At 47.3% G+C, this 110,606-nt stretch overlaps 1 protein-coding gene and 2 long non-coding RNA genes across 3 annotated transcripts; 1 reads left to right on the top strand and 2 right to left on the bottom strand.

The window, feature by feature from the left end:
* Positions 1–11,829: 11,829 nt before the first annotated feature.
* On the bottom strand, positions 11,830–92,547 carry CAPN8 (calpain 8; the record flags this gene model as incomplete). The annotated part of the gene is given in 22 exon segments (XM_082436739.1): positions 11,830–16,920; positions 17,907–17,965; positions 18,784–18,900; positions 27,390–27,468; positions 27,925–27,993; positions 30,891–30,953; positions 32,492–32,548; positions 35,058–35,126; positions 38,666–38,935; positions 41,932–41,943; positions 45,392–45,567; positions 48,293–48,453; positions 49,177–49,251; positions 51,952–52,037; positions 54,138–54,221; positions 55,455–55,614; positions 56,457–56,599; positions 57,129–57,200; positions 57,203–57,249; positions 82,378–82,447; positions 90,304–90,615; positions 92,512–92,547. Coding segments are annotated over 22 exon segments (2,241 nt in total). The 3' UTR covers positions 11,830–16,896.
* LOC309645812 lies at positions 58,020–64,591 on the bottom strand. The gene is made up of 3 exons (XR_014255075.1): positions 60,443–64,591; positions 59,581–59,642; positions 58,020–59,018 (listed from the first exon to the last, which is right to left on the bottom strand). It is a non-coding gene; the product is annotated as an uncharacterized lncRNA (long non-coding RNA).
* On the top strand, positions 75,076–81,878 carry LOC309644742. The gene is made up of 2 exons (XR_014254586.1): positions 75,076–78,718; positions 81,655–81,878. It is a non-coding gene; the product is annotated as an uncharacterized lncRNA (long non-coding RNA).
* Positions 92,548–110,606: the final 18,059 nt, after the last annotated feature.

The raw sequence follows: 110,606 nt of genomic DNA on the forward strand, positions 1-110,606 counted from the left end.
GCTGGAAAAAGGCTGTTGTGAAGCATCACCCCGCTCCCCCACCAAACCACAGCGCACGCCCAGACCCACTCCGCCCCTCCAGTGGGCACTGCAGCCCAGACGTGAGACCCTGCTATTCATACAGGGTGGATTTTCCAAATCTCCTATAGGTGTGAGGAAATAGAAAAACAGATTGTGTCTAACTTGTTTGCATTTAAACTAATTATAGGGCTTCCCTGGTGGTGCAGTGGTTGGGAATCCGCCCGCCAGTGCAGGGGACATGGGTTTGATCCCTGGCTGGGGAAGATCCCACATGCCGTGGAGCAACTAAGCCCGTGAACCACAACTACTGAGCCTGCGCGCTAGAGCCCATGAGCCACAACTACTGAGCCTGCGTGCCACCACTACTGAAGCCCCTGCGCCTAGAGTCCAGGTTCCGCAACAGGAGAAGCCACCGCAATGAGAAGCCCACGCACCGCAAGGAAGAGTAGCCCCTGCTCGCCGCCACTAGAGGAAAGCCCGTGCACAGCAATGAAGACCCCAACGCAGTCAGAAACAATAAATAAATAAAATAATAAAATAAATTTATTTTTAAAAATAATAATTATATTTGGTAAATTAGAGGTAAATGACTCCCCAGTCACACAAGATTTTTAAATGTAATAGAATTTACTTCAAAATGTTTTAAATTTTCATTTCAAATGGAACTCTCAGAAACTGAATTCTTCAGCAATCTGGCCTCTCTTAGCTTTTGGCAGGTTGTAAGAAATGAGCGAAAGGAGAGTGGAAGTCGTGAACATTACCATACAAAGGAAGGTACTGTATTTTCTACACTAAGTGCCTTCCGATGTCAAGAAGGTAGAGGAAGAAAGTGTATTTTTAAAGGATAAAAACATTTCCAAATTTTCAAAATGGGATTTTTGCTTTTAATAATGAGAAGTGGTAACATTGATGGAGTGTCTGATCGGGGCCCACCCCTGAACCCAGAGCTGAACATACGTTAACCCGTCTAACCCTCACAGCAACCCAGGCCAGTCGGAGCCACTATGGCCCCATTTTACAGATGAAGAAACTGAGGCTTGATGAGGTTAAGTAATGAGGACTAAAATAATGCCTGCCATATCAAGTAAACAAAGGATGTTGCAGCCATCAAGCCATTACGTTACAGTTGCCCAGACGGTGAGCCTTGAGGGAACTCAGGATGAGAAAACACAGGATCCTGGCCCCAGATAGCTGAGGTGCATATCAAAGGAATAAATTCAGTGAGTCCAGACTGCTGCATCTTCCCATACATAGAAAAGCACTAAATTCCTTAACTTGAGATATCTGGTTTTCTTTAATTAACAATAATCTTTTCACATTCCGACTACCTGCCCTTTGTTGCAAAAACTCCTATATACCCCGGCTCCTCACCTCACCTCCTTGGAGCAGTCTCTCAGAGTTATTTGAGATGCTGTCTCCTGGGCTTGAAGTCCTAAAAATGTTCATCAAATAAAACATACTCTCAACTTTTAGGTTACACATTTATTTTTTTCAGTCGACAGTAGCTCATCCAGGGTCACACGGCTAGGAAATGGGGATTCTGAGTTTATCTGACTCAGAGCCTGAGTTTTGAGTCAACACATATCCTGACTTTTTTCTGCAATCTTGTCTAAACCTTCTCTATTTCTACTGCTTCTAATACTTAATTTTTGTCAGGCTTAAGAAAACTAAACTTCTGCCCAGAGAAAGAATGTTCTATCCATTTAGATGCTCACTTATTTCTTGGTCCAGAGGGCAAATTCCAGAAGACAGTTTCTCTACCAAGGTGAGTCAGAGCCCAGCGTGCTGATGCTGTTGGACTGTTTGAGATCGAAGGCCTGGTGGCACCCAGCCCCCCAGGCATGCTTCCCTGAGATGCCTACTCTAACAATTTTGTTTGTCCATTGGGGCTGTTGAGAAGAGCTCGCTGCACCTCGATTAGGCTGGTCCCCTAGACTTTGCCCACTGGCCTACAGCACTTGAACTGTCCCTCTGGGGTCAATCAGTCCCCCCTCCCCCGGCCCCAGAATACCCCTCTCTCATCCCTCCTGGACACACAGAACCCTCCCAGATTATCTGTGCCCCACAGTTACCAAATGGGCTCCCAACTGGCTCCCCTACTCTGACTCCTTTAAAGCACCCTACCCACCCCATAAACACCTGCCGCCATTGTAACTACCTCAGCTCAAGAACCCACACCACCCACTTTGACCCTCCTCGTCAGCAGCAAACCCTAAACTCACCGGTTCCTCACTTCATTCCCTGGCTTGGCCTTTTGCATCTGACTCTGTGGTGACCTAGTTCTGGACCATCCATTCAGCTCAGACTTTGGCCCCCTCAGACTCTGCTTCCAGTGTTGGCTCCTTGGCTCCCCCTGCCCACACCCTACCCCGCCTCGGGGTCCATGTCCCCCCACCTCAACCCTGCCCCAGTGAGAAGCAGACAACAGGATCCCATTAGGGAGAGAGGGAGGGAAAGACAGTAAAGCGCTAGACACTTTGCAATTGTCACTTAATCCTCATTCCTTTGCCGCTACTTGTAATTTATCCTCCACTTTACTCCAGAAATGGGTTAAGAAGCCTTATGAGACTACATAAAAGGCCAACTAGCATGAATTAACAGCAGAAGCAAAAGAAGAAAGAGAAGTAACAGGGCACATAAACCAAGATTAAAGAGCCAAGTGTGTCCATAAAGTCTGTGCTCGGCGTGGGCCCTAGCTTCGCCTCGAATATCCCCTGCAGCCAATAAGAGGAGGACCTGAGCAGTAGCTGAGGCAGGTATTGCCATTTCCCATGGACAGGTGAGGAAACTGACCAAAAGGTTAAGTGACTCAGCCAGAGTCACATGGCCGGCTGGTCGAAAGGTGGCAATGAAATTTAAATCTAGGCCTGCCCGAACAGAAGACGCTTCCTAAGTCTATGAGACCCCCGGACTTCCTCCTGAACAAGAAGCATCCGTCAGCCTCTCTCAGCCACAGTGGTATCACCTGGACGATTAGAGAAAAGGCCACCTGGCTGCAGTGGGCTTGTCCCTAGGGGCCATGGCACTGAGGGAAGTGACCTCCTACCGCTGCTCTGTAGGAGAAGCAGAAGCAATCAAGCTGCAGCCCTGCAGGACGGCCTCTACTTCTGTGTGACAGCCCTGCTTCCCTGCTTCACCCCGAAGCAGCATACAACTAATAGGCTCGTCATCTGGGGAGATAACATTAGCCTCGTCATTACCATTTCACTAAATAAGTCATTTTAAAGTAATTACATTGCACCCTAGAAAGAATTAGCTCTGGTTGACTATCCCATTCCTGCTGATTGTGGCATTTGCAGAATTCATTAGTCCTGTAGATAAACCAGAGTGTTTGCGGGCACACTGGGTAGAGACAAGCTCACATGGGCTGGTGCCAGGAGCCCGGGTGCATTAGGAAAGCTCAAGTCTGTGGCTGGCAACATGGCTTTGGGTCTGCCCGTGACCGCTCCTGGGCCACAGCCATTAGCCCTGAGAGCTGCATCAGGCTGGGAAAGGCCTCCTCACTGGTTGCTTTGCCCTTTGCCTCTCCGTTTGGTTCCAGGAGAAAAATCTGTGAATTGACTTGTTAACCACTTTCCTCTCAATTTGAGAGTCTCAAAGAGCAGCTGGAGACAGTGCCCTGAGAGAAGGGGAACCTGGACCCTGCGCTGAGGAGCAAGCTAGGGAGGACCAGTCCAGGAACACCGGGTGCTGTGCAGTGGACGCATGTGGACAGTCACGGGCTGGAGTTCCTCCTTGGCCACTGCAATGGATGGATGTTCATGTCCCCCCAACATTCATGTGAAACCTCATCCTCAATGTGATGGTGTTTGGAGGTGGGACCTCTGGAGATAATTAGGTCATGAGGGTGCAGCCCTCATGAATGGGATTAGTGCCCTTATAGAAGGGACCCCCAGAGAGCTCCCTCACCCTCTTTCCATCACGTGAAGACACAACAAGAAGATGGCAGTCTGCAACCTGGAAGAGGGACCTCCCCAGCACCGCCCATGCTGACACTCTGGTCTCAGACTCCCAGCCTCCAAAACTGTAAGATGTAAATGTTTGTTGTTTCACCCAGTCCATGGTACTTTGTTACAGTAGCTGAAATGGACCAAGACTGCCACCTACCCTTAGCCTCTTTAAGCCTCAATTTCCTCAGCAGTCAGCGGGAATAACAGTACCCTCTGGTAGGAGTGTTGGGAAGGCTGTCATTTGTAGTGTTAATAGCTAGATTTTAATGCAGTATTTACCACATGCTGGATACTGTTCTGAACACATAGACAAATTCATTTAACCATGATCACAACCTTATGAGGTAGGTCCCATAATTATTCCCACTGTCAGATGAGAAAATTAGGATCAGAAAGGTAAATAATAACCAGGTGGCCCAAGGCCACACAGACAGCGAGTGGCAGAGCTGGGCTCTGGAGCTAGATGGTCACCTCCACGCCCCTTGCTCTTAGCCACTATGCCTTGTCAATTAAATGAGATAAGGCATAAAACATTTCATAGAAATTCTGGCATATAGAAAAACTCAACTACTGTTAGCTGTTATTGCTGTTAACTTTGCACATTAGTGGGATGGAGAGGAAAGGCCAAACGGGAAATTCCACTGGAAGGGGCCCTATGACCCTGGGTTCCTAGCTTCCCACTGTAGCCCACCTCCCAGCAGACAGGAGTCCATTTCAGAAGCTGTTCCCTCCGTAGACACTGTAGTAATTTTTCCAAACACAGAATGTTGGGTTTGGGGAGCTGGGAAGGAACTGAGTGACCCTCTAGCCCAGCTCCCCCACATTACAGATGAGGAAACTGAGGCCTGGAAAAGTCACAGAGTGGAGGCGGCAGGGGCCTGGGTCCCCTGACAGTTCCTCTACCGCAGGCTTGATGTCTTATGCTCTTATTTGCATATTGTTTTCCATAAATTTGCATATTGGGCTCCAGAAATTCAGCATGTGAAACAAAATAAAAGAATTTATGGATACTGAATTCAAACGTAATAATCAACTCAACATACTTGAAATGCAGCACAGAGCCCAGGCTGCCAGGAAGCTGCTGAGGGCGTGGTGAGGGAGGACCAGCGTGCGGGATGCAGCCTCGCTCTGAGCACCGTCAGGAGCGTCACCGAGTGCCCAGGACAACCCAGGAGCTGCTCCAAGGAGCCATGAGACATCTCCATGACAGCCCACCACAACTGGGACACAGATCCAGGACACAAGTCTCTCCATACAGCCTTCATGAGGCCCCGAGAGGCGAGGCAACTTCCCTAAGATCACTGGACAGCTTATGACAGAGCCAAGACAAGGACTCCAAGCCCCATAATGATGTCCACCTTCCGGGTGAAGCTGCCAGGAGGCCTTTCTGAAGTGCAATCTCTTCCTCCTCTGGCTGAGGAGGGAGAGCCTCTAATCCCCTGTTGGCTCAGAGCTGTCCCCCTAAGGAATTGTCCCCTTGGAAAAATCCAGAGGCCACGAGCAGATGAGCCCAAGGACAAGTAAGTGCTGGGCTGTATGGGCACGCCCTGGGTCGTCCCCGGGGGCACATCCCTGGAGCAGGCAGGCCCCAGTGCTGGTCTGCTTGGCCTGAGGGTGTGGTTGGGAGGGAGAGAAATAAAAACACCCACCAGAGCCCACATGGGGAAAAAAGAGAAGCCAAGGAAGCAGTCACCACCCTGCTGGAAAAGAACAAGCAGGACTGACCCAGGAATGCTCAGCTCTCTCCTCTAGAGCCCAGGAGTGAGACATTAGCATGAGGCTGGGTGGAGGGCAGCTCCAGATACTGGAAGGGACTCAGGAAAGGGGTCCTGAGAGACCCAGTTAAAGAGAAACTGGATTGGGGACTGGGGTGCCAGGAACTGAGAGTAAAAGGCCAGAGACAGCCTGGAAGACACCCCTTCAATCTGCAGTGGTTTTCCTTGCAGACACTTGGCTAAATACAGGGAATTTGCTGATTAATTCTTGCAAGGGCCTGCCGATCACAGACTGCAGGGAAACACCTTCTTCTCCAGAGATGGTGAGAGACAGCGTGGAAAACCATCTTCTGGACTGGACTGAAATTGTGCCTGGGGTGGGCAGATGGGCCTTCAGGGGCTCAAGTTCAGGGTCCTGCAGACCCTTTGTCTCTGGTCCATGGCCCTGGACTTCTCTCTCTGCCTGGCTGGGAGGCTCGAACTGAATGGGCTATAATTTGAGTTTGGGCATGTTGGAAAAAAGTAAAGAAACTGTCCTCTTCTTCACCTTCATGGGGGGTGGAAGGAAGTGGGCAGGGTGGGTGGGGCATTTGTAGGCCGGGGAGGGACAAAAGGAAAGCACAGGTGGAAGGAAGAGCCCCAGCAAAGGTAGCATGCTTGGTGATTGTAGTTAATATCGAGCCATCCTGCATGATTAAAACACAGTGATGACACTGGGGTGGAGTCTGGAAAGATGGCTTGGGACCCATCCAAGGAGGCTCTTGGACACCGTGCTAAGAGTTTGACTATCATTCTGCTGGCAACAGGACACCACTGAGAGCTTTGAGAAGGAGCCAGAGTGATGCACTGTTGCTTTAGGAAGCAATACCCGATGCAGGGGACAGAGAGGCAAGAGCTTGAAAGGAGAAGAATTAATTAGAGGCCTCTGCACCGGGACAGGTCAGGCGAGACAAGGGAATAGCCTGAATTCAAGCAGTGGGAAGGAAAGGGGGAAACAAGGAGGGAGTGAAAAGAGAACTGACAGGAATCAGTGATGGATCAGCTATGAGGATGAGTGAGAGGAAGGTGTCAAAGATGACTGAGCTTGGGACTTCCCTGGTGGCGCAGTGGTTAAGAATCCGCCTGCCAATGCAGGGAACACAGGTTCAACCCCTGGTCCTGGAAGATCCCACATGCCACGGAGCAACTAAGCCCGTGCGCCACAACTACTGAGCCTGAGCTCTAGAGCCTGTGAGCCACAACTACTGAGCCTGAGTGCCACAACTACTGAAGCCCGCACACCTAGAGCCCATGCTCTGCAACAAGAGAAGCCACCGCAATGAGAAGCCCGTGCGCAACAAAGAGTAGCCCCCGCTCGCCACAACTAGAGAAAAACCCACACACAGCAACGAAGACCCAACACAGCCAAAAATAAATATATTAAATAAATTAATTTAAAAAAAAAAAAAGACTGAGCTTGGAGCCAGAACGGCTAGACGATGACATTAGGTGACATCAAGGATTTGGGAGGGGCAGGTGCGAATTAGGTATAAAGGGAGAAGAATGAGTTCATTTGGCAACATGGAGAACCTCAGGTGTCTTCAGGACAACCTTGTGGAGATCCCCAGAAGGCAGTTGGAAACTCAAGACCAAGTCAGAGGTAGCTGGGCTGGAGAAAGGATGGGGATCTGGGGGTTGACCGCATTAAAGGAGCCAGAGAAGGAGACTGAGAAGGAAAACAGGAGACATTGAGAAGGAAACCCTCAAGAATTCTGAGCAGGTAAAGGTGAGGACAGACAAATCCTCAGTAGCTAGCAAGGGGTGGGGGGGGGGAGCGGGGGGGACCTATGGGTAGGTAGCAGGAGTCAAAAAGGCAAAAACAAAAAAACTCTAGAAGATTTTTCGTGAAAAAGCAAAGCCCCAGAGTGTACAAGGCCACTTCCACTCCCAGGACCTGTCTGGGAAAATAATAATTTCATAAGAGTAGTGAACAGGAAACATGCAAATATCCTGGATTATTCAAAATGGTTTATACATCTCAGGTTATTAAGACTGCATTCTTCAGATTAATTTACTCAGTGAATTCAAATGGAATCTTTTCATAACTTTATAATTATCGATGGCGTAAATATTTTTTAAAACCCTCAGTTACCGTCAGCTCCATCCTTCAGCGGCTCCAGCCAAAAATATTGTAATCATTCTCGACTCTTCCCTCCCAGACATACCCCATACCTAACCCGACAGCAGATCCTATAAACTTTCCTCACCACCTCCACGGCTGCAAGGCTGGTCCGAGCCACAGAATGCCTGATATTTTGCGGGTACTCAAAAATCGAAGCTGAATGAACGAACCTCCAGCTCATGGGACCACCCACCCCACCTTCTGAATCTCTGTCCACTGGCTCTCTATTCAGCTCTGCCAACAGGGGGCGCCCCCAGCAGGTGAACCCGCTCCGCAATTATTCCTGCAATTGTAAAACCTGCCCCCTTGTGGTACAGCCTCCCCTTCCAGAGACACCAGCTTCTCAGAGGTCTGAGTTTCAGCTTGATGGGGTCTCTCTAAATTTCTGTGTTTTAATAATTCCAACCTCTTCCCTTTGTTCACTCAGCCCGACGCAGTAGCTTCCCACAGCTGTTACCTCCACGGTACCTTTAAGTACTCTTTTTATCCATTCAATTACTAGCTATAACTCTTTACCTAGATAACAGTTTGCTGCGTTTCATTCTTTCTGTTCAAATAACTGTTATGGTTTCTGTCCCCCGATGGACCGTGGCAGATACAGCTCACCCCTCAGGAGAACCACCCAGAGCCTACAGCCTCATACCTGGCCTTCGACCTGCAAATCAGGTGCTGAGAGTTGGGAAGGGCTCCAGCCCTCGTGATCTAGGCAAGAGCGGAGGAAAGTCCTTGTTCACACTCTCTTCTGTTCCACAGACTTGCCTGAACTCCAAGATGCAGCTAGTGCCCTCATGGTTCCCTGTGCCTGTCTCCACCGCATGCTGAAGCCACTTGTTTTTACACGTCTCTCTCCTCAGACTATAGAGACATACCCACAGGAGGGATCCTACCTTATTCATGTAGCCCACTGGCCAGCATACCTCCCTGCACACAGTAGGAGCTCAATAAGCTTGATGAGCCTAATAAACCTTTGATAATCCGATATTCCAACATGATATGAAAGCCACTTACTTGTTTTAATGTGCTATCCAATCTACTATAAATACACACACACACACACAAAATTCTATGTGGCAGTAAAAACAAAATAGAAAAGAGAGAGAGAAAAAAATTAGTCTGCTTTAATCACCACAATGCAAAATGGGACTTACAGACAGGAAAGCATGGCCAGTTCCCAGTGAGTCTCTCCCCTCATAATGTTTGGCTATAATTATGTTTGCATCATGTCTGCGTGTTATTATTTACATTTCCGTGTTGGTTGGTGTTTGTACAGTTGGCAGGGTTCCTGAGGAAGCTTTCCTTCTGAGGCCAGAGACGGCTGCATGTCTCCTGGAAGGGTTGCTGCGGTCCCCAAACAGCTGAACTCCTCCAGATGACACCAGCCTCTGAGACCAGGAGGACCTGCCAGCCAGGCTTTCCTTCTGTCTCAATCGATCCAAAATCTCCCTCTCTCTCTCCTTCCTCCTCCCCACCTCCCCGCCCCTCCGTCCCTCTCATTTCTGGGAGAGCATCTATCAGAATCACTTGTGAAATAGATAACGACCCCTTTATAGCTGCTAGTGCTTCCCCTGTGTAATTAGGAAGTGCACTGTTGTGTAATTCAGAAATTAATTAGTAGTAAATGTTTCAGGAAAGCAGGTGGAAGCGGGAGGCCAGCTGCACTTCCTCGGCCAATCATCTGGATTGCTTTCAGCTCCAGGGGAATGTTTCTGGCCTCTCCCAGGGGCTTTCCGGGAGTTGGCCTTTTCTTCTTCACCCTGGGTGGTGGGGACACAGCTGCAGAAGCTACAGCTGACTGCACATCAAGGTGCTTTGACCCAGTGCCGGGCAGCAGCCACAGAACGTGGCTCTCAGCTGCCCAAAGAGCTCTGGGGGTGCTTCCAGCCCAGGGAGTGGAGGAAGTGGACGTTACCCAGCAACCTGAACCTCAGGACGCCAAGGATACTGCCCTCTCTGGGGAATAGCCTGAAATTCTTTCCCTCTGATATAGAAAGGCAAAGCACCCCAGGCAGGATCATGGCACAGAAGACAGGAAGAAGCAAGGAAGGCAGTTGGCTGCTTCCTGGTCCAGCAGGTCCTGGGGGGATGCAGCGACGGCCTCAAAGTCACAGCCCAGGCTTTTCCAAACAGTCTCTTGTCTTTTCCTATGCTCTTCCCTCCTCTCATGCTGTTCCGTCCATCTGGAACACCTTTCCCTCTCATTTACTGGTGCCCGCACAATCCCTAGAATATAGCTGATGCATAATTAATATTTACCAAATGACTGAATGAAGTCCCAGCTGCCCAATTCCTACCCATCTTGCAGGAAACCTGCTCCCTTTCCTGAGACAGCATTAACCTCTCTCTTCTTGTGGCCTGTCTTTTCTGTACCCCTCTTCCAGCACTGATGTTACACTGTTTCAAATTGTGTTACTTGTGTAGGAGTCTGTCTCCCCCATTCGCCTGGAAGGTTCTGGGAGGCAGAGATCTCTGTTATTCATCCCTGCGCCACCCACCATCCCACCATCCCACCTCACCCCCCTACAACTCCCAGGGCGAGCACTGAGCCTGGCTTGTAGTTGGTGCTTAAGACGTTTACTGATCGAATTACTGAGTAGAATTGAAGAGCGTGGCTCCACGCCCTGAGAACCCACCCCACTGCCCTCAGGAGGCTGAGGGGATTCCACTCCAGGTCTCCAGGAGTAGCCTAGGGGCCAAACAGAAGCCCCTCATGCCCACTGGGTAAGCCCACTGTGCAAATCCACACATGGGTGTCTGTGAGGTTCTGGAACGGGCTCCCTGCCAATCCCTCCCAGAGCATAAGTAGAATAACTGTGACTACAGGAACATTTGGGCTTGAATTTCATCACCAGATAATGTCTCTCATCTCCTAATCTTCTCTTCCTTGCTGAATTCAATTCAATTCAACAAGCCGAAATTGAAGGCTTACACTGTGCACAGAACCACAATACCTTCTAAATCCCAGAGAATTCCCACGTGCTTTCATGTGTTTTTTACTAACTGAGCCATTCCCCTCTGTAAGTACTCAGAGGCAGATCGCTGGTCTGCAGGCCTCCCCGGGGCGCCTGGCGTCCTCAGGGCCAGGATGAGTACTGCCCCACCCCACTGGCTGAAAGGAGCCATGAACCTCAGGGTCAGAGAACAAGGTGACCTGAACAAAAACCAGGTGTGGCCCAGAAGGGGAGGCTCCAGCTCAGATGGTTCTGGAGCCAACAGGCCACCAGCAGGCGATGCCACCGGCAAGGATGGGCGGGCTTGGATGGCAACCACAGTGGAGGGAAAACTAGACGCCCTTTTCCCAGATTCCGGTCCCTACAGACCATCCTGCCTGGTCCTGGGAGAGGGAGGAAACCGGAGGGGATGGGCGCTCTGCATGAGATTTAATTAGACTGAGAAGCAGATAGAGCAGGTTCATATCACCAATATTCTTTCTTAAAGCTGCAATTATGCATCAATCATTCAATACCCCCCAAAAACGGAAGATGGTTGTAGATTAAAACCAGAAAAATGAGGACCCTGGTTGAATCCTCACTCAAATAAACCAACTGTAAAAGTATATTTTTAAGTCAATCAAGGAGACTTGAATATAGACTGGTTATTAGATGTGATTAAAGAATTATTGCTAATTTTGTTAAGTTGGATAATAGTATTGTGGCTGTGTAATAAAATGTCCTTTGCTGGAGATGCACAGTATAGGGTAAAATGTCATGATATCTGCAATGTACTTTCACAAAAACTTCTTCAGCAAAATTCTTCAGCAAAAATGACAAAACAAATATGGTAAAATATTAAAAATCATTCACTGTAATGGATAATACATGGGACTTCAGTATACAGTCCTTTTATTTATATGTTGTTGATATTTATTGATATATATATTGATTTTATATATTATTATTATATATCTTGATATTTATATATCAATAATGTATAAATATGTAAATGTGTACATAAACATATAAATGTATAACAATAAATAAATAACAATACATAAAATCATTTTAATAGAAATAAATTTATAAAATATAAGAATGTAGATATAACAAATATTAAAAAAGAAAAAGCAAGTTTCAGCAGATGGCAGTAAATTGCTGGGTCTCCACATGCCTGCACCCCTGGCTCTGCTCCAGAGTACAGCAGGGAGCTGGGAGAAGGATCATCAGCCTTCACAAGACCTTCATAACTCAGTGGCTGGGACAATATCCCCTGCCTCATTTCCATCCCCCATGAAGCCCTATGTTTAATCAACGGGTGAAGCAGACACAGGCCTCCCAAAATTGTAAGGAGTCAACATGTGTATTTACAGCTTGCAAACTCCAAATCATCACCCTCTCCCCCACTAGAAGATGGGCCCTCCTTCTCCACACAGCTGCCACTAGTAAGTGACTACTGCTATCCTTCCCAAAGACTGCGATATGACAGATACGCGTCAGACAGGATTGAAGGCAGGTGGGATTCAGGACGCTTCTCTCCATCCTTGTCTGTATCACACAGATGGGCTCCACAGTCACCCTGTCTATAACATGGAGCTGAGGAGCAGGGCAAAGGTGGCAGGTAGGTGTCCCCGCACTAGGTCCTTCCTGACACTGTCTGTTCTGCAGTGCAGAGAGAGGTTAGGGGGTGGGGTGTCTTGGTTGTCTCCTGTCCAATTACATGAACTCTCCAGGTCAACCCAGCCCATCAATCAAAGGGAAGGGTTCATGTATGAAGGGAGATGTCGACCGGGGGCTGGGATCCCCCGTGGAAGAAAAGCAGGGACGCGTGGGCTGGGTTGTGGGGTTTGGCCGTGTCCTGGAGCCACAGCGGAAGCGATGACAGGATCAGGGCTTGCGGGAAACTGGAACATCGAAAGCTGAAAAGATGCTGGGCATCTGAGAGGCTGCGCAGCGTGACGCTTGGAGTGAGAGGCACGAAGTCAGCCTAGGTGGCAGAGCGAGAACAGCTGATGCAGGACTTTGTTCTGTGCCCCGATGCCCCAGCCCGGAGGAGTAGCGGCTGGCTTTAGGGAGGCCGTGAGGAACGGAGGCGAGCCCCGAGCAGGGCGGGGGCCTCCACCAGCTGCGCCCCGGGCAGGACGCACAGGATGCCCCGCGAGCCGGTGCTGTCGGGACCTTGGCGGGAAGAGCCCCCTGCTGCGTGTGGCAGGGCCACCGGCTTCTCCCAGCCCTGCTCAACGCTGCTTCTGCGATTGTGCATAACTACCGAGACCCCTGCTTGGGCCGGTGACGTGAGCAGAAAGCTAATAATGCGTGACTCGAAGCTCTCACGGGAAAGGGGACTTGCTAGAGGTGGCCTTGCTGGTGTGGAATTACCCAGAATATTCGATACCCCCTGACCACCTCCCTCCGCGGTGTCAGGTTCCATGCTCCCGGAGGTCTAAGTTGAGTCTGGGGGTGGCATGGTGGCGTGTGTGTCCTCACGTTGACTAGTGAGGAAACAAGCTCGGCCTTTAAGAGATGTGGCGGGGCTCTGCAGCGAGGGAGGATGGCGAGGAACAGAAGCAGGCTCACCCTGACCCCCACCGCTGCCTCAAGCCTCCTTCCGAGCTGCTTCACTCTCCTTCCAGAAAGTGGGGAACCCGAGAGCCGCCACAGATTCTCTGCACGAATCAAAGACCCGCCGACACGGGAGGCGGCCCACTGGAGGCAATAACTCCCTCTGCTCCTGGCATGGGGGTGGGGAGGAGCCTGGGGAGGGAGCGGCTCAGCAGGGGACCCCGCAGGGGACACAGCTTCTCCTTCCCGCCATCCCCCCCTCCAGCCCTTCACCCGCCCACGGAGACTGGCTGTAACGCACCCAAACATCAGCACTTCCCCTCTGGGGCTGCCGGGAATTGCAGTGAGGGACCACTGCAAACCCATCCTCTCTACTGGGAAAACAAAGTGGGGCCCAAGTGCTACAGTACCTCCTCATTTGCAAAGGAAAGGACACGGGTTTCGTCCATTGAGCACCTACTCTGTGCCAGGCACTGTTCTAGGCTCTGGGGGAATTAAGAACACTCTGCATTCACAGACCGTCCACAGGAACAGGGAAGACGTGAAACACGTGAACGCAATAACGTGGGGAGGGCTCGGCCGGGGAAGCGCAGGAGCCTCCCTGGGGGATCCACGCCGAGGCGCCACCATCCAGCAGGGGCTGATCTTTCCTGAGATGCAGCCACATAGAGGGGCGATGAAGAGGCCATACCAAAAAGCAGCACCTCTGCTGCCTTAATTCAGGGGGCAGAAAGGAGCATACTGCAAACTCTCAGGTGTTTAAGAGGAAAGCTATGCAGTGTTAAGATTCTTAGCTGGCCTCACAGGCTGTACTGGTAAGAAGTCCCCAGAACAACACTTCCCTGAGACTGGGACCCCCAAAGCAAATCCATTTTGTAACTAAGCTGTTTTTTGGGGTTTTTTTGTTTGGTTTGGTTTTTTTTGCTTACCAGACTATTCCCTGAAGTAGCTTGTAGGCCTGAAAAATAAAACTACCTGTTGCCAGCTGATTATAACACAGTCCTTTCAATTTAGGCAGCCACGCTATATTTGAAATGTAAAGGAGAACTGCTTTGTAGTACTTTATTTTTAAACAATGGTGTGGGTCAGGGACTTGTACCTGGCTAGTGAGCATCAGACTAACACCACCTGGGCCGACAGGGGCAGGCTGGGTGGTATCCCCAGGCAGCCTGAGGGCAGCTGGACATACACCTGCTGGGTCCTGCTGATGACCCAGGTGATGAAAGCTCCCTCATACTTCTGACTACACGTGGAAGGACCTCTTTACTTCTGGGACCCACAGGCTGCCAAACAAATATAGCTCCTTCTCCACCCTCCGATAACTGAACTTTCCCTGCAGGGGCGCCGTCCCAGAGCCTCTCCCTGAGGGGTGAGATCCCAGAGCTCCCACAGCCCCCTTCAGTTAAGGGCCTACCCCTTCCCCCCGCTGGGCCTTGGGAGAGTTGAAGACAGCATTAAAGCTGACTGGTGTTCAGTCAGAATGGCCATCAACAAAAAGTCTACAAATAATAAAAGCTAGAGAGGGTGTGGAGAAAAGGGAATCTTTTTACACTGGGAATGTAAATTGGTGCAGCCACTATGGAAAACAGTATGAAAGATCCTTAAAAAACTAAAAATAGAGCTACCATATGATCCAGCAACCCCACTCCCGGATATATATCCAGGGAAAAAAAAGAAAACACTAATTCAAAAAGATCCATGCACCCCAATGTTCATAGCAGCACTGTTTACAATAGCCAAGACATGGAAACAAACTAAGTGTCCACCAATAGATGAATGGATAAAGAAGATGTGGTTTATATATATATACACACAATGGAATACTGCTCAGCCATAAAAAGAACAAAATAACGCCATTTGCAGCCACATGGATACAATCAGAGATTATCATACTGAGTGAAGTAAGTCAGAAAGAGAAAGACAAATACCATATGATCTCACTTACATTTGGAGTCTAAAATATGACACAAATGAACCTATTTACAAAGCAGATACAGACTCCCAGACATAGAGAACAGACTTGAGGTTGCCAAGGGGGAGGAAGGGGGGAGGGATGGCTTGGGAGACTGAAGTTAGCAGATGCAAACTATTATATATAGAGTAGATAAACAAAAAGGTCCTACTGTTTAGCACAGGGAACTATATTCAATATCTTGTAATAACCTATAATGGAAAATAATCTGAAAAAATATATATATATAACTAAATCACTTTGCTCTACACATGAAACTAACACAATATTGTAAATCAACTATACTTCAAAGAAAAAAACTGATGGCTGTTATACCATACTTATAAATCATGTTCCTATAAGGAACGTTCATCCAGCTCTACTTCTGGAGGTCAAAAATTAATCCTTAATCAGACTAATAGAGAGGCCAAGGCATAAATGTGTGTTTTCTCTCCAGTAGGTCACAGCTATGGGCTGAATGGTTGTATCCCCTTCAAATTCATACCTTGAAACCCCACCCCCTAACGTGGTAGTATCAGGAGGTGGGACCTGGGGGGTTAATTAGGGTTAGATAAGGTCATGAGGGTGGGCTCCTCATGAATGGGATTAGTGTTCTTCCAAGAATCATGAGAGAGCTTGCTTCCCCTCTGCTCTCCACCCTGTGAGGACACAATGAGAAGTCTATAGTCTGAAAGAGGTCTCCAGAACCCAACTATGCTGCTCTGATCTCGGACTTCTAGCCTCCAGAACTGTGAGAAAATGTGTCTGTTTTTTATAAGCCACCTGGTCTCTGGTATTTGCTCAGACAGCCCAAACTGACTAAGACACTCATCTTCCTGTACACTTCATTTCCAACATCTGCGTATGAGAGTCAGCTCTGTCTCCAACTACCCATTAGGACACTAGGCTATGGCACCTATTTTCTTACCAACAACAAAGATCGTTGTGTTCCGCCATGAGCAAAACTAACCTGAACTGCATTTCCCCTCAAGCTACTTGTCAGGTAAGAATTCCCCTCAGCAAGAATTTTCCTATCCTTTCCTTTCCTTTAGCCCATGCTGACCTGCAGTATAGCAATTTCTCCCGTCTGCGTGTGAGGAAGAAAGGCCTCTCCCCCCAGCAGACCCTCCCTGCACCCTCCTCGGAAGGGCGGGAGCAGCTCCTTTCCTGAAGGCAGTCCCCGGAGGCAGTTTAATCTATAGCAGACCTTTCCTCCAAGAAATTCACCCACATTTCCCATCTTTCAGCAGCTTTGGGCTGCATCATTGCTCAAGAACATCTTTTCTAAAGCAGAAACACCCCAGGGCACCCCCCCAGATTACATATCACTAGAGGAAGGCAGAAACCATTTTGGCCCCCAACTTTAATTAATTTCTGTCTCTCCATTGTGCTCTGGGATCAGCTTAAATGCTGCTGAAAGAGATCTCGGGCTCCCCGGACTGCTCCAGTGGGACAGGCCAGGATCTCAGGGAACAACAAACGGCAAGGAAGAGATGAATAACCAGTGAATGCCCCCTTGAGGATAGATGTTCACAAAACTGTAAAGAAAGGGAGAAAAGAGGCAGGCAGGCTGGCAGGGAGCGTCACCGATGTCCAGAACCCTGGGTCAGACCAACACACAGCACAGCCACTGCAAAAGAAGGAGATCGGGATGAGCTCAGGGGTCCTCAGGAGCTGGTGTGACTGCGCCAGAGGCACTCTCCTGCCTCACGTGGTATGACTTGCTCTAGCTGCGTCCTCCAGTAAGTGCCTTGCTCAACAGGAGGAAGCAAGGAAGCCCTTAACTAGGTCACTACCCCCTGAGCCAGAGCCCCATGGAAAAGTGACTTAGGAAAAGCTTAGCCCCAAAGGGACTTCCAAAAGTTTCAGGTTCAACACTATTGAGCGGGTGTTTGTAGACATCCACAGACATGCTTCCAGGAAGGCCTTCCCTAGATCACTGAAAGGGGTCAATGACGTTCCCATTCTAGAGGAGAAAAGAAGTGGTTGTACCCAGACAGCTAGGCAGGGCCAGGAGTAACCTGGTGCTCTAGTTCCTCTGCCTGAGAAGCAGGTCAAGGGCAATGCCTCCTGGCCTGGCCCCTCAGGACATGCCCACACCTGCATCCCCACGGGCCAATAAAGGCCCTGCTGCATAGGCTGCAGCCCTCCACAGGGGAAGGGCACGACGTTGTCAGCGTAAGACATTATGGGCTTTGTACACAGTAATTTACACCCATTTATTTTGCATCTGCACTCTACCTTGTTGCAATTTAATTCTTTGTTTCTGATATCCTTCTATACGTCAATCAAAGATGCCTGGTCCTAAAAGTTAGGCACTTTAAATTGTACCTACCACCTACAATTCCATCCAAATTAATAAGAGCTTGCATCCTTGAAATGATTTGAAATGTAACTGTCGCTTTATCTTTAAAACAACAACAATAATAATAATTATAAATAAAAATATTTGAAAGATTGATGACAATCACACTCCTCCTGGCAATGCCTACCATAGAACATGCATTGTATCCGCATGGAAATAAGACAAGTCAGTGTGAATTAACAGCGCTCAGCATCAATACCATCCAAGAATGTTCAAGTACCATCAGCAAGCAGTTTATCGAAACCACTTACCTCTGCCAGAGAGAGCCGGACAATGCCATTCTGGTCCTTGTCCAGAAGGCTGAACAGTTCTAGAATGCCAGAGAAGGAATGAAATCAGATGGGGATGTTCCTGGACTTTGGAACAGCCAGGGAGCCGTCTCTGTCCACCCCACCTGGTACCTTCCCCCGGCCCCTGCACCCTTCCCAGCTCCCACTTAGCTTCAGGGACCCCGAAAAGCTAGATCTGGATCCAGTGCCCAGGGTGAGGGTTTTAGACAGCAGATGTCCCCCTGCCGAATTAGACAAACTTCCAGATGTGAGCAGAGAAGGTCCTTTTGCCATCTCCACCCTCAGAAGCTCTAGAAACTTGCAATTCTTTCAACAGAGGTAGGGGATGGGGTCATGGAACAGAGGTGGTTGCCCCATTTGTGGGTAATCCAGTCACTGACTTTTCCCCGTTAGAATTTACACTTCCCAGCCCTCACTGGAAGGAAAACTCCCTCCCTTAATATGATACCTTAGCATGAGTCCAAGGGGGCACTAGGCCATCTATAGGCTTCCAGAAGGGGACCCCTCTTCCCTCCCTGGGAGGTGACACACGCTCTCAATATGATCCCCATGGAGGCATAGATGTTAAAAGCCATTTAAGGACCGTTGCTGGGACTCATTCATTTGGCCCAGTGACTGCATGTAGTAGGTGCACAACAATCTTTTTAAACCTCCCAGAGGAGGAAGCACCTTGGGCGTGGCCAGCTTGGGCTTCCTCAGCACCTTTAGTTTCTGCTTCCCCTCCCCCAAGGATGCCACAGTTTCTGAAGCCTGTCTGGTTCTGCTTGCTGGCCCTGCCCCCTGCCCCTCTCCGCACCTCAGGAGAAATGAGATAGGGTTAAAGGAGAGAGTGACTCACTGAAGAGGGTCTCCAGGCGGATCATACAAGCAAGGAAGCTGTCAAAGTCGATGCCAAGTTTGCTGCATGCATACCGCATGGCGATGGTCTGCTGTACCTGGTTGTTGAGGGTGAAACCTATGGGCAGAGGGGGGGCCAAGGTTATAGGTGCAGTGGGGGGCTTGGCCCTGTCTACAGCAGAAGTCAGGGCTGACTCAGGCCTGACGCTGCCCCCTTCAAAAGATACCAGAAGGGTCTGGTCATCCAATCAGTCTCCTTTTAGATAATCCTCAACAGGATGAGCCTTCTCCCTGATCCAAGAATAAGGCCTGTAGCTCCAGCACTAACTCAGCTGTGCATCACATTGGCCACAGCAAGAAAAAACAGGGACGGTGAGGGGACGGCATCTCCTGCCCATCCCCTTCACAGCCCCGTCCCCTGTGATTGCTGTCACCTTCCCAGTAACAGGCAAAGTCCTTGGAAAAAGTCTAAAGAATCCAGCAATATTCCCTCCTCCCCAGATAAGGAAGGTGCTCAACAAATATTTGTTGTCACATATAAGGTAACTACTGCTGATGGTCATTAGCAACCATCATATTAAGAATGTTTAAAATGAGCACATCTTGGGACTTCCCTGGTGGTCCAGTGGTTGGGACTCCATGCTCTCAATGCAGGGGGCCCGAGTTCAATCCCTGGTCGGGGCACTAGATCCCCCCATGCTGCAACTAAGGATCCTGCATGCCGCAACTGAGACCTGGTGCAGCCAAATAAATAAAGAAATATTTTCAAAATAATTAAAACTAAATAAAATGAACACATCTAGGGGACTTCCCTGGTGGTCTATTGGTTAAGAATCTGCCTTCCAATGCAGAGGACGCAGGTTCGATCCCTGGTTGGGGAACTAAGATCCCACATGCCACAGGGCAACTAAGCCCATGCACCACAACTGCTAAGCTCTCACGCCACAACTAGAGAGCCCGCGTACTACAACTACAGAGCTCTCGCACTCTGGAGCCCACGCGCCACAACAAAAGATCCTGTGTACCGCAACTAAGACCCGACACAGTCAAAAATAAATAAAGGGAAGGAGGAGCTTCAAGATGGCGGAAGAGTAAGACACGGAGATCACCTTCCTCCCCACAAATACATCAGAAATACATCTACATGTGGAACAACTCCTACAGAACACCTACTGAAAGCTGGCAGAAGACGTCAGACCTCCCAAAAGGCAAGAAACTCCCCACGTACCTGGGTAGGGCAAAAGAAAAAAGAAAAAACAGAGACAAAAGAATAGGGACAGGACCTGCACCAGTGGGAGGGAGCTGTGAAGGAGGAAAGGTTTCCACGCACTAGGAGCCCCTTCGCGGGCGGAGACTGCGGGTGGCGGAGGGGGGAAGCTTCGGAGCCACGGAGGAGAGCGCAGCAACAGGGGTGCGGAGGGCAAAGCGGAGAGATTCCCGCACGGAGGCTCGGCGCCGAGCAGCACTCACCAGCCTGAGAGGCTTGTCTGCTCACCCGCCGGGGCGGGCGGGGCTGGGAGCTGAGGCTCGGGCTTCGGTCGGATCCCAGCGAGAGGACTGGGGCTGGTGGCGTGAAGACAGCCTGAAGGGGTTAACGCACCACGGCTAGCCGGGAGGGAGTCCGGGGAAAAAGTTTGGAACTGCTGAAGAGGCAAGAGACTTTTTCTTGCCTCTTTGTTTCCTGGTGCGCGAGGAGAGGGGATTCAGAGTGCCGCCTAAACGAGCGCCAGAGACAGGCGCGAGCCGCGGCTCTCAGCGCGGACCCCAGAGACGGGCAGGAGACGCTAAGGCTGCTGCTGCCGCCACCAAGAAGCCTGTGTGCGAGCGCAGGTCACTCTCCACACCGCCCCTCCCGGGAGCCGGCGCAGCTCGCCACGGCCAGGGGACAACTTCCGCGGGAGAACGCACGGCACGCCTCAGGCTGCTGCAACGTCACGACGCCTCTGCCGCCGCAGGCTCGCCCCGCCTCCTCTGTACCCCTCCCTCCTCCCCCCCCACCCCCGGCCTGAGTGAGCCAGAGCCCCCAAAGCAGCTGCTCCTTTAACCCCGTCCTGTCTGGGCGGGAAACAGACGCCCTCAGGTGACCTACATGCAGAGGCGGGTCCAAATCCAAAGCTGAACCCCGGGAGCTGTGCGAACAAAGAAGAGAAAGGCAAATTTCTCCCAGCAGACTCAGGAGCAGCGGATTAAAGCTCCACAAACAACTAGATGTACCTGCATCTGTGGAATACCTGAATAGACAACGAATCATCCCAAATTGAGGAGGTGGACTTTGGGAGCAACGATATATATATATATTTTTCCCTTCTTCTCTTTTTGTGAGTGTGTATGTGTATGCTTCTGTGTGTGATTTTGTCAGTATAGCTTTGCTTTTACCATTTGTCCTAGGGGTTCTGTCTGTTCGGTTTTTTTTTTTTTTAGTATAGTTTTCAGCACTTGTTATCATTGGTGGATTTGTTTTTTCGTTTGGTTGTTCTCTTCTTTCTTTCTTTCTTTTTTTTAATTACTTTAAAAAAAATTTTTTTTAATTATTTTTGTTTCTAATTTTAATTATTTTATTTTATCTTTTTCTTTCCTTCTTTCTTTTTTTCCCCCTTTTATTCTGAGCTGTGTGGACGACAGGCTCCTGGTGCTCCAACCAGGTGTCAGGACTCTGCCTCTGAGGTGGGAGAGCCAAGTTCAGGACATTGGTCCACCAGAGACCTCCCAGCACCATGTAATATCCAACAGCAAAAATCTCCCAGAGATCTCCATCTCAGTGTCAAGACCCAGCTCCACTCAATGACCAGCAAGCTACAGTGCAGCACACCCTATGCCAAACAACGAGCAAGACAGGAACACAACCCCACCCATTAGCAGAGAGGCTGCCTAAAATCATAATAAGGTCACAGACACCCCAAAACACACCACCAGATGTGGACCTGCCCACCAGAAAGACAAGATTCAGCCTCATCCACCAGAACACAGGCACTAGTCCCCTCCACCAGGAAGCCTACACAACCCACTGAACCAACTTTAGCCACTGGGGCCAGACACCAAAAACAACAGAAACTACGAACCTGCAGCCTGCAAAAAGGAGACCCCAAACACAGTAAGTTAAGCAAAATGAGAAGACAAAGAAATACACAGCAGATGAAGGAGCAAGGTAAAAACCCACCAGACCTAACAAATGAAGAGGAAATAGGCAGTTTACCTGAAAAATAATTCAGAATAATGACAGTAAAGATGATCCAAAATCTTGGAAATAGAATGGAGAAAATACAAGAAACGTTTGACAAGGACCTAGAAGAACTAAAGAGCAAACAAACAATCATGAACAACACAATAAATGAAATTAAAAATTCTCTAGAAGGGATCAATAGCAGAATAACTGAGGCAGAAGAACGGATAAGTGACCTGGAAGATAAAATAGTACAAATAACTACTACAGAGCAGAATAAAGAAAAAATGAAAAGAATTGAGGACAGTCTCAGAGACCTCTGGGACAATATTAAATGCACCAACATTCGAATTATAGGGGTCCTAGAAGAAGAAGAGAAAAAGAAAGGGACTGAGAAAATATTTGAAGAGGTTATACCTGAAAACTTCCCTAATATGGAAAAGGAAATAGTTAATCAAGTCCAGCAAGCACAGAGAGTCCCATACAGGATAAATCCAAGGAGAAACACGCCAACACACATATTAATCAAACTATCAAAAATTAAATACAAAGAAAAAATATTAAAAGCAGCAAGGGAAAAACAACAAATAACATACAAGGGAATCTCCATAAGGTTAACAGCTGATCTTTCAGCAGAAACTCTGCAAGCCAGAAGGGAGTGACAGGACATATTTATAGTGATGAAAGGGAAAAACCTACAACCAAGATTACTCTACCCAGCAAGGATCTCATTCAGATTCGACGGAGAAATTAAAACCTTTACAGACAAGCAAAAGCTAAAGGAATTCAGCACCACCAAACCAGCTTTACAACAAATGCTAAAGGAACTTCTCTAGGCAGGAAACACAAGAGAAGGAAAAGACTTACAGTAACAAACCCAAAACAATTAAGAAAATGGTAATAGGAACATACATATCAATAATTACCTTAAATGTAAATGGATTAAATGCTCCAACCAAAAGACATAGACTGGCTGAATGGATACAAAAACAAGACCCATATATATGCTGTCTACAGGAGACCCACTTCAGACCTAGGGACACATACAGACTGAAAGTAAGGGGTTGAAAAAAGAAAGCTGGAGTAGCAATTCTCATATCAGACAAAATAGACTTTAAAATAAAGACTATTACAAGAGACAAAGAAGGACACTACATAATGATCAAGGGATCAATCCAAGAAGAAGATATAACAATTGTAAATATTTATGCACCCAACATAGGAGCACCTCAATACGTAAGGCAAATACTAACAGCCATAAAAGGGGAAATCGACAGTAACACAATCATAGTAGGGGACTTTGACACCCCACTTTCACTAATGGAGAGATCATCAAAAATGAAAATAAATAAGGAAACACAAGCTTTAAATGATACATTAAACAGGATGGACTTAATTGATATTTATCGGACATTCCATCCAAAAACAACAGAATACACTTTCTTCTCAAGTGCTCATGGAACATTCTCCAAGATAGATCATATCTTGGGTCACAAATCAAGCCCTGGTAAATTTAAGAAAATTGAAATTGTATCAAGTATCTTTTCTGACCACAATGCTATGAGACTAGATATCAATTACAGGAAAAAATCTGTAAAAAATACAAACACATGGAGGCTAAACAATACACTACTTAATAACCAAGCGATCACTGAAGAAATCAAAGAGGAAATCAAAAAATACCTAGAAACAAATGACAATGAAAACATGACGACCCAAAACCTATGGGATGCAGCAAAAGCAGTTCTAAGAGGGAAGTTTATAGCAATACAATCCTACCTTAACAAACAAGAAACATCTCAAATAAACAACCTAACCTTACACCTAAAGCAATTAGAGAAAGAAGAACAAAAAAGCCCCATAGTTAGCAGAAGGAAAGAAATCATGACGATCAGAACAGAAACAAATGAAAAATAAATGAAGGAAATGATAGCAAAGACCAATAAAACTAAAAGTTGGTTCTTTGAGAAGATAAGCAAAATTGATAAACCATTAGCCAGACTCATCAAGAAAAAAAGGGAGAAGACTCAAATCAATAGAATTAGAAATGAAAAAGGAGAAGTAACAACTGACAATGCAGAAATACAAAGGATCATGAGAGATTACTACAAGCAACTATATGCCAATAAAATGGACAACCTGGAAGAAATGAACAAATTCTTAGAAATGCACAACCTTCCAAGACTGAACCAGGAAGAAATAGAAAATATGAACAGACCAATCACAGCACTGAAATTGAGACTGTGATTAAAAATCTTCCAACAAACAAAAGCCCAGGACCAGATGGCTTCACAGGTGAATTCTCTCAAACATTTAGAGAACTGCTACCACCCATCCTTCTCAAACTCTTCCAAAATATAGCAGAGGGAGGAACACTCCCAAACTCATTCTACGAGGTCACCATCACCCTGATACCAAAACCAGACAAAGATGTCACAAAAAAAGAAAACTACAGACCAATATCACTGATGAACATAGATGCAAAAATGCTCAAGAAAATACTACCAAACAGAATCCAACAGCACATTAAAAGGATCATACACCATGATCAAGTGGGGTTTATGCCAGGAATGCAAGGATTCTTCAATATATGCAAATCAATCAATGTGATACACCATATTAACAAATTGAAGGAGAAAAACCATATGATCATCTCAATAGATGCAGAGAAAGCTTTTGACAAAATCCAACACCCATTTATGATAAAAACCCTCCAAAAAGTTGTCAAAGAGGGAACTTACCTCAACATAAAAAGGCCATATATGACAAACCCACAGCCAACATTGTCCTCAATGGTGAAAAACTGAAACCATTTCCACTAAGATCAGGAACAAGACAAGGTTGCCCACTCTAACCACTATTATTCAACATAGTTTTGGAATTTTTAGCCACAGAAATCAGAGAATAAAAAGAAATAAAAGGAATACAAATCAGAAAAGAAGAAGTAAAGCTGTCACTGTTTGCAGATGACATGATACTATACATAGAGAATCCTAAAGATGCTACCAGAAAACTGCTAGAGCTAATCAATGAATTTGGTAAAGTTGCAGGATACAAAATTAATGCACAGAAATCTCTTGCATTCCTATACACTAATGATGAAAAATCTGAAAGTGAAATTAAGAAAACACTCTCATTTACCATTGCAACAAAAAGAATAAAATACCTAGGAATAAACCTACCTAAGGAGACAAAAGACCTGTATGCAGAAAATTATAAGACACTGATGAAAGTAATTAAAGATGATACAAATAGATGGAGAGATATACCATGTTCTTGGGCTGGAAGAACCAACATTGTGAAAATGACTATACTACCAAAAGCAATCTACAGATTCAATGCAATCCCTATCAAACTACCAATGGCATTTTTCACATAACTAGAACAAAAAATTTCACAATTTGTATGGAAACACAAAAGACCCCGAATAGCCAAAGCAATCTTGAGAAAGAAAAACGGAGCTGGAGGAATCAGGCTCCCAGACTTCAGACTATACTACAAAGCTACAGTAAGCAAGATAGTATGGTACTGGCACAAAAACAGAAATATAGATCAGTGGAACAGGATAGAAACCCCAGAGGTAAACCCATGCACATATGGTCACCTTATCTTTGATAAAGGAGGCAAGAATATACAATGGAGAAAAGACAGCCTCTTCAATCAGTGGTGCTGGGAAAACTGGACAGCTTCATGTAAAAGAATGAAATTAGAACACTCCATAACACCATACACAAAAATAAACTCAAAATGGATTAAAGACCTAACTGTAATGCCAGACACTATAAAACTCTTAGAGGAAAACATAGGCAGAACACTCTATGACATAAGTCACAGCAAGATCCTTTTTGACCCACCTCCTAGAGAAAGGGAAATAAAAACAAAAATCAACAAATGGAACCTAATCAAACTTAAAAACTTTTGCACAGCAGGGGAAACCATAAAAAAGACGAAAAGACAACCCTCAGAATGGGAGAAAATATTTGCAAACGAAGCAACTGACAAAGGATTAATCTCCAATATTTACAAGCAGCTCATGCAGCTCAATATCAGAAAAACAAACAACCCAATCCAAAATGGGCAGAAGACCTAAATAGACATTTCTCCAAAGAAGATACACAGATTGCCAACAAACACATGAAAGAATGTTCAACATCATTAATCATTAGAGAAATGCAAATCAAAACTACAATGCGATATCATCTCACACCGGTCAGAATGGCCATCATCAAAAACTCTGCAAACAATAAATGCTGGAGAGGGTGTGGAGAAAAGGGAACCCTCATACACTGTTGGTGGGAATGTAAATTGATACAGCCACTATGGAGAACAATATGGAGGTTCCTTAAAGAACTAAAAATAGAACTACCATACGACCCAGCAATCCCACTACTGGGCATATACCCTGAGAAAACCATAATTCAAAAAGAGTCATGTACCACAATGTTCATTGCAGCTCTATTTACAATAGCCAGGACATGGAAGCAACCTAAATGTCCATTGACAGATGAATGGATAAAGAAGATGTGGCACATATATACAATGGAATATTACTCAGCCATAAAAAGAAATGAAATTGAGTTATTTGTAGTGAGTTGGATTGACATAGAGTCTGTCATACAGAGTGAAGTATGTCAGAAAGAGAAAAACAAATACCGTATGCTAACACATATATATGGAATCTAAAAAAAAAAAAATGGTCATGAAGAACCTAGGGGCAAGATGGTAATAAAGACGCAGACCTACTAGAGAATGGACTTGAGGACACAGGGAGGGGGAAGAGTAAGCTGGGACAAAGTGAGAGAGTGGCATGGACATATATACACTACCAAATGTAAAATAGATAGCTAGTGGGAAGCAGTCACATAGCACAGGGAGATCAGCTCGGTGCTTTGTGACCAGCTAGAAGGGTGGGATAGGGAGTCTGGGAGGGAGGGAGATGCAAGAGGGAAGAGATATGGGGATATATGTATATGTATAACTGATTCACTTTGTTATAAAGCAGAAACTAACACACCATTGTAAAGCAATTATACTTTAATAAAAATGTTAAAAATAAATAAATAAAAGTTTTTAAAAATTAAAATAGGGGCTTCCCTGGAGGCGCAGTGGTTGAGAATCTACCTGCCAATGCAGAGGACACGGGTTCGAGCCCTGGTCTGGGGGGATCCCACATGCCGCGGAGCAACTGGGCCCGTGAGCCACAATTACTGAGCCTGCGCGTCTGGAGCCTGTGCTCCGCAACAAGACAGGCCGCGATAGTGAGAGGCCCGCGCACCGCGATGAAGAGTGGCCCCCGCTCGCCACAACTAGAGAAAGCCCTCACACAGAAACGAAGACCCAACACAGCCAAAAATAAATAAATTAATTAATTAATTTAAAAAATAAAATAAAATAAAAAAGTGAGCACATCTGGGTCTCAAGACCTTGTCTACAGGATGCGTCTTCACCTGCCTTCTTGAGGGCTGTCCTCATCTCGTGGGCATTAATGGTCCCCGAGTGGTTATAATCAGTTTCCCGATAGATCTCCTAAAGCAGGAGAAAAATTCCAGGTAGAAAACAGCTTTTTGTGGCCCCTGCAGAACCATCTCCCTCCACCCCACCACTTCCTCAGAAGGCCAGGGACACCCTCAGAGAAGGCTTCACTGATTCCTCCCAAGAAGTTTCCAGAACAAAAATAAGAGCTTGGGCTGAGGGCCGGTGCTAGTCCTTTTGCCCTGTGAACAGGGGAACTTCCTGTGACAGCACCGGCACATTGACAGCACTTCCGTTGACAACACTGGCAATCTCTCATTGCCTCCTTAGTCCTTCCTGAACAGTGTGCCCAGGTTTGGTGTTGCCTTTGACCATGATGAAGGATCTAGTCAGACCAGGGCAGGAAATATATCAGGAATGGGTGTCACGGAAGGCGAGGGGCTAGAAACAGAACAGAGGCCAGTGACAAGAGCCCAGAATATGCACAACAGGGAGAGAGGGGTTGGTTACCAGATACTTCTGAATCTTCAACCAGAGCGTCTTGAATTCCACCAGCCCCAAGGTGTCTGTCCCATTGCTCTAAGCAGGTTAAAGGCCAACATGATCAAGCCCAGATTCTACATGCTCTATGGATTTCGTTCTCTTGTGACCTTGCACAGTGAGTGTCTTAAGACCTCAGTGAACATCCGTGTCTGTAGTAAGCAGGGCCCTGGGGGTCACGGTGGGAAAGGTTGGTGGGAGACATATTCAAATAAAGATTAAAGAGTCAAACACTCACCAAGGCCCTCCTTTGAGGTCAGGTACAGAGCTAGGAGCAAAGGGCAAGTCAGGAGCCTAACGCCCTCCATTCATTAGCATCCAGCACCCTCGTCATCCTGGGTCATTGAGGGGTTGAGCTCTATGGTCTGTTGTAAATTCCCTTCCAGATTTAAATGTCTGCCATTGATAGTTGATGTCAAAATGTTATCAGAGGGACTTCCCTGGTGGTCCAGTGGCTAAGACTCTGCGCTCCCAATGCAGGGGGCCTGGGTTCGATCCCTGGTCAGGGAACTAGATCCCACATGCCACAACTAAGAGTTCACATGCCGCGACTAAAGATCCCGCATGCCGCAACTAAAGATCCCGCATGCCGCAACGAAGACCCCACACACGGCAACGAAGATCCTGCGTGACACAACTAAGACCCGGCGCAGCCAAATAAATAAATATTAAAAAAAAAAATTGTGGGGCTTCCCTGGTGGCGCAGTGGTTGAGAATCCGCCTGCCAATGCAAGGGACACGGGTTCGAGCCCTGGTCTGGGAAGATCCCACATGCCGCGGAGCAGCTAGGCCCATGAGCCACAATTACTGAGCCTGCGCGTCTGGAGCCTGTGCTCCGCAACAAGAGAGGCCGCGATAGTGAGAGGCCCGCGCACCGTGATGAAGAGTGGCCCCCGCTTGCCGCAACTAGAGAAAGCCCTTGCACAGAAACAAGACCCAACACAGCCATGAAATAAAAAAAATTTTTTTTTTAAATGTTATCAGAAGAGTCCTCAGGAGCACAGGATTGGAATTCTCTGCCACACGGTCTACACATGTTTGTCTGGTGCCCTGAAGGAGCTCTGAGCTTCTCAGCACTGATTCCTGGGACCCTGGGACACGGTCCCAGGAGCACAGCTGGCTCATAGGCCACTGCTCAACCCAAACAGGCCAGGGGTTGTGTGCAATTCTCTGTGTCCGGCAATATTGATTAAGCACTGGGCTCGACCTGTGGGGCTGGTTTTGAGCTGTCCCTACCCTCATGTAGTTCAGTCTCTTTGAAACTCTACCCTTTTCTCAGCCATCCCAACTAATCAACAGACACCAGTGTGTTACAGCTCAGATGTTAAAATTCTGAAACAGAGCATCATTCCCACCTCCTTCAACCAGCTAAACAAAAAGTCATGTTTACACCCAAGAGTATAAACCTCACCCTTTAAGAAAGTCTGTGTCCTTATTTCCACGATCCACGCTGAGTGTTGGATGCAGCACAGCCTTCAGATCCTAATACTTCAACCAACACACCCGAGAAGAGTAGTCTACAAAGAGGGCTAACGCTCTGGTCTAGCTAGTCCCATGTGTACTTGTATCTCATTTCATCCTCACAAGCTACATATTGTTATTCCATTTTCCAGGAGAAGAAACTGAGGTTCAGAGCATTCAATAACTGTGGTGGAGCCAGAAGTTGGACTCCTGTCTGTTCCAAAGCCCTTGTCCCAGAGCACCAGTGTAATCCTCAATCCCAGATGGAATTGCCTACAGACTCCCAGGCCCCATCCCAGACTTAATGAATCAGCATCTCCAGGAGTGAGACTCAGGCAACTGGATTGTTAAAACCCCATGGTTTTTAAGTGCTGACACATGCTATAGTGGACCACATGTTATATGATTCCATTTACATGAAAATGTCCAGAACAGGCAAATCTATAAAGACAAAGTTGTTGTAGGGCAGAGGGTTTCAGGTTGTTGAGAGGAAAAGGTGAGTGACGGCTAATATGGGTGCAGAGTCTCTTTTGGGGGTGATAAAAATGCTCTAAAATGGGTGGTGATGTTTATACAACTCTGTGAATATACTAAAAACCATTGAACTGTACCCTATAAATGGGTACATTGGATGGTATGTGAATTATATCTCAATAAAGCTGTTATATTTACACACGGCTCCATGGGCAGCTCTGCTGCATATCCTGGTTCAGAACCACTGCCCCAAAGCATCAAACCGTGGAATGGACCCTCTTGAAGAATGACTGGGTCACGGTCCTACTGGAGCCATGAAAATGCAAATACCACTGGGAACAATGAGTGAGCGACTACAAGGTCACCCTCAAATCTAAGTTAAAGTCTATAACATGGAGAACGGTAACCTAGGCCAAGTTTCAAGTAAGTGATGTTCCACACTTCCCCACTCTGCGCTTCATTTAAACTGTTCCTTCCACCTAGGATGCCCTAACCTTCCCCATTCCTCCCCAAGTCTCTTACTCATTCTTCAATACACAGCGAGGGTTAAACTGGGTCAGAGTGACAAACAGGTTTTATCCTGTGTGATATTTCTCAGCTACTGGTGGTGGCCGTGTCAGTACTGGGAGACAAAGACAGATGGGGATAGAAAGAGCCGGGGAGAGGGAGGAGGGAGAAGCCTCGTGGGAGGAATACTGTGATGAACAGGAGGAGGGTCACAAATGCCACATAGCTGCGGTCTTTGAATGAAAGGATTTTAAACAAGTCACGTCAACACGGCACACCTCAGTTTCTTCACCTGTAAAACAGATCATCTCGAGCTTACTGAGGAGCAAAAATGAGATGACATTTTTCTTTACAGCTCAATCAAGTACCTGCCATATGCTCAGAAAATGCTGGTTCCCTTCTCCCTCTTTCCCTTGCCTCCATCTCACTGGGAAAGGTGGAGGAGTCATGAAAATCAGGATCAGAGTAAAAATAATGTGACATTTAAAGGATACATCCATCAGGCTGATCATCTCCCTGCAAGTGTTGATGTTGAATCCATCGAATTTGACGTCTGTTCCTAAATATTTAAATAGAAAAGAGGGGAGGGAATCAGGATCATTTGAAGGCAGGGGAAATAACCTCCCTGGTAGGAAGCCACCAAGGACGCCAGCCAGAGTACGGAGCCAAATGTGAGCGCCACAAAAAGGAGAGAGCATGGCGGCGGGCTCCTGGGCAGGGCCCCCTGTGGGTGGTACAGGTGGGCACCGGCATCGGGGTTCAGTGTCTGAACCCCAGCTTTGCTACTCACAAGCCACCGGAACTTCAGCAAACTAATATCTCTGAGCTTTGGTTTCTTTCTCTGTCAATAAGAACAGTACTTGCCCCCAGAGCTAATTGGGAATAAAATGAGATAATGTAAGTGAACTTCCTAGCACAGGGCTTGGTATATGGCAAGTTCTTAATAAACCAGTTAACTTTTTATTGGCTAGGTATTGTTCTAAGCACTGTACTTCTACTCCTCAAAATAACCCCATGTGGTAGATACTTTCATCCCTATTTTATAGATAAGGAAACTGAGGCCCAGAGAGGTTAAATAATTTGCTCAAGATCACACGACCCAGGCAGAGCTGGGATTTAAATGCAGGCCACCTGTCTCCATAGCCCAAGCTTTTAGCCATGACAGCCTCTCAAACGGCAGCTGTTATCCTTACTGCTAAATTGCAGGTATCTCCTGGGAGCTACAGCCATCCCTGGCTCCATACTCACCTTGCCCACACCTGAGAGCCAAGGCAGGAAGGAGCCAAAGACCCTGCAAATCCTCTCCTCTTCCCTGGGCTCTTTCTCTGCAAGGCAGGAGGGAGAGCTGGAGTGGGGCGGGGTGTCTCTGAGCCTGGGCCTGGGCTCTGAGCCCTGGGGAGCTGCTCAGCCCCAGGTGAGCTCATCCCTGGCCTTGCCCCTGCATCCTGCATGCTCACCCCCTGTCCTGCTGCCATGGGTGAACATGCCCATCGCTCAACCAGGCGGAAGCCTGAACCTGGCCCATCCCTGGGTCCAGCAAGGAGCCAGCTCCGTGCCAGCTCACATGGGGCTGCGGTTCAGAGGGAAGGAGCAGGCCTTTCCTCAGCCTGGGTGCAGTTTGATCCTCTGACAGACCCCGGGACTTGCTAAAGTCTAAAGATGGAGAACTGTCACGATCTAGGACAGTCAGAATCCTCCACTCCACACACTTTCCCCAGGGATGCACAGCAGAACAAGATCTTCAAGCTGCGCGGTTTCCCACTGTATCAAAGTTATTAATTTGGGGGGGAAATTTCACTTACTCTCAGCCCAACTTCTTTCCTCCCAAGACTCAGGACTCTTTCCTGCAGGGCCGGTTGGCCCCAGCACCAGCCCCGCCTTCATCCCGCCCAGCACCTCTCCGCTCCAGCCTCTCCCACCTGCTGGACGCTCTACCAGCCCAGAGGGAATCAGGGCCCCGGGTCAGAGGCCAAAGGCCCCTTGTCCCCATCTGCAGTGCCCCTGGCCCAGTGCCTGCACCCATCCTTACCTCCCCCGCCCCAACATCTCTCTTATGCTCCCAGACTTCCTGAAAAGCCCCAAGGAAGAATTTACATTTGGAAAACATCTCATTCAGAGCCGTCTTGAGTTCATTGACACTGATCTCAGAATCCTAGAAAGAGGAACCCAGATGCAAATCACGTCAGGCCCTGACAAGCGTTTCAAGACATTAAATTCATGTAGAGTCAGGCACCAGGTCCACTGACTCTGATTTTAAAAGGCTGCAACATCTTTAAAAAACTCCAATTCACAGTTTCTCTGGGGCCCCCATAGCCGGGTGGGAAGTGTATATTAATGGCGTGAGCAGGGCACACCTTCTGCAGAAGGCTGCACACGGTGCCTGCTGCCTTTCTCCGGGCTTGCCTAACCCAAGACCAAGACATGGCAAGAAGCAATAACAGGAGCCAGTGCTGACGGGCCACACGCCTGATGTGGAACATCCTCGAACCCTCACAACAGCTCTGCACCCATGTTAGAGTTAAGCAAACTGCGATTGCTAAACACCATATAGATTCACCACGTAATTGTCACTTCCATGTGATGTAACTGCTGGGGGTTCCCAGCCACCAGTGGCAGAAACCTAAGACTGTCTCACCCCAAAGTGCCCGCCTTCCCCACTGCACCTATGGGAGTTGCTATTTCACGCATAGCCCGTCTCAAACTGGAAGTAGAGATTTAGGGGAGTAGGATTTCCCATGAGCATTTGGGATAAACACTGAGCCAGCAGGACGATTCGTCCCTTAACTCTGAGCTGGAGGGCAGACCTCGGGCAGCACGATGAATGATGCTCAGAGAAGGGACGCTGGACTGAGGTCTGGGTTCCAGTAGTGGCTCCGTCCCTTACTCCCCATGTGACCTTAGCCAAGTCACTTCCTCTGGTGAGGTGTGGTCTTATCACTTGTCCCCATGGGGCCCCACTTCTCTCCGCCTCCACCAACCAGGCCCAGGCTATTCTACTGGAAACCAGGGAGGTGGGAGCTGCACAGGGCAGCCTTGCCTGTGAGCACAGCTGGCCTCATTCAGGCACGGCATGGTCAGTCCCAATAGTAAGACCTGGGGACCCTCTGAAAAGCCTCCAGGCCAAGAATGGGATGTTGAGATCTTGGCCTGTCCCTCACCAGGCCTTGTGCCCCAGCAAGCTCCTCAACTCTCTGTGCCTGACCCTTCACCCGCAGAGCAGGCACAGTGACCGACACTGCCCCACCAGGCAGGAGAGAAAAGATAAGGTACATGAAGAACTATACAAATAGGAACTTTTACTTTGTTATCAGTCTTGATGTTCTAAATAAAATATGGTCCCTTGGCAGCTAAGGCAACAAGGTTTTGTTAGCGAAAACACTGGTCTGAGCGCCCATCTAAAACACAGATTGACTCATTTTTGCAAAACTTTTTTTAATGGCTATCTAAAGGAATTTTGTTCCCAGGTTTTATTTTCTGCACGGATTCTGATGTATTTTCTTCTACTCTATCCTTAAGTCTAGAAAGTGGCTCTGAGCTTCCCTGCAGGGTGGAGAGCATTGTTTTCCTCTTCCGTTATGGACTGAATGTTCATGTCCCCCAAAATTCATATGTTGAAATCCAATCCCCAATGTCATAGTATTAGGAGGAGAGACTTTGGGGAGGTGATTAGGTCATGAGGGTGAAGCTCTTTTGAGTGGGATTAATGCCCTTATAAAAGGGACCCCAGACAGATCCCTCACCCTCTTTCCACCTCGTGAGGACACAGTGAGACTCCAACAATCTGCAAGCTAGAGGAAGGCCCTCCCCAGAATCCAACCATGCCTGATCTCAGACTTCCAGCCTCCAGAACTGTGAGAAATAAATTTCTGTTTATTCTGTTTCATACGCTTCCCAGTCTGCGGTACATTGTTATGGCAGCCCAAGATGACGGGTGCCTTCCAAGGCCCTTTGGCAAACCTTATTATCCTTCAAAGAGCCGTGCATTCACTGTATCTATGGGGCCAGTTGTGACACTTGCAGTCCTGAGTCTGCTCTGACTTATGGCCTCACATAAGTGAGGAATCACAATAAGCTAAGTCAGCAGGACAGGGAGGGAAGGAGCAGGGGCCACACCAGCGTCTTCCCCTGGCTCCATGGTCCCCTGAGCGGTGCCGGCACCTGGGCCAACTTGAATTCCGCAGCCCAAGCTCCTCTGGTGTCCCTGAGGGCAGGAAGGGTGGCGGGCCGGTGAACACTAATGCCAGGCCAAGTTAACTGAGCCGCCTGCCACCTGGGCTGAGCGATTCCTCTCATCTCTGAAGGATATTGATATAGGGAAGTTTTGCCTCCCCGCTTTTTATAAAGTCAGGGCTCTGATCCGCAGGGCCAATTTACACACAGAAAGGCTTTTGGCAGGACCTGGAGATTCAGATTTTCTGTTTTCTCAAAAAGCAGTCAACACAGCAAGAAAAGTGGCCTTGGTCCCAAGATTCCTCTCCCCAGCTGTGCAGGAAAGGCCTCAGGTTTAAGACAGGAAGTGGCAACAGACAGAGCTGGGGGACCGGAGACCTGCGGCCTTATCGTTTATACTCACGGAGATGCGAGGGGAAACACTCAAGTGAGCTGAGCTTTCCAGATCACTCTCCTGCCCGTCCGGGAGCTTGTCTATGCCCTCTACTCACCGTCCCTGCAAGCTTCTCAAACAGGCTCCTGAGCTGGCCGTCTTCTTGATCCACCTCACTGGAGTGTGGCTAAAAGGCAGGGCAATTGCAAAGTTGAGATGGGACTCGTTGAGGAGAATGAAAGACAAAGATTTAAAATTCATTCGCTTGTCATTCACTACATCTGTTGCATATCTGTCGTGTGTCAGACACCGGCTGGATGGGGGCACGTGGCAGTAAACAGGAGAGGTCCAAGGTCCTGGCCCCAGGAGCTCTCCATCCAGCAAGGTCCAGGGGTCTAGGGGCTTCCTCTCTCAGCGATGTGAGGAAGTGATCCCCACCAGCCCTGAATTTCTGATTTCAACCCTGAAATGCTTTCAGAGATCGGTGGCAACACGGACAGTAGAGAATCTCAGTCTGGGTCTCTGGGCTCCTAAGAGATTCACTGATGACCTTCAAGGGGTCTGTGAACTTCCGATATTGCATGAAAGTTGGGAGTAACATTAACATGTGTTTTCTTAGCTTTCACCAGATTCTGAAATAGCAACATGATTAAAAAGGAGTTAAAATCACAGCCTAGTGGAAACAGCAGAACTGGAAGCCAGAAGACAGGAGTTCAAACACCACACTGACCAATTACGAAACCCCATCACAGGGCTCTGACATCCATTTCCTCAAGTCCAGTATTAAATTAACTAGGCTTGTTACATGGGGTCATTTGAGAATCAGATGCGAACTAATGTGTGTCAAAGTCCTTCGAAAATTGCTAATCATTATATGAATGACTGTCCAGAGACTCTCTGATATGACCATGGGCTCTTTGCAAAATGGAATGAAACTCCTCAACTGTCATCACCAGACAGAAAAGGAAAAGTCACACGTTTCCCAGATGTCTTGAAGAGTTTCAGAAAACCAAGTCAATTTCTTCCAAAACCATCACTCAGAAAAGTACAAAAGGCCTGATCTGGCCCAATGATACTGTACTACTAAGAGTAGCAGCAGTAGTAACAGTACTTACCTTTGTTGAGCACTTACTACCTGTCAGGTACTATACATAGATTGGTTCATTTAATACTCATGAGCACTCTATGAGATTGGTCTCATTGCTATCCACATTTCACAGATGGAGAAACTGAGGTTTAAAAGTATTAAGTAACAGGCCAAGATCACACAGCTGGTACATGGTAGAGGCAGGATTCAAAGTCAAGCTCGTGCGCTGTTTCACCACCCACCATCCTGACCCCCAGAGCAGCTGCTCCCAGCATCCTACTGCAACTCAACCTCGCCAGGGCTCTGCTTCCTCGTCGATAACATGGGGGTTTTAATGCCTATCATACTGTTTACATTTATGAAGAGTAAATCCAAAGATACATCTAAAGTTTTTAGAAGAAATGATAAATACTTCTCATCACACATGTATGATTTTAAAGTGGTTTTGTAGGGGCTTCCCTGGTGGCGCAGTGGTTGAGAATCTGCCTGCCAATGGAGGGGACACGGGTTCGAGCCCTGGTCTGGGAAGATCCCACGTGCTGCGGAGCAACTGGGCCCATGAGCCACAACTACTGAGCCTGCACGTCTGGAGCCTGTGCTCCGCAACAAGAGAGGCCGCGATAGTGAGAGGCCTGCGCACCGCGATGAAGAGTGGCCCCCGCTCACCGCAACTAGAGAAAGCCCTCGCACAGAAACGAAGACCCAACACAGCCAAAAATAAATAAATAAATAAACTTATAAAAAAAAAATAAAGTGGTTTTGTAGAATAAAAGCTTTATATTGTCCATGTAATAAAATATACAATAACCTGAATCTAGTGTGAAGTCTACAAATTCTGAACCTAGAGTAATATTCTATTATTCTGGGGGAAAATAAGTATGAACTGGAAAGAAAGGAAGAAAGGAAGGAAGGAAGGGAAGGAGGGAGGGAGGGGGGGAAGAAAGAGAGAGAAAGAGGGACTTCCCTGGCAGTCCAGTGATTAAGGCTTCACCTTCCAATGCAGGGGGTGGAGATTTGATCCCTGGTCAGGGAGCTAAGATTCCACATGCCTCGTGGCCAAAAAACTGAAACATAAAACAGAAGCAGTATTGTAACAAATTCAATAAAGACTTTAAAAATGGTCCACATCAAAAAAAATCTCTAAAACAGGAAGAAATAGACTAGAGCCATACATTTCAATAAAGATAAATCTCAGGGCTCTGGATTGATCTGGCTGCTCAGACCCACCTTCTCCAGCTCTACACCACCAGCATTAATATTCCTGCCTTCCAGGTCTAGTGTTCTTCCTCAGGGACTGGGAGGGTCCTGGCTATAGAAGTCAACTGCAGTAATAGCAAGGATTCTATTAAAGCAACTTTATGGCCTTCTTACCTAGGAATCATGCAGATATTAAAATACTGTATTTATAAAAATTACACAAGTTATACATGAAAACATGCACTATCAAAGCATAGCAAAAGTACAAGCCCCCTTGGAAGGGGGGGGGGGGCGGGATGAATTGGGAGATTGCTGTTGACATTTGTACACTACTATGTATAAAATAGATAATGAATGAGAACATACTGCATAGCACAGGGAACTCTACTCAGTGCTCTGTGGTGACCTAAATGGGAAGGAAATCCAAAAAAGAGGGGTCATATGTATATGTATTGTTGATTCTCTTTGCTGTACAGCAGAAACTAACACAGCATTGTAAAGCAACTATACTCCAATAAAAATTTATTTTTAAAAAGTGAAAGAAAAAATGGACACGGGCACAAACGGGTACATAGCAGGTACTTCACCACTAGGGGATGTCATTGCACACAGGGGAGCTTTTGGATACCAGGGAGAAAGATGCTTTTAAATGATGGCATACATGGTACGGCAAACGGTACTTCAGTTCGTTCACTCCTTCAAAACAATATTTACTGGACACCTGGCACATGTTGGGAACTGTTCTGTATCTGTGTCTGAGATGTAGTGGTGAACAAGACATGGTCCTTGCTCTCAAGGACCTTAACGTAGTGGAATTATCTGTTGCTCTGAGAAAATACACATGAAGACGCTTTGGAAATGGTAAGGCAACCTGGCAAAAACAGGTATTATTTTACTGTTGTCATATTACATGTTGACAGCGTCTTTGCAACCCTTCTCTAGTGTGTTTGTTCAATTGCTTTTTTTTTTCCCTCCCCCATTCCAAGCAGGCCCTTTAAATGTCCAGCTGTCCAAGTCTTGGAGATTTCTGGAGGGAGGAAGACAGAAGTTCTTGAAGGCAAGGGCAATGGCTCTTCCTGTCTTCTATAAAGTCTTAAGTCCCCTGAAGGTATTATCCCTGTGGCGTGTGTGTGTGTGTGTGCGCGCGCGTGTGTGTGTGTGTGTGTGTGTGGTGTGTGTAAGGGGAAGAGGCGGTGCTCTCATCTAGATCCTCCTCTATGCGGTGCCCATCCCTGCTGCAAGGAAAACGCTCTAACCGGGCTGATACTGGTGCCCTTTCTCTCTAGCCTTGACCTTTTTTAAGGAAAACTCCCCCATGTCCTACAGACCAACGTGTAGGGGCAGGAGCGGGACACCTAGTGAAGCACCCTTGAGATCTATAGTGTTCTACAATTTTCTCCTGGGAGCCGGGGGTGGGTCCCGCACAGCGACAGGGCCTGCACCTGCGGGGAGCCAGGTCCCTCTGTCGCCCCCGCCACCCCGGAGGGAAAGGACACCCCCAGGCCCTTGGCCTTCTTCTCCGAGAACACCCTCAGGCAGAGGTCGCCGTCCTTGAAGGGCCCGAAGGTGGACGGCACCACCGCGTACTCCCCGGGGGGCAGCTGCACACGTGCCGAGACCTCGCGCAGGTTGACGTAGGTGCTGGAGCGGGTGGAGGGCTGGTGGCCCAGGAAGAAGTCCCGGCCCAGGTGCTCATCCCTGTGGCTCTCCACCTGTGCAAAGCAACAGTCAGGGTCAATGTCTTGTGAAATCCTGGAAGATGAAGGCCTCAGAGTTGGGTTTTATCGCACTAATTTAGGGACGCTTGATTTTTTTTTTTTTTTTTTTTAGATTTATTTATTGATTGCTTGCTTGCTTGCTTGCTATGTTGGGTCTTCGTTTCTGTGCGAGGGCTTTCTCTAGTTGCGGCAGCAGGTGCCACTCTTCATCGCGGTGCGCGGGCCTCTCACTGTCGCGGCCTCTCTTGTTGCGGGGCACAGGCTCCAGACGCGCAGGCTCAGCAGCTGTGGCTCACGGGCCCAATCGCTCCGCGGCATGTGGGATCTTCCCAGACCAGGGCTCGAACCCACGTCCCCTGCATTAGCAGGCAGACTCTCAACCACTGCGCCACCAGGGAAGCCCGGGACGCTTGATTTTTAACCCTGGGCTGAGAATCAGGAAGCCTTGGATTCTGTCGTGAACTCACCGTGTGTCCATCATCAACTGCATTCAGAGCACCTTCTGGGGGCCCGGCCCAGGTTGAGGCACTGGCCTTGACTACGCCACTGACCTTGGCCAGACCCCTTGCCCTCTTCCCGCTTAAATGAAGGATTGGACAGCAGGCGTGCTCAGTGTGTGTGCTCAGCTTCTCTCTGGATATTCGTCCTCATGAATCATCCCTCACTGAATCCAACAGACTCTCACTCTGCAGCTGTACCTGGTGGGGAGTGGCGCTGAGCTCCCCAGTACAGGCCTGTGGCTTAAATCCTGGTTCCCAAGCAACAGCAGCCAGAAGGGCCTGCTAACCTTGGCCTGGCTTGGAAAATTGCTCTGCAAGGTAACCGGGGTGATCAGATTTGGGGGAGGGGGGCGGGGCAGGGAGGCAGACAGAGGGGGCTGCCACCCCGAGGGAGGCCTGGCTCTCCTGGGAGGGGGAAGATGCTCCCCAAGACCCCTCTGTTTGTTGGAGGGAGAGGGAGGTTGTGGTCGTATGCCACGGGCTAATTAGTGCCTACAGAGTGCTTTGAAAACACTGTTGCCGGTGTTACTATTGCTGTAATTAAGCCTCCCCATTGCACCGTATCTTCATGACCAGTCTTCATCAAGATGCCTGTGACAGAGCGCAGGTGCTGGTAAGCTGCAAGGGCTGTGACTTCTGTGTGACCCAGAGCTGGACTGCCCACCCCAGGGTAGACAGTGTCTATTCATGGTCACCCGACCCTCTTTGGATCACAGGTCAGCTAAGCAGGGGAGGAAGGCAGGGCCACCTGCGTCCACAGCCCTGGTCAGGACTTCACGGGACCCCCCCCAGGCTGCCCCTGCTGACCTGGGCACTAGAGCAGCCACAGCCTTGGGATCCCCCCCACCAGAAGTTTTCTACTCTGGGCAGAATGCTGGGGGCGTGGCCAGCAAGGCCTTGGCTGAGTCCAAGTGTTAAGGGGCTAAATGTCATTCTTGCCCTCCCTGATGATTGCGAGGGGAGGAAACAGGCGACCAGCAGGGGAGAAGGAGAAGTGTGGGGTGGGAGGTGGGGAGGGAACGGGGCAAACTGAGTTCTAGCAGGAACCCAGGGGCGGGACAGATTGCAGAAGCCTCACCTGGAAGGCCAGAGTGAGAGGTGGAGAGCACGGAGGCAGGAGCTGGGGCCCCTCTGTCCTACTGGGGGCTCCACACAGGCATGTGCCACCAGGGCCCTGGCCCTCGCACCTCCCCGTGGCCTGGCCCAGCCACGAGTGTGTGGGCCCAGGGTCAGCGTGCGCACCCCTGGGGGGCTTGTTGAAAGTGCAAGTCCTCGGTCCCCAAGCCAGACCTGCGGAATCAGAGACTCTGGGGCTGGGGCCCAGCAGCCTGTGCTTTCACAAGCCCCCAGGCCTTGGAACCGCTGACCAAAGGCACTTGCAGAGCACAGGCTCCACAGCGACGCGCGGAGAGCACCGGGAGATGCTCCTGCAGGCTCCACTGTGTGTGCAGAGGACCTCGCTCGCATAAACGGGCCGCTTCTGATGGGATCCACCATCCATCAGACTGAATGCACGTTTGAATTTAATTACTTTTGAGTAGTGAAGAGGGGCGTGCTCTAAAACATCCCTGCCCTCTTGTCTGTTGCCTCCATAACCAATAATATGCATTTGGGAGCCATCAGGCAGGGTAGACCAGTGATCGGCAGCCTTGGAAGAAGGCATAGGCTGGAACCTGTGAACTTGGGCCTCATTGGCACGTGCTACCAGGTGGCCGAGGTTGAGAACCCGGGGGAGCAGGGATTAGCACAGCAGGGCAAACGTACCCCTACATAATTAGAGTAATAGACTCCGGCTGGGGTAGCCCCAGACAGAACAAGTGGTTCCTAACCTTGGCTGCACACTGGAATCACCCCAGAGATGCTGCCATAATTGGTCTGGGCGTGGAGATGTCTAAGACCTCCCAGGTGTCCCTAGCGTGCAGCCGAGGAGAGGCTCGCTGGGCTGGGACGAGCTGGGGCCTGACTGTGTGCCAGCTGCATGGATGAGGCAGTCTCACAGCACACCCCGCCAGCCCCTGCCCACGAGGCCGCCGGGATAGCTGGGTGAGGCCTGGGACCGCAGCAGGAACCGGCAGATGAAAGTACGACCCTGATGACATGTCTCTCTAACCCAGCTGTAAATCACTGAGGAGGCGCAGGAAAAGCTGGGAGCCAAAAAGATAAAGTTGGTGCTTCCTTTTCTTATCAGATATCAGGGCCTTTATTTCTGTCGGCTAGATAAACAGGAGCCTAAGTGAGCTACAGTCATCTTGTTTGGATCAGACCACCAGGCACACAAGGGGCAAAGGTCACCACTGTCCCCTTCCTGGCAGGTGGGACCCAAGTGTCTTTACCAGCTCTCTCGGGGTTAGCAGCTCACCGGATCCTGTGGGAGTTGGTTTGTGGGAGAACCGGCTTCCATCAGAGGAAGCACATGCCACCCGGTGCCCATCACAAAGGCAGCCCAGCTGTTCCTTACCAAGGGGGACATCTCCGTCGGTGTTCACATACCTCTTTGGGGACCTACAGGGCAGGAGAAAAGAGCATGTCACCTGAGGGTGCCGTGGGCCTCCCTTTGTGCCTTTGTGTCCCTCCCCACATCTGGCCCACAGAATGTGCAGTCCTGGGTCACTGGGAGGAATTCTGTGCTAAAGTGAGTCATCAGCATTTCTGAAACTGGAAAGTCATTGGTGAATTTTCAAGGCCATCTGTAGACTACTGAGCCCTAGAAATCCAAAAGGAAAAAAAAGGTTCTACTTTATTTTCATATTGTATCATCTACCGGGATCCCAAATGTTTGAGGAGTACTAACCTTGGGATTTAAATGAGAACTAACATCTTACAGACCTACAGACCTGGCCTCCAGATCAAGGGCTTGGCCAGAAAGGGGTCTCACTCAACTCGAGACATAATTTAATCACCACTGGCTACAGGGATTGGTCCAGGAATAGGCACGTGACCCAAGCTGAGTCCATCACAGACTTCTCTAGGATTTTCAAATTGGAACTAAGGGAAGGGGCCCCCTTATTTTATGTGGGTGATATTAGAGAGACGGTGCAGAAAGCCAGACCAGGAAGATGGCATTGACACCAGAGGGGAGATGTGAAGAGAAAGGGTCCTGAGAGCAGGCACGTCCCGTCCTAAGTATCCCTGTCCTTCCCTGGGTTTGGTGACATGAGCTGGTGAATTCCTTTTTCACTAGTCTAGGTAGAGTTAGGTCCTATTATTTGCAAATGGAAATGGTGATGCCCACAGGAGATACCAGATGCAGAGTGGGAGTTTTCCCATGCCAGAGAAGACTCCGAAGAGGGTTCAATCCCCCCTTGTCCTTTTCCCACATTTGCCCCCTCCCAAGCAGGCTCTTTTGACCAGAAGAGCAGGAAGGGCATTGTTTGTGGCTCAGGTCTGTGGGCAACTGCCAACTCTGAGGGAAAACAATTAGGGAAAATTTGGATCAGCTGGCATCCTCACTCTGGCACCCCCGTTTATAATTGGCAGCAGAGGTAGAAAAGTCTGCAGTCACTGTCACTCCTCTAAGTTTGCATCTAAAGCTAAAATCCCCCATGCAGAGGCCCCAGCTGTCTGGGAGAGCAGAGGTCCCCGGGGGATCTGCCTCCCAACTGCCTTCACCCCCTCGGCAGGGACTCTCAACCACCTCGGCTGTCTTTGCATTCACCCCGCCCACCGCCACAGGCAATATGCCCTGAATCCACTGCCAAGAGTCCTCAGGCAGGAACTGAGCCAGCAAGCCAGGCCTCAGGTGGCGCAAGTCCCCAGCCGCAGCATCCGGGCCGGAGAGCCCGCCAGCCTCGCCCACTGACGGATGGAAAGGGACAGTCACCTTTGAAATGCAAGATCCTGAATGCAAATGACAGACCTGCGTGGCAGGAGCCTGTTGTCACAGCAGGAAGATAACAGGGGAGAGAGAGGAGGCCAGACAAGCAGGGCTTTTTAGCCTTTGGGGGTTTCTGGCTGTTTCTCAATCAGTGTCAGTTTTCCCACCTCAAACCAGACTCCAGTTTGCAGACAGTTAAAGTCAGAAGAGGCAGTTCCAGGGGTCAGAGAACGGTACCCCCTGCAATCCCTACATGCCCTCTCTCCAACACCAGGTACTTTCTACAAGCCCAGGCACTGCCTCTACCCTCAGACACTCCCTACAGGGCTGTACACCGTCCTCACCCTAACGTTAAAGTGGCTGTGTTCACAGATGTCATGCTCTAATTTATATGCCTCTGGCTATAAGAAGAAGGTCCACGGATCACATCCATGGGGTTATTTTATAAGCAGCTGTAAACTAATGTCTGAAAAATTGACATGCCGTTTATATTATTTACGAGAGCAAACGCCATGCCCACAAAGCTATTTCCGTGTGTTAGCTCACGTCCCTCTGAAAGAATGCTTTGTTGATCCGGTTATAGAAGGTAGAGCCGGTGGATGAAGAGCTGGTGGCCACAGTCCCCATTCAGCCCACCCTTTGGCCATGCCCGCCTCCTGCCTGCTCGCCCAAACTGTCACTTCCTCTCCAGCTGTCAAGAAGCACAGGGTGTCCCCTATGGCTGGAATGTTCTCCCTCGTCCACCTTTGAAATCCAGCTCATTTTTTGACGCCCTGATCAAATTCTCCTCCTCCACGAAGCTGTCCCTCTCTGAGGAGACCTCAGCTCACCGTGCTGGTCCCCGTCATAGCAGATCTGACCTGCCCTGTAGTTAGTGAAGTGTGTGGTTCTCCCCTCTAGATTGTGAGCACCCTGAGGGCGATAACCTTGTGCTATTCCTCTGGATCTCAGCTTTCAGCACGGCCCCTGGCACGTGGCAGATACGCCCTAAAGAAGTGTTGAATTGATATGCATAGGGTAAGCGCTTTCTTGGTTTTTTATCCCTATAGGCAAAAAAATCTGTTTTGGTGCTACTTACATTCTAGGTGGGGATGGAAGGGATAAGCTGGAGTAGAATTGGAGCTTATTTATTTGAAATACTTTTCTCCAGCCATCAAGCAGCAATTATTTTCCAACTCCCATTCCTCCAACACAAAATACACACACATACACACACACACTAAACTCTAAAGCTCTAAGTTCCAAAATAAGAGAAAGAAAGGGGCTGGAGGTCACATGAGCTTCACAATTGCACTTTTCCTTACTGGTTTCTTATTACACTACTTCTTTTTCATGCACTTATGTATACTGAGATGTTGGGCTTCCAGCCAGCTCTTGGTTTTTCTGATTAGAATTGTATTTTCCCCAAGAAATTCACTTTAAACAAAATTCTATAAAAGCAACCACCATGAATCCCTCTGGAATTCGTTATAAAAAGTCTTTGCCTATGTAAAATAAGTGGATTCCAGTTTGATCCTGGCTAGGCTTGTCAGGACCCAGCGGTCTTGCTTTAACCTACTTGTTAGGCTGTGAAATCTATAGAGGGGTGGTTACAGGGCAAACTGGGGTATTGAGGCACGCACTGCAGCCTGAGCCCAGAACCAGCTGTGACCTTCAATCCAGAGACACCAGAACTGAAAATGACCTGGGGCTCCTTTCACCCCAGCCCATGCCTTGTGTGTCCCAACAAGTGTTTCAAGGTTGCCCAGGGAGAAAGAGGGTTTGTCTTTGGCTCCCTTCCCCCACTCTGTGATGTCCTCATACTCTTTGTGTCACCTTCTTGGCTCCTGTCCCCTGAGAAGCCTGTACCTGGAGAGAGTCTAATACGTGTAGTTACACTGAACCCTCAATGACAGACAAAGCTTAATGTATTACACGTCTCAGTGTTAACAGTGGAGGTTTAAGCCAGAGGAATGAATCTCTAATTGTGGAATTCAGGCCTCAGTAAGGCCACTGGGGGAGGCATTTTGGGGAGCAAGGAAAATGCTTGATTAGGAACATCCAAACAATAAGAAAGATTCGCTTCAATTGCTGGCCAGAATATTCTGACCAAAGACATCAGGCGTGCCGTGACGGCTGACCCCAGCTCCAGAGTACCTTGTAGACAGCATGGCCGATGCTGAGCATGACCTGTCCCATCCTCTTCTGTCGCCTGCGATTCTTCTGCATGAGCCCCAGCAGCACCGTGCAGCAGGGTTCACCGGTGCTCTCCTCCTGGTGGTCGTCCACCTCGTCCAAACAGATTTTGAACTGGGAATTGGTCCAGTAAGTGGCTAGAAGTCACTCAGGAGATGGTGGTTCCCCCCAGGGTGGGTGAAGAGATCGGGAAGAATAGAATGAAAGGGAGGAATTTTGATCATCCCAAGGAAAGCATAACTCTGGCCAAACTGTGCCGGGTAAGCAGGCCTTGGCAAGTTTGTTTTACAAGGTGGTCAGCATTTCCTCCTATCTCCCTACCCCACCCACACACCAGCACACACCCCCCACAGCATGTGGAAACTTTACACTTGTCCATTTGATCAACCAGGGCCCAGATATACTTGACGGGATATTCAAGGTCCCGTGGTCCCAGGGCTACACTGGGTCCCCCTGGAAGGAAACTCCAAGTCTTCTGGGGAAATGATTAACATCTCCCTGTTCTCAGCCTGTGAAGAACTGGCCTATGAAGATGAACCCACCTCCTGGAGGAAGGAGGTCTCTGCGGGGAAAAGCAGGTCCCTGGGACAGATGAGGACCAAGTCCAGCAAAGACTAGCTACCAAGGAGGCCTCTCCTGACAGACTATAAAAGGATGACCACTCTTGCCCCCCGGGGAAGCCTGTCTGACGGGCCCCTGCTTCAGATCACAGCCCGAAACAGCCATGATCACTGATCCTCTGTCCATTGATCCAGGGGCGCCACTAGATGGCGCAGCGTTGCAGCCAGTGATGAGACACACTCCCTCAAGAGTACGTCATTTAATAATGCCCGAGGAATAATAATTGGCGATTAAGAAGCATGCCTGCCATACCACCTATGGATATTTTAAAACACTGCTTCATTTCAAATATGACCTTAAAAAAAAAAATCTCTCCAAATAGTGACTGTACAAGCCAAAGCACAGAGAGGGCAAATGGGTCATCCAGGGGCGCACAGCAATTCTATGACAGACTCAAGTGGCAGAGTATGACTGAGGAAGATAGGCTTGACAGCCATCTCCATGCCAGGGCCTCAATAATTTCAATAACGATGTGCCCTGGGGGAAGAAAGGGGTGGGGGAAGGAGGGAGTGCTTAGGTCCTCTAGATAAGGGTCCAACCTGATACAATAACAAGGCATTCACAGGTGACCAAGAGCCACTGGTTATTATATTTTCTTAACAATAAAATTACTTATTCAATTCCACCTTCCCAGAACTTCCACTTCCAGATTTTTTTTTTATCTAAGGCACAAGTGTGTAGATTTTAAAACAAATATCTGTCGATTCCAGAGGAGCCAGAGACAATTCTGTAATCTTCTATACTTACCTCATTACCAAAGGGCAGGAACAGTCCATCTCTTCCCGACAGCTAGCTGACGGCACAGATGGGGTAGCGATTTCGTGCAGACAGATACCTTAGGCACGCCCTACAATTCCAAGTTCCCGAAATGATCCATGCAAATTTCCTACGCATTTTCTAAGAGCTTGCTAATGGTGAGCATATTTTAATTTCTCCCAAATGCAACATTACTGCAATCCCTACATTTTTTGTTTACTCCTTAACAGAGCTAGAAGAAGAAAATGGGTCATAAAAATAACACATCCCATTTGTATAACACTACACCATTTACAAAGCGCTTCTGAAGGTGGATATTATCCCTCCACTTTGACGATTGGGAAATTGAAGCTCAGAACAGGGAAACCACCCTCCCAGGGTCCCAGAGCTGTCGGACCGGGCATCTGAGTGACAGTGGCAGGAAAGGACCACCCTCCTTCCATCTCTGCCGTCAGAAATGGGAGCTCGGGTTGGATGGGGATAATGAAAAAGAGACCCGGTCAGGACCCAGGACCGCACCCACATGGGATTTTATTCTAATGCTGCTTCCACGCCCTGAGCACAGGACTGCGATGAGCTCTGTGGTGAGAACAAGGCCCAGTGCTTACAAGTCGAAGTCAGTTAACAATGTCAACATCAGACCAGGAGGGACGTGGGACCTGGGGAGGTGGGAAGTGGAGAGGGTGGGTTTTGCTTTCTTTCATTTCTCCTTAGAGATGTGGGGTTGTTTTTCGGAGTTTCTTCCTCTGCTGCTGCCTCAGCTGATTCAACCTAGGAGGAGCCTATATGTGTAGATATTAGTGGTCTCCCGCGAACAGGGAAGCCTTCCCACCTTTAATAAGATGAGGGCCCGGGTTAGTGCAGAGGCAGCGGTTTGCGCCAGACTATCCCCACTAGGGAGGGAGTTCTGATGACCACTAGGGGAGCGGACAGTGGCCATTCACACATCCTGTGTGTGGCCACCCCTGACCCAGGCTGTCTGACTCAGGTGCAAACAAAGCAGAACGGCCGCTCGGATGGATGCGGTCTACTGATACAGTGATGCCGAACCCGTGTCCCTCTAGCGCACCATCAGCCACTGTCCCAGGGCGCAGTGGGCCGGTTGCCAGCCAGCCGGGCCACATGGGGATGGAGGAAGCCCCAGAGAAAAACAAGAGGCCTTGGTGCAGGGTGACAAGAGCATGGTTAGTACGAAGAAGAATGGCCTTGGGGGGCAGGAGGCAGGTGGGTGAAGCACAGACAGTCTGAACACACAGACACTGAAGAATGATGTTACCTGAGATCAGGCCCCGGGGGAATGGCTGCAGAGGCACCACCCACCACTGCTGCCCTGGCCTCCAAGCCCCAGAAAGAAGCTGGGCCACCAAGGGGTGCCAGGAGCCAGAGAACAGAGTGCAAAGGCACTGTCCCAAGATTAACATATAAGGATGCCCAGCCCTGGGAGGACAAGCCAGAAGAAGGTGAGCACGGCAGCTCCCTCCTCACCTGGGTAGTTCTGGCAGCCGCCGGCAGTGGAGCCCCGTATCCGGCACCCGTTGAACAGAATCAGGTTCCACTTGTGTACCTCCTCGCTGCTCAGGGCGTCCAGGGACAGGTGGCGGATCTCTAGCCCAGAGAACTGCCTCAAGAAGTCCGAAAAAGACATCCTGGGGGCAGAGGGGCCAGTGGGCTGTCAGTCGAGAGAGCTGGGCTGGAAAAGTGATGGAAGGCGTGCCCCCTGGGCACGGGACGGAGCAAAGGCAGTGGGCTAACTCGCGTCTTTCCTGCAGCCCACTGTACAAATATGCAGGGGTCATTGACCACATTCCTCACCATTGTTAGGGTCTCCATTTTTCTTAGAGAACCCCCTTTCATATCTAACCAACCAGGCAAAGAGACTAAACCATAAACTGGAGAGACCCTGGCAGGTAAATTGAACCAATCCACCACCTCCAAGTTCCCTCCTGTTTAAATCTAACTGGTGTTAAAGTGGGAGCCTAGAGATGGCCCCTAAACCACGTCATATTCTTAGCGGTGTCCCTATTATCTTCCTTAGCCCATGGGTGAAGGAAGTTATCTTATTTTGATGCTATGCTAAATCTTGGCCTTAAAGAGATAGGAACAGTGCTCCTATTTCACTGGAAAGATATGGAAACTGAGGAAGACAAGCTGATAGCTAATCCGTGTTGAGGCCCAGATATCTTGGTTTCAATGCTTTAGATGTACTGGTACGGAGGTAGAGCTACTCTGGGGTAAAGGGGGGAGGAGAAAGAAGCCCTCCTGGCTGGGAACCGTGTTGAATTCCTGGAACACCTAGAGAGAGCTGCTCACCTGTGAACCAGGAATGGACCCACAATTAAGGGGACAGCACTCCCTCAGATGACTCTTACCAGAACTCTCCATTGTCAGCTTTCTTGTCCAGCTTTTCTTTCTGCCTGGGATCTATGTAATTCCACTCCGGTGCACTGGGAAAGAAAGAATAAAATTTAAAGTTTTTTTTAAAGGAAGCAGAGGTGATCATTCCTGAAGGGTTTGCTGCAGTGCAAGCTGTTTACTGCAGCTCAACTTCCCCCTGAGAAATGGGGAATCTGAAATGATAGCCGGGGGTGGGAGGGGGGTGTAGCCTGGGGAAGGGACGGGACTCCACGGGCACTAGCAGGGTGACCCCAGACATGCAGCAGGAACACTGCGCCATGGCTTTGCTCTAAGTTCACTCTCCAGGCAAGTTTTACACTCATGTCTGATTCAGCCCCCCAGGCCCTGATCACAGGCCTGGGCAAGCCCAAGGCAGGAGCTGTGAGAATGGCCGTCACAGGCCACTCCACTCCTTCTCCATTGGTGAGACGTCCTTCTGGCTTATCTATCAGTCTGAAGTGAAGATACTGTGAGAGGGTCTGAGCATCTCTGGGCACATGAACATGGTCCCCTTCCTGAGCCTGCAAAATGACAATCAGGCCCAGTTTTGTGACAATTTCCATGAAGTAATGTCACCCTGTGAGGCCTCCTGCTGGCGGCCTTTCCATGGCAATACCCACATAATTTGTTGAAATGCCATTTCCAGCTACCTGACCTTTAAGAAGTTAGGCTTTCCTGAAATATGTATGTAATGCTAAATAACTGAGCAGTATCCAGATTCTTCTTTAAAAACTCCCTTCCCTCATTGCTTTCAGCACAACGTGGAGACCTCCCCGTCGCTGCATAAAAGCTGGGGCATAGCCAAGCCCAGCCTCTTCCTCCAGGGGGGCTCTCAGGACCCCTAGCGATCAGGGAGGGGAGCACCCGGGGCCTATTTAGTTCATGGAAATAGTCATTGGATCAGACCAAACCTCAGGGGCTTCCCTGGTGGCGCAGTGGTTGAGAATCCACCTGCCAATGCAGGGGACACGGGTTCGAGCCCTGGTCCGGGAAGATCCCACGTGCTGCGGAGCAACTAAGCCCGTGCGCCACAACTACTGAGCCTGTGCTCTAGAGCCCGTGAGCCACAACTACTGAGCGCACGTGCCACAACTACTGAAGCCTGCGCTCCTAGATCCCATGCTCCACAAGAGAAGCCACCGCAATGAGAAGCCTGCACACCGCAACAAAGAGTAGCCCCCCCTCGCCTCAACTAGAGAAAGCCCATGTGCAGCAACGAAAACCCAACACAGCCAAAAATAAATAAATAAAATAAATAAATTTATTTAAAAAAAAAAAGAGCCAAACCTCAGAATGTGCTTGTTATAAACAAAGATTAGGGGACTAGCTGGAGAATATGAGATCTGACCTAAATCTCCCAGTTAGTTTCTTGAAACTTAAAAAAAAAAAAAAGTTTTAATTTAAAGACATTGGGCTGAGACTAGGGATGTTACCTCAGAGAAGCAGTGCCCTCCTCCCCCAGCAGCCATGTATAAATACCCCCGGCTGCGTCTCCATATGGAGCCTGCAGGGCTTGCCTGTCGTCACCTCACACCCCTGGACCTGTTCCAGCCTGTTAGGGACTGAGCAGCATCGGGGAAAGGAGATAAAGTCATATAAGCCCCGTAAGCAGCTTGGGAAGCAGCTGCTGCTTAAAATGGCCGAAACTGGGGTTTCAATTTCATTCAGCCATGACATCCTTTTGGGGCAGTTGGCAGAACTAAGGTTTTGGGCTTTGCTCCATCATAGGCAGGAGAATGAAAAATCTTTAATATAAGAGGCGATCCGTGGCCCTGGGGACATGTGTTTCTTCATGACACAAACCTGAAGGGAAGTACCAGTTACGAGCACTAATGATGTGTGATTAGTTCATAAATGTAATAAAGTTCCCTTCCAAAGCCCTGGTGGCATCATGCAGTGTGGGCAGCACGTATGAGGTACATACGAGGCTTAAGGATGTGCTGGGGGAGCGAGTTGTTATTATGACCATTCCCAATACTGGTGTCTCTTCATCAGTGACACTGGCCAATTCTCCACCATTCCCCAGAGCCAACCTGCCTCCCCCGTGCCAGCAGTGCTAACTAGAATGGAAACTGGGCCGTGCTCTCTCCATCCTCCTGTACTACAGTGGCATCGATTCCAGGGCACAGCTGTCCCAGGACACCACAGGAGGCCTCTGTGTCCAGGCCCCATCTCTGACTGGCTGCCACTCTCCACTGTGAGAAGTCTGGGCCCCTCCGTTCATTAATGGCTTTGTCGGGAGAGATCAACACCTGCCTGTAACGACTTCTGGGGGAGCGGGCGCCACTCCCATTCATCCTCACTGCCTCTGGCGGCCCATGGCTCCTAGGATCCAGTTCCTCTTTCTAGGCACGTTTCTTCTTGATGCTGAGGGGTTTGGCCTTTGTCAGAGTGACCAGGCTTTGTGGAGTGGAAAGAATCCAATCGAGACTGATGGGTCTCACCTTTGGATGACCGCGGTGGTAGGTAGAAAACAAGCCAACCCTCTGGCGCTCAGCAAAATTCCACTGAGCTGCCAAACTTGCAAATGCCAAAGCAGAGCAAGGAATCAAAGACTACAGCTGAGTGGATTTTGTTTGGCTTTTCCCCACCTGGAATCATCTAACACTCTTTTCTGAATAGGCCGTGTGGTTTGTGGACGGAAAGTGCTGCCCAGCTTACTCCACTGTGGGTCTCACGATCGCTGCGTGTTTGGATGATGCGTTCCCGCAGAGGGAGGTGAGCACGGGCGGAGGGAGGAAAGAACCTACTCATCGCTCCAGGCCCCCATCCATTCCACTTCGCCCCACGGGTTCCGGAGTCTGATCAGCTTCTGTGGATGACCCCGGAAATCCACCTGCAAGGGCCACAGACAAAGGCAACTGAATCACCGCGCATACCCCTGCTGCCCTGCGTTCATGTCCTCGCCTGAGCGGACGTGCATTCAATTCCTCAAATGCCCCTAAACAACCACTTCTATTTTCTTTTAACCCATGTTTTCAAGCCTTAGCTAACTACTCTATTTTCCACAATCTGGTTGAATAAATAGTAAATCCAGCATAAAAACAAGTGTTTATCTGCTTTAACTTGGATTAAAATTTGATAGTTGACTAACACTGACTCAGTTTTTAATATGTGAGACCTATTGATAATCAATGCCCTCCAACAAATACTAAGAGCAGAGCAGTTAGCATTTTTTGAGCAGGTAGTATGAACTAGGCATGGAGCTGGGCAGTTCAGAGGCATTATCACCTCATTCAAACCTCACCACAGTCCTATAAACTGGGTGCTGTTATTATCTTCATTTTCATCTCTCTCAAAACTCTGAGACCCAGAGAGAGTAGATATATGTATATGTATAACTGATTCACTTTGGTGTACACCTGAAACTAACACAACATTGTAAATCAACTACACTCCAATAAAAATTTAAAAAAACAAACAAGCAAACAAAAAAACCTCTGAGACCCAGCCAGAGGGTTTGAGTTATCCAAGGTTACCTGGTTAGTAAGTAGTAGATGGAGGACAGGCACCCAGGCAGTCTGTCTCAAAGCCCATAGTGGGAAATCCATACATCCACCTTCCCCTGTCGTCTACGGAACACTCACCAGGAGCCCCCATGTGTGCCTTTGCATACACGTGCAAACACGATGGACCGTTCTGTCTTCAGTGTCTGACCTTCCTTTGTACCCTCCGTCATGCCCTCGCCCAGTGTTTACATATACGTGCTCAATTCATATTTGGGAATTGACTTCATTAAAGAGTGTATTTGTGAAACACAAACACACGTAATGAACATGCATGCCTTTTTAATAAATAACAAAAACTGAGACAACCACTGCATTTCCTTTTTTGCCTTGGCCATCAGGAAACCCAAAACAAAATTTATTTCTCAACTGGAGCACTGTCTTTAGCCTAGATTGTCTGGTGTATTTTACCTTTGTTGTATGGTTTTATTGTGTCTATGCTTTTCATTGTAAACCACTGCACATCCTTTTTGGAGGTAGGCAGACTGTAGTAAATAGAAATAATGAAAAGTTCAGCCCATGCTTTCTCCTTGGGTTGGAACGTAAGGAATACTTGCGTTCCTTCCCACTATCACACCCCACCTTGAAAGTAGGGGTAGGTTTTACTAACTCTTTCTCTTTGGAGATCCTATGGGTTTCCACTGCTTTACCTGTACAAACATACTATTTTTTTTTTTTTTTTTGCCATATAACATACAGTAAGATATACTTTTTTAATGCTTTTCTTTTTTTTTCAATTTATTTATTTTATTTATTTATTTTTGGCTGCATTGGGTCTTCGAAGCTGTGCGCGGGCTTTCTCTAGTTGCAGAGAGTGGGGACTACTCTCCGTTGCGATGCGTGGGCTTCTAATAGCGGTGGCTTCTCTTTTTGCAGAGCACAGGCTCTAGAGCTCAGGCTCAGTAGTTGTGGCACATGGGCTCAGTAGTTGTGGCACATGGGCTCAGTAGTTGTGGCGCATGGGCTTAGTTGCTCCACGGCATGTGGGATCTTCCCAGACCAGGGCTCGAACCCGTGTCCCCTGCATTGGTAGGTGGATTCTTAACCACTGCACCACCAGGGAAGCCCAAACACCCTTCTTAGAATGAGTGTAGATCTAACTGACAATTTCTACAACTTTCCTCCAAAATTTCGTCCCTCTTCCTGGCCACATCTCAGAGGATAGCCTGCATTTAGTTAGAACCCATAGAGCTGAAGCTCAAAGAGGTTACATTATCCATCTCTGAGTGGGTAGGAGGTAGGACGGCCCTTGTAATAAGCAAGAGCTGAGTGTGGGTCGGTGCCAGGGGCTCTGTGCCACCAGAGATGCTGCATCTCAGCTGGGCAGGGAAGGGCCAGGTGGTGATTCCCTCTCTTTCTCTCAAGGATGCCAGGGATTTATGGTCGTATCATTACGCATTGCCCTTCCGTCTCCCCATGCTCAATTTTACCTGTTCGACTCCAGTGACAGAGTATGCGTGACTCTTAACCAGCTTCAGGCTGGTGACGGCTTCTGCTGCAGCTGCACTGGAGACCTGAGTTGAGAGTAAAGTCCACTCAGAGTGGCTGACCCTTACCTTGTTGGGGCCAGTCCTACAATGCTTTCCAAGGACAGGCTACACAGCCACAGGGCCCCAGGGCAGGTCTTGGGGGGGGGGGGGCGGCAGGCGCAGCAATTAACCTCAGGTAAATAGAGCTGTCTCCATCCAAACCCTCTTTGATCAGGCCTGCCTGCCAGTCCTGGAATATGACTTACCAGCCTTTGAAATGACACAGGAAGCAGGAAGCCATTTATTCTTCAAGAAGGACCCCATGCTGCCTGCAGAAGACTAATTATCCATGACAGTTGTCTGGACTGGCCCTGGTTCACGAGTGGCGGTGGGTGTCCCCAGGGTCCCTCCTCAACAGCCCCGCCCCCTCCCCAGACCCCACATCACTTCTCCACCAAAAATACACATATCCTGCTGGGGTTTTTATAGAGAGGAGAAAGGGGGATTGCTCTTGCTTTGTCATTCACGTGTGTGAGATCACCAGGTAAGGGTCGAGAGAAGGAGAAAGAGCAGGTGGAGGGGCAGGTGACAGCAGACCACGTGGCTGGTGGCCTCCAGGCTCTGGTCTACACACTACCATGGAACCGCATACAGCCAGCCCCCAGACAGAGTACCACCCCTGGTTCAGAACCTCTTCCCTTTTCTTCAGTGATCTCAAAGCCCATCATGTATTGTGAATCACCCTATTTGTTTTCCAAAATCCCAAGATTACTTAGCAAAAGGGGGTAGCAAAGGTAGGGCCCAGGATCCAGGGATCAAGTCTGCGTTCTTAGGGCAATTCCTGCAGTACTAACGGGGCTTAACACTTAGAACTCCTATGGTTTCTGACTTTATGAGACCAACTCCAGTTCCTACCCATTAATTAGGTCTTCCCACCGGCTCCCACGTGCTAGGGACAAATATGTCACAGGACTTGCCCTGTAAGTCCTAGACTCTGCTCTGGCCCGAAGCCTTCCCAGCCTCTAGCCCCTGTCCAGTTCCTTCCCTACCACACGTGGGGAGGGGCAGCAAAGAGAAACCGTCCCGGCTCACATCACTGGGGCAGGCCAGCAGAGACCCTGCTCGGAGGGCCTTCCGGATGATCTGAAACAGGCTGGCTGGTGGCTTCTTCAGCTCATAGCTCACATCACTGGAGCAGGCCAGCAGAGACCCTGCTCGGAGGGCCTTCCGGATGATCTGAAACAGGCTGGCTGGTGGCTTCTTCAGCTCATAGCTCACATCACTGGAGCAGGCCAGCAGAGACCCTGCTCGGAGGGCCTTCCGGATGATCTGAAACAGGCTGGCTGGTGGCTTCTTCAGCTCATAAAACTCAGAGATGCCACCTGTGAAATCCTCAAACCCCTCCACTGTGGACCCTCCAGCGAGAGCCTCATAAGAACTGTTGAGCCTGTTGGAAAGAAAAAAAAATACGTGCATCATCCAGAGCCATTAGCAACCCCAGCGAGGGGACCACATGGGATGGGGTAGGGGCGGTGCTAGGACATGGTGTGGTCTGGAAGGTACAGGAGCGCCTCTGCCAATTTTGTCTGTGTGGCAGGGAGGGGCTTAGGCACAGTTTCACGTAGCCAGCTCAGCACTTTGCCAGGAGCAAATCTCAGATCACCTCTCACCAAGCCATGCGCTCTTATAAAAACCAAAGTGCAATCTTTCCAGAGCTGACCTTGAATTCTAGGGTTTCTGCAGGTTGGGGGCATGGGTAGGGATGAGGGGGACCCTCCCTCAAAGCTGAGAGGCATCCCTTGGGGTTTGCTTTGGGAATAGGGCTGGGAAGGAACAGGGGTTGCACAAAAGGGTACCAGTCAATGAAACTAATTCAAAGAACCCCAAAGAAGACTTTGAACATTGAATGCCAGTGAGAAGGAGAATGACTCCCAAGCAAAGGGTAGAGACTTTGATGAGTTTGGGATCTAAGTACATTTGCTTTATTCTTCTTCTTTGTCATTCTTTTAAAAATTCACATTGACCTAAGAACTGACCGGGGGGTTTGAAAGAGGACAAAGCTGAGACACCAAGAAGCTAAGTGGTTGTCCCAGTTCACTCATTCATGTGGGACAGAGCTAAGCTTTTAACTCGTAGCCCAAATTTCTGTTTCTCTTAGTTACGGAGGGGTACTTTGCATAGGGTGCAGGGGCTGGGAACGATGGGCATGGCACCCAGAGGCTGGGGAGGGGCAGGTAAAATCCTCCAAGGAGACTGCGGAGCCTCCCAGGTCCTCCCTGCCCCACTTCCTTGGCGTAGGCCTTCTCCAGCAGCGCGCCCCAGAACTCACTGCCTTCCTCGGAGTGCAGGAAGAGCAGCTCCCCGTCGTTGGTGGGCAGCCTGTCGTCCACCACCACCTCCACCCACTCGCCGTACTGCCAGAACTGCGGGAGGGACACACAGCGCCCGTCCACAGGGCTGAGCTGAGAGGCAGAATCAGCATCCTCAGTGGACCTCAGAAGCAGCGTCTGTGCTGATCAATGTTCCAGCCTTGGACCTTTAATGGACTCCTTAAGAGCAGGATCTGTGCCTTACTTACCCGTGCCCATAGGAGACGCCGGCCAAAGCAGGAACCATCGAGTCCAGTGGCTGAGCTTGTGGATGAGAAAACTTGCGTCACGCAGTGGCAACAGTGACGCTGAGTGACGCCACTCGGGCTCCCATCTCCTGACCCTCACTCCAAGGTGCCTTCCTCAAGGCCTCATGGCCTGGGGGAGACAGGAGGGGATGGACGTGTGGATGACTGGATGGACATGTTAAAGCAAAGTTTCTCAAACTCAAGCACACTCCAGAATCCCCTGGAGGGATTATTAAAACCTAGGCTACTGGACCCCAAGCCCAGATTTCTGATTCTCAGCATGGGTCCCAAGACTATGGAAAGTAGTGTCAAGGGCTGTGAGCAAGGCAGGATACCTGAAAGTGAAAGATCGCCCTGTAGTTCTCCTGGAAGCTCTGGTCCCTGCGGACCACGCAGTAAAGCAGTTCTCTTCATTCAAGGTGGGGGAGGCAATGGCCGCCAGAAGCCAGCAGTCACCTGCACCATGTCATGGGGGACACACACTGGTCAGGCCAGGCCTGCAGGTTCCCTGCTTCCTCTGACCCTCACTGGCCCATTCAATCCAGAGTCACACGACTCCCTTCTGGGTCAGATAGTCTGGGACTCTTTTCCTCAAGTGTCTGAAGGTCCTGCTGCCTCCTTGGAAGTTCTCAGTTCCTCCCTCCCCCCACCTGCCACATGCTGACCATTCCACATGTCCTAAGCTCTCAATCAGTGGAGTAGAAGGTGCAAAGAAAGAAAGGAAGAAGCAAAAATCATCCTCTTTGATTCCTTAGTAACAACTTTAAGAAAACATTTGGTTGGAGGAAACACTGAAGCTATTTGGCCAGCTCAGGATGCATGTGTGTGTGTGTGTGTGTGTGTGTGTGCATGTGCGTGTGTGTGTGTGTTCCTTGCTCCGCTTAACCTTGGATAACGGAGAGTTGCCTCTTCGTGTCTGTTGGAGGACTGCCCTTTTATGTTTCAGAGCTCACCATGACAGCTTATAACACTCCTGAGATATTGATTAGCATGAAAAGATCATACTTTTAGTCAGAAGAAATCAAAATCAAGAGAGGTTAAAAATGTTAGGGCTCAGTGTTGGTCACTTTGGAGATCCAAGTAAATGCAGAAGAAAACAGAAAACTGCTTTCTGTACAAGTCGGGACCCCCCCAGACCCGTGCACCTGAGCAGTACCTCCACGGAAGGCACCATTATTCCCCGTGGTGTCGACTTCAAAAGATTAAGCACAGCCCCAGACACCCTTTACAGACCTTAGCATCCTGTGGTGGATCTATCATCCTGGAATTGATGTAAATTTGTCTCACATCTCATTTATAGGCTTCTTCTACAACAGTCTCTGAGATCTCAACGTCCTTACGTGTGCTGCTCATCGTGTGAAGAAGTATTTCATCTTACTGGCCCGACAGCTGCTTCTTCCCAGTTTCACTCCAGAGCCCTACCTCTAGGAGTTTAGGGTTTGGAGACAAGTTTCTCCCATTCCTATCCCAATCAAATGGCTCCAAAATCCAGCCTGTGTGTCTCAGCCTTCACCTTGTCCACAGAAAAAAATCTGAATCTCTTCACTATATCTTCAGATAAAAGCCCCTTCAACCATTCAGAGACCCTCTGAGGACCTCGCCTAACTCTTTGTGTTCTTTCCACGCTGTGGCCCAAGCTGCACACATAGTCCAGGATGAACACACCATGGTTCTCTCAAACGTGGGCTGCCTGAGAAAGTAGTCAGTAAACTGTGACACAGGAACCCACCTCTGAGGATCTGTCATCTGCTCAGTACGCCTCCATCACCAGCTTATCCTAGGAAACCCTTTGCTCTATCTGCCCTCATCTCTCTCAACAGAGAGGTTCATGATTTGGTCCCAAATGAATTCCTTTCCCTCTTCCTTTCCCCGACCAGCCTCATATATTCTCTCTCTCTCCGCCTCTCGTACACAGTTAATTTTTGAAGAGCTTTTCTGACCCAGAAGCCAGCCCTGCCCCTGTCTTCTGCTCTCACTGACAAATGCCCTCCTCCCGACGGCAGTGGGCCCCCAGGTGGGACCAGACCCGGTAGCGGGAGGAGATAAGAATTGGTACAGCAGGCACGGGACTGTGGCTTCTCACTAAAGAAGACTCAAGGGGGGCAGTACCTCATTCAAAGGCAACTTCCAAAGAGTGGAAAAAATAACAGGTTTTCTCCTCTCACTCCAGCCTTCTTCCCGTCAACACCTGTGATCACCTCTTTCCTCTGCTCAGAAATGTTCAACTTCCTCCATTGCTTAAGAACAAGATAAAAACTAACAGGGCATCAGGACCCTTCACAACACGTCTCCCCCACTTCCCCAACTTCCTCCATTGCTTAAGAACAAGATAAAAACTAACAGAGCATCAAGACCCTTCACAACACGCCTCCCCCACTTCCCCAACTTCCTCCATTGCTTAAGAACAAGATAAAAACTAACAGGGCATCAAGACCCTTCACAACACGCCTCCCCCACTTCCGCAACTTCCTCCATTGCTTAAGAACAAGATAAAAACTAACAGGGCATCAGGACCCTTCACAACACGCCTCCCCCCACTTCCCCAACATCCTCCATTGCTTAAGAACAAGATAAAAACTAACAGGGCATCAAGACCCTTCACAACACGCCTCCCCCACTTCCCCAACTTCCTCCATTGCTTAAGAACAAGATAAAAACTAACAGGGCATCAGGACCCTTCACAACACGCCTCCCCCACTTCCCCAACTTCCTCCATTGCTTAAGAACAAGATAAAAACTAACAGGGCATCAAGACCCTTCACAACACGCCTCCCCCACTTCCCCAACTTCCTCCATTGCTTAAGAACAAGATAAAAACTAACAGGGCATCAAGACCCTTCACAACACGCCTCCCCCACTTCCCCAACATCCTCCATTGCTTAAGAACAAGATAAAAACTAACAGGGCATCAAGACCCTTCACAACACGCCTCCCCCACTTCCCCAACATCCTCCATTGCTTAAGAACAAGATAAAAACTAACAGGGCATCAGGACCCTTCACAACACGCCTCCCCCACTTCCCCAACATCCTCCATTGCTTAAGAACAAGATAAAAACTAACAGGGCATCAAGACCCTTCACAACACGCCTCCCCCCACTTCCCCAACATCCTCCATTGCTTAAGAACAAGATAAAAACTAACAGGGCATCAGGACCCTTCACAACACGCCTCCCCCACTTCCCCAACTTCCTCCATTGCTTAAGAACAAGATAAAAACTAACAGGGCATCAAGACCCTTCACAACACGCCTCCCCCACTTCCCCAACATCCTCCATTGCTTAAGAACAAGATAAAAACTAACAGGGCATCAAGACCCTTCACAACACGCCTCCCCCACTTCCCCAACATCCTCCATTGCTTAAGAACAAGATAAAAACTAACAGGGCATCAGGACCCTTCACAACACGCCTCCCCCACTTCCCCAACATCCTCCATTGCTTAAGAACAAGATAAAAACTAACAGGGCATCAAGACCCTTCACAACACGCCTCCCCCCACTTCCCCAACATCCTCCATTGCTTAAGAACAAGATAAAAACTAACAGGGCATCAGGACCCTTCACAACACGCCTCCCCCACTTCCCCAACTTCCTCCATTGCTTAAGAACAAGATAAAAACTAACAGGGCATCAAGACCCTTCACAACACGCCTCCCCCACTTCCCCAGCCTGCTTCCCACTGTCCTCCCACCGTGAGTCTGATCTCCAGTCGAACTCGGATGTGCACACACCATGCCCTGGTCTTTTCCAGCACACGCTTTCACCCATCCATCCCCTCGGCTTGTAGAGTCCTTGCTGCAACTCCACCCCCTTTCCCCTCCTCCACGAAGCCTGCCCTGATGCTTCTCAGCCTCCAGCCGCAGGTCACCTCTTTTTCTTTGTGTTTCCTAAAGACCTTGTTTATACTTCTCTGCGCACAAGCTGCTTCCCAATCCAATCCCTGACCCACTTCGGCGTCCCGTGTGCTCCCTCCTCAGAGCCCCCAGCGCCTTCTTGGGCCACTAGAACGAGACTGTCTCTGCAACCTCTTCCTGCAGAACAGGGATGTGGAGTCCCCGTCCTGGCATCCCCAGCAGGTGGCTGACACATAGTAGGGGCTCGATGACTGTTTGATGAATAAAAATAAATATGTGCAGAGAAGGACAAATATCATATGATACGTATCACTTATACGTGGAATCTAAAATATGATACAAATGAACTTATCTACGAAACAGAAGCAGACTCACAGACACAGAAAACAAACTTATGGTGACCAAAGGGGGAAGCGGGGGAGGGATAAGTTAGGAGTTTGGGGTTAGCAGATACAAACTACTATATATAAAATAGATAAACAATAAGGTCCTACCATATAGCACAGGTAGGACAAGATATTCTATATCTTGTAATAAATCATAATAGAAAAGAATATGAGAAAGAATATATATATATATATATATATACTGAATCACTTTGCTGTACACAAATATTGTAAATCAACTATATTTTAATAAAAAATGAAAAAGACTTAAAAAAATTATTTATTTATTTTTTCATCATCTTTTTAAAAAATTATTCATTTATTTATTTATTTTTGGCTGCGCTGGGTCTTCATTGCTGCGCGCGGGCTTCTCATTGCAGTGGCTTCTCGTTGCGGAGCACGGGCTCTAGGCGCGCGGGCTTCAGTAGTCATGGCTCGCGGGCTCTAGAGTGCAGGCTCAGTAGTTGTGGCTCGCGGGCTTAGTTGCTCCGCGGCATGTGGGATCTTCCCCCGGACCAGGGCTCGAACCTGTGTTCCCTGCATTGGCAGGTGGATTCTTAACCACTGCGCCACCAGGGAAGTCCCTTAAAATTTTTTTTTAGGTAAATATGTGACCAAATGAATCAATGACTCATATTTTGTTCTTGTGCAAATCCCCAACAGGACCTACATGTTTGCACCTGAATCTCCCTGGTGTCTGGAGAGGTGGAGCCCAATGAGGACATGTGTTGAACCTGACAGGGGCCACCTAAGCCAGCACGAGGGGCCCCTGCCTCTAGAGCTCGGGGGTAGAGGGAGATAAGGGAAGACGAGGGCAGAGGTGCAGGCCTCTGGGGAGGGGCAGATGACCGGGCTGCAACCCTCCCTGCGACAGGTGGCCTCTCACAGAGATCAGAGCAGCACCTGCCCTCATGACAAGGTGCAGTCCTGGTTTTCTTCTGATACTGGCGTTCTTGCTCCCACACAGCTGCTTCCAACAGCCCACCTGGAATATCCCTTAGACATTAAAATTCACGGCACGGACACAAAGTGTCCCTCGGTTGCTGACATCAAAAGGGGCTGCCCAGCTGGAAGAGAGTTTAACTTTCTCTTCATCTGCCTCACTGTTGCCATTTCCCAGGATCCACCTGGCTCTCAGGGCCAACCCAGAGCTGCAAGGAGATGCAGTGCGTACACGGGCTTTGGGACGCCTGCCAGGGACTCCCTGAGGTGTGCACGCACTGTCATCACAAAGATGCTTTCTCTAAGGCACAGGTGCAATGAGCGTGTTCCTCTCCTGAGAGCTCTCTTGGGAAGACAGACATTTATGCCGTCGCTCAAAACATTTCAGAAACGTGTTTGGGGATCTGCCTGTATGCTTGTACACATGCATCACGTTCTCCTCCGTGGACACATGGCTTGGACCTTGAGCATAAGTTTAATTTCCAAAGGCAACTGAGAGGCTTTTGGATCTAAGGTTGGTGGTGAATAAGGTGGACAGAAAAAGCTGGGAAAGAGTCTTGATGGGCAATGCCCTCCTCTCCAGCCACCTTCCAGCAAGGGCGGGTCCTGGTTAGAGCGTTGGCTGACCAGGGAGCTGGAGGGGGAGGGTTTTGCGTCACTGACCTTACCGGGGGTCTGCTGAGCTTTGTTCTTCCTACTCCTTCTTCAGGTTATATATGTAATGGGTTTAACATTTATTAAAGTCATAAACTGATTTATTTTTTTACTCCACTGAAATAACGGTCCCCCCGATCTCCCCACCCACCGCATCAGCAGGCTTCAGGGCTTCTAGTAAACAGCAGGCAGACCCCAGCCACGACAATGAAGTCTTTGCTCTGCTCTGTCAAAAACGCATTTTAAGCCAATCAAGAAATAATAATCCTGAGTCAGGTTTTCTTAAAAAAAAAAACAACTCTAAATTCAAATATTCCATTTACATGTTATCAAAGCTTGATGATCTAAACACCTAGTGTTATGATAAACCCTAGGCAGCAAGAACTTGGGCTATGACTTAAGAGAATTTTCCAAACATCAGGGGGGAAAGTGGAGATGCTTCTGGACTACAAGGAGGAGAGAGGACGGGAAAAAAGAGGAAAGGTCAGACATTGGAACTGCTTCCATCGCCCCTCTTCCACCTTGAGGTTGAACAATGGCCGGAGCAGGAACAATAGCAAAACCACAGAGAGATTAAAGAGGAAGCCAAGGCAGAGAGGATTTATGCCCTGCTTCCCATGGGGGACACGGGGAGCAGAATAAAAATGGCAACACGGAGTGCTCAGGTGGAGAGAAGGTGAGAGAAGGTGAGAGAAGGTGGTAAAGAGCGCCCCCAAGTCTCCCTCTGCCGTCAGATAGTGACTGAGCTGAGGGCAGGGAGGAGAAGGCAGGTCAATCCCACCACAGAGGCCATGGCGACCGCGTGGCTCAGGGCCAGGCCGGAGGCGTGACAGCGCACTGAGTCGGGCCTCGGTCAGCCAGGGAAGGTCCACTGGACCCTGACAGCACCAGCAGAACAGACCACACCACACGCTAGTCCCAGGAGACCAGTGGGACCCAGAGGACAGCAGCGGGCACCCAAGGGCCAGCCACTCTTCTCCCATAGGCTGGGGGACGTTAAGCCTTTCCTTCCATGCAGACACTGTCCTGGGGAGGCTGGAGAGGGGCCAGCCTTGAAGAAGCAAGAAAGCCCCCAAATAGAGTGGCTGAAGGAGGAATATTTATCCGAAAGAGACAAGAACCCGAAACAGGCAGAGGCAGAAAATACCTTTTATTGGCCAGTTGATGTTTCCCCCCAACTCATGGTCAGTGCAAATTGGGGTTCCCCAGCAAGCTGAGAGCAGTCGAGGAAGGTAAAGAATGCCATGATGATTGCACATCTGAATGTAACGCAAAGATTCTGACCTGCTAATGTGTGCTTGTTTTCCAAAAATCCATCTTTAATGTTTTGTCACAGCTGAGGCCTCCTTTGTCCCCTCTTCGCGGTAAGGTGGCTGCAGTGTTTCATACTCGGGCTGCTATTTTCGCTCTGCACATTAGTGCCAAGCAATCACCAAAGCCTCCCTCCTCCCCTCCCTCCCGTGGGTGAACCTGCCTTTTCCAGTCCTCGGCATTCAGTTCCTGCCTTTTTGATGACATTAAAACACATACACACACACTTGCGGCCGTGCTGGCTTTGTTGACAATTCCCATCTCTCAGGCTAGACCGAGAGCTGACTGGAGGCCCCAGCACAAAATGCTTCCCTGAACGAAGTCATGTAGGTAGCAAAGTGTCAGATGGGATCTGACAATTCATACCCTAATTACCAGCAAGAAAGTCTCATGGCTTAGCCCATTTTGCAGTTGATATCTCGAACAGGGAGAGATAAAACAGCATACATTAATACTGTATAAGACTAGAACCAGGGGCTTCCCTGGTGGCACAGTGGTTAAGAATCCACCTGCCAATGCAGGGGACATGGGTTCGAGCCCTGGTCCGGGAAGATCTCACATGCTGCAGAGCAACTAAGCCTGTGCGCCACAACTACTGAGCCTGCGCTGTAGAGCCCGCCAGCCACAACTACTGAGCCTGCATGCTACAACTACTGAGCCTGCATGCTACAGCTACTGAGCCTGCATGCTACAACTACTGAAGCCTGTGCGCCTAGAGCCCATGCTCCACAACAAGAGAAGCCACCACAGTGAGAAGCCTGCGCACCGCAACAAAGAGTAGCCCCCGCTCGAGAAAGCCCTCGCGCAGCAACGAAAACCCAATGCAGCCAAAAATAAATCAATCAATCAATTAATTAATTATTTAAAAAAAGAAATGTGAGTTTGGGATTAACAGATACACACTACTATTTATAAAATAGATAGACAACAAGGACCTACCGTATAGCACAGGGAACTCTGTTCAATATCTTGTAATAACCCATAACGAAAAAGAATCTGAAAAAGAGTATATATATATATATATATATATATATATATATATATATATATAGAACTGACTCACTTTGCTGTACAGCTGAAAACAGCACAACATTGTAAATCAACTATACTTCAATTAAAAAAGGAAAAAATATTAAAACTAAAAAAAAAATTAAATTAAAAAGCTCCTATAACATAGTGTATCCAGCTGGAGCAGGTTTCTCTAACTGAGCACTGCTGACACTTTGGTCTGGATAATTCTGTGCTGTGGGCTCTCCTGTGCACTACAGTTGTTCAAAAGCATCCCTGGCCTCTACCCACTAGATGCCAGTAGCACCTGCCTCCCAGTGTGACAGCCTGAAATGACTCCAGACACTGCCAAACATCCCCTGGGATGGGGGACGGAGGATCATCCCCCCGCATCGAGACCTCATGAGCCGGAACATCCACAGTAAAATCGGGTGTTGAGGAAAGTCTGCACTGGAGGGAGGTTGGACAAAATGGCTTTGCATCAAGTCTCCGGTTTTCAACAACTGCTCAGTATGAAAATGTCAGTGACGGGGATGATAATGACGTTTCTTTAGTCTATTACTCCTAGAGTCTTCTGGGAACCACTTTCTGCTTCCCCCTTCCTTCTCTCACTCCTGTCTGCTCTGGTTAAAGAAAATTATAACAGCCAAAGGAAGGCTCTGACTCGCTCATCAAGGTCGGCAGCCAAGCCAGAGTAGGGTGTCATCTTACCCAGCTTCCAACATTTGCTCGTCTCAAGACCCCGGGTGTAGCATGATTAGACTCAGGCCCACCCACCTGGATTTGGAAGAGTGACCATTTGACCTCCTGCGCACCCCTCTGAGCTATATCATTCTACCATTCCTCTTTCCCTGCAAATCATAGAGATGCCAGCCCTCACCTCCGCAAGCAGAGGCAAAGCTAGACATTTCTGAACCTGGACGACATCATTTCCACTGGATCCCCCCAGCCCCCTTCCTGCAGCCAGCCTCCATCCCAGACACCCCTCTACCCTCTCCCCAGGCTTAGCCCTGGAGCACAGATAGACATCTGGCTCCAGCTCTGCAGTGGCCTTTTGGCATCCTCAGGGCTCCTGTTTACTCTGAGATTATTGTTACCCGCTCCCCCAAGCCACATCACTCCCTGGAGCAGTGCCTGCCCAGGCTGGCCGGGCTGTGCACAGGGCGAGGGGAGTGAATGAGTCAGCCATGTTCACACCCCCTGCATCCTAGCAGAACACTCCATTTACATTCCTGTCCTCTTCGAATCATTTGCAAATCTCCCCTATCTCGTACCAGCCTCCAACCCTCCTTGGAAAACATATGTTTGCGAGGTTCCCTTCCTTCAGGTTTGGGGAGTAGTTCTTATATGTCATCATCACTCACCAGCATTTAGCAATCATTGCTCATGTAGGACACTGGGACAAGAGAGATGTAAAAGACATGGTCCCTGCCCTCGGGGAGCCAACAGGCTTAGAAAAGTCAAAATAACATGGCCTTTGTCCTCAGAAAGCCCGGGTTTAAATCCTCAGGCCCTGACTTGTATGCTGAGTGACCTGTAGCCAATTCTTAACTCTTATGATCCTCAGTTTTCTAATCTATAAAATGGGTTTGTACCTCACAGTTTATTGTATAGGATCATTTACGCAAAAAGGACTTATTTGTAACAAGAGAAATGTTTAAGAATATACATAAATATCAACCTCCAGTTGGGAGAGAGGACATCAGGACATAAAAAATATAAAAGATGCACATGGATGTACATGTAACAGCAGACATATTTTTAGGGGGCCTCTTGAGTATCTTGATTAATGGTCCCCTATGGGTAAGCCAGCTTCCCTCTACCCTGACCCCACTTGCCAATACAGCTTCAGGGAGGGCAGAGAGGGATGGACAGGAAGAGGTGGGCTTGAAAACTCCAGAGCAAGGAGGAGGGGCCCAAATGGGGTGAGGTGAGCCCAGAGGACAGGGCCTCTTGGACCCTCCCCAGGTGAGACTCAGAGAGAAAACCATTGTGGGGAGAAGTTCTGCACTAGAGAAGGCATGAGCAGCCCCCACAGAATTAAGAGCGTGGTGAGCCGGGATAGATAGAGGCGCTTGGCTGACTCACAGGAAACCCCTGAGCTCCCCTGGGGCCTCAGCAAATAAGGGACAGAGGCCACCAGTGTGATGCCACCAGAAGGCAGGGCAGGAAGCAGACCAACCACCCCTCAGCAGACATGGCCAGTGCACACGAGGCCCCATATGGCCATCTTGGGAAGGAGAGGGCAGAGGAGAAGAATCTGGAAGACTAAAGAGTTACCCAAAAGGGACCGAGTTGTTTCAACTACTGGGTTGGACAAAGTTTTAAGTTGAACTGGACTATATTTAGTTAGTTCCCCACTTCCCTAGGCAGGGCTCCTGGGGAAGATGAAAGCAGTTTTAGATGGGACTTGTGCAAAGGGCCACACCCAGGGACTCCAGAGGAGCTGCCTGAGATGAGCTTTCAGAAAGTCTCCCACCATAAGCGACATTTCTGCTCAGAAGGGACAACTCCAGTGGCTTTCCCGTATCGAGGGCCTAACAGGAGCCTCAGTGTCTCCTGGACTAGTAGGTGGTGGTTCTTGGGCTCTGTCTGTGGTGGGCTCTTTCCCTCAGACAGACTCGGAGTCAAAGGAAACGCGTCTGCGAACAAGTCACACTCACGAGTCACAATGGACCCTGCTCTGCCTGGGTCCATTCAGCATTACCAACTCCCGCTCCGAGTTACGTGTAAAGTGCCTGTTCCCTGCACCTTCTTGGAGCCTGCAGATGCATTCTGGGCTAATGGACCGTGCATGCCTGGCCCCTGATAAATCCTGCCAAATCCCAAAGTAGGTTAATCCAATGGTTTTTGGGCCGGTTGCGTTCTTACAAAATGGAGATGAGAACAAAAAGGCACCCCAAGCTCAGCCCTTCACCCTCCAAATATTTCCCTGAAATCACATAAGGACCCCCCTTCGTTAGCATCCCCCCAAAAAGGAGAGTGCCTTCCTACATTTGAATCTCTCAGGCTCTGCACCGGGTAATGGGGGCATTTAATCCCCACTTTCCAGATCCATAAAGCTGAGGCCCTGAGCAGCTACGTGACGTCTCAAGGTCAGTCAGTGTCAGAGCCAGGTCTAGTGCAGCAGGATGATTAGCTTGCTGCCTTTCCACACCCTGCAGAGCCCTCGGAAGCCGAAGCAAATGGGATTATCCCCATATACGAAATGTTGTGCCCTAGACTCCTGCGCAAGACGATCATGAAGTTTCAGGAAGCTTCTCTCCTCCCCTGAGACCACACACAGCTTTTCCTTAGCCTCTCCTCATCCCCACTTTCCATCTGCCTTCACCACTCCTCCCCCACCCCTCGTTAACATTTGGTTCACCTTCTGACCTACCTCATCTAGTAGCAGCTACTTACATCGCAGTAGCATAAAACAGTTGCTACTTCTTGGAGTTGTTATGAAGATAGAAATGAGATAATCTATGAAAGTGCTTAGCTTGGTGCCCGCTGCAGAGAAAAACCTTCAATAAGGCTCCTATTATTAGCAATTACCACCCAACACAGAACAATCAAAAACACAGGAGAGCCCAAAGAAGCGAATCAGCCAACATTTATTGAGCATCTACTACTCTCTAAGAAAACGAAAATGAAAATTATTCTAGGAAGTGGCAGGCCTCGCAGTCCTCCTCCCACCCACCTGACCCCGCACGCCCCGCACCACCCTGTTTCCTCTCTCAAGCATCACACCACTAGTTTCCCAGTTGCTCAAGCCTGGGAGTCATTTTGATTCCTATTCCCCCCACTCCGCTCCTATCTAATTGCTTCCTAAGTGCTTTTGACTTTATTCCTATATAGCGCCCAAGTCCGGCTTCTCCTCTCTAACACCCCTACCACTGCTTTCTCTCCCACTAGGACTATAACGGACCATCTTTCCTCCAACATTCATTATCCAGGAGCTGTAATTAGGGGGCTGCAGAAAGAAGCGAACTTGCCATGATGTGAAAATATTCACGCATTTGCATTTCAGCATCCTCCCCGCTTAACACTAGTAACTGTCCCTACCCATCAAGCCACTCTCACATGTAAATGCCATGCAAAGGGGTTGCAAAGGGACACCGAACATTTGGCTAAAGTTGCAGGATTTCATGAAGTTGATGAAAGTGACGTTGGAGACCTGCCCCCGAGCCAGTGCTGGAGGAGAGCCTGGCAGAGTGACAGCAGTGACAGCTGAGGAAGAGAAGACGGACCGGGCTCCAGGCACGATGGGCACTTCAAGGGAATGGTGTGAACATCAAAGGATTGAAAACGGACCTTGGGGAAAGCGGGGAAGCCTTGAACATTTCCATAATTCTGCTTTGAAAGTCAAGGGAGAAGTGGAGGGTGCCACATCGTGCTGTCCTGTAATTTTTTCAGAAAAAACCACACCCCTCAAAAGTCAACAATTGGATGGACCTAGAGATTGTCATACTGAGCGAAGTAAGTCAGACAGAGAAATACAAATATCATATGACATCTCTTACATGTGGAATCTAAAAAAAGGTACAAGTGAACTTATCTACAAAACAGAAATAGAGTTACGGATGTAGAAAACAAACTTATGGTTACCAGGAGGTAAGTGGGAGGGATAAACTGGGAGATTGGGACTGACATACACACACTACCATATATAAAATAGAGAACTAGTAAGTACCTACTGTATAGCACAGGGAACTCTACTCAATACTCTGTAATGACCTGTATGAGGAAAGAAGCTAAAAAAAGAGTTGATACATGTATATGTATAACTGATTCACTTTGCTGTATAGCAGAAACTAATACAACATTGTAAATCAACTATACTCCAATAAAAGAAAAAACAGTGATCACAGATCACCATAACAAATATAATAATAATGAAAATTTTGAAATATTGCAAGAATTACCAAAACGTGACATAGAGACACGAAGTGAGCAAATGCTATTGGAAAAATGGAGCCAATAGACTTGCTTGACACAGTTGCCACAAACATTCAATTTGTAAAAAAGAAAAAAAAAAGCAGTATCTTCAAAGTGCAATAAAGTGAAGCTCAGTAAAATGGAGGAAAAAAGTAAACAATTGATTCATTCCTTGTTCTAAGATCTAGCACAGAGCTGCAATTATTACATGAGCATTGCGAAATTTAAGAAAAAGTTTTTTCAGAATTTTTTGTATCACTTTTCAAAATTGTATATTAACCAAACCTTGTAGAAACTATTTACTAAAAAATGTGGCCTTCCTCCAGTACGGTCCTCAGATAATAAGGGTTCCTCACCTTGCAGTTGTCTGCCGCAGGGTGTTTGCACTCTCCCCACTACAGCATGTCTGGCTGAACTTGCCCTTACTGACAAGCTTCCGTGCTGCCCCACTGCCCAGGACTAAAGTCCCGAATTCTTCCCCCAGCATCAAGGCCCTGCACAATCTGGAGGCTCCCACCTTTCCACTCCCAGCCTCTGCACCCCTGCTCCCTCTGGGCTGCAACCCTGCCACTTCCCTGCGTGTCCTCCCCGGTGCCCCGCTCTTTCTAGCTGAAGGACCTTTGTTCATATTCCCTCTGCTGCCTGGAACCCTCTTTACTGGGAGAGGAGATACAGTGCCAGTTTGTTCAAAGAAGACACTTTAATAAATATTTGTAAAATGAAGGAATGAGCTGTGAAAGTTCTTCCTGATTCTGACAAATTCAAATGTCTGTTAAGACACACATCCCATCACTCTTCTTCCTGATTCTGACAAATTCAAATGTCTGTTAAGACACACATCCCATCACTCTTGGAAGCATCCCACTGCCAACCATCCCTGAATCTGCCATGTGATCCCCACCTCCTGCTATATCTGTAAATGAAGAATCTAGCACACCTTACTAGAATATCTTCTTCCTTTTATGATTGCATTAGAGCAAGCTACCATTGTTCTAGAAGCAAGATCCCAGAGCACATCAATCCCTAGCATTTCGAATGTCCAGGAGCTCTCAGCAGGGGGTGGGATACTGGAGACACCCTGGGAGGAGTGTCACCAATACATTTTCAAAGATTAGCCCCAAATCCTACCAGTATTCTTCTGAACAATGGCGGTGTGACTCCTTATGGCTACTATAATTTTTATATCTTCAAAATCACTCCTTTCAAGCTGCACTACATATAATAAAGCACACTAAATAATCCACCTCTGTGCCCCCCCATAGGTCGGCTCTCGTCTCCACTCCTGGTTCCCGTAGCTACCCAGAAGGCGGCCCTCACACCTGACAGCAGAGCTTGGTGCAGAGGGCAGCTAGAACCCATCGCAGCATTTGGCCGAGGACAATTTGGGGCTGGGGGAGTCTTCAGCTTCCAGGAGCTTGGAACTTCCCAGAGAGTTAATGTACTTCAAAAAAGAGGAAAAAATGGGAAAGGTTGGTGGGCCATCTTTTGAACCAGAGGCCATCTTGCTTTACCTTCTAAGTTATCAGTGGGGAGGAAAAGGAAAAAAGAAAACTCTTCATAGTTGAGGGAATTTATTTAAATTATTTCAGAATTTCTTTCTAGTTGTTCACGGAGCCCCACCAAGCCAATTCTCATCTAATTTCTGCTATTGTTGAAGGAATAAAGCTTGATGGTGTGAAACTGCTTGAGGACTTCCTATCCTTAACCCCCCACTTTAAATCATAACTTTAATGCTATTTAGAGGGGGAAATTTCTTGGTAGACTATAAAAATGGAATTGATACACTGGAGGGAAAAAAATCAGTAGGTAAATACGTTTGGGGCCTTATGTAAGTACATCTTAGAGCCAGTTTCCAGGAAGTAGCTTGCTTACTGAGTTTAATTATAATACCTTTTGGATTCAAAAATAAGACAAATGCTAGAGGCCAGGTTCTTTTTTTTTTTTTTTTTTTTTTATATTTATTTTTGGCTGTGTTGGGTCTTCGTTTCTGTGTGAGGGACTTCTCCAGTTGCAGCAAGCGGGGGCCACTCTTCATCGCGGTGCGCGGGCCTCTCACCGTCGCGGCCTCTCCCGTTGCGGAGCACAGGCTCCAGACGCGCAGGCTCAGTAGTTGTGGCTCACGGGCCACATGCTCCGTGGCATGTGGGATCTTCCCAGACCAGGGCTCGAACCCGTATCCCCTGCATTGGCAGGCAGACTCTCAACCACTGTGCCACCAGGGAAGCCCTAGAGGCCAGGTTCTAATGGAGAAAGAAATAAAAAGATGAGCACTGAGATTCATCACTAGCTCTGGCCAAGGTTGAAACATACATGACAAGGTAAAAAACGGTCTTCACTGTTTGTGGTGAGGCAGAACATACAGCTTGTCAAACTCCCACCTCTACAAACAATGGTAGGTGGTGTGGCACCTCCAAATCGGGGCTGGGATTCCAAGGCTTCCAAACGTACGTGTGGGTTCTCAAAATGCGACAAACATGAAACACAGCCTAATGGAGACTCTCCATGGCAGCATGAGGACGGTCTTCCAGCCTCACACATACTAAGACATGAGGTGAAGTGAGCTCAGATATATCAATAAAATGCGCGGGAGCCCAGTGGGGTGTTGTGAACAGAAAACAATGTATTTTTAGGCTGGGGAAATATCCTGAGTACAGTGCCTAAGAGCAAAAAGATGCAAAAGGAGACAGAAAGGAATCAAAACTCTTAGGGGGAGGGGCAGAGGGAACCCTGGCCAGGTGGGTGGCAGGCAACCACAGAGAAAGCAATTTCCACCAGCAGCCAGTGTAGGTGTGCCTGGGGCTCATCTACAAAAGAACAGCATTTCTCCAAAGACCAAAGGAAGGACTGGCTAGCAGCAGTTCAAGAAGCTCAGAAGGGTGAAAGCCGATCAGAATGCAGAAAATCCAAAGGGTCAGTGCCATAACTGAAGCCCAGCAGGGCCTTGGTGTAGAGTGAAGGGGATAAACCCGTCACAATTGGTTTGCTGATCTGTTCTGTCTGGCTTGTGCAGGGCTGGCCTGCATAGTGATTGATATGTTTGAATTGGGAGGTTTCACATAAACAACCAGATTTCTGGCTTCTCTTAAAAACTACAAAAAAAAAAAAAAAAAAAACCACTACAAAATCTGGCCAAAATTCCTCTATCTATTCAATCTGCAAATATTTATTGAGCATCTACTCTGTGCCAAGTATTATTCCAGGCCCTAAGGATACAACAGTGGGAGAAAAAATTCCCTGATGTTATGGAGTTTCCATTCTATTGGGAAAGACAAAGGATAAATAAATCCCTGTGCCAGGTGGTGGTAAATGCCATGAAGGAAAGGAAAGCAAGGTTGGGGGAGTGAGAGTAGGGGGCTGCTATGAGAGGTCGAGCAGTCGGGACGGACCTCCCGGCTCTTTATGGTAACATCCAGTTCAAGCTGGGGGATGGCTTCCGCCACGGGCAGGGCTGGCTCTCTAGTTTGCTACAGTCCACAGTCCCACGAGTCTCTGCTGTTACCCACTCCTGGCCTAGAGGAGCAGGCAAAAGGGCAAGAGCTGAGATGGCAAGAGGGAGGCGACAGGAACTGCCAAGGCCAAGAGAAAGCCTCTGAAAGAGAGGGGCCTCTGGGAAGGGCTGGCAAAATTGCCTCAACTGGTGCAACGGAGACTCTGCTTGTTTCAGTTCCTCAAATCAGTGTAGCTCTTAGAACAAAGGAAGCAGCTGTCCTTCCACCAGTGAGTAGGTGGCATGGATTTGCTTCCGGGAGGACCAGCCTCCTGTGGGAGGAGGAGAGAACAGAGGAGGGAAAGGGAGGGCCCACGCTTCTGTACTGTGGGTGGTGGGAACTGAAGGTGCAGCCTGTGAACCACAGCCTGGAACGCTCCCGTGAGAGCTTCTAGTAAACGCCCCAGGCTGAACCAAGTTTCACGGAGGTCCAAGCACAGCCTTCCTGTTCCTGCACCAGCCAGTCTCCACCTCGGCTCTGTCCTCTCCGGGAGGACCCCAGCACCCAGCACACACAGGCTCCCCACGGCCTTGGGGACCCGGATGCTGCATCCCCAGTGCCCCATCAGCTGCACGGTCTTCAGCTGGCCCCCGGTCTCCTGTAATGATGCCCTGTAAACAGCCACGTTAGGCGGGGGTAGCGGTGTGCCCCTAAGAAGTCAGAGAGGGCTGGAGGGGCCCAAGACTCACAGCCTGTCCCTGAAGGAGAGATCGTCCTTGGGCCCTGGGATGGTGTCTGCAAAGTGGGAAGCTAAGCTGAGGGGAGTGTCAGGCACGGGGTCGGGCCCTACAGTGGGGATCCTATTGGGTCTGTGGACTACATTAAAATGACTGTCCTCTAAAAACACAGGACCCAAGTATTTCGTCCAGCACTCTTCTGAGTAGGAATCAGCCACACTCTGGAACTTGCTTTTCAGACCCAAACTTCAGGCTGCTCAGCCAAGAGGGAGCTCAGAGAGCGCTTCCCCCACTGGCCTGGCACCACTCACCATCTCCTTACCAGGTTAGTAACCTCAGGGGCAAGAGTTTGTCTCCCTGGGGACTCAGGGGCTGGCCTGCATTTTCTGCATCTCTCTTAGGAACTGAGGGATAGTCAGGACACCTCTTAGTAAAACTGAAGGTTACTGACAAAATTCCCTTGCTGCAAAAAGAAATCTCCCCCTGGCAGAAGCAGCCTAACATTCTTGTAATGTGGGGTTCTTAATCTTTCCTGTGCCTGGACCCTTTGGCAGTTTAGTGAAGTCCAGAGCTGATCTCAGCATAATGTTTCTAAATGCATAAAATAAAAAAATAGGACTACAAAAAGTGTACTGAAACAGTTATCAAAATATGTTTTTAAAATTGTGATGTTGTGGGCTTCCCTGGTGGCGCAGTGGTTGAGAATCTGCCTGCCAATGCAGGGCACACGGGTTCAAGCCGTGGTCTGGGAAGATCCCACATGCTGCAGAGCAACTGGGCCCGTGAGCCACAACTACTGAGCCTGCGCGTCTGGAGCCTGTGCTCCGCAACAAGAGAGGCCACGGTAGTGAGAGGCCCGCGCACCGCGATGAAGAGGGGCCCCCGCTCGCTGCAACTAGAGAAAACCCTCGCACAGAAACGAAGACCCAACAGAGCCAAAAATAATAAATAAATTAATTAATTAATTAATTAAAATTTTAAAAAAAAAGAGTTCTATTGTAAAACTAGACCAATATTCCAATTGGTTATTAAAAAAAAAATTATGATGTCGTAAAGTTGGTGCTTCTTTATTAACATTCTATATAAAAGATTTGTGGTAGGGCCTAACAAACTGCATATTTATGAGGTAATGATGAGTATAAATGGTATTTTGAGATATTTGCAACAATTGTAATGTAATATGAATATAATCCGTGATTTCTATTACTGTGCTTCATTGCCTGCATTCATACCAAAAGGAGATAAGTTAGTAAGGGTTAGTGTAACTAAAGATGTAACACTACACTTCTTTCATGCTCTTAAGATAATGTTCTATATACAAATTCTCCTGTAATACACCGATTTAAATTCATACTAAAGTGTAAATGGTTGTTCTGGGCCCTTTCCTCAGCATAGATAGGACAGTGGTGATAATGGGGCCACACATGAGGGCACTAAGCACTAAGAATCAAACAGAAGGGAAAGGTATTCCACAAAGAAAGGGAATCACTGGGACTTCCCTGGTGGTCCAGTGGTTAAGACTCCACCCTTCCATTGCAGGGGGCATGGGCTTGATCCCTGCTCGCGGGAACTAAGATCCCGCATGTCGTGTGGCATGGCCAAAATACATATATATAAATAAATAACTCTCAGATGTTTATACTTTAAAGGGGGGGATGGGCGGATCACTGAAAGTAGGAGAAGACTGTATTAACAAAAGCAAACTTCCCCATGTCACTTATGACTGGGCCGCAAGGAACTGTCCTCTGCCGTTTTCCTGCCTCCCAGAAGTCTGACCCTGCACTCTCCAGAATCAATGAGGGGGTCTGGCTGCTCTGAGTTCTCTGAGGCTTCCCCTGATTGCTCATTAAAAGTAACCATTCAGTCCTAGTGAATTGATTTACCTCGCCCCAGTCCTCCAAGGATGCTACAGATCAAAAGGTATCTAGAAAAGTGCTTGTGAAGATGCTGACACCAGTCCCAACACCTGAGGGCGATGCATGCCTGGCGCTTGTTGCAGGAGAGCAGGCTGCTCCCGATGGGGGAGCGTGGCTCACAGAGGAAAATGGATGCAAGGGTTGCATCAGAGAAGGCACCTGGATTTAGGCGTTGTTGTTCACTCTTTGTCTATAGAGACAAGTGAAACTGGCCAGTCACTCCCTTTTCAAAACGAAAATCCAGAATATAAAAGTCTACTCAATAAATACAACAAAGATGAAAAAGACATCAATTCCATAAAGGTGAGGAGAAAACACCAAGTCACTAGAGAAAGAAGGGTGGAAGAGATAAGCACACACAAGCACAAACACACAGAGTAGAAGACAGAGAGGGGGAAATAGCAGGATAAAGAGAGAAACCCCAATACTCACCGAACCCTTCAAAGAAAAGCTTGGCTCCCTCGCTAATCCTCGCTCTGCATGGAAAATAAACCATCACTAGATCAAAAGCTTGGATAAACACCGTAGCATTTGTTATTCAGAAAGCACTCTAATTTCTAGCTAAATTCTGCAAGTCTCTGTTCCTCATTTGTTAAGGAAGAAAATCTCCTGCTCCTCATTCCTGAAAACTGCAAGCGGCAAAAGATGCCCAAAGATGTATCAAGTCCTGTTGCATTTTCACAACCGTAGGCATAAGTGATACCCCATCTCAGTGTTCCCCTGCCTGCGGACATGCTAAGGTAAGGGCGGTGGACCTGTGTGGTCCTGCTGAGCCTGGGAGAGACAGGCTGACTCAGAGGCTCAGAGCAGAGCCCCCCAGGGGGCCACAGGATCCAGCTAGCAGAAGGTGGAGGGGTCTCCCTGTATTCCTTTACCCACAGCCACCTCAGGGCCTTGGGACAATGTCATTCCTTGTCTGTTCCTGGGACATCCCTCCTGGGCAAGAACCATCAAGCACCTTCAAACACCTTTATGTTCCTCCCAGACGTATCAGTGATCTGAGGATAGATAAGCCAACGTGCTGATTTGCATGCACTTTGAAATCCTTTAAAAATAAAGACATGTAGTTACCTTCAGGATGGGATTTTTTTTTTATTTTTTTTTCCTTTGGCGGTGCCTCCCGGCTTGCAGGATCTTAGTTCCCCAACTGGGGATCCAACCCGTGCCCCCTGCAGTGAAAGTGCCGAGTCCTAACCACTGGACCACCAAGGGAGTCCCCAGGATGGGATTTTTTTATTCGAAATACCTGATCCAGCCTGACGGCCAAGAGTGATATTGGCAAAGAAGGAAGAAAAAACACAAGTAGCCTCTGATTTAAGATACCCCTGTTTTCATGACTTAATAATGATACGAGGCAAAGGGTTTAGGTAACAGATCAGAAGTCCAGTAAACATTCACAGAGCCCTGCTACACCCCAGGCACGGTGGATTATAGAGATGCGGAAGAGAGTCAGACCCATGGAGCACACAGGCAGGGCTCCCAGGGTTATTACAACCACTTGTGCCCATCGCAGTGCCCACTTCCGGGAGGACAAGGAGCCGCGTCAATTCTCTACTCATCACAACCACCCGGCAGGCTGGGTTCGATTACATGCCCACTGTACAGCTGTGCAAACTGAGGTGGCGAGGCCACAGGCAGACCATGAAGACCCAGGTCTCCCTGGGGGACTCTTTGCACGCGGGGTGCTGAATTAGGCACTGCTGGTAGCACAGATCCAGAGAAAGAGAAGAGCAGCCTTCAGGGAGGGACATGTCCTGGAGTACTGCAAGGTGATGGATTCAGGGGCAGGGAGAAGATGGCAGGACCAATGAGTCCAAAGAACAGAGGTGACCTGGGGCGGGGAGAGCACAGTCTGGCCAGGCCTGGTCCCCGCCACCCCACTGGCAAATTGAGGTACACTTTCTCCATTCTGTAGGCCCACTGCACACTGCCCCCTTCTTTTGGAGAACCCCCCCTGTGGTTTGGGGGGAGGCTGGCAGTCAGAAGAGCAAGCCCATGACCCAAGCTGAGCCAACCAAATAGGACCTCACCGCTCTGGCTGATATAACTGAACCCAAGGAGTGGGCAAAGATCCCAACCACCAGATCAGAGACTTTTTCTGAGATATGTAAAATCAAAGGTGGTTTGCGATACTACCAAGTTGAAGTCTGGAACCCTAGTGGTCATCTCTCCTTCTGTGTGAAGCCTGCCTGGCATGGAAGAGGGCGGAGTGGAGACAGGACAGGCAGAGAGAGCTCCAGGAACACCTAGATCCCTAGATCCAGGCTTCCCGAGGCCAGCACTGCCCTTCCCTTTCCACGGTCTAGTGGGATGAGCCAATAACTTCTCCTTTTTCTTTAAGCTGGTTGGGTTGAACTTCTGAAGCCAATGACTAAAGGACTTCTGGCCAGTGCACAGTCATGACTTACCGCATCGGGTGAAAGGAGCCAGAAACGTGTACTTCGTGGTGGGACAGAATCTATTTCTGTGGACCCAGAGGCCTCAGAGGGACACACACAGGCCAACGTGCAAAGGAGAGACAGACGGTGCTGGGACAGGCAGCAGAGAGACCAGCAAGGTGCCTGCAGTTCCCCGTGTGATGTGCCAACCATGAGCTTTTGCTGGAAATGGGCACCGCAGACGTGCCCGACAGGGAATAATCCCACTCTTAACAACTTATTCCCTCTCACTATGGTGTGGCCCTGAGATCTCCTCACACTGGAGGGGTGCTGTGTGTGTGGCCCTTGCTAGATCTGGTGAGCTTGGGCTCTGCCGGGAAGACCAAGCGTGGTAAGGCTGCGGCTGCAGAGAACCCCTCCTCAGTGTGTCAGGGTGAAGAGCTCCAGGCCTGGGGATCCAGGGAGGGATTTTGTCTGGGGGCTGTTTCATCAACAGACACCCATTTGATTACTTGTGTGGAGGCAAACTGCACTGCCCTCAGGCAGAGACTGAGTCACCCAACAGAAAGTCATATTACACAGTAAGAATTATCTAGAGCAATTGAATCCTTAGCATTGCAGACTTCCCAGTCTTTCTTCCTATAATAACGTCTCCAAAGAAAGTTAGCTCCTGGACTCTACATGAGCACAGACTCTGGTGGGAGCCGAGAGGCTCACATGGCGAGGATGAAGGCTGGCTTGGCGAGAAATACATTGTATATACATAATATAATTACATTGAAATAGTTATCAAAATATGTTTTTAAAATTAGAATATGGTAAGGTTCGTGCTTCTTTATTAACATTCTATATAAAAGTTTTGGAGTGGTGACTAATAAGCAGCATAATTATGAGGTAATGATGAATATGTGATATTTTGAATTATTTGCAACAGTTGTAATGTAATATGAATATAATCCATGATTTCTATTACTGTGCTTCATTGTCTGCATTCATACCAAAAGGAAATAAGTTATGAGAGTTGGTGTAACTAAAGATGTAACAGTACAATTCTTTTATGCTCTGGAGATAATGTTCAATATACAAATCCTCTGGTAGCCCACTGACTCAAATTCACACTAAAGTGTAAATGATTGTCCTGGGCCCTTTCCTCAGAGTAGATAAGACAGTGGTGATAGTGGGACCGAATATGAGGCCACTAAACGCTGGGAATCAAATAGAAGGGAAAGATATTCCATGGTGACTGAAGCAGCCACACTTCAAACCTGCTGACAAAAGCCCTCACACACACACTACCGCAGAGAAGGACATTCACTGCACCATTTTGTATAATAGCTGAAGAGAGAAAATAACTCGTGTCCATCAGTAGGAGACAGGCTAAATCAACTGGTACTTCGCACAATGGACTGCAATATTCTGAGTGGTTACAAAGGAATGAAGCCCTTCATACGCTGACATGGAAAGAGCTCCAAGACATTTTATTTAGTAAAATAATAACAAATAATGGAAAGGTGCTAAACAATGTTTACAGTATGCTGCCTTCAAGGCAAGAAAGGGATACAAATTAGAATATGTATTTAGACTTGTTTGAATTTGCATAAAGAAACACTGAAAGGATAAGAAAAAAAAAAAGGTTCCAGGACAGCAAGCAGTGGAATAGATGGAGACAGACAGGAAGCTGGATCTTCACGGTGGACCTTTCAGTTGTTTTCATTTTTGAACAGTGTGTATTCAAATAATAATAAAATCACAGTAACACAAAACTGTGTAAAGGACATCATTTTCATTATATAGATCGACTGTTAAAAAAATAATAGTAACAGGACTTCCCTGGTGGCGCAGTAGTTAAGAATCCGTCTGCCAATGCAGGGGACACGGGTTCGAGCCCTGGTCTGGAAGATCCCACATGCCGCGGAGCAACTAAGCCCGTGCGCCACAACTACTGAGCCTGCGCTCTAGAGCACGTGAGCCACAACTACTGAAGCTGGCGCGCCTAGAGCCCGTGCTCCGCAACAAGAGAAGCCACAGCAATAAGAAGTCCGCACACCACAACGAAGAGTAGCCCCCGCTCGCCACAACTAGAGAAAGCCCACGCACAGCAACGAAGGCCCAAAACAGCCAAACATAAGTAAATAAAATAAATAAATTTTTTAAAAAATAATAAAAAAGATGTTTTAAACCTGGAATAGATCCCACTGCGCTGTGCTGGACTGTGTCAAGCCTGAAAGGCACTGAACAAATATGAATCCCTGTCACACCCTGATTCAACAGGTGCAGCATGACACCCCCTGGTTCTCTGATCAGGAAGTCTTCTTCTTAATCTCGCCACGATCCGCCCATCGTTAACGCCACTGAGCTCAAGTCTCACAGGCCACACAGGTTGTTGTCACTCAGCTCCTGGCAACCAACCTGGTGCCGAGTTGCAGGCCTGGCATGCAGGCACCCACCTCAATACGTGTTGAGGCTCCATCTGGTCCACAGGCCCTCTAGCCCCGTACCAAGCATCCTTCAGGAAATTGGATTCAACAACCCCTTTCCGCTCTGCTCATTAAAAACCACCCCTGCAGCAGGGCTAACCCAGAGCGGCCTCCACGACGTGGCCCGCTCACTTTGATGTGAGCTGGATTCGGAGAATCGGGTTCATTTACTGCTCCTCTAGCTGCGGGCTCCATCAGCAGCGCACACTCACCATGGTAACGCTCAGGCCTCTTTGGGGAACCCTTCTTTTCTCTGAGCTTAAAGCTATTCAAAGGAAGATCTATCCAAGTTGATCAATTAAAAGACACTTACTAAATACCTTTTCCAAAGTCAAAACATCTACAACAAGAAGCTGTTAAAAGCATAGATTAGAAGTTGTGTTTCCCTGAGACACGTGCTAAATTAGGTTAAATATTTAGCTGGAAGTAAAAAGGCACAGCACACTCATCCAGAGCAAGGAAAGGTCAGAATGCTACCCTTGGGTGAGCCCTCACACAAAGGCTCAGGACACGGAGACTGTGGCTTTCAGGGAACAGGGCACACGTCTGTGTGGTACCCGAATCGTTCTCACTGCTTTGTGCTCACGCCCCATGAGCTCTGGCTAAGGGGATATCAGCTCTACTCGTTAAAGGAGAGAACACTGGAAGCATTTAAAATAAACACCGGTGATTTTCAAAATCATAAAAGTTTCCAACAGGCTCAAGAGAACAGGAGGAACAAGGAGAAAAAAGATGGAGGGGAAATCTCCTGAAGGATAAAGGGTGATTGGGGCCGCGTGGATGCTGAGATTTTGTTTGTTTGGCTAATTTTCAGCAAATAGGATTTGTCTCCTCTTGCCTTCGTTTCCAGGTCTATTTCCTGCAGCTGTCACTGGCTGGCCGTTTGGAAGCCCAGCGAATTCAATTCAGAGCTATGTTGTCCCTGAAATGTCAGTGTTGTCCCACTCAGTGAAGAAACTGTGATGCCCTGGGATCAGGAGGGCTTATGAGATCAACAGTGCTAATCTGCTATCAAGGAGAACCTCGGTTTCCAACACTTAAGGCTAGAACTTACAAAATAAATTATTTCCTCAACTTAACTGAGCCTGATTTGGAGGGAATATGAAAGGTTGGGAAGTGAAGGTTCTTAATCCCAGGATTCCGGGCTGGAAAGAAGCTTGGCTGGAAAGCTGGGAGTCTTCTTTTCTTACTCATGCTAAGAGCATCTATTATGACAGCCCATAATTGTATAGACATGGCCATTCCACAGGGCAAATTACAACCAATTAAAGGTCACTACTATCAAAACACAGCACAGCGTGGTTATCTACTGCATGCCTATAATTCTGGCTCGTGACTCTAGCACTAAAAGGGGTTAAGTGAGCATATGGAAAATCTCTTGTTAGGAGGAACCAAATGTAGTTCCAGCATTCCAGACCCAGAATGGAGAGTACGGTCTCAAAACACAAACCCATACGGATAAGTCGCAGACATAACGTAGTCGGTCAACTCTAACAGCGTAATCTGATGTTACTCATTACAAATACACACCTGCCCTCACCCAAATCAAATAGGACTCTCCCCAGTTACTCACCTAGCATACCCTGACAAATGTCTGTACGCATGGCTCCACCAACGATAAACTGAGGGCTGGGACACAATTCCTGAAAGCAACTGGGGACAAAACACAAGTCACAAGATGCCCAGTGATGGTGGCAGCAAGAGTGAAAGAACTTGATAGTCCCAAAATTCGTGGAAGAGACCTAGGAGAACATTTACTGCACACACCGTATTTTATTGCTGAGGATGCTGAAGCCCAGAGAAGGCAGGAGAGCTGCCCACAGTCACACAGCCAGGGGTGGCAGAGCGCTGGAGCCCACGGCCAGCTCTTTAACGTGATACATACTGTGTGGGTGTGTGTGTGTGAAAGCGGGTATGGGGGAGGGTAGGAGAAAGGTAAAGGCTGAGATAATGACATGAGGAGCTATGATCTCACCCGTTCAGACAACACCCCTATTTACAGGGAGAGGATGAAACTAATGTTTAGCACTCTAACAAAATGCCCTGCACCCTGTGGACACTCATTAAATACTTGACTCAGTGATGACCCCATGTGCTGATGGAAACACTGAGGCGTCAGGAAGTGTCCTATACAGAGAGGAGAACTCAGCTCCATTCCCACATCTGACCTACGCTTCCCCTGCTCACCTGCCTCAAAGTGGCAGCCCTACAGCCTTGTATAAAGCTGCTAGCTCCTACCTAAATGGGCCAAGACAGTGCCTTTGGACTGGCTTTTTTTTTTTTTCTTCCAAATATTAAAAAAATTCATTAACTTGTTTTCTATTAAAAAAAAAATATGTGCATATGGGTAAAAAAAAATCTAACAGTAAATAATGCTGTAAAACAAAAAAATTCCTTCTAGTTCACATTCTTTGCTGTTAACATTTCTTATGTGTCCTTCCAGAAAACGTCTTTTGATTTAAAAGCACACTTACATATATATATCCATTTTTTATCTTGTACATCTTTCCTTAGCACATATAGAGCTTTATCATTTCATTATAAGTACCATGAGTTATTTAGTCAGCCCTCCAATGATGGGACTTAGTTCTGTTTGTTTGTATGTTTGTTTGTTTGTTTGTTTGTTTCAATCTCTTGCCATCTCTAGTGGCAATTTAAAGAGAGAAGTGGCATGAGTCAGACTAGGGGTTCTACAAATGGACAGCTGCAAATTCTAATCCCAGGTGCTTGACAGCTCCCAGTCTCCAGACATCCTCTCTTGGCAGACAAAAGGTGGAGAGATTTAAAAATTGAATAAATAAAAATAGAGAGACAAAAAAATGTTGAATGTAGTTTGTTTTTAAAAAAAAGAAGGAAAAAGTTGCTTCATGGAGAAGGAAGGGCAGGGAGCACGTTGAACAGAGGTTTAGCAGAATCTCTCTTGTTAAAACCTACTTAAAAGAGTCTCCTGTTGGAATTGCCTAGCGGTCTAGTGACCGAAAAAGAAAAAAAAAGTATACTGTTCCTCATCTCCCATGCATCCATCAGTCTACTGAAATCTGGCTCCGATCTCCAGCGGCTTCATGAAACTCTTCTCACCTGAGTCACCAGCAATCACGGAAGGAGCTTTGTTCCCCTGAATCTCACTGTTCTTTACACTTGATACTGTGGCCTATTCCCTCCTTCTGAAACCCTCCTCTCTTGGCTTCTGTGTCCTTACTTGCTCTTGACTTTCTCACCTCTCTACTCCTTGTCAGTCTCCTTTAAGGATTCCTCTGCTCTCCTCATCCCCAGGATCAGGGAACCCCTGGGCTGGGTCCTCAGTCCTCGGCATGACCCCATTTCATAGAGCAATAACATACCCGAAACCTTCTCCCTGGGTGACATCATCCAGACCCGTGGTTTCAGCTACTAACTATAGAATATGCTGATGCTCCCCAAATCACTCCCCTGAGCTGTACATTCAATTACCCACGTCACACTGTCCATACGGTAGAAGCTCACTAGACTCATATCTAATAATCTACCTAGCTCGGCTAACATGTTAAGTTTGGTTTGGAAGACAGAGTGGTTTGCAAAGGCTGGAGGCAACTGAAAGCGTTATAACCAGAACAGCACTAAGGGGTTCATAGGCAGGTGGAATGTTCATTTGGCTACGGTTAGTCATCAGCATATTTCAAAACGCACACCAGCCTCCACCAGGAGAAAACAATAAAAAAATGCCATGTCTCAGATGTTGTGTCAATCTCTCAGGGGCCACAGAAAGTCCTCATCTTTGCAAGGAGATCACAGCTCAGCATTATGCCTGAAGAACATTTCCAAAGTCTTTTCTACATTGTTAACTTTCTACTGGAACTCCTATCAGATCAGAGATACAAAGTAACATGGCAGCCAAAGATGTTTAAAAGAGGCAAGCCTCAGTAAAGAGGCAGGCTCCCACCTCCCCCACTCTTGGGACATTATTTTTTTCTTCCTTAAAAACAAACTTGTTGGACTTCCCTGGTGATACTGTGGTTAGGAATCCGCCTGCCAATGCAGGGGACACAGGTTCGAGCCCTGGTCCGGGAAGATCCCATGTGCTGCGGAGCAACTAAGCCCGTGTACCACAACTACTGAGCCTGTGCGCCACAACTACTGAGCCTGCGCTCTAGAGCCCACGTGCCACGACTACTGAAGCCCGCGCACCTAGAGCCCGTGCTTCGCAACAAGAGAAGCCACTGCAATGAGAAGCCCGCGCACCGCAACGAAGAGTAGCCCCAGCTCGCGGCAACTAGAGAAAGCCCACACGCAGCAACAAAGACCCAACGCAGCCAAAAATTAAATTAATTAATTAATTTTAAAAACCCAAACAAGCATGTCTTTTTAGTACTTCTTTTACTTTTAGAAATGTTTGCTATTTCTCAGGTAAAGATCTCAAAACATTCCATAAACTCAAATTATTCAAGCCTTATATCAGCCTCTGATGAAAGGGCGCAAGAGAAACACCGGTATCAGTAAGGAATTCAAGGTAGGAAGTGATTTAAACCAGACATTCTCAGTGACTTGGTGACTTGGAAACATTGCTCCCCAGGGCATTAGTCCATGTCTGATAGTCTATGTTTGTTATTACAGGAGCCCTGGCTGTGCACTTCCGGGAAACCCAGCGATGTCGCCACGTTTTGTCATCATCACCATTGATTATGGCCACATTACTCAGCTCAGCACTCCTGTCGCTCTAGGATCTGGCCCCATTTGACGTTTCCCACAACACTCTCTGTTTCCCAAGGTGCTCTCTCTCCCCTAATTACAATGCTCCACTGCCTTCCTCTGAACGTGCTGGCTCTGAATGCATATCCACAGCCCTGTGCCTTTGCTCACACCTTTGCTGTCTTGGTCTCTATCATGACCCTCTTCTTTTACCAACCCACCCATCCCCCGCTCAGATGTCTGCCCCAATCCCACAGTCAGTTTAACTGCTTCCGCTCCTGAACTCCCATACATATTTATATTTCACTCTCTGGACGTTCTGTCTTATAATAATTGCTAGAGACAGATCATAGCATGGAGCATCTATTATGTGCCAGGTACTGTGTTAAACCCATCCTCTCATTTAAGCCTCCCAATAACCTGATGAGATAGGTCATATTATTATTCCCATTTTATAGATGAGGAAACTGAGTCCTGGGGAGGTTAGTAACTTAGCCACAGTCACAGAGCTAGTAAATGGCAGAAAGGGAACCAGAATCCTGATCTACCTGATGCCCAAACCCAAGCTCTTGGCCATTCTGCTGCCTGTCAGCTGTCAATTGTCTCTCTTCCCAGCTAGCAAAAGCTCCACAAAGGCTCCACATTATGATCTGCACATGACCAGCACTCAAAAAATCAAGGCTGAATTAAAAATTCCAAATTCATTCATTCAAGAGGCAGCAACTGAAAACAAAGAGTGGAAGACCCAAACTGAGGCCTCTCCCCTTCATCCTTATCCTAGCCTCCCAAAGTTCAACCCGCCGTGTCTCTCTGAACTTGGGATGGCCATTTCACGGGCCCTTACCATGCAGCTGACAATGCCTCACTTCTCTCTGTGTATTTCTCCTTAAGATCAGTGAACCGCTTAATTACAAAAAAATGGACAGAGAAGAATAGCATTGACTGGGCCCGTGCACTAGGGCCCACACACACTGGGCATCCCTCAAACCATAGGGGCCCAGGCTGGGTGTCGACCCAGAGTGACGGGCAAGCTGGGAAATGGGAAGTAGCTTCTAGGAGCACTCCCTGCTCTCACACAGCCGTCATGCTCTTTGTGATAGGATCGTTGCCCTTGCCCAACACTAGTGGGGGGAAAATCGCCTTAGGATCATGAATAGCCAAAAGTTTCTCCCGAGAACCCATGCTTGACCATGAGATCTTCAGTCTGGGCAAACTTGTCTTCCAACCCTTGGAATAAGAGCCCAACCAAACCTTACACTCAGGACTTAAAATAGGCAGAAACACCCAGCAGGGGAAGGAGGTCAAATTTTATGATTTCAGAAAACATCTAAGTATCAAGCTTTATTTATTATTGAGAGGGCAGAAACAAATATACATATATATTTAGCCCATCTCATCTCCTTTCCCCCAAAGGCAAGTAAAAATTAACATCTTTATGGGAACCAGGGTTATAAGAGCCACATCTGGGCAGCTGGCTTAAAGTTCCTAAGACTGAAGTGGTAAGGGGTTACCCTCAAAAGCAGCAAGTGAAGCATAAAAGCAAACAACCCAATTCTAAAATGGGCAAAGCACATTTTTGTGCTTTGGAGAAGTAGGCATTTCTCCAAAGATGATGTACAAATGATCAACAAGTACACGAAAAGATGGTTAACATCACTAATCATTAGGGAAATGCAAATCAAAACCGTGATGAGATACCACTTCACATCCACTAGGATGTGCCCCCACCACAAAACAGAAAATAACCAGTGAGGGTGAAGATGTAGAAAAATTGGAAGCCTGTGCACTGGTGGTGGGGATGTAAAATGGTACAGTGTCTATGGAAAACAATATGGTGGGTCCTCAAAAAATCAAAAGTAAATTACCATATGATCTAGCAATTCTGCTTCTGGATGTAAACCCAAAACAATTGAAAGCAGGGTCTCAAAGAGCTATTTGCCCACCCATATTCACAGAAGCATGATCCACGATAGCCAAGAGATGCAAGCAAACCAAGTGTCTATTGATGGATGAATGGATAAATAAAATGTGAAATATGCATACAATGGAATACTATCTAGCCTTAAAATGGAAGGAAGTGCTGCCACATGCTACAACATGCATGCATCTCAAAGACATTATGCTAAGTGAAATCAGCCAGTCATAAAAGGACAAATACTGCATGATTTCACTTATATATGAGGTACCTAGAGTAGTCAAACTCATAGAGACAGAAGTAAAATGGAAGGAAGGATGTGGAGTTAATGAGTGCGCAGTTTCAGTTTTGCAAGATGAAAAAGTTCTGGAGATGGTTGGTGACAATAGTTACACAACAAATTATTGTTACTCAACTATACACTTAAAAATGGTTAAGATGGTAAATTATATGTTGTGTGTATTTTACCACAGTGTAAGAAAAAAAGAAGAAGAAAGAGAGGGAGGAAAGAAGGAAGGAAGGGAGGGAGGGAGGAAGGAAGGAAGGGAGGGAGGGAGGGAGGAAGGAAGGAAGGGTGGAAGGAAGGAAGGATGGAAGGAAGGGAGGGAGGGAAGAAGGAAGGAAGGATGGAAGGAAGGAAGGGAGGAAGGGAGGGAGGGAGGAAGAATGGAAGGAAGGAAGGAAGGAAGGATGGAAGGAAGGGAGGGAGGGAGGAATGAAGGAAGGGAGAGAGGGAGGGAGGAAGGATGGAAGGAAGGGAGGGAGGGAGCAAGGAAGAAAGGGGGGAAGGGGGAGGGAGGGGGGAAGGGGAGGGGAGGGAAGGGGAGGAAAGAAGAGCAAATGAACTCATTGGTGCACCTCATTTCTGGACACCCCAACCTTCTTGCAGGCCCCTGAGGGACTTCAAGGGAAGAAAGAAATGAAGCATTTAGGAACAGGCTGAGTTTTCCCGGATTCCAAGGCACATCCCCAATAGAGATAGAATCAGGGTCATTACAAACTCAGGAGGCTATTCAATGATCTGTAAGATCTTAGAGGATAAAACTGGGTCCTATCGTGTGATGTGTGAGCACAGCCTGGTCAAAAGCAGCTGAGTGAGAATCCTTCACTGATGATTGGGGATGGAGAGGGTACATTCTGACAAGCTTTTATTTATTCATCTGAAAACTCCCAATAATGGGAGAACTTCAGCTCCACATTAATCAGGTTCTACTACCTCATGGTCTGGCTTTTATAACATTTTGTTGACAGGCACAAATCAGCATCCTAGTCTGAAATTACCATATTTACGTAGACAGTGAGACCAGGTGAAGACACACTTTAGGGGAGAAGGTGAAATGTGGTTGAGAAGGTGAGGGCTTTAAGAATTGCAAATGAAAGAGAAAAACTAGGCAAAGGCTAAAGACACCTGACTTTGGTCACAGAGTGAAATCTTCTCTCCTCCCCCCATATCCATCTCCCCTCCCCCAAGCTCCTTGGGGTCCTTCAATTCCGCTCGAATGTATTCTCCTCCCCTAAGTCTTTCCATCATTCAGTCCTAACATCCCACATTGCCATGCCCGTGGTTTATGCCTCTGTTAGCACTTCCTTCATTCTGCCCAGGATGTCAGTCCTTTATTCAGGTGTCTGCCTCCCCACAATCTCCCTCAGAGCCGAGACCCCGGCTCATTCCTCAGTTTCTCCCCGACCACCTTTCCAAACAGGGCAGAGCCAATGCGTGGCCCAAAACAGAGGCCTAAAAAAACTGTCTGTTGAAATGAAATATGGCTGCCAACTCTTGACATTAGAATATAAAACCATGGTTCCCAGCCTTGATTTTGCCAACATCCCAGAGCGCCCACATAGGCTCCAGAGGGGCACGGAAGATGGCCATGGGGGGCTGGAGGGAAGTGGGGCAAAGGAGTTATGCTCAGGGGTGGCAACTGTTGTGTAAAATTGATAGGATGAAAACAGGAGGGGTAGAGAGAGCTGGAGTTAAAGGGTGATTTTGACCATGTCCAAGGAGTTATTCTCTCCTTACCCTCCCTCTTCAACCATTGCCAAGAAAATAAGGACCATGGCTTGATTTTCCCATCACGGTCTAGAAGATAAACAGCCCCCTGGCCAAGGGTCACAAAGCATGTTCTCTTATGAGACTCGTGGGCCAGGCACTGAGCAGAGCACTTCAAGGGATTATCTCAATTCTCACAGCCACTCTGTGTGGGGGGCTCTTATCCTTGAGGTTAAATCACTAAGGGTCACAGAGCAGTAGGTCATGGGCCCAGGTTTTGGGGGGTTCGTTCTACATCCCTTGCCCTTGAGATCTGGGGGGGGGGGGGTACCAGTGACAGCATCCCAGAGCCCCTGACTCCCATCTGTATCCACAGACCCCCAGCTCCACCTCTCCACTCCCTAGCCCCAATAAAACAATGACAATTCATAACCCTAAGCAACCCTGCACACTTCAGCAACGACGTCACAGTGTACCCCAGGACTGATTACTTCTAGCATTGGTTTTTTCCATCTTGCACTGTCCCAGGGGTCCTATGCAATAGCTACCATGCCTTCTGTGCCTGTTATGTGCCAAGCACTGTGCTCTGACCTGTATCTCCAGTCCTTGTACCAACACTGAAAAATAAGATGCCAGTAGCACTATTTTACAGATGAAAAAACTGAGGATCACAGCGATTATCTGTCCAAGACCACACAGGCAGAGGCAGGATTCAAATCTAACTTGTCTGGTTCCAAAGCCAGTGCATGCTCTTCCCTCTAGACCTTATCACCTCTGAAAAGATGTTTTTTAAAGTGGAGGGGTGAGGGTAGGCTGAAATACGGGATACAGGAACATAGGGTCAAGAACCATAACTTCTCCCTCAGCTACTTCTGACCAGAAGCGAGGGCCCTCCATCCTGACACTCAACAGCAAACCCATCTCCTTACCGTGGGCCACTTCCAAACAATGCCTTGAGTTTGGGGGGAGCATGGTCCAAGATCCTTGTAGCCCAAGGCTGATGGGCACGCTGGGAACTCTGGATCCTTAAATAGGACCCCTGAGTCCAAGCACTTCTGCCTCAGGGTCTCAAAGTCCTGGCCCAAGTACTTCATGGCATTCTGGCTGGAGCCAAGACCTTCAGCTGCCGCCTGCTGCTGGGATACTCTAGCCGCCAGCGCTGCTGTGGTCGAGGGCTCCGTGGGGTAGACAGAAGGGCAGAGCTGCTCTGTGCTGTCAGATCTGCCCCACTGGGAGGGGAGCTATAAGGCAGTGTGAAGGGGAGGTGGAGCAGGTAATCATTTCACCTGAGGCCCTGCTCCAGAGGGAAATGAGTCACAGCCAGGAGCAAATGTGTACCCAAGGTGCAAATGAATCTGCCCTCACCCTCCCCTTCTGCCTTTCAGCAGACAGTTTGGAGGCTGGGAAACTTCCAGGGCCCCTCCCAGGCCATTAGCCTAAGATATCCGTTAGGATCACAGCCACCCATCCCCATCTCTTTGCAAGACCTGCTTACTTTCCATTGGTCCCATCAGCTGAGATGAGAAGTCCTGTTGGGCAGCTTGAGGCCAGTATTTTCCAAGGAATTGGTTCTCAGCAGGAGGGTAAGGGGTTAGAGGGGTCTCCTTCCCTTCCAGAAAAGTTTAGTTCCATATTCGCTAGAAGGACAAAAATATCAGAGACGGGTGATTCATGGAGTGGATCAGAGTAACCCCAAGCAAAGGTGTCCCTTCTACAAGTGAAGGGTTTGGCCTTTGCCTGGGTATCTATCCCAGCAGCACCAGTAATTAGCTCTGTCACCTTGGGCAAGCTATTTAACCTCTCATCCCCTTAATTTTCTCACCTGTAAAATGAAAGGTAATAGCAGGCCCTACCTTATAGGGTTGTTTGGAAGGGTGATGAGATAGTACATGGAATTTGCTTAGAATAGTACATAAGGAACACTCAGGAAATGCCAGTCTTCGTTATTCCTAGGAACGAGGACCAGACAGAGAAGGCCTGGGGAATAAGAGTTGTGGGTTCTAACCTCAGAAGGGAAACGGGCTCTGGGACCTTGCATTAATCGCTTTTCTCAGGGTTCCAATTTCCGAGGCCTGGTCTACCCTAAGGATGTGGAACATCAGTGAGTTTTGAAACTGGAAGGGGGAGTGGCTGGAAAATGGTCCTCCAAAGATACTGAGTCCCAAACTCTAGAACCTGTGAATAGTACATACCTTATTTGGAAAAACGATCTTTGCAGTGGTGATTAAGTTAAGGATCTTGAAATGGGGAGATTATTGTAGCCCTAAATGCAATCACAAGTGTCCTCATGAGACGGAGGCGGAGGGTGATTTGACAACAGACAAAAAAGGAGAAGGCAGTGTATCCACAGAGGCAGAGACTGGAGTGATGCTGTCACAGGCCAAGGAATGCCAGCAGCCACCAGAAGCTGGCAGAGGCAAGGAAGGAATCCTCCCCTAGAGCCTCTGGAGGGAGTATGGCCTTGCCGACATCTTGATTTCAGCCCAGTGAAACTGATTTTAGACTTCTGCCCTCCAAAACTGTGAGAGAACATATTTCTGCTGTTTTGAGCCACCAAGTTCCTGGTAATTGGTTACAGCAGCCTCAGGAAAGGAATCCAGTATGTGTGAGAATCAGTGAAGCACTTGCTTAAAATGCTGATTCCTACCACTACTCCCCCTCCCCCAAAAGGTTCTGATTCAGTGCGTGTGGGGTAGGACCCAGGAGCCTGCAGTGTTTAAACTGCTATCCCAGAGATGATGCCAAACGCAGGGGTCCTTGGTCCACGCTCTGAGAAGCGCTGAACAAGCTGACCTCTGAGGCCCCTGGTTCCAACCTTCTAAGCCAGCAACAGTGTGTGAGTAAAGGACTTCACCAGATGGGCAGGTCTTGGCAAGCGGAAAGAAGGGTCTGTTCCCCACATGTCCAGGATAAAACATGGTTTCTCAGGTTTCACCAGAAATTCAAGGCCAAAATGACCTTCAGAGGCTCAAGGTGGCATCAGAAAGATTTGACTATGGCCCTGGTCCCTCTGGGAGCCCCACCTGTGTTTCCTCAGCACCATTTTCTCCTTGATTCAATGTCTCCTTCCACTAGTAAGTGCATCCAAAGTCCATGGTTACATTTTCACCAGCTCCCAAAGTTGACCCTGGTCTCACCTGGGTGGCCCCATCCTCCTTTAAAACCAGAACCATAATTCCTCCATTCAGTCAACACAGAATCCTCTCAAACACACTGGATTCCAGGAGCAATCTAGCAACTCTGTGTGGGAAAGGAAAGGAAATATTTATTTTTACTTTTGAATCTACTGCCTAATTATCTGGAGCTTGTGATTGACATCCTTGACCAATCTTTCTCTACTCAGAGCGGTCATTTCAAGCACAAATCCAACCATGTCCTTTCCAAGCCTAAAGCCCCCCAGTGGCCATCCATCGCCCTTAGGAGAACAAAGGGGAGGGAGGGCCTGCATGCCTACAAGACCCTCAGCAGACTGGCCCTTTGCTCGCTCCCCGCCCCTCTCCCATGCCCCTCCTCCCTCTCTGCTCTCCACCTCCTGGCCTCTTTCAGGTCCTGGAATGTCGTACTCTGTCCCACTTGAGGACTTTGCACCTGCTATGCCCTCCCCCGGAAATGCCCTCTCCCCACCCCCACTCTGCCTTCAGACCCCAAATGCCCCAGGGAAGGCTTCCTAGACCACCCCCCCCATGCAAAGCCATCCCCCTCCCATATGCTCTCACAGCGGCCTGCGATGCCCTGCCCAGCATCATTTAGTGAATGCCCCTCCACCCCACCACGCTCTGATCTCCACGAGGACAATTGTGTTTGTTTTGCTCGTCACCGTATTGCTGGAGCCTGGAAAGCTCCTGGAGCATAGTAGGGACTGAATAAGTATTTGCTGAATGAATAAACACCCACAGGTATAAGATGCCCAGTGGTTGGATAGATACATACCAGGTATAGTGAACCCAGCATCTTCAGGCAGGGATCCCATGGGATTGTTTTCCCTGCTTCCGTTTCTCCCCGAGCCTCCCGGAAACACTCCCTTTAGACTGACTGAAATGAACAAGCCCTTCTCCATCTAATCACAGAGTACGCACAGCTGGTAATTTTCCTTCTCCATAAGGGTCTCCTTCGGGGTTAGAAATCTCTTTCCCACCCCACCTGCCTAAATCACCTCCCTCGTCACATCCAGATGCTGCATGAATAAATTCATCCTCATCTAAGCAGACAGGTCTGAGCTGCTGGGAACAGAACCCTCATTTCCCGAGCCAGGAGCCGTCTCTGCTCACCAGCCCCACCTGAGCTGACAGCCAACGTCTCCCCGTTACCCAGCCGGGCTCCCGCTGGCCCTGTCAACCTGGACAGACATCTCCCCAGCCTCACACCTCAGACACCCCACAAGAGCCACTGCCAGCTCCACCCAGGAAGCCCAGGATCCACGACAGAGGCCGATGAGGCCGGGCAGAAACACACCTGTCAGCAGCGACTAGTAAGAACTCTTCTTGGCAAACAGCGTTGGTGAAGGCAGCTCAGACAGAGCCCTCAGCTTATCCACAGCGGCTCCTCTCGGCCAGAAGGACAAGGCTGCATTGTGCCCTCAGCAAGGAGGACAAATCACCCCAAAGCCCAAGAGTGCTTTTCACACAAAGTCTGCAAATCTCGTTATCATGCAGAACCTTAACTTCAGTCTCTCTCCTGGGCCTTCCCATTTCAGAATTCTAAGGCAAGCATGGAGTGAATCCAGTGTCAAGAGGATTACAGAGTTCTCATACATTGCTGGTGGGAATGGAAAATATACAGGCACTTTGGAAAATAGTCTGGCAGTTCCTCAAAACGCTAAACACAGAGTGACAGAGTAACTTCTAGTAACATTCCACTCCAGGGAATTGAAACAGACTTGAAAACTCAAGTCCACCCAAAAACTTCTACTCCGATGCTCATAAGACATTATTCACAGTAGCCAAAAAGTGGAAACAGCCCAATGTCCGTCAACGCATGAATAGACCAACAAAATGTAGTATAGCCATGCAACTGAATATTATTCAGCCGTAAAAAGGAATGAAATACTGACATACGCTACCACATGGATGACCCTGGAAAATATTATGCTAAGTGAAAGAAGCCAGTCACAAAAGACCACAAGTTGTATGCTTCTAGTTATATGAAATATCCAGAATAGGCAAGTCCACAGAAACAGAGTAGATTATTGGTTGCCAGAAACTGAGCAGAGAGGGGAACTGGGACTGACTACAAATAGGTATGAGGTTTCTTATTGGGGGGATGGAAATTTTCTGGAATTAGATAAGAGTGATGGTTGCACAACATAGTGAATATAATGAAAAAAATCACAGAATTGTATACTTTAAAATGGTGAGTTTTTATTATGTGAATTTTATATCTCAATTAAAAATTTTAAATAAAAGAAAATAGTATTACAGAGAAGGTGGCCTGCTGTGATCCACACGTTCATTAGTCGTCTCTAAGTAAAAGATGGGTTCCCCGTCTGCCCAGGACAGGAAGTATCCCGTCACTCCAAAGGGTGCCAGAGCTGTAAGACTGAACCCTATCTAACCAGCCCTGAGAAAACAGAAGGCTGGGAAGGCCAGATGTGTGGGCTCATCCCTCACCAGGTCTGTGGGATCGCACACCACCCCAGTCTCTCATCCCTGGCAGGAAAGGGTGGATCCACTCAAGCCCAGCTAGGAGACCAGCTGAGACTGCCCCCAAGTGGCCAACCCAGATCCTGCGGACCCACTGTGACTAATGTAAAAACTTACGTTTGAATAGAGGTAGCACTTTCAAGTCCATGACCCATTAGAGAGTCACAGCAAGTCTGTGGGTAGATTGTATTGTCAGGCTAACCCAAAGTTACTCACATGGCAAACTCGACCCTAAGTCTTCTGATTTTATTTATTTATTTTGTTGTTGTTGTTTTTCAGTATTTTTTTAAATTAATTCATTTATTTATTTTTATTTTCGGCTGCTTTGGGTCTTCGTTGCTGCACGCAGGCTTTTCTCTGGTTGCGGCGAGCGGGGGCTATTCTTCATCGCAGTGTGCGGGCTTCTCATTGTGGTGGCTTCTCTTGTTGCGGAGCATGGGCTCTAGGCGCGCAGGCTTCAGTAGTTGTGGTGCACGGGCTTAGCTGCTCCGTGGCATGTGGGATCTTCCCGGACCAGGGCTTGAACCCGTGTCCCCTGCAATGGCAGGCGGATTCTTAACCACTGCGCCACCAGGGAAGCCCAGTCCAGCCCACTCGTAAAAGGAGGGAATTAGCCTCCACCTCTTAAAGGGAGGAGTATCAAAGAATTTGTGAGCATATTTTTAAACCACGACAGCTTGACTGTATTCTTTATTCCAGTCGTGTTCAGCTGTGCAGGTACAGGTACAGGTGCAGGCATAGAATAGGTGGAAAGTTGGATTAAACAGGGTTATGAACACCTGAGAACAGGAAATCTAAGAACCAGAGTCTTGATGGTACCAGGCTTTCTGAGGTCAGAAGTTGAATTCTGCTGAATGTTGGATACTCATAGCTCCCCCAGCCTCAGTATCAGGACTTGTGGCTCCTTCCACCACTGCCCTCCTGTTAGCACGCCTCTGTTCTGGTCAACCATCTATTTCTGTCTGGCTATCAGCTGGCCTCCTTGGACTGCTCACCATTTTTGCTCCAGTACAACTCTGAGTTTCCCACGGCCCATCATGTCCTCTCCAGCTCCAACTCTCTCTCTTGACTTGTCAAGTAAGTGAAACTCCCACCACTAACTAGCAAATCATTCCTTCTGTGTTTCTCAGTCCAGTTTCCCAAGAGAGAATCTAACTGGCCCTGCTCCCCTTTTGGAGCCAGGCCACATGAGTCCTATGTCACTGACCAGGTTAAGGGATTAGCTGCTGTAACCATGAAGTCCATGCTCTGTCCATACCGCTTGGAGCCCGTCACCGTTCTATGCACCTGGGCTCTGATGAGCATCACCTGCCGGCAGCCCCTCCCTGTGTCTCTCTGTTGGAAGGATGCACTGCTCTCAGGCTGTCAGAGCCCACTTTGCCAGCAGTCACAGAAGCCAGAAGTGCCTCTCTAACTGGGGCCATCTGCCCTCCAGGGTGCTTGGTGACATACTAGAGCACAAACATATCTTTTTTTTGGACTCTCAATTTCACTCAAAGATGTTTTTTTGTAAGGCAAATTAGGTTTTTAATAAGAAACATATTTAAGGGCTTCCCTGGTGGTGCAGTGGTTAAGAATCCATCTGCCAATGCAGGGGATGCGGGTTTGAGCCCAGGTCCGGGAAGATCCCACATGCCGCGGAGCAACTAAGCCCGTGCACCACAACTACTGAGCCTGAGCTCTAGAGCTCGTGAGCCAGAACTACTGAGCCCGCATGCCACAACTAGTGAGCCTGTGCGCCTAGAGAATGTGCTCCACAACAAGAGAAGCTGCCACAATGAGAAACCTGGGCACCGCAACGAAGAGTAGCCCCCTCTCGCCGCAACTAGAGAAAGCCCGCATGCAGCAACAAAGACCCAACGCAGCCAAAAATAAAAATAAATAAAATAAATATATTTATTAAAAAAATAGAAATATATTTATGAAGATGCCAGACTCTTCCGAAGGATTTTGTATTTGCTCTTCTCCAAGTTCAAATGTCCTCATTTTAGTGGGTCAATTTTTGAATGTGGGGAGGAAAAAACCCGTACATACAAATATACGAAATAAAACACACCAAGAAAGGAAAGATAAACACAAAGATCAGAAGGGTTTTTCCTTCCATCTTGAAGAGGAGGGAGATGGGGTGGGAAAGGAGTAGAAGAGAGGTATACATTTTAGGTAATGTTTTCATTCTCAGGTGGGTGGTGGATACATAGGAATTCATTATACTATGAACAAGAAATGAAAGAAAGCCATGCATGGACTAATGATGAGTTTGTGTCCTAAATCAAGGATTATAATTAATCTAATTTTGAACATTAACAGAAAAAATATTCCCACAGCAGGCAGAAGGGGAGATATTTATGGGCTGGGAATTTTGTGCAAAGAGCCTCAAATCTGATAAACCTGGTGCCACAGCAGAGCTTGGCATGAAATTGGATGGAAGGAAGGTACTCACAGCCCGTCAATCATTTTTCCCTTGCAGGCCATAGGCTGCACTGGAAAATAGCCACGTTTCTCATCTCCCCCCATCCCCATCACTAGGACAAAGAAAACACTGAATTTTCCACTGGGTTTTTCAAAGGGGAGGCAAAGGAAGAAAAAAAAATCTTCATAGCTGTTTATCAGACTTCCAATTTCCAGCAAACTTTAGATGAGTGTCCCAAGCTGAACCTGTGAAAAACCAGGTGGTAACTTGGGCACATCATAGCAATTTCTCAAGGTTGATTCCAAAACGTTGAGGTAGATCCTTCCCACGGTTACTGTTTGAACATATGTCCTATCCAGTCTTTCTCCTAAATTTCCCTTGAGTTACTTCCTTCTTCTCCATGCCCACAGCCACAACTTAAGTACAATTCTTTTTTCTTAATTAATTAATTAATTTGTTTGTTTGTTTATTTTGGCTGCGCTGGGTCTTCGATTCAGCTCGCGGGCTCTTAGTTGCAGCACGCGGGCTCTAGGGTCTGCAGGCTCAGTGGTTGCGGTCCGCGGGCTTAGTTGTAGTATGTGGGATCTTAGTTCCCCGACCAGGGATCGAACCCGGGGGGCTCCCTGCATTGGGAGCACAGAGTCTTAACCACTGGACCACCGGGGAAGCCCCTTAAGTACAATCCTTTATCCCTTCTAGCCTGGATCACGGCGATAGTCTTCCAAATTTCTCAAATCTCTCCAATCTCCAGTCTGATTGTTACTTTAAGTATTTCAATGCCCCTCATCTTGCCTTAAAGTTGATGTTCCAACTCCTTGCCATGGCATCATGGCTCTCACCACCTGGCTTCTACCCCAGCCCCATTACCACAACACCCCCATCTGCCCATGCTTCCTCCATACAGAACTATGGGAAACTCCCCCAAACCTACCATGCCTTTTTACAACCCCCCATGCTCCCTCTAACTGAAATGACAGTCACCCTGTTCTCTCCCTGCTTTGCCATGACCCATCTTTTTAGATTACATTCAAGTATCAATTTTCCAGAAAGGCTCCCAAGGTAAAGGCCATCCTGTGCTTTACACTGAAGTGTAATCATCGGTTTGCTTCTTGGTTCTGAATTTCCTCCACTCCTCCCATTAGAGTTAAAATTCCTTGCATGCAGGGACTGCATTTTTCATCCCTATGTCTCCACTCACCCTTCCCCCACCCCATTATCTCAAACCCCTTTCCTGTGGCCCAGTACCCAGCACATATCAGATATTCAATACATGTTTGATGAATGAATAAGTAGCTAAACATACAAGTTATATTCAGGCTTTGTATCTTGCATCCTTGGATTAGCAAAAGACAGAGTATAATTAAGCCCAGGATGGGTAAAATTATAGGAATTTCAGTACACATGTATCCTGAGGGCTCTTATTTTATGCGTAATTCTCTGGAAACGTTTGCAAGTATGACTTAAACCAAGACAACGTAAGAAGGGGTTAGGGAAGGGCTAGGGGGATCTAGACAAAATAGTAATATAAATGCAGCCAATAAGAGCCCTAGACCAAGAGTCTGTAGTGGATTCCATCCTCCGCCCTGTCCCATCCTCATGGTGACCTGGAGAAGTCACTTTTCTCCCAGGTCTTCCTTTGCTCACCAGACACAGAGGACACGGGGGGGGCACAGAGCACAGCTCCACTATGCGTTCAACCAAGCTACACGTGTCCGGAGGTGAGCGGCTCCCGGGCAAGCTGAACGCAGCCATCAGCCCTGGAGCTGGGACAAGCCGTGCCAGGGGAAGGTGAGGGGCGCTCCTTTGCGGTTACTGCGCACTCAACGCGCACACTGCAGAGCACTGCCCTGCACGTCAGGGCCCTGACTGAGCCCTTTACTTCCATCACCCTCTGTTTCAGCAACAACAGTAGCAGTAGCAGTAGCTACTGTGCAGTAGCAACTCTCATCCACCACGTTTTACAGATGTGGAAACTGAGTTTCATCACACAGTTCATAAGTAGCAGAACCAGGACTTGGCAGCAGGTTTGTCTTACCTAAAAGCCCATGCTCTTCTCCAGGATACCATATTGACACTGTTTAAAGAGACAAGTGATCACTTGAAAACACGCAGAATGAACGCTGGAGTTGAACTTGGCAGAAGATGCTTTCTTGTCACAGACAGACCCCACCCACAGGGACTGCCAGGTTCCTGTTGCTAGTGGGGGGTGAGACTCTTTACACGGCAGGTAGCAAGGGCCAGGAGGTCCAGAGCAAGCCCAGCTCCTCCCTGCAGCCATGGCGGGGATGTGGTTTCTCAGATCAGCTGAGATTCTATCTAGCTGAAATTAGAGCTGCAAGCAGCAACCATCAGTGGCAAGGAATTTTTAAAGGTTATCAAAGCCAAGGTGTTCTGACTCCAGCAGCTGGTGGTCTCTGCTGCCCCCTAGATCCCTGTCTCATCCCAACCTGCCTTGTGGATACATTTAAAACCAAGTGCCTGGTGTAACAGTGTCTGCGTAGTAACACTCGTTTCCTGTTTCGCTCCTCAGAGGGTGGTAGCTAGCTGGTTTTTCCAAAAACACTTATAAAGACTATTTTAAACATATTTATAAGCAACTATGGCATTCTGAGAATTGAGAAAGGGAAAGAATCATGCATTCATCCTGCCTTTCCAGTATGGACTGTATTTCAGGGTAAGTAGTTGATAAGGCAATGCCTTTCTGTATAGAAGAATTGCAACTAGTAATAGAACAAATAACAGAATTAGAAGAGTCACCATTTTGCAACCTTTGAAGAAATAATGGACTTAAGCAGCCACCAATGCATGATAAAACTATTAGATGAAAAGTTAATTAGAAACTTTATAATGGATGGATCAGGCTGACAATACCTAAACGCATTTATCAATCTGCACATCACTAAAAATGTGAGATTATTGATTTCTTACATGATATCCTAGGATATACAACACAAGTCCACCCATGAAGAATTCTATCCTCTCCCTAAAACTGAACTTAAATCTGATAAAACCTCTAGATCTAATTGCCATTTTAGAGAAAATCAAAGATTGGGGGTGGGGGGGCTTCCCTGGTGGCACAGTGGTTGAGAGTCTGCCTGCCAATGCAGGGGACATGGGTTCGAGCCCTGGTCTGGGAGGATCCCACATGCCGCGGAGCAACTGGGCCCGTGAGCCACAGCTGCTGAGCCTGCGCGTCTGGATCCTGTGCCCCGCAACAAGAGAGGCCGCGATGGTGAGAGGCCCGCGCACCGCGATGAAGAGCGGCCCCCGCTCGCCGCAACTAGAGAGGGCCCTCGCACAGAAACGAAGACCCAACACAGCCAGCAATCAATCAATCAATTAAAAAAAAAAAAATTAGGCACTTTCTCAATGTCCGTACTATTGACATTTTGGACCACATAATCCTTTGTTGGGTAGAGCTATTCTGTGCATTATAGGATATTTAGTAACATCCCTGGCCTCAACTTACTAGATATCAGTAGCATCCCTGCAGTCATGACAACCAAAAATGTCCAGACATTGCCAAATATTCCCTAGGTGGCAAAATCACCCCCAGGTAAGCACCACTGAGTTAGAGATACATGTTAAATGACACCATGAGGATACAATCAGCCTGCTCCCAAATGTGAGGAAGTCTACAGGACAAATGATCCACTTTCTTCAAAAAATAAATGCCATGGGGGAAAAAAAAGGAGTGAAGGCATGTTATAGATCTAAATGTAGTTAAATTCATCAATCAAATGCAATGTTTGAGCCTTCTTTAGACCCCAATTTGAACAATCTGTAAAAAAACATTTTGGAGACAACTGAGGAAAACTGAATATAAGATTGGTACTATATGATAGTAAGAAATTACCATTAATTTTGTTGGGTATGATAAGATACTGTAGATATATTTTTATTGTACATATATACTTTAAAATATATATATTTAACTCCTTAACAGATAAACACTCACACAAAAGTATTTTCAATTAAAATTATATTTTTCTGTTTTTTGACTTAAAATATTCAACAAAGAAAGAAAGAACCAGCAGAGATGAGTAAATAAAACAAGAAATTAAGAAAGTTGATCGGGCTTCCCTGGTGGCACAGTGGTTGAGAATCTGCCTGCCAATGCATGGGGACACAGGTTCGAGCCCTGGTCTGGGAAGATCCCACATGCCGCGGAGCAGCTAGGCCCATGAGCCACAACTACTGAGCCTGCGTGTCTGGAGCCTGTGCTCCGCAACAAGAGAGGCCGCGATAGTGGGAGGCCCACGCACCGCAATGAAGAGTGGCCCCCGCTTGCCACAACTAGAGAAAGCCCTCGCACAGAAACAAAGACCCAACACAGCCAAAAATAAATAAATAAATTTATAAAAAAAAAAAAAAAGTTGATCATTGTTGAAGCTGATGATAAGTACAAGAGAGCTCATTCTGCTTCTCTTTTTACTTTTGTGTAGGTTTTACATGTTCCATAACAAGATGGTAAAAATAGAATAAAATAAAAGCAAAAGGTCTTTTGCTTCTAGTAATAGTAGGTCAGGTTATTCAAAACGATCCTCCCACTAAGGACAAAAAAAAAAATCTGGATGAAGGTGTTTAAATTTAAGAGCATTTAAAGCTAATGAGGGGGGACTTCCCTGGTGGCACAATGATTAAGAATCCGCCTGCCAATGCAGGGGACACGGGTTCGAGCCCTGGTCCAGGAAGATCCCACATGCCGCAGAGCAACTAAGCCCATGCGCCACAACTACTGAAGCCCACGCACCTAGAGCCTGTGCTCCACAACAAGAGAAGCCACTGAAATGAGAAGCCTGCACACCGCAACGAAGAGCAGCCTCTGCTCCCCGCAACTAGAGAAAGCCCGTGTGCAGTAACAAAGACCCAATGCAGCCAAAAATAAATAAATAAAATAAATAAATGTTTTTAAAAAATAGCTAATGTGGGGGCTTCCCTGGTGGCACAGTGGTTAAGTATCTGCTTGCCAATGCAAGGGACACGGGTTTGAGCCCTCGCCCAGAAAGATCCCACATGCCGCGGAGCAACTAAGCCTGTGCGCCACAACTACTGAGCCTGAGCTCTAGAGCCCGCAAGCCAGAACTACTGACCCACATGTCACAACTACTGAAGCCTACGCACCTAGAGCCCGTGCTCCGCAACAAGAGAAGCCACCGCAATAAGAAGCCCGCGTACCACAACGAAGAATAGCCCCTGCTCGCCGCAATTAGAGAAAGCCTGTGCATAACAATGAAGGCCCAACACAGCCAAAAATTTAATTAATTAATTAATTAATTAATTTTTAAAATAGCTAATGAGGGACTTCCCTAACCCTCTTCCACTGGTGGTGGGAATGTAAATTGATACAGCCACTATGGAGAACAGTATGGAGGTTCCTTAAAAAACTAAAAAAAGAATTACCATATGACCCAGCAATCCCACCACTGGGCATATACCCTGAGAAAACCATAATTCAAAAAGACACATGCACCCCAGTATTCATTGCAGCACTATTTACAATAGCCAGGTCATGGAAGCAACCTAAATGCCCATCAACAGACGAATGGATAAAGAAGATGTGTTACATATATACAATGGAATATTACTCAGCCAAAAAAGGAACGAAATTAGGTCATTTGTAGAGAGGTGGATAGCTCTAGAGACTGTCATACAGAGTGAAGTAAGTCAGAAAGGGAAAAACAAATATCGTATATTAAAGCATATATGTGGAACCTAGAAAAATGTTATAGATGAACTGGTTTGCAGGGCAAAAATAGAAACACAGATGTAGAGAACAAACGTATGGACACCAAGGGGAGAAAGTGGTGGGGGGGGGGTGGTGGTGGGATGAACTGAGAGATTGGGATTGACATGTGTACACTAATATGTATAAAATGGATAACTAATAAGAGCCTGCTGTATAAAAAAATAAATAAAATAAAATTCAAAAATTCAGAAACAAAAAGCTAATGAGGGACTTCCCTGCCAGTCCAGTGGTTAAGACTCCACACTTCCACTGCAGGGGCATGGGTTCAATCCCTGATTAGGGAACTAAGATCCCTCATGCCACAGTTCAGCCAAAAAAAAAAAAAAAAGCTAATGAGGATGAACCAGATAAATTCTAGGAAGAAGCCAGAGAGATAAGTCATTTATACAAACCTGCTTTTGCCCTGAGGGTGTTGGTTTGTTTGTATGTTTGTTTTTGCTGCTCCTGTAGGAACAGCTGAATAATAGCTTTAAAAATTAAGCTGAACTTTCAGCAGCCCTGTGGGAAGAAGGGAACAACAGTCTGGCACAGAACTCAACCAAGGTGAGAAATCCAATACCCTCCCACACTTTAAATGAGTCACGGAAGTTTCACTTCTTAAAGATAAAGGCAAACCAGAAGTAAACTCTCACCTAGAATTGCAGGCTGAATCTAAGTGACCCTTCCAGGGAACCTCAGTCCTTAAAAGGGGACAAAAGTGGTCCTGACTAGACCCAGGAGCCTGGCTGAAACAAATGAAAATCCTCTCTGGAGGAAGGTGATGCCATCCTATGTCTATTAATGTTCCTATAAATAATTTTTCAAAAACAATATTTATTGAGAGCCATAAGTAATAACAGAAAACAGAAAGACTCACAAAGACTTAAGCTTTAAGAATTTTCATTCATGAAATACATAAGATTACTATGATTAAACTGATAAAATTCAAACTTTAAAACATTTGCTTGACCAGGAAACTATAAAAAGCTACATCATGGATTTGAAAAAGTCAAAAGGAACTTCTAGAACTGAAAAATTCAGTAACCCAAATTAAGAACTCACTGGATATATTTGACAGTGGATTGGATACAACAGAAGGGAAAATTAGTGAACTGGAAGTTAGATCAGAAGACTGAAGCACAGAGAGATAAAAATATGTAAAGTAGAAAAAGATAGGGTTAGAGACATAAAGACTACAATAAGGTACAATAACATAAAATTGAATTCCCAAAGGAGAGGAGAGAAAGAATGGAGTAGAGAATATTTGAAGATACAATGGCTGAGAATTTTCCAGAACTGAGAAAAATCATCAAACCACAGATTCAAGAAGCCCAATAAAGCCCAGGCAGAATAAATGAAAAGAAATCAATATCAAGACACATAATGGAAAACCCAGAAAACCAGATAAAATGTGAAAATCTTTAAAATATCCTAAGAAAAAGAGTATTACCTCAACAAAATAACAGCTTGACAACTGACCTTCTCAACAGCAACAATGGAAGTCAGAATACAGTGGAATGAAATATTCAATGTGCTGTGAGAAAATAAGTGCCAACCTAGAATTCTACACCTGGCCAACATATCCTTCAAGAATTCAGCTAAAATTAAGATACTTTCAGATTTTAAAAAATACCTTTTTTAAAGGTATTTTTTTAAATACCCTAACCCTAACCCAAACAAAACTGAGTAAACTCCAAGCAGAAAAGTGATTCCTAATAAAAGACCTGAGATACAAGAAGAAATGGAGAGCAAAGAGGTAAATATGTATGTGTATCCAGATGAAAATTGACTGTGTAAAATAACAAAAATAATGTTGTTTTATGGGATTTTAAATATAGAGAAAATGAAAATACATAGTTATAAAAACACATAAATCAGGTGGGGGGGGTCAAAGAAATTCAAGTGTTCTACTATCTTTGCATTGTCCAGAAAATGGTGAAAGTACTCATTTATATTAGACTTTAATAAAACAAAGGTATATGTTGTGATATCTAGGGTAACCACTAAAAGAATAATAAAAGAATGTATAACTAACCAACCTAATGGTGAAATGGAATAATAAAAAAATACTTAATCAGTCCAAGATAAATCAAATCTCTCTTCTTTCTCAAGAGAGAGAAAAGAAGAAAACAGACTAGAATAGATGAGACAAAAAGCAAAAAAAAGAGAGGTTTAAATACAAATATATTAGTAATTACATTAAATCTAAATAACACAAAGTTCTCAGACTAGGTAAAAAAACTACAATTTAATTATACAATTAAAACTACAAACTACAATTTAATTATACGGTTATAGAAATATTAAAAGTAAAAGGACAAAAAAATGCATGCAAATACTTACCAAAAGAAAGCTGGTATAACTATACTAATATCAGAAAAAGTACACTTTAAAGCAAAAGGCATTGCTAGAGATAAAGAGAGACTATTTCATAATAATAATGGATCAATTCACTGGGAAGATCTAGTAATAATTTTAAATTTGTATACTCATAACAGCATAGCCTCAAGATATATAAAGTAATAAATTGCCAGGGCAAAAATAGAAAAAATGCAGTCTTAGTATGAGATGTTAACATAATACTTTTAGTAGCTGATAGAACAGCAGACAAAGATATCAGTAAGGATATAGAAGATGTGAACAACACAATTAACAAACAGCCTCATATATTTGCATATATAGAACACTGCACCTAACAACAACAGAGCATGCGTTCTTTTCAAGTGCACATGGAGCATTTATGAAAACTGACCACCACATACCTCATCATCCTGGTGCCTTGGGCACCATTTTGCCCATAATTGATTGATGCAGGGGAGTGTATCTGGCCCAAGATGGGCCAGTGGGTCTGGATTTTTGGACTCAGATCTGAAGGCTGAAACTATGATAAGTAAAGATTTAATACTTTTCCTCCCACCTTTCCTGTCATGACGGCCAGAGAGCCAAGGTTTGGAGGGAGAATCCTAATGTTATTTGAGTCTCCGTTTCACTTGTCCTCTGAGGCATATCTGTGTTCTTCCCTTGGTTTTCCCATGATATTCCAGAATCTTTACCCTGCACTTACTTTAAAAAAATTTTTTTATCGAGGTAAAATATACATAACATAAAATATACCATTTTAATCATTTAAGTGTACAGTTCAGTGGCATTAAGTACATTCACATTGTTGTGCAAACTTCACTGCCATCCAGAGCTTTCTCAGCTTCCTCAACTGAAACTCTGTATCCACTAAACAATAATTTCCCATACTGCACTTCTCTCAGCCCCTGGCAACCACCATTCTACTCCTAGAGTACTTTTTGACTTAATTTGTCTTTTCCTTAATAAAAGAGAGGTTCCATACTTTCCTGGTGATCCAGTGGTTAAGACTCTGCGCTTCCAATGCAGGGGGGCATGGGTTCAATCCCTGGCTAGGGAACTAAGATCCCACATGCCACATGGCACAGCCAATCAATCAACCAACCAACCAATCAATCAATCAATAAAAGAGAGATTCCATTGCTGACTAGTGAGATTGCTTCTGTATATGCAGGCCTTCATACATATTTGGGATTGAGTTTACTGTAGAGAAAGCTAAGAGAAGATGGGGCTGGAGAAAGAAAATGGGTGGAGAGACAAGCTAGATGAGGATTTCATACTGGGCATCCTAACTCCAGGCCTCAGCAGCCCTGCCACGAGTCTGCCCCATTCTTTGTCTTCAAGAAGTTGATTTTGCCGGCCATTTCCACGTTGTGGGTCTGCCATCAGATCTCACAGCTTCCCTGCTGTCACTGGCGGCATCTTCTCAGAGTACTGCCATCACTTCCATGTCTTCTGTGAGCCTCACCATGGTGAGGGTTCGGTTTGGGGTCCTGTCCACGCCTTCCACGTTTCCTTTCTGTACCATCACAGCCCTGCTAAGAACTTCAAATGCTTTGTTATGACCTTGGATTTAACTCTTAACTCAACCGGCCCCCACACCCTCATGCATGTACTTTTGTTTTTGGCTTAGTTTGAGTTGGTTTCTGTTACTTGCACCAAAAGAATCTCTCCTAGTAATATTACATTCTCCTAGTAATATTATTTTTAATTAGGAGACTTTATTTTTTAGATAAGTTTTAGGTTGACAGAAAAATTGAGCAGAGAGTACAAAGAGTTCCAATATACCCTTCACTACCTACCCCCGTCCCCACCACACACAGTTTCCTCTATTATTTTTGTTTTGTTTTAAATGCTTTTCTATTTATTTATTTTTAATAGATCTTTATTGGAGTGTAATTGCTTCACAATACCGTGTTAGTTTCTGTTGCACAACAAAGCAAATCAACCATATGCATACACATGTCCCCATATCCTCTCCCTCTTGAGCCTCCCTCCCATCCTCCCTATCCCACCCCTCTAGGTCATCACAAAGCACCGAGCCGATCTCCCTGTGCTATGCTGCTGCTTCCCACCAGCCAACTATTTTATATTCGGTAGTGTATATATGTCGATGCTACTCTCACTTTGCCCTCCCACCCCATGTCCTCAAGTCCATTCTCTATGTCTACCTCTTTATTCCTGCCCTGAAACTAGGTTCAACAGTACGATTTCTTTTTTTTAGACTCCCTATATATGCGTTACCATATGGTATTTGTTTTTCTCTTTCTGACTTATTTCACTCTGTATGACAGACTCTAGGTCCATCCGCTTCACTACAAATAACTCAATTTTGTTGCTTTTTATGGCTGAGTAATATTCCATTGTATATGTGTGCCACATCTTCTTTATCCATTCATCTGTCGATGGACATTTAGGTTGCTTCCATGTCCTGGCTATTGTAAATAGTGCTGCAATGAACATTGTGGTACATGACTCTTTTTGAATTATGCTTTTCTCAGGGTATATGCCCAGTAGTGGGATTGCTGGGTCATATGGTAGTTCTATTTTTAGTTTTTAAAGAAACCTCCATACTGTTTTCCATAGTGGTTGTATCAATTTACATTCCCACCAAAAGTGCAGGAGTGTTCCCTGTTCACCACACCCTTTCTAGCATTTATTGTTTCTGGATTTTTTGATAATGGCCATTCTGACCGGCATGAGGTGATATCTCATTGTAATTTTGATTTGCATTTCTCTAATGATTAACGATATTGAGCATCTTTTCATGTGCCTCTTGGCCATCTGTATGTCCTCCTTGGTGAAATGTCTATGGAGGTCTTCTGCCCATTTTTAACTGGATTATTTGTTTTTTTGATATTGAGCTCCACGAGCTGTTTGTAAGTTTGGGAGATTAATCCTTTGTCTGTTGTTTCATTTGCAAATATTTTCTCCCATTCTGAGGGCTGTCTTTTTGTCTTGTTTATGGTTTCCTTTGCTGTTCAAAAGCTTTTAAGTTTAATTAAGTCCCTTTTTTTTAATTTTTGTTTTTATTTCTGTTACTCTAGGAGGTGGGTCAAAAAAGATCTTGCTGTGGTTTATGTCAAAGAGTGTTTTTCCTCAGTATTCCTCTAACAGTTTTATAGTGTCTGGTCTTACATTTAAGTCTTTAATCCATTTGGAGTTTATTTTTGTGTATGGAGTTGCGGAGTGTTCTAATTTCATTCTTTTACATGTAGCTGTCCAGTTTTCCCAGCACCACTTATTGAAGAGGCTGTCTTTTCTCCATTGTATGTTCTTGCCTCCTTTGTCATAAATTAGGTGCCTATATGTGTGTGGGTTTATCTCTGGGCATTCTATCCTGTGCCATTGATCTATATTTCTGTTTTTGTGCCAGTACCATACTGTCTTGATTACTGTAGCTTTGTGGTATAGTTTGAGGTCGGGGAGCCTGATTCCTCCAACTCCATTTTTCTTTCCCAAGATTGCTTTGGCTATTTGGGGTCTTTTGTGTTTCCATACGAATTGTAAAATGTTTTGTTCTAATTCTGTGAAGAATGCCATTGGTAGCTTGATAAAGATTGCATTGAATCTGTAGATTGCTTTGGGTAGTATAATCATTTTCACAATATTGATTATTCCAATCCAAGAACATGGTATATTTCTCCATCTGTTTATATCATCTTTGATTTCTTTCATCAGTGTTTTATAGTTTTCTGAGTACAAGTCTTTTGCCTCCTTAGGCAGGTTTATTCCTAGGTATTTTATTCTTTTTGTTGCAGTGGTAAATGAGAGTGTTTCCTTAATTTCTCTTTCAGATTTTTCGTTGTTGGTATATAGGAAAGCCAGAGATTTCTGTGCATTAATTTTGTATCCTGCAACCTTACCAAATTCATTGATTAGCTCTAGTAGTTTTCTGGTGGCATCTTTAGGATTTTCTATGTATAGTATCATGTCATCGGCAAACAGTAACAATTTTACTTCTTCTTTTCCAATTTGTATTCCTTTTATTTCTTTTTCTTCTCTGATTGCTGTGGCTAAAACTTCCAAAACTATGTTGAATAAGAGTGACGACAGTGGACATCCTTGCCTTGTTCCTGATCTTAGTGGAAATGCTTTCAGTTTTTCACCATTGAGTATGATGCTTGCTGTGGGTTTGTCATATATGGCCTTTATTATGTTGATGTAGGTTCCCTCTATGCCCACTTTCTGGAGAGTTTTTATCATAAATTGGTGTTGAATTTTGTCAAAAGCTTTGCCTGCATCTATTGAGATGATCACATGGTTTTTATTCCTTAATTTGTTAATGTGGTGTATCACATTGATTGATTTGTGTATATTGAAGAATGCTTGCATCCCTGGAATAAATCCCACTTGATCATGGTGTATGTTCTTTTTAATGTGCTGTTGGATTCTGTTTGCTAGTATTTTGTTGAGGATTTTTGCATCTATGTTCATCAGTGATATTGGTCTATAATTTTCTTTTTTGGAGATATCTTTTTCTGGTTTTGGTACCAAGGTGATGGTAGCTTTGTAGAATGAATTTGGGAGTGTTTCTCCCTCTGCAATTTCTTGGAAGAGTTTGAGAAGGATTGGTGTTAGCTCTTCTCTAAATGCTTGAGAGAATTCACCTGTGAAGCCATCTGGTCCTGGACTTTTGTTTGTTGGAAGATTTTTAATTACAGTTTCAATTTCATTACTAGTGATAGGTCTGTTTATATTTCCTAACTCTTCCTGGTTCAGTCTTGGAAAATTGTACCTTTCCACGAATTTGTCCATTTCTTTGTGGTTGTCCATTTTATTGGCAGATAGTTGTTTGTAGTAGTCTTTTATAGTCCTTTGTATTTCTGCAGTATCTGTTGTGATTTCTCCTTTTTCATTTCTAATTTTATTGATTTGCGTCCTCTCCCTTTTTTTCTTGATGAGTCTGGCTAAGGGTTTATCAATTTTGTTTATCTTCTCAAAGAACCAGCTTTTAGTTTTATTGATCTTTGCTATTGTTTTCTTCATTTCTATTTCATTTATTTCTGCTCTGATTTTTATGATTTCTTTCCTTCTACTGACTTTGGGTTTTCTTTGTTCTTCTTTCTCTAGTTGTTTTAAGTGTAGGTTAGATTG

Source organism: Balaenoptera physalus (assembly GCF_965194825.1).
Source record: "Balaenoptera physalus genome assembly, chromosome: 1".
Taxonomy (NCBI): domain Eukaryota; kingdom Metazoa; phylum Chordata; class Mammalia; order Artiodactyla; family Balaenopteridae; genus Balaenoptera; species Balaenoptera physalus.